The 121896-nt window shown below is 48.9% G+C and overlaps 4 protein-coding genes across 10 annotated transcripts; 2 read left to right on the top strand and 2 right to left on the bottom strand.

Annotated features, from left to right (window-relative positions):
• The first annotated feature begins 20707 nt into the window (after positions 1-20707).
• Positions 20708-68575, top strand: LOC122364852. Of its 6 annotated transcripts, XM_043335625.1 has the most exons (10): positions 20835-20944; positions 21427-21547; positions 23113-24848; positions 25208-25301; positions 26665-26763; positions 26962-27045; positions 27359-27472; positions 61341-61709; positions 66921-67659; positions 67852-68575. In XM_043335625.1, the coding sequence occupies exons 9-10, from the start codon at positions 66922-66924 to the stop codon at positions 68389-68391; spliced, it is 1278 nt and encodes a 425-aa protein (XP_043191560.1). In that variant the 5' UTR covers positions 20835-20944; positions 21427-21547; positions 23113-24848; positions 25208-25301; positions 26665-26763; positions 26962-27045; positions 27359-27472; positions 61341-61709; position 66921; the 3' UTR covers positions 68392-68575. The 6 variants fall into 6 exon arrangements, with proteins under 6 accessions (XP_043191561.1, XP_043191560.1, XP_043191559.1 ...); XM_043335626.1 differs by having other exon boundaries at positions 20708-20944; positions 26665-27072; XM_043335624.1 differs by lacking the exon at positions 26665-26763 and having other exon boundaries at positions 26962-27072.
• Positions 68576-82267: 13692 nt separating this feature from the next.
• On the bottom strand, positions 82268-89717 carry LOC122364856. Its single transcript, XM_043335634.1, has 3 exons — positions 89646-89717; positions 83357-84752; positions 82268-83032 (listed from the first exon to the last, which is right to left on the bottom strand). The coding sequence occupies exons 2-3, from the start codon at positions 84749-84751 to the stop codon at positions 82493-82495; spliced, it is 1935 nt and encodes a 644-aa protein (XP_043191569.1). The 5' UTR covers position 84752; positions 89646-89717; the 3' UTR covers positions 82268-82492.
• A 4994-nt stretch (positions 89718-94711) lies between these two features.
• Positions 94712-95685, bottom strand: LOC122364849 (venom protease-like). Its single transcript, XM_043335622.1, has one exon. The coding sequence runs from the start codon at positions 95683-95685 to the stop codon at positions 94723-94725; it is 963 nt and encodes a 320-aa protein (XP_043191557.1). The 3' UTR covers positions 94712-94722.
• A 10462-nt stretch (positions 95686-106147) lies between these two features.
• On the top strand, positions 106148-110106 carry LOC122364858. 2 transcript variants are annotated; one of them, XR_006253643.1, is made up of 3 exons: positions 106148-106585; positions 108012-108103; positions 109808-110106. XR_006253643.1 is itself a non-coding variant. In XM_043335636.1 (2 exons), exons 1-2 carry the CDS (start codon positions 106508-106510, stop codon positions 110099-110101), a joined length of 372 nt encoding a protein of 123 aa, XP_043191571.1. In that variant the 5' UTR covers positions 106148-106507; the 3' UTR covers positions 110102-110106. The 2 variants fall into 2 exon arrangements, 1 of the variants encoding a protein (XP_043191571.1); XM_043335636.1 differs by lacking the exon at positions 108012-108103.
• Positions 110107-121896: the final 11790 nt, after the last annotated feature.

Raw genomic sequence — 121896 nt, 5'->3', positions numbered from 1 at the left:
GCGTTGCGAAGTTGCGACATCTGAAGACCGTGCAGAGGTTCACTTATGACGTCATAGGTCAGTGACCTGACCTGACCCAAAAATGCGGTTGGTGTCAAAAGATGCGGCTTGGATCAAAGGTCAGGTATGCCAAGTTTCAGCTCTCTATCGCCAGCGTGTTCGGAGCTATCGCGAAAAAACCCTATGGGGGGGGGCGGCACCCGCCCCCCCCCCCCCCTCGGCCGGCGAGGGTTAAATTGAGCTCAAAGATTTCACGCAAGAATGAGATGGATGAAGCATAAGTAATGCCAACTGTGCGGCGCCTCGTGGACGTAAAAAATTAGCCGATCACCCCCCCCCCCCCTCCCGGTGACGGATAATGTTATGTCCCGCGAGTGTGACTTTGGCCCCCCCTTTTGCTAGCGGCTGCGACCGCCAGTGGCCGGGGCTGAGCCCGTCCAGAGGACAGGCCACCCGGCACCCAGCCCCAAGGCACTCACTGCACCCGGCTACGGGGTGCGCTCCCTCAGGAGCAGCGGTGCCGCTCCAAGGGAGCAGCCCGCATGAGATAAAGTTGCCTGTCCAGGCCGGAGGGGGTTGCGGCGTGGAGGAGAAGGATTTCAGTATCCTGAGGTCGATAGAAGCACGGAACGGCGCGGTGACTGGCTGAGGTTTTTTTGTTTGTTTGTTTTGTTGGGTTAGGCCCTTTCGGTCTAATGAGACCATTTCAGAGCCGGAAGGATGATAGGATATACAGGGCTGGTAAAAAAGCAAATTGCGTCCCCGACCAAAAAATGAGAGCGAAAAATGACCCCGACCTTTTCAGAGGCGGCGGAAGGTATTTTGGGATGGGGGGGGCACACCTGATCCTTCCCGGAACCTAGGGTACCCCCAAATCTAGTTTTCTCACCGGTTTTAGGCCACTTATTTTTCACCCCTTGGCCTTTACAACGAAAAATCGAAACGAAAACATTTGCAAAAAGTGAGATATCCCGTCTCATCTGAGTCAAGGAACTACCTTTTTGGTAACTTGGAAATGATTGTTAAAGGTAACGTTCGCTCACGCACTATCAGCTGACGGCACGACGACGCGCATGCGTTGTGCGCGGCGCTACCCGCCAGTCGTCGCTCGCGCCCCGAGAGCGACGGACGTGACAGCTAGCGCCATTGGCTACCTCAGCCATCCCGACAGCGTCGAATCGAGTCGTGTGAAACACCTTACCCGGTTTTTACCATGGACAGCGCCGCCATCATCGCCGCACTCACAGGTATCGTGCACCGGGGAGATGCACGGCTCGGGACACTCGCCGCAGTCACAGCCAGTAACACTAATATCTGTCCGCAGTCGCCTCAGCGGTACGCCATTATGACTTCGGTCTACGCTACTGTGCATGTTTCTGGCGCATAATGTGACAACTAGGCTATGACCGCAGCCCATAATGACCGACGCAGTGTCGGCCAGCCCGCGCCGGACACCCCTCGCTGCAGGGTTGCATGCTTGCAATCTCGCACTGCCCGTCGCAAGGTCAGTCATTCGGACGGACTGGACACCTTCGATGCAGCCTCGCAATCAGTACTTTTCACGCTGCCCGGCGCAGGGTCGGCTCGTCCTGGCCCGGACACCCCCGCTGCAGTGTTGCACGATAGCAAATTCGCACTGCCCGTCGCAAGGTCAGTCATTCCCAGCAAACATGCCCACATGGGTCCCATATGGGGTGAACATGGGCCAGATGGGCCCACGTGGGACATGGGCTACAGATGGGCTACCCATATGGGCCCCATATGGGATAAAAATGGGCCAGATGGGCCAAACGCATGTGGGCTGGAGATGGGCATCCCATGTGGGTCCCATATGGGGTGAATATGGGGTGAACATGGGCCAGATGGGCCCACGTGGGACATGGGCTACAGATGGGCTACCCATATGGGTCCCATGTGGGCGCCGCGTGGGTCCCATATGGGGCCTACGTGGGCTGACCCATATGGGTCCCACGTGTCACCCACTGCCATTCCCATGTGGGGCCCATATGGAAGAGGTGGGGGGCCCATGTGGGCCCCATATGGGAACCATGTGGGCATGTTTGCTGGGTTCGGACGGACTGGACACCTTCGATGCAGCCTCGCAATCAGTACTTTTCACGCTGCCCGGCGCAGGGTCGGCTCGTCCTGGGCCGGACACCCTCGCTGCAGTGTTGCACGATAGCAAATTCGCACTGCCCGTCGCAAGGTCAGTCATTCAAACGGACTGGACACCTCCGATGCAGTCTCGCAATCGGTATATTTCAAACTGCCCGGCGCAGGGTCGGCCAGCCCGGGCCGGACACCCTCGCTGCAATGTTGCATGTTTGCAATCTCGCACTGCCCGTCGCAAGGTCGGTCATTCGGCCGGACTGGACACCTTCGATGCAGTCTCGCAATCAGTAAATTTCACACTGCCCGGCGCAGGGTCGGCCAGCCCGGGCCGGACACCCTCGCTGCAGTGTTGCATGCTTACAACCTCGCACTGCCCGTCGCAATGTCAGTCTTTCGGACGGACTGGACACCTTCGATGCAGTCTCACAATCAGTACATTTCCCGCTGCCCGACGCAGGGTCGGCTCGTCCTGGGCCGGACACCCTCGTTGCAGTGTTGCACGATTGCAAATTCGCACTGCCCGTCGCAAGGTCGGTCATTCGAACGGACTGGACACCTTCGATGCAGTCTCGCAATCAGTAAATTTCACACTGCCCGGCGCAGGGTCGGCCAGCCCGGGCCGGACACCCTCGCTGCAGTGTTGCATGCTTACAACCTCGCACTGCCCGTCGCAAGGTCAGTCTTTCGGACGGACTGGACACCTTCGATGCAGTCTCACAATCAGTACATTTCCCGCTGCCCGACGCAGGGTCGGCTCGTCCTGGGCCGGACACCCTCGTTGCAGTGTTGCACGATTGCAAATTCGCACTGCCCGTCGCAAGGTCAGTCATTCAAACGGACTGGACACCTTCGATGCAGTCTCGCAATCGGTATATTTCAAACTGCCCGGCGCAGGGTCGGCCAGCCCGGGCCGGACACCCTCGCTGCAGTGTTGCATGCTTACCACCTCGCACTGCCCGTCGCAAGGTCAGTCATTCGGACGGACTGGACACCTACGATGCAGTCTCACAATCAGTACATTTCCCGCTGCCCGGCGCAGGGTCGGCTAGCCCGGGCCGGACACCCTCGCTGCAATGTTGCATGTTTGCAATCTCGCACTGCCCGTCGCAAGGTCGGTCATTCGAACGGACTGGACACCTTCGATGCAGTCTCGCAATCAGTAAATTTCACACTGCCCGGCGCAGGGTCGGCCAGCCCGGGCCGGACACCCTCGCTGCAGTGTTGCATGCTTACAACCTCGCACTGCCCGTCGCAAGGTCAGTCATTCAAACGGACTGGACACCTTCGATGCAGTCTCCCAATCAGTGTATCTCAAACTGCCCGGCGTAGGGTCGGCTAGCCCGGGCCGGACACCCTCACTGCAATGTTGCATGCTTGCAATCTCGCACTGCCCGTCGCAAGGTCGGTCTTTCGAACGGACTGGACACCTTCGATGCAGTCTCGCAATCAGTAAATTTCACACTGCCCGGCGCAGGGTCGGCCAGTCCGGGCCGGACACCCTCGCTGCAGTGTTGCATGCTTACAACCTCGCATTGCCCGTCGCAAGGTCAGTCATTCAAACGGACTGGACACCTTCGATGCAGTCTCGCAATCAGTATATCTCCAACTGCCCGGCGCAGGGTCGGCCAGCCCGGGCCGGACACCCTCGCTGCAATGTTGCATGCTTGCAATCTCGCAATGCCCGTCGCAAGGTCGGTCATTCGAACGGACTGGACACCTTCGATGCAGTCTCGCAATCAGTAAATTTCACACTGCCCGGCGCAGGGTCGGCCAGCCCGGGCCGGACACCCTCGCTGCAGTGTTGCATGCTTACAACCTCGCACTGCCCGTCGCAAGGTCAGTCATTCAAACGGACTGGACACCTTCGATGCAGTCTCGCAATCAGTATATTTCAAACTGCCCGGCGCAGGGTCGGCCAGCCCGGGCCGGACACCCACGCTGCAGTGTTGCATGCTTACCACCTCGCACTGCCCGTCGCAAGGTCAGTCTTTCGGACGGACTGGACACCTTCGATGCAGTCTCACAATCAGTACATTACCCGCTGCCCGGCGCAGGGTCGGTCAGCCCGGGCCGGACACCCTCGCTGCAATGTTGCATGTTTGCAATCTCGCACTGCCCGTCGCAAGGTCGGTCATTCGAACGGACTGGACACCTTCGATGCAGTCTCGCAATCAGTAAATTTTACACTGCCCGGCGCAGGGTCGGCCAGCCCGGGCCGAACACCCTCGCTGCAGTGTTGCATGCTTACAACCTCGCACTGCCCGTCGCAAGGTCAGTCATTCGGACGGACTGGGCACTTTCGATGCAGTCTCACAATCAGTACTTTTCACGCTGCCCGGCGCAGGGTCGGCCCGTCCTGGGCCGGACACCCTTGCTGCAGTGTTGCACGAATGCAAATTCGCACTGCCCGTCGCAAGGTCAGTCATTCAAACAGACTGGACACCTTCGATGCAGTCTCGCAATCAGTATATTTCAAACTGCCCGGCGCAGGGTCGGCCAGCCCAGGCCGCACACCCTCGCTACATTGTCCACCCAAGAGCGACGGACGTGGCGGCAGAACGAGACATCTACACGACACAGGCGACCTCACACGACTGGCCAACACTCCCCGCGATGGAAGTCCTGCCATCACTGCGGCACCCACTGCTGCGTGTTCGTCGCTGGTCACGCACCGTCTGGTTAGGGCGCCCTTTTTTCTCTCGGAACGCCCACCCTGTTGTTCGTGGATCGTGCGTAGTATGCTGTTGCAGCGTCACAGTCGCAATCGCAATCACGGTGTGGCTAGGTGCACTCCTTCGGAACGCACACCCGCACAAACAGCGCGTGTGTGGTATGCTGTTGTGTCACGCCACCCGACCGCGGAGTTAGTCCTCCGGGGCGCACCCCGCCGCCTCCTGTTGCATACTGTTGCAATACCGCGCCGTCTGTCAAAGGGCCGCTCCTCCGAAACGCAAACCCCGACAACGGCTCGTGTGTATCATGCCTGATGCCGTTGCAACTTCACGGGTCATGCTGTTGCAACGTCACGGGTCGCTCCTCCGGAGCGTACACCCTCAACAGCTCGCATGTTGCATATCATTGCAATGCCTCGCCGTTTGTCAAAAAGTCACTCCTCCGGAACCCACAACCTTGACAATGGTCCGTATGTAGTATGTTGTTACAACGTCACGGGTCGCTCCTCCGGAACGCACACCCTCGTCAACAGCTCGCGTGTTGCATACGGTTGCAATGCCTCGCCGGCTGTCAAAGCGTCGCTCCTTCGGACTGCACACGCCGACAACGGCCCGTGTGTAGCATGCTGTTGAGACGTCACGGGTCGCTCCTCCGGAACGCACACCCTCGTCAACAGCTCGTATGTTGCATACCGTTGCAATGCCTCGCCGTCTGTCAAATTAAGGGTCGCTCCTCTGGAACGAACAACCCGATAACGGTTCGTGCGTACCACGCTGTTGCAACGTCACGGGTCGCTCCTCGGGAACATACCCCCTCGTCAACAGCTCGCATGTTGCATACCAGCTCGCCTGTTGCACCCTATTGCAATGCCCGCCGCCTGTCAAAAGGGTCACTCCTCCGGAACGCACGCCCCTTACCACGTTTCGTGTGAGGTATGCTGTTGCAACGTCACGGTTCGATCCTTCGGAACGCACCCCTCGCCCACGTTTCCATGCTGCTTACCGTTGCAATGCATCGCCGTCTGTCAAACGGTCGTTCCTCCGAATCGCACACCTTCTGTCACGGCTCGTGCGTCGCATTATGTTGCAAGTTTCACGCCGTCTGGCGCAGAGATGCCCCTGCGGCACGCCACAGCTCCTCATGCGTTGCAAGCCGTTGCAAGCTCACGCCGCCCAGTGCCGGGTCATGCCGCGCACCCCACCACAACTCGCACTAATACGCCGCCAGGCGCGAGGCCGGCCCATATAAGGGCCGCACGCCCGACCCCCAGCTCGTATCCAAGCTCGCATGTCGCATTATTATTACTGCTGCCTCACGTTCCCCGGCGCCCGGCTGAACGGCATGCCCACTGCCAGCCCGAGGGCTATGCCGTCGCAACATCGTGCCACCGGCACCGGGTCGCCTCTCAGCACAAACATCCACGTCACGCACCTTATGTTGCACGTCTTTACACGATTGCAACATAGACGGCCAGAGGGAGCCGGCTCTCGCCAGCCCCGCGCGATCCGGGGCGGATATGACCGTGATGATCGTATGGTCGGACTGCCGGGCAGCTCGCATCTGGTCCGACTAGAACAGACGTTCCTAAATACTGCCTTGCAACCTTCCCTATCACCGCTGTGCAGCAACGACGGCGGTCGAGATGGCATCGGCGCGGCGATTTCCAACGGACGCACCCGCCCCCCCCCCCGGTTGAATGCCCGCAGTCGCCCCTGCCCCCGCGAGGTCAGCGGGTGGTAAGATAACACCAGGCGCCCAGCCTTTCCCTCTGTCTTGCACGGCCGGACGGTCGGTCACCTCGCCCCTCCCCATTCCCCCACGCCCGCGGGCGCGCCGACGGCCAACGTACACCGGCCATGTGCGCCCCACCCGCAGTCCAGCGACGGCCGGTGGTGTACAGGCCGGCTACGCGACGAGCGCAGTTGTTTGCACACCACCACGCGGTTCAGTGGAGGTGAGCGTCGCCCGGACTCCGCCCGCGCGTGTGTACTCAGGGCCGGCTGTTATCCGGGGTTATTCGGCAGATGGCCGCCACCCGTGCGCAGCGACCCAGCCCTGAGCGCCGTCACCCGGTCACTGCTCACAAACAGTCTCTCCACCGCTTCACAGCGAGCTTACCCCGTCGGCAAACGTTTAAAGCTTTCACACATGAGCTGTCAAATCAGGTATAGAGGGGGATTTTTTTACTTAAATAGGTATTGTCTTCCATTCAGCTTTTCTTTGAGGCCCACGGCCGCTAATATAGGGAGGACAAGCTGCCCCGACGGTTCCTGGCCCTATGAAACTTTGTGGGGGCAGCGCCTGCGCCCCCCACGGCCCCAGAGTTGTGGGGGCAGGCTACCCCCATGCTGCCCCCCCCCGGCTCACGAGTCTATGCCGGCTGGCGTCTGGCAGAGTCGCGGGGAAAGGCCTGTGGCACGCTCAGACGCGCTTCTGTGACGTCCGCATGCCGGGCCACTCGCGTTCCGTCCTACTCTTCCGGTTACCGGTAGCTCGTAGATAGCTGCTTGATTTCTGAGCATTATGTGTGGAGGGCGTTTGGTGGAAATGTATGATATTTAGAGAATGAATATGTGCTTACATGTTGTCACAGTCTTCTGCGTTAGAACGCTCCATAATGAAGGTTGTTTCTGGTTAACATTTCGAAAAGGTAATAAATCTATGAAATTATGTTGGTAGATTTCCGATTTCGATTCCTCCGGTTGGAGGGTCTCAAATACCTACATTACGAGCCCTCCCCCCGCCGAAAAGTTGGAGGGGCTCAGCCCCCGCTAGCCCCTCCAGCCGGTTCCCGGGAACCGCCCCTCTGGTTCCCGCGCCACTGCGGCAAGTCCAGTTCAAATACGTGTAGCACGCTGTGGCTGTCACCGTGACTGCTGTTCGCGTTGAACAACTTGCTTCCTTTAAACCAATGACGTCATTAAAGTTAGCCAATTATTGGCTATTGCAAACCTTTTTGGTTGGTAACACTCGCACTGCAAAATGCTAGCCAATGTGATCAAAATATGTACGACGACATTGACAACAATATCAATCCATTCCAAATTACTCGCTCTATTAACTTAAAAAGGTACTCAGCCAAACCATGGCATATGTTCATGACGTAGTATGGAAGTATTGTGGTACTTCGTCGATAACAATTTGGGGGGGCAAAAAGATATGTTTGCACCCCCACCCTGGAAGATGGGGGGGCGCCGTGCCCCCGCTGCCCCCCCCCCCCCCCGCTTCCGCCGCCACTGGACCTTTTTACGATTCATGTAGGTATGCAGGCTGCATGCAACTACGATGCGCGTTTCCCTAGGTTTCATTTCTACCTATATTATTTTTTTACGAGCAGTCATATGTACTAAATTGCTTATCAGACTCGCGCTTCGAAATTTCCAGTTTGTTAATTAAATGTCACGGCATCACTCGGTCAGCGTGTAGCGTAGCAGACGAAGAACCCGGAAAGGGTAGGGGGCGCTACGATCGTCGAACAGATGCAATAGGTGTCGCTATTGTATCGGTAGCTCACAACGACGACGGCTAGAAACTATCGACCCCGCATGAATTTACCATGTCCAACCGGTCCGACCCCGGTTCCGAATCTAGTCGTTTGTCTAGTCGTATAGCTGGCTACAACTGGTCGTCAATCAACCCCGCTTGAAATAGCACAGCCGACAGCGGGGTCGGTGTCTAAGCGTCTGTTAGTATGTGTTTGATCATCTAGTTTGATTTAGTTTTCGTTAGCAACTGTCGACGGTAGTTTTGCTGTTAACGGAAGTGAGTTGTGGCTACTAATTGTTCATAACCATGTTGTAGGTAGGTATGTATTAGGTATAGGGGCTTTTTATGTCCTTGTTAAAGGGGATATACGTTGTGGATTCAATGATATCTTTTACTTGCGTTTAGTTTCTGCTTTATTTGAAAGTTATTTATTACTGTAAAAGTTTACTAAATATGGTAATTTTGACCCCGGGTACTTGAACTTTTACTGGTACTGTGTCCCCGACGACGTCAATAGGACATAACACTTTACCAGCCCTGAGGATATAGGGGGAGACATTGGTCTGGGCAGGCACCCTAGTGAGTCGCCGGGGCTGAGCCCGTACTGGCTGAGGGCCGAAGCTCTCGTTTTATACGGTCGTAAGTAAAGTAATTTTGTAATATCACAGCGTTAGGGTCCAAGAGCAATGCAAGCGGGGACATTGGGGTTCTGTCGGTAAAGAAGAAATATTCAAGTTCATTTTAAAAGTCTACCGCGCAATGTAGCATTCTTTTATTCCGTTCCAAGTGGCGCTACTCTGGCGGCGAATCTGGGAACTACTAACTGTACTCAGGCCATGTGACCTTGACCGGCTCCTGAGATTGGGGTCACGTGACGCTCGGCCCGCCGGCGGCCGGTCCCATGAGAAAATTCAAGTCTGCAGTGCAATTTTGCATTGACAGACACCATTGGCATATGATTCTAGACTAGCATTCGATACAGCGTTTAATTCTGCACAGAATGACACTAAATTCAAGAGATTACCCGCCATCACTTCATCGCACTTTTTGTGTAACAGAGGGAATGTCCAGCCGACATTGCATTGCATGTTACGGCATGTTATAGCAATGGGAGCGTGCACTGTGGCCTATGATGTGTGCAGACTTTTGCTTTTGCCAAGAAGCAGAGCAATAACAATTTGAATCTGGAATCGTGTCCGAACGGGTCATTCATTGGCACGGGTCATTCACTGGTCATTCCCTCGAATTTGGTGTCATTCTGTGTAGAATTGAACGCTGTATCTAATGCTTGTCTAGAATCGACATTTTATCGTGCACGTCCATAAGAAATTGATAGAAGCTGTATGCCAGAATTGAAGAATGTATAGCCAGCAGTGCCCAATGGGCCTCTAAATAACGACAAATAGGAAACATGAAATCTGCGACGAGATATCATGCTCATTCTTCGACTAATCAGTATTATTGAATAGCCCGTAAAATGTGTTCCAAGATGCGATTCTAGAACCAATGTAGGTACCTATATAGTATAGTCTGTTACTATTTTTTTTTATACTATTCCTTTATTTATTGGCAACAATCAATTAGCATGCATCGTTCCCGGCGGCGCCCCGCTCCCATCGCAAAAACGTGCAAATTCCTTTTGTTCCACAAATAGTGCGGTGAAGTGATAGCCGATTCATCCTTTTCAGTAGTGCCATGTTGTGTAGAATTGAGCACTTTATTGAACAGCCATCTAGAATCGACATTTCATTTTCCGCATCGATATGAAAACTTGGTGCGAACTCGAAGATTATTGTTGTCAGGCCAGCAATGCCGAATAGGTAAGCCGGGAAATATTAACGAGTAGGGAAATTGAAATCTGCGACGAGCTGTTATTTTAATTCTTCGAATGATTAGTACCATTGAATAGCCCGTTAAATTTAGTACCAAACATGATTCTAGATTGAATTTACTATTGCCTTGCTTGTTGGCAAAAGCAATAACTATGCACACATCGCACGCCGCCCTGAACCCACCCGTTGCATTAAAATGCAACGTCGGCTCGACACTCCTTCTGTTCCACAAAAAGTGCGATGAAGTGATGGCGGATAATCCCTCGAATTTGGTGTCATTCTGTGTAGAATTGAACGCTTTATCGAATGCTTGTCTAGAATCGACATTTTATCGTGCACGTCCATAAGAAATTGATAGAAGCTGTATGCCAGAATTGAAGAATGTATAGCCAGCAGTGCCCAATGGGCCTCTGAATAAAGACAAATGGGAAACATGAAATCTGCGACGAGATATCATGCTCATTCTTCGAATAATCAGTATAATTGAATAGCCCGTAAAATGTGTTCCAAGATGCGATTCTAGAACCAATGTACTATTCCCTTAGGTACTTATTGGCAACAAACAATCAATTAGCATGCATCTTTCCCGGCGGCGCCCCGCTCCCATCGCAAATACCTAATAAATATATGCAATATCCTTTTGTTGCACAAATAGTGCGGAGAAGTGATAGCCGATTTTTCCTTCTCAGTAGTGCCATGTTGTGTAGAATTGAGCAGTTTATTGAACAGCCATCTAGAATCTGCATTGCATTGTGCGCATCAATATGAAAACTTGGTGCGAACTCGAAGATTATTGTTGCCAGGTCAGCAATGCCGAATAGGTAGGTAACCTGAGAAATATTAACGAAAGAGCAAATTGAAATCTGCGACGAGATGTTATTTTGATTTTTCGATTGATTAGTAGCATTGAATAGCCCGTTAAATTTAGTACCAAACATGATTCTAGATTGAATTTAGGTACTATTGCCTTGCTTGTTGGCAAAAGCAATAAATATGCACACATCGCACGCCGCCCTGAACGCACCCATTGCATTAAAATGCAACGTCGGCCGGGCTCGACACTCCTTCAGTTCCACAAAAAGTGCGATGAAGTGATGGCGGATAATTCCTCGAATTTGGTGTCATACTGTGTAGAATTGAACGCTGTATCGAATGCTTGTCTAGAATCGACATTTTATCGTGCACGCCAAAAAAATTGATAAAAGCTTATGTATGACCAGCAGTGCTCGGTCCTCCAAATAAACACAAGTTGGAAAAATTAAATATGCGACGAGTTATCATTCTCATTCCTCAAATAGCCGGTATCATTAAAAAGCCCGTAAAATGTATTCCCGGACACGATTATAGAACCAACGTATTATTCCTTTGTTTATTGGTAAACAAACAATCGAGTAGCATACCTACATCGTTCGTCGCGGGGCCCACTCCTCTCGCGAAACGATGTGACATCCTTCTATTTCACAAATAGTGCGGTGAAGTGATAGCAGAATTATCCTTTTTAGCAGTGCCATATTGTAAAGAATTGATTGCTTTATTAAACAGCTATCTAGAATCTACACAACCTTTTGCTCATCGATATGAAAACTTGGTGCGAACCTCGAAGTTTATGGTTGTTGGGCGAGCAATGCCGAATAGGTAAGCCGGGAAATATTAACGAGTAAGGAAATTGAAATCTGCGACGAGATATTATTCTAATTCTTCGAAAAATTAGCAGCATTGAATAGCCCGTTGAATTTAGAACCCAACATGATTCTAGATTGAGTTCACCATTGCCTTGCTTGTTGGCAAAAGCAATAAATATGCACACATCGCACGCCGCCCTGAACGCACCCAGGGGCGTCGCCACGGATTTTTGAGTGGGGGGGTCGGGTTTCTAGTCTTCACCCGATGGGTAGGGGTGTTTTTTTTTGCCACACTTTCCAGTTTTGTGCGTGCGTATGTGTGTGTGTGTGTGTGCGCGCGCGTGTAACAAATCGGCGCGCAGTGCCGCGAAATTTGGTATAACCTATTAGGTACCTACCTATATCACTTGCGTAAAAATTATCACTGGTCACTGGTCAGGTCGCCATGTCAAGTTCAGTTATACGGCATACCCCTATCAAACTTTCCCCTCTCGCCATTCTTGTAGCTTTTCTCCCATAACTTCGAAATTGGGTACACTGTATACCTAATGTATGGGGTTATACGTGTCAGCAATTCATGATTCTGAGGACTTACATCTATGATCTGGAGGCAGGTCAAATACGTGACCTCATCATTAGAAAATAATGAGAAATTAGAAAAAGCACGAATGCCTCCTGCTTTGAAAAAGTTCGTCAGAAACGCAAAATATCTTTGAAGCCATGACAAATCAGCTCATCATTGCCAGAGACAGGGTGCAACTTATGGCGAGTGATGACTCGAAAGGTCATTAGTGGAAATGTCCATCGATGGCCACCAGCATTTTTTTTTTCTACAACTTTTGACGAAGACGCGGTAGAGCGATGACAGCACCTGGAAGGTGTTCACTGTTCAGCTCAACAACACGGATCCATTCATATGCAGCAGGAGGTCTTTTTTCGATCAGGACATAACGTTGACCTGAGGTCGTTTTAACGTTAATTCTGAATGGTCAAATTTTAACTCATGTGACGCGTCTCAAAGAGATAAACACGGTGGTGACAAGACAACATATGTAAATACCATACAAATTCACGGAATCTAAAGTTATTGCAAAGCAAATGTTTCGGCAGAATCTGTCCAGTTAGCTGTTTGCCTTCTATGGGCAAAACATAGAGCTGAGATGAAATCTGACGCGAAGCTAGCGAAAGAGCGTTGAAAGAGCTATCGAATATGTTTTCTGCTTCACTGTAGCCCTTCTATTGGTGGGTTCCCACTTCCCAGTCGCTAACGTATAACGTATACTAAAGTAACGCTGAGGTATGCTTTCGACCCCTGATCGATCTAGAGGTTTGCGGAAAAAAGAGCATGCTGCCCGTGACGAGAGAAAGCCGATGATACCCATTTACAAGGTTTCGGGTCATCTCAGGACTCAGGTCATCGCCAATAAGTAGGGAAACTCGGGACCTGCTAGAGCTTTGCGAATGTAAGTTGTGATGGTTTTTCGAGGTTCTGATTACGAATGTTATCTTAGTTTTGAACGAAGATGATGACTCCATGCATTTGGGGTAGATCAGGTCAGGTCAGATCGACCAGTACCTAATAGTGGATGACCACCACCGATTGCTTCCTAACATGTTATATGTATCAGCAACACAACTACTTCTTAAATGTTCAGATGGGCGCTAAGTTCAAAATCAGCTCCAAAAACTATCCTATACCTAAATTAAAAGCATGTTATGAAAAAGTGAACCAAGGTCATCTTTATTTGAATCAGGGATATCGATTTATTTGTAAGTAGGTGATTAACTCGAGCGCACCGGAAGTTTCGTTGCAATCGGCTCCTTTTTGCGCGACTTCTTTGCGAAAGCCCGAGACGGTTTCATCTGACTCCCTTTCCCCTACATGTGCACTGTACAGCTAGGTGTGACGGTAGCCATGGGTGGGCACCGATGACCACTGTAGTCCGGGCGCCCAAAAACCCCAATTCACCACGGTAGCCATGGGGCTGAGGCTAGTTTGTAGTTTTGTAGTTAGGTACTGATCCGACGAATCGACTGCGACCATCTTTTTTAACGATCAGACGAACGCTCGGGGCAGTTTTGGCGCGTCCAATCCTTTGAGGGACAAAAAGGCACTAGAATGGTGGCTACTTAAAAATATTGTTGTGCTGGTGTTCCCCGCCCACAGCTAATAGACCTATAGCTAATTGGCTGATTGGCTTTAGGGAGCTCTTGAAGCAATTTTGAATCTGATGTATTTGTTGGTGTTGCTGACGCCCGCTTCACTGACATAAAAACTAAAAAAGCATACTCAGCATCGCAAAAAGTGGGGGGTTCGACACCCCCAGTTTTCAAGAGTGGGGGGGTCACGACCCCCCCGACCCCCCCGTCGGCGACGCCCCTGAACGCACCCATTGCATTAAAATACAACGTCGGCTCGACACTCCTGTTCCACAAAAAGTGCGATGAAGTGATGGCGGATAATTCCTCGAATTTGGTGTCATTCTGTGTAGAATTGAACGCTTTATCGAATGCTTGTCTAGAATCGACATTTTATCGTGCAGGCCAATACAAATTGATAAAAGCTTATATATGGCCAGCAGTGCTCCATGGGCCTCCAAATAAAGACAAGCAGGAAAAATAAAATCTGCGACGAGATATCATTCTCATTCTCAAATAGCCGGTATCATTAATCATTATCGCGCAAGGTTTATGTTGTCAGACGCGCAATGCCGAATAAGTACCGATAAACCTAGCCTGGGAAATATTAACGAGTAAACAAATTGAAATCTGCGACGTCATGCTATTTTAATTCTTCGAATAATTAGTAGCATTGAATAGCCCGTTAAATTTAGTACCAAACATGATTCTAGATTCAATTTACTATTGCCTTGCTTGTTGGCAAAATCAATAAATCTGTACATATCGCACGCCGCCCTGCTACGCTCCCATTGCGTTAGCATGCAACGTCGCCTCGACATTCTTTCTGTTCCACAAAAAGTGCGATGAAGTGATGGCAGATAATCTCTTAAATTTAGTGTCATTCTGTGTAGAATTAAACGCTGTATCGAATGTTAATCTAGAATCGTATGTCATTGGTGTCCGTCTATGCAAAGTTCCACTGCAAACTTGAATTTTCGCTTCGGAGCGGTCGCCGACGGGCCGAGCGTCACGTGACCCCAATCTCAGGAGCCGGTCAAGGTCACATGACCAGAGATCGGTCAGTAGTTCTCAGATTTACCGCTAGAGTAGCGCCACTTGGATCGATGTCCGCCCTTGGACCTTGGACGGTCCAAGGTCAGGATATGGAAGACGTCCATCAATTGAGCAGCAGATTGATATTCGCGAATATCAAACTAAAAATTCGATATTCGGACGGGGAACGCAATAACTCAAGAACCAGTGAACCGATTTTGATGAAAATGCCCTCATTCGATTCCTCGTTCCTTATTGCAGGTTGGCAGTGATTTCCAGGTCACTAGGTCATGACCTTCAAGGTCAAGGTCAAGGTCAAAGGACGGGGAACGCTCTACAGCCTAAAGTTACCGTCCGATTGGCTTGTAAATGGTCTCAATCGATTCCTCGACCCCGATCCAAGCTTGACAGCGATTTCCAGGTCACTAGGTCATGACCTTCAAGGTCAATGTCAAGGTCAAAGGACGGGGAACGCTCTACAGCCTAAAGTTACCGTCCGATTGGCTTGTAAATGGTCTCAATCGATTCCTTGACCCCGATTCCAGGTTGACAGCGATTTCCAGGTCACTAGGTCATGACCTTCAAGGTCAAGGTCAAGGTCAAAGGACGGGGAACGCTCTACAGCCTAAAGTTACCGTCCGATTGGCTTGTAAATGGTCTCAATCGATTCCCCGACCCCGATTCCAGCTTGACAACGATTTCCAAGTCACTAGGTCATGACCTTCAAGGTCAAGGTCAAGGTCAAAGGACGGGGAACGCTCTACAGCCTAAAGTTAATGTCCGATTGGCTTGTAAATGGTCTCAATCGATTCCCCGACCCCGATTCCAGCTTGACAGCGATTTCCAGGTCACTAGGTCATGATCTTCAAGGTCAAGGTCAAAGGACGGGGAACGCTCTACAGCCTTAAGTTACCGTCCGATTGGCTTGTAAATGGTCTCAATCGATTCCTCGACCCCGATTCCAGGTTGACAGCAATTTCCAGGTCACTAACTCATGACCTTCAAGGTCAAGGTCAAAGTCAAAGGACGGGGAACGCTCTACAGCCTAAAGTTACCGTCCGATTGGCTTGTAAATGGTCTCAATCGATTCCTCGACACCGATTACTGGCGGTAAGTGATTTCCAGGTCAATAGGTCATGACTTTCAAGGTCAAGGTCAAGGTTCGCGAATATCAAACTAAAAATTCGATATTCGGACGGGGAACGCAATAACTCAAGAACCAGTGAACCGATTTTGATGAAAAGACCCTCATTCGATTCCTCGTTCCTCATTGCAGGTTGACAGCGATTTCCAGGTCACTAGGTCATGACCTTCAGGGTCAAGGTCAAGGTCAAAGGACGGGGAACGCTCTACAGCCAAAAGTTACCGTTCGATTGGCTTGTAAATGGTCTCAATTGATTCCCAGACCCCGATTCCAGCTTGACAGCGATTTCCAGGTCACTAGGTCATGACCTTCAAGGTCAAGGTCAAGGTCAAAGGACGGGGAACGCTCTACAGCCTTAAGTTACCGTCCGATTGACTTGTAAATGGTCTCAATCGATTCCTCGACCCCGATTCCAGCTTGACAGCGATTTCCAGGTCACTAGTTCATGACCTTCAAGGTCAAGGTCAAGGTCAAAGGACGGGGAACGCTCCACAGCCTAAAGTTACCGTCTGATTGGCTTGTAAATGGTCTCAATCGATTCCCCGACCCCGATTCCAGCTTGAGAGCGATTTTCAGGTCACTAGGTCATGACCTTCAAGGTCAAGATCAAGGTCAAAGGACGGGGAACGCTCTACAGCCTAAACTTGCCGTCCGATTGGCTTGTAAATGGTCTCAATCGATTCCTCGACCCCGATTCCAAGTTGACAGCGATTTCCAGGTCACTAGGTCATGACCTTCAAGGTCAAGGTCAAGGTCAAAGGACGGGGAACGCTCTACAGCCTAAAGTTACCGTCCGATTGGCTTGTAAATGGTCTCAATCGATTCCTCGACCCCGATTACAGGGGGACAGCGATTTCCAAGTCACTAAGTCATGACCTTCAAGGTCAAGGTCAAGGTCAAATGACGGGGAACGCTCTACAGCCTAAAGTTACCGTTACCAATAAAGTTGAAGTTACCAATCGGACGGTAGCTTTAGGCTGTAGGAGCGTTCCCCGTCCTTTGACCTTGACCTTGACCTTGAAGGTCATGACCTAGTGACCTGAAAATCGCTGTCTACCTGGAATCGGGGTCGAGGAATCGATTGAGTTCATTTACAAGCCAATCGGACGGTAACTTAAGGCTGTAGAGCGTTCCCCGTCCTGTGACCTTGACCTTGACCTTGAAGGTCATGACCTAGTGACCTGGATATCGCTGTCAACCTGGACTCGGGGTCGAGGAATCGATTGAGACCATTTACAAGTCGATCGGACGGTAACTTAAGGCTGTAGAGCGTTCCCCGTCCTTTGACCTTGACCTTGACCTTGAAGGTCATGACCTAGTGACCTGGAAATCGCAGTCAAGCTGGAATCGGGGTCGGGGAATCGATTGAGACCATTTACAAGCCAATCGGACGGTAACTTTAGGCTGTAGAGCGTTCCCCGTCCTTTGACCTTGACCTTGACCTTGAAGGTCATGACCTAGTGACCTGGAACTCACTGTCAACCTGGAATCGGGGTCGAGGAATCGATTGAGACCATTTACAAGCCAATCGGACGGTAACTTTAGGCTGTAGAGCGTTCCCCGTCCTTTGACCTTGATCTTGACCTTGAAGGTCATGACCTAGTGACCTGGAAATCGCTGTCAAGCTGGACTCGGGGTCGAGGAATCGATTGAGACCATTTACAAGCCAATCGGACGGTAACTTAAGGCTGTAGAGCGTTCCCCGTCCTTTGACCTTGACCTTGACCTTGAAGGTCATGACCTAGTGACCTGGAAATCGCTGTCAAGCTGGGATCGGGGTCGAGGAATCGATTGAGACCATTTACAAGCCAATCGGACGGTAACTTAAGGCTGTAGAGCGTTCCCCGTCCTTTGACCTTGACCTTGACCTTGAAGGTCATGACCTAGTGACCTGGAAATCGCTGTCAACCTGTAATTGGGGTCGAGGAATCGATTGAGACCATTTACAAGCCAATCGGACGGTAACTTTAGGCTGTAGAGCGTTCCCCGTCCTTTGACCTTGACCTTGACCTTGAAGGTCATGACCTAGTGACCTGGAAATCGCTGTCAAGCTGGAATCGGGGTCGGGGAATCGATTGAGATCATTTACAAGCCAATCGGTCGGTAACTTTAGGCTGTAGAGCGTTCCCCGTCCTTTGACCTTGACCTTGACCTTGAAGGTCATGACCTAGTGACCTGGAAATCGCTGTCAAGCTGGAATCGGGGTCGGGGAATCGATTGAGATCATTTACAAGCCAATCGGACATTAACTTTAGGCTGTAGAGCGTTCCCCGTCCTTTGACCTTGACCTTGACCTTGAAGGTCATGACCTAGTGACCTGGAAATCGCTGCCAACCTGTAATCGGGGTCGAGGAATCGATTGAGACCATTTACAAGCCAATCGGACGGTAACTTTAGGCTGTAGAGCGTTCCCCGTCCTTTGACCTTGACCTTGACCTTGAAGGTCATGACCTAGTGACCTGGAAATCGCTGTCAAGCTGGAATCGGGGTCGGGGAATCGATTGAGACCATTTACAAGCCAATCGGACGGTAACTTTAGGCTGTAGAGCGTTCCCCGTCCTTTGACCTTGACCTTGACCTTGAAGGTCATGACCTAGTGACCTGGAAATCGCTGTCAACCTGGAATCGGGGTCGAGGAATCGATTGAGACCATTTACAAGCCAATCGGACGGTAACTTAAGGCTGTAGAGCGTTCCCCGTCCTTTGACCTTGACCTTGACCTTGAAGGTCATGACCTAGTGACCTGGAAATCGCTGTCAACCTGCAATGAGGAACGAGGAATCGAATGAGGGTCTTTTCATCAAAATCGGTTCACTGGTTCTTGAGTTATTGCGTTCCCCGTCCGAATATCAAATTTTTAGTTTGATATTCGCGAACCTTGACCTTGACCTTGAAAGTCATGACCTATTGACCTGGAAATCGCTGTCAACCTGTAATCGGGGTCGAGGAATCGATTGAGACCATTTACAAGCCAATCGGACGGTAACTTTAGGCTGTAGAGCGTTCCCCGTCCTTTGACCTTGACCTTGACCTTGAAGGTCATGACCTAGTGACCTGGAAATCGCTGTCAAGCTGGAATCGGGGTCGGGGAATCGATTGAGATCATTTACAAGCCAATCGGTCGGTAACTTTAGGCTGTAGAGCGTTCCCCGACCTTTGACCTTGACCTTGACCTTGAAGGTCATGACCTAGTGACCTGGAAATCGCTGCCAACCTGTAATCGGGGTCGAGGAATCGATTGAGACCATTTACAAGCCAATCGGACGGTAACTTTAGGCTGTAGAGCGTTCCCCGTCCTTTGACCTTGACCTTGACCTTGAAGGTCATGACCTAGTGACCTGGAAATCGCTGTCAAGCTGGGATCGGGGTCGAGGAATCGATTGAGACCATTTACAAGCCAATCGGACGGTAACTTAAGGCTGTAGAGCGTTCCCCGTCCTTTGACCTTGACCTTGACCTTGAAGGTCATGACCTAGTGACCTGGAAATCGCTGTCAATCGGGAATCGGGGTCGAGGAATCGATTGAGACCATTTACAAGCCAATCGGACGGTAACTTTAGGCTGTAGAGCGTTCCCCGTCCTTTGACCTTGACCTTGACCTTAAAGGTCATGACCTAGTGACCTGGAAATCGCTGTCAACCTGGAATCGGGGTCGAGGAATCGATTGAGACCATTTACAAGCCAATCGGACGGTAACTTTAGGCTGTAGAGCGTTCCCCGTCCTTTGACCTTGACCTTGACCTTGAAGGTCATGACCTAGTGACCTGGAAATCGCTGTCAAGCTGGAATCGTGGTCGGGGAATCGATTGAGACCATTTACAAGCCAATCGGACGGTAACTTTAGGCTGTAGAGCGTTCCCCGTCCTTTGACCTTGACCTTGAAGGTCATGACCTAGTGACCTGGAAATCGCTGTCAACCTGCAATAAGGAACGAGGAATCGAATGAGGGCATTTTCATCAAAATCGGTTCACTGGTTCTTGAGTTATTGCGTTCCCCGTCCGAATATCGAATTTTTAGTTTGATATTCGCGAATATCAATCTGCTGCTCAATTGATGGACGTATGGAAGCATTTTACTTTGGCAGCTTGGAAGTCGTGACGCACATGTGACAAATCTTGTTTTGCTTGCTTTGCCCATGGATCACTGGATCACTGAACTCTATAATGGATGAAGTATTGGCGTATTCGTTTCTAATCCATGTTTTGCCCTTGGGGGTTTTCTACTTGTTTTTTTTTTTTTGCGGTGGCATACGAATAACTGCAGATCTGTGCGATCTGTGTAAGTGTGTATGTACCATTTTTCGTCCCCTATTATGCAGCATCTTAAAGGGACCCTCCCACCTTCAACTAAGTTTATGAATTGGCATGAAAGTGATGTCGCTCGGTTCAGAAAGAGCGAAAACGAATATCTACAAAATTTCACCGAAAAATATTCACTGGTTTTCAAGATATTAGACTTTTACTTTTATTTACATTTTTGGGATCTCCGCTGTTTCTAGCGACTTTATTTTAGAAGTGCGGCGTTTGCGGCAGATGTTGCGCGCAAATAGCATATACCACCGCGTGCTACAAAACGTTTTAGTCAAACATTTCAAAATCGTTAGATTTCTGCGCTGACGTCACACATTCAGAGGGGTATTCCTAAGCATTAGCCCCTCTGAATCAAAATGCTGCAATTTTGAAATTCAATATTTCCGATTTAAGGCATTTCTCGATGTTGTGAGTGCCGAAACCGGTAATTGTGAGCCAGGGACCCCATTTTGGCTATCTCAACTCAAATCTAATGTTAAGGTGGGAGGGTCCCTTTAAAAAGTGTCAGGAAAGAGGTAAAAAATACAAAAATCCTAGATAGGCTCCTGTGATTTTCCAAGAATTTTCACCGTAACAGTAACAGCCAACAGGTGAGTCGAGACTCGAGTGTCAACCATAAATAGGCAATCCCAATACCACCCGCTCCTTGCACAAGCACTAAGAAGACTAACAGAATGAAAATTATCAGAATATAATCATATCAATATGAGATGACAATTGTTTCGTGATCGTGACAATGTGTGGCTCGTGATGTGGCTCCTCTTTTCGTATAATTTGGGGCAGCTATCAAATTTTTTGGAGGTAAATGACCTTTTTCACAATTTTCTATGTTCCTGAACATATTGGCGCTTAGTTTTTATCCAATTTGAGTTGGGTGTGCTATAGATTATTTTCACCTTTGCAACAGTTTCAGTTTGCTGGGGGTCAGACTCAGTAGACAGTAACTATATCAATGTCAGCATTGGAGCTGGCCATCCTCAGGCCATACATGACCATGCACTGAATAAGCGAGTGTAAATAATGTATATTGACTAGAAGTTGCCACACTTTTTGACATCTTTGTTGGTTACAGGATGGAGCTGTTGAGGAAGTGCGGGTCTGCGGCCAACCTGGCCGCCGACTCCCTGCTGCTGGTCGGTGATGTTGTGGTGAACCCCGGTCCCCGTCTTCAAGGGCACATCGCCGCAGAGGAGGTTTGTGACGCCATCTGCTGTCTGGTTGATGAACCATTTCTTTCGGCTCTGACGGAGGTCAGGACAGCCTCTGCCTTCGCTAGATGCCCTCACTGCCAGCCCCGTCAGCCCCTGCGACTTGTTACCTGCAACAGATCGGGGAGCAGTGCTGAGGGGCTTGATGACGGTATCATCGGTAAAGGGGGCACGTCGGACTGCGATATCATGTTTGAATTTTGAATTAAAATGAAATCGGACTTACTCCACAAGAGTTCGTTGGGTCGGAGCTTTCGAATTGTATTACAATTCTTCGTCAGCGAGAGTCGTATCGGATGTTAAGATCGAATCGAAGGTACAGTGCGGATCGAACAAAATATGGGTCGGACAGGAGGGTCTCTGAGGCAACTAGTTGGTCTTGAAATAAACATACAAACACTGGGAAAACACGTGAATAATAACAGGATGCACACTTACTAGAAAAAGCCTGTAAAATGGGTATAAAACACACTAGTAAAATATCTAATACAAAAATATAGGCAGGTAGGTAAAAATACAGTTAATGACATGTAAAAAATTGCATAGATTAGGTGCAAACAGTACCTAAAGCAGAGATAAAGCTTTACAAAAACACGAATAGTAAACTAGACTAAGATATAAAATATCAAAATGATAAATTCTATAAATGAACTTTTTAACGGCAGAAACGGCGAATAATGGGAAGCCACCTGTCTTGCAGCAGGGCACCAGAGTTGCGGTTCACATTCGCGTCATTGGGTGACACTAGGACGGCTTCCCGCCGTCCCACGGTACGAATGTAGGCCGATTCGAGAAGGAGTCTCATCTGGTGGTGGCAGGCACGGTTCAGGATTTTGGCGTCGTCGAAGGCCGGCGTGCAGTCCCGGTGCGTGCTGAACGCTGAAGCGTTGGCTCTGGAGCGGACCGAGCCAGCCCAGCTCTCTCGGTGCTCGCGGACTCTGGTTCCAAGTTCTCGGTCCGTTTCTCCGATGTAGACGACCGGGTCACCTGGTGCCCTGCTGCAAGACAGGTGGCTTCCCATTATTCGCCGTTTCTGCCGTTAAAAAGTTCATTTATAGAATTTATCATTTTGATATTTTACATCTTAGTCTAGTTTACTATTCGTGTTTTTGTAAAGCTTTATCTCTGCTTTAGGTACTGTTTGCACCTAATCTATGCAATTTTTTACATGTCATTAACTGTATTTTTACCTACCTGCCTATATTTTTGTATTAGATATTTTACTAGTGTGTTTTATACCCATTTTACAGGCTTTTTCTAGTAAGTGTGCATCCTGTTATTATTCACGTGTTTTCCCAGTGTTTGTATGTTTATTTCAAGACCAACTAGTTGCCTCAGAGACCCTCCTGTCCGACCCATATTTTGTTCGATCCGCACTGTACCTTCGATTCGATCTTAACATCCGATACGACTCTCGCTGACGAAGAATTGTAATACAATTCGAAAGCTCCGACCCAACGAACTCTTGTGGAGTAAGTCCGATTTCATTTTAATTCACAATTCATCTCCACATCATGTCTTTAAATGTTTGAATTTGACGGCCCCTTCAGTTGGACAACGGCGGGGACGAAGCCGGACGACATTATGCCGCAGTCTGCGCCACAGCTTTGGGCCCGTCCCACCAGCAACACCGGCTTCGTGACGCTGCACTGGGTCAGGACGAGCCAGTGCAGTCACGCTGAGCTGCTGGAGGCGCTGCCGGCCGACTCGGTCCGCCAGCTTATGCTTGAGTTTTGCCGGGTGATGAAACCCGGTGAGATCACCCCCACCGGCCCTGCGGTCAACGTCAGGCGGCCAGATGATCCTTCAGACGGCGGCCGAGACTACGTATTTTGCCTGCATGTACGCGGCTGGTGGCCCTACCCGAAATGGTCCGACCATCACCATTTGGAGTCCCATTTTCCGCCGGCGGCGGCGCGGGACGACATCCCTCGGTTCGGCGTACATCTGGTGCCGACCGGCTGGCCGGGCAGCGAAACTGAATCTATAGAATTTCGCGTCTCGCTGTCCCGGGCAGAAGCGATCGCCGTCCGTCACCTCCAATCTGGGCTGCGAGCTGCCATCACCACAGTTAAGGCAATGAAAAAGATGCTGAACGAAATGATGGGAAAATTGTCGAAAGAGAGCAGGGTAGCCACCGACGGCCTGAAGTCGTACTTCCTCAAGACGGCGGGGCTCTGGCTAGCTCAGGACACGCCTGGTGGACCGTGGTCGAGCGTCACCGAGAGCGTCCATCTCATCTTGGGCTGGCTGGAGCAACGATTCACCGACGGCTGGCTGCCCTGTTACTTCCATCCGGGCATTAATGTGGTGGGGGAACTGACCCAAGCTCAACGGCAGGCCATCATCGGCTCCCTCAGACTGATGAGGGAGCATTCCACACCGCTCATGATGGCCAGCTGTGAGAAACGGTGGGGCCCCACCTTAGACATACTGCTGGAGGGCGGGACCGAGCCGCTCTCAGAGCGCCAGCTGCGGCTCCGTCTGGGACGGACGCTCGTCCGGCTAGCAGTGTACGACGCTATCAGGTTCCGCTCCACGGCTCCCTGCTGGGAGAGCTGGTGGAAGTGGACCATTCCCAGCCTGGCTCGTGCGGCGCCCCACCTGCTGCAGTGGTTCCGCTACATGACATCAGGGACACACCGCCAACAGTGCCTTCTGCTCATGGCGTGGAGCGTAGTCGACCCGGCGGACCTGGTGGGCGGATCACCGATTACGTCACCGGTCGGCGACGTGGTCACGTTGGACGTATAGCCACTGACGGAGCTGCTCACCAGTTCGGACCTGCAGTACCTGCTGGGTGGCCCGGCCGCGGTGGCCGCCTGGTGGGGTCGGCAGCTGCGGCGGCCGCCGGCGGAGCGGCCGGCCGGCCTGACTGCCGAGCTGGACACGCCGCGGGGTCGGGCCGAGTTGCTGCTGCGGCCCGAGCTGCTTCTACGCGCCGCCAGTGAGGCCGTACCGGCGAAATTGGACTGGTGGCGAGTGGTGGACCGGAAGGAGAAAGAGCACTGGGCGTGGAACTTCCGCCCACCGCCCACCTACCAGTGGTGCCGGGAGATGTTGGAGCAGCACCTCAGCTGTGACCTGGAGTACAACCTCAGTGAAGAGATACCAGAGATGGACGGCCCGACGGTGGTCGCCACAGCTGACCTCTGGCGCCGACGGACGCAGCAGCTGCTGACCGGTGACCGGCTGCGCACAGCCTACGATGCTGTTGTCAGCCAGTGGCCGGACCGGTGGCGGCTGCTGCCCTACTACCTGAAGGTGGACGAGACCGACACACGAGGTAAGACTAGGGCGTGCTCGCTCACACATACATAGACTCATTAACACAGACTCGTGAACTAAAAGAGGTAGGTGCAGAAAAGCAGCAGATGGCTCATCGAAAGACTTCCGTAGCATATCGATACAGTAGAGATTAAACCAACCATTTTTCCTACAGAGGTTGATGGAAATTAAAAATTGGCAATTCTGCAGGGCTGAAATTCACAATGAATATCCGCTGGGCTCTTGAAATTGTCTGTTGTCAATTGCAAGCTTCCTATTGACAAAAAAAAACTTCCTGCGATCTCACCGATCTTTCGGGTGACCCATCTGGGCACCAGTACGGCTAAACAAATGTTGAGAACTAGCGTCTTCTTTCAGTTCCGCCATCACCAACGTCCTCAGCATGACCATGGCCATCACTAGCAGTGGCAGCATCAGCAGCAACGGCCAGGGATTGCCACCAGCAGCATCCGTGAGTATCTCATCAGTAAAATATGAGTGCCTAAATGGACGGATTCTTCTCATCATAATTCCAAGAAAACTTGCTTGTTTGATCACTTTGTTTTATACCGTCAATTATAACGTCAAACCATCCTGCAAATATCAACTTCGATGGCTGCTGTGGGGTGTTTTATAGGCTTTGTCATGTATGGTGTCTGCGTTGTTGGAGAATCGATGTCTATGCGTATCACGATAACTATCAACTCTCGCTGGACCTATTGGTTTTCTACATACGCGCACCGGCCGGGGGGGGGGGGGGGTGGTTGGGTGGGTACAACCCCCTTTGCTGTTTCGCCCCTGATAGAGCTAGAGCGTCGCGAAAAAAGCGAGCGTGTGCGCCGTTACGTTACGCAGCGATTGGTACCCGATTTTAAGGTCTTATGTCAACCGGTGACCTCTGAGGTCAGTTCAAGTGGCCCAAGGTACGGGCTCGGTTTTTGGCAAATAACCTCACAAAAAACGGCCGCAGAGCCGCGATTTTGGCATAATCGTGTTCGTCTTACTCAGGCGCGTTGAATGGTATAGGTACTTTTTGTTTAGGTGAGCTCAACCTGAGGTGTTGACCTCGGGTCACGGTCAGGTCAGAGCCCCCCAGGTCACAAAGTTGGTCGGAGGAGGTCATGTTGCATATCTTTCGATTCGGTAGGTCTTCCCGAGTCCATTGGCGGCTTTCTCGGCTCGCTAGCTCAATTTGATCAGGAGTTATTGACGAAAAACTTATGACCCCAGTGACGTCATAAATGACGTCACGCAAGGTCAACAATACAAAAGTGAAGATTTGAAACTTGCAGGGAGTTCTTGAAATCACGATTTCGTGTGGTTGAGATGGTTGAGATAGTGTGAGATCGTTCCCGGCGCCAAAATAGCAGTTTTTCATTTTTCCCCATTGACTTATAATGGTGAGGTCACGTGACCGATCTGACCTCATGTGACTATTATAAAATAATCCGAGATATAGAAGTTGTGAGACCTCTGGAGGATACTAGGTCCTGTAAGTTTCATCCCCTGTGAAAGCTCCTCTGGCACTGAAAGCGTGTTGAAGTTGCGACATCTGAGCACCTTGCAGAGGTTCACTTATGACGTCATAGGTCAGTGACCTGACCTGACCCGAAAATCCGGTTGTTGTCAAAAGATCCGGCTTGAATCAAGGGTCAGGTATGCCAAGTTTCAGCTCTATCGCCAGCGTGTTCGGAGCTATCGCGAAAAAACCTATTGGGGGGAGGGGGGGGGGGGGAGAACCCGCTCCCCCTCGGCCGGCGAGGGTTAAATTGGACAGGTGCGAAATATCATTCCTCATCTTTATGAGTGTCATCTCTTCTTCCGTCTCCTTTCAGATGCTCCCACAGCCGTGGCAGCACGACCAGTGCCACGTCAGGACTATGATAATAACAACCATGCGTGGGTTACGTCCACGGCATCAGCTTACTGATGCCGTAAGACTGTCCTGTGCCAATTGCGTGGTTCTCTGTCTCGTTTGTTCCAGTTTTTCTCTCTTTCTCTAAAACACTATTTAGAAACACTACTTAGGCTTATTCCGGATAATTGTGTCTGAAACTTGGAATCGCATGACGTCAATCGAAAATCAGTTAAAATAAATAGGTAGGTACCTTTGTCATTTGCTGCGCTGGCAGGTTGACGGAGGCGAGTGTGCGCTGTGGTGCAGATGAGCCGTCGGCCGCCGGTGATTGATCTGTCGCACACTCGCCCGTCTGAGGGTGAGATCGCTGGACTTTCTTAAAGTGGTAGGTTTTCAGGAGATCTTTTTATTACGCATACTTGTGACGTCAACTTTGTAATTCTGCTCGAAATGAGGCAATTTGTTTGCAACATTTTTCAACTACTTCGTTAAACATTTTCAAATTAATTGGTAATCATAACATTTTTTTAACATCCGTTTACAGCTGACTAATCGAGATACGTAAGCGTTAATTGAGACAGGTAAGCGGCGGCGGCGCGAATGACCCAGCGACAATCACATCGCTAGCCCTGGCTCTGTGACGTTTCAGCTAACGCTCGCCTGTTTTACAGGGTATCCTGATTTGGATTGCTACCTGTCCATGCGCACATACCTCGCCTGTGCCTTCGCCAAAACGAATGTGGTGGCCTGAGACATCACCCTTGGGCACCCGAGTGATGCTTTAGGTACAGTGACTGAGTATTCGTTGCCAGAGTGTAGTGCTGTCGTGCTGTAGTGCTGTACTGCTGAGCTTGTAGTGTTGTAGTAAGCAGCTCTATAGTGATGAATTGCTGTAGTTTGTAGTGCTGTAGTGCCGTAGATTGTTATGTACTATAGTACAGTAGTTTGTAGTGCTGTGGTGCTACTGCCGGGTCGGCGGTGGTGGAGCGTTACAGCAAAGTTTGATCGGCAACCGTCATTAGAAGTGATGGACGATGCTGGCTCTGGGAGCGCAATGTTTTGTGTGTGTGTGTGCGATGGTTCAATAGTGTGGGTGTTTTTAAACATTGGCGACCGTAGTGGGAAGCATGTACCACGATAATCTGATTAGAATCTGATTAGTTGAGCCTTTAATCTAATCTTTAAGGGCGAAAGCGCGTATCCGCGTCAGGGAAGTGTTTAACCACGGCGTGGAATGTACGCTCCTCACAGCATGTAGTGGTTGGTTGCCAACACAATAATTGATCAATATTCATGAATGCATCTACAAGCTGCTTCAACAAATTTTGCCGAAGTGCTCACACGGAACCCCTTCTTATTTTGCATTGAGTCATTTTACTGGAGTACCTGTGTCATCCAAAGATGCCACTCCCAAAACACATCGCCTGACCAACCACTTACTGCTGCGACTGCGAGGGCTGTACCAGGGGCTCGGCGTCTGCTCGCGGAGGGTGTGTTCTATCTATTCTATCCCGAATTCTATTCACGCTGCTGGCCTCTGGCTTGCTCGAGTTAGGTTTCGACCAGGCAAAGATGCTTGGCATAAGGCCCACCCCTTAGTCAGGATAGGATCAACGGATGGAGGTTTGGTTGAATTGTGCTGCATTGGGACATTGTTATATAGCTCTGATGTTTGAGGGACAGATGAACTTCTTGTTAATCCCGTTCAGTATTCGCGCGCAAATGGTGACGTTTTGTACTAGGACGTTCAATAAGTAAGGTAAAATGTGCTATAGCTCATTAACCATAACAAGTTAAACAAAATAAAATATGTCATCTGAATCTACGAAAAATTTGCTACCCAACGTATCCAACCGTTTTTAGGAGTTTGAAAAGTTGTCCGAACACGGTCGGTATGAAAACATTGATGCAGCACCGTTCCGTTTGGGAAGTGCCGTTTTGTCAGGTGGGCCTCGAATGCATCCCGAAACCGGCGTCGGCAGCAAATTGTACCCTGATGACGTAATATGGCCATTAACAATGCTTAGTGGTGGGCAGTGGGTAGTGATACGGCAGTGTAAGAGACTACGGCAGGCATACCTATGCTTGCAGGACCCTCTGGATCTGGCACAATCCGTGAGGTCAGGGAGGTGATGATGGAGACCCAAAGCATCTGCGTGACTGTCGACTGACTTCATTTACGGAGTGTGTTATGTCGAATCGGCTGCAGGCATCATCAGATACGTTAAATATTTTCAAGGTCTACCTGAGATGGATACCAAAAGAGTTCATTCAAAAACATAAGTATTCCCGACTAGGCATCAGTGCGGGGGTGGCTTTGCTCTGTCAGTACAGGAATGCTGGAGTATAGCCCTGATCTGGCGCCGTCCAACTTCAATCTGTTCGGATCGCCGGAAGCATTCTGTTTCTGGGAATAACTTTCTTACGGATGAGGCAATCAAGAGAATAAAAACACATGGTAAAGAAAAACATCAATAAGGAGTTTTCCGAGCGGGTTCTCAGTGCCTGGTGAAGTGCTGAGATAAGCACGTGCGCCTGAACGGTGATTGGAAGTAGTTGCGAGTTCTGAAGGCTGGGGTGGTTGACCGACGAGACCTGCTACCAAATGCTTATAGCCATTTTGTAGACAAAATTTCAGTTAACATTTGTTGCAAGTTTCATGTCGTTACACCAAAGGTGGACTGAAATAAATGCGATTTTACCTTACTTATTGAACGACCTAGTAGCATGCAGTTTATGAAGGAAAGAATGAATCAGCTTCTTGATGATGAGCTTGATCGGAGGAGGAGGACGAAGGTTGATCGCAGTTTAGTTCAATCGGTACATTAGTTGAGTATCACTCGGACTACGAGTATGGTTTGGGCCTAACTCAACGCCCACCGGCACGCTACCAACCGCGTGTGCCATAAAATAGTGGAGTTGTTCACCAAAACCACGATGCATAGTTAGCACAATTTGTTTAGATGACACGACAGTGGCCCGTAGGGCAGACGAGATAACGGTCTTAGAGACGTCCCGGCCAACCAGTGTCACGTTAAGATTAGGAGGAGGTACCTAGCGATGGACTTACAAGACCAGCCCGAGTTCCCCCCCCCGGCCCCCCTCTCACGAGAGTAGTACGCCATATCCTAGGTCACACCGTGACAGGCAAGTAATAACCAGATACCGCGTGGAGGAAGTGCTGAATAAGCTTGCAACGTCGGACATGAAGGGGAAGGGACAGGATTCGCCAGCGTCGGTCAGAATGCTCTAATAAATGCCAGACTTTATAATACCAACTCGTATATCTTTCAGCGAGACGACGCGTTAGCTCATCGCGCCGCGAGCACTAAGCAGTCAGCAGTGGTGCCCGGCTAATCAAAGTTAAGGCCAGTCAAAACAAATTCAATGAACGTCAAATCAAGGCTTTAGTAGTTCCTTGCCCTTCTCTTCAATCACGCCCTTATCCTAAGAATGTCTCAGATGTAGTAATAAGTTTGTATACAAAACGGCACATTTATAAAATGAAACTGGGGAATTTCACAATCTCCATTCCAAAGTAGGTATGCCCATGTTTTCTTTAATAAACCGTCACCGCTCAGGACAGGTCACCGAGCCACGCCAATGGTCCCTCAGGCCGCCACTGGTACACTCGGGGGCAGATTGATGTTCCACCACTCCCTACCCATCGGGCTCCTATGGCTCAGCACTGGCTGCTGCCAGTGTTGCCTGCCGTCAGCACTGCTCAGCACTGCCTGCCAGTGCCAGTGCTGCCACTGGCAGCAGCCAGTGCTGAGCCATGGGAGCCCGATAGGTAGGCAGTGGTGGAACATCAATCTACCAAGTGTATAAAATAATCTAAAGGGATTTCTGCCTGATTTAATCACTGATGATGTTAGGGTTCCTGAGGACTGTCAAAGGCCGACCAAAGTATGTATGTATTTCGTACATTTAATCTATCAGGATTACCAAGTACATAAAATAATTTAAATGGATTTCTGTCTGATTTTCTCAGTTCATTATCTGTTTCATCCACACCCTTCTAAACGCCTTATGACCCATTTTGTCTCCATAGCATGTCAAGAGTTGATTGGATCTAGATTATTTATCATATCATCAACAAAATTACTCTTTAATGGCACATAGCCAAGGAAGTGGAATGCATTGATCTTGCATAAATTAATAATGAACCACCGCAGCTGTGTTGGTGGGTTTAGTGTTAGTAGACTCGATCATAGACAAGACAAGATATCTTTTGGGATGCAGGTTTCGTAATAGTAGATACCCTCAAATATCACTCTGCTGGGTATGTACTTACATACGCGACATACCTGCGAGTAAAACCTGCTTTCGATGGCCTGTCAGGTGTTGAAGGGGCAGTAGAACGCAGCGGATTTGACGGAGGCCGTCAGTCCACTCATCGCTGGGACCGGGACGTAGTTAGGTACTTCTAGTTCTTTTCCAGTACAATATGCGAATAGTCAGACGGCTTCTTTTTCGGTGAAGACTTTGTAGATGATGTTCCAGTTCTATTAGGTTGGTTGAGGTCATGAAGGCATTTCAAACAGGTTCACATTAAAGGTTCCAGTTGGACAATGCATGAATGAAATAATTAACATTCTGTTCCCTTTGCCTTGGCTTCACTTCGAGGGAGATGGTTTGCTTCATTTGTCGTGGACTGGAAGGTATCAGGTAGTAGGTGTTCGATTCGCCCCGGCTCCCGGTCCACACACTAGCTCTCGTGTCGGTCAACTGTATTGGCTGAGGAGGGGACGACCGGTCAGCCCCGGTGGCCGGCCGTGCCTCGGGCGATTAGAGTGGCCGAAATCAAACCCACAAGTCCGCACATAACACCTCCCCCCAGATAACTACCCCATCACCTCCCCCGCAAGACGTAAACACAGAGGTACAAAGTGAGTAACGTCTAACGACATAGCAGGCACATAACGCCATTAACAGAAACAAAAAAACAAAAAAACTTCCAGAGGCGGAGGACGATGTCTCCCGGCACCACGCAGGGTGTGGGATGACATATGTCGGACAGTAAGCGATGCGGTATCACGGTATCGTCTGGTATGACTTAGTGCCCCAGCTCACAGATAGATGTTTTGTGCGCTGGCGCTGCCGGTTGCTGCGTCGCGGCTCCGGTGCGTCCGCTGGTGCCGCGGGTGCGTCGGTGAGCGGTGCTGGGGGCTCTCCGACGCCGTCGACAGGCGGCAGCGGAGGCGCAGGCCGCGGGCTGCCGGCGGTCGCCTCTCCGTCCGGCCGGCGCTGCTGCGGTGGTGGAGACTGGGGCTGCGGTGGCGGAGACTGGGAGGCGGCCACGCTCTGGGGTCGCAGGTATCGCCGATTCCGCCACATGAGTCGCCCGCTGGGCAGTCTGATGTTGAAGTCGCGCCTGCTCCCCACGCCGGTCACGGTGCCGGTACGGTCCCATACCTTCGTGATAGGGTCTTGCACTATGACCTTTTGTCCCACTCGGAGTGTTGGGTGTGCTCGCGCAGTCATGTTGTATCGCTCTTCGGTTTGGCTTCTCTGCTGTCGAGTTCTGGCATCACAGGTGTCCGCAGCCTCTTGCCACTGCGCCGCAAACGCGCGGTGGTGGGCCGGAACTGCCGACCTCAGCGGGTGGCCAAATAACACCTGCGCTGGAGAGCGTCCGTCCGCGCGCGGCGTATTCCGAAGCTCGAGCAGAGCGTGGACGAACTCGTCGGTGTCGAGATCACCGTGCTGCGTCGTTTTCTTGATGAGCCGCTTGACGTTCTTGACGGCGGCTTCTGCATGTCCGTTCGACTGTGGGAAGTGTGGCGTGGAGATTTGATGAATGACTCCCCATTTCTTCAAGAACTCGCGGGTATGTCGCGCTGTGAACTGTCCTCCGCCGTCAGTTCTCAGTGTCTGTGGCACACCTGTGGCCGCAAACATCTTGCGGAGACATCTGGTGAGAGCTCTGGCTGATGCTTCTCCTCTGACGTGGTACACGGACGGCCAACCGGACAGTCTGTCGGCATAGACCAGGTAGGTCCGCCCGGCCCAGCTGAAGTAGTCGGCGGACACGGCTTGGAAGACGCGTGTCGGCAGCGGCTCCAGCATCAGCGGTTCCTTCTGCAGGCTCGGCAGGTGACGTTGACATCTGGAACAGGCTCCAACGAGGTCGCTGATGTGTTTGTCGATCTGTGGCCAGTAGACCACTTGTCTTGCTCGCCGCTTGGTCCTTTCGATCCCCTGATGGCTGGAGTGCAGACGCTCCAGCGTCACCCGTCTGAGTTGCTGTGGGATCACCAGTCTCTGGCCGCACAGGATGAGGCCGTTGTGGACAGTCAGTCGCTCACGACAGCCCCAGTAGGGCTGCAGTATCGGCTCCAGTTCTCTCCGATGGTCCGGGAAGCCGTGCATGATCGTGTGCTTCAGTGCAAGCAGCTCTGGGTCGCCGGTAGATGCAGCTCTTACTTCCTCTAGAGCGGCGTCCTTGAACGGGCTGGGGTCCGTTTCACTGTCTGAAGCGGTGAGGCTGCTTACTACGGACTGGACTCTCACGCTGATGTCGTGCTCAGCTGCTTCATCCTCCGCCGTCGGTCGCTCGACTGGGGCCCGAGACAGGGCATCGGGGATGGAGTGGAGCTTTCCCTGCCTCCAGCTGGTGACGAAGTTGTACGCGATGAGCTTTTCGCGCAGTCGCCGCAGGCGGGGATTGTCGATTTCTGCCAGTGTTTTCTTGTTCAAAACCGGAATCAGGGGCCGGTGGTCCAGAACCACTTCAAACGTCTGCATACCCCTGAGGTATGTGTCAGCTTTATAGCATGCCCACACGAGGGCCAGTAGTTCGAGTTCAATCACGGCGTAGCGGGTCTCGACATCAGTTAGAAATCGAGAGCCGCACTGTATCAGTCGCCAGTTGCCGTTCTCGTCTTGTTGTCTGAGGCAGAATCCCAGGCCTCCGAGACGTGATGCGTCAGTCTCCAGAACAGTTCTGCGCGTGGGATTGTAGAAGTCGAGAATGGGTGGCGACACCAGTGCCGTCTTCACCTTCTCGAACGCTGCGGTGTGCGTTGGTGTCCACAGCCATGCGTTGCGAGGTTTCAGCAGTTGGCGCAGTGGCTCAGCGGCCGACGCGATCTCATCTGAGAAGGCACCAAGTTGGTTTACCAAGCCTAGGAAGGCTCTTAGGTCTGTTATGTTGTTCGGCTGCGGGAAGTGCTTCACAGCTTGCACCTTCTTTTCATCCACGGTGTACCCATCTGAGCTGACTCTGTAGCCACAGAAGTCGACTGTCTTCATGGCGAATTGACACTTCGCTGGGTTTAAGGTGATGTTGTACTCGTCACACCTCTTCAGCAGCTTCCAGACGTGTAGCAGGTGGGTGGAGTAGTCGTCATCCCACGCTAGCATGTCGTCTACCACTTTCACTGTATTCGGGATGTCCCCCAGCGCTTGGTCACCGCGCCGGTTGTAAACGTCTCCCGAGTGGGTGATGCCCATCGGCATGCGCTTGTATCTGTACCTGCCCCACGGCGTGATGAAGCAGGTGAGATCACGGTCTTGTTCCCTCAGCGCCATCTGGTGGTATCCGGCTTTGCAGTCCAGTTTCGTGAAGAAGTTGGCACCAGTGGCGATCGATGACACGGCGTCTTGTGGTGTGCGACCAGGGTGCACTGGCCGCTTCACGAATCGGTTGAGTTTCGTGAAGTCCACTGTGATGCGGCATCCGACGGACTTGCCGTCAGGGTCTGTCTTGGCCACAGGGCACAGTGGGTGACACCACTCTGTCGGATGTTCGACTGCTTCGATGACGTCATGTTGAAGAAGTTCGTCCAGCTGTCGGCGCACGTCGTCTCTCCAGTTGAATGGGATGTTGCGCGCGCTCGTCTGAGCGTACGGCGTCGCGTCATCCGTGAGCTCAATGGACATTGGCTCGCCGACCATCTCCCGTAGTCCTGATTCGATGTCAAACACCTTCGGGAATTCTGCCTTCAGAGCTGCGAAGTGTTGTTGACGGTGTTCATCCGGCGGTATGCCAGTGTGACATCTCTTCATCTTGCTGATCCATGCCGGTGGCTCCCTCGTGGTTGCTGGGCTGGCTGAGCGGGGTCTGGCAGCGCGCGTGGGCGGCGCAGCAGCTGGCGAGCTCCGACTGCGCGCGCCTGCCGGCTCACTGTCCGGTCCTCCAGACGAGTGGTGGCTCTCCAGACGTCTGATCTGCCGAGGGAAACCAGGCGGCAAGATGCCGAGCTTCACGCAGTCGTGCCACGACAGGAGAGGCGTGTGAAGTGACTCCATGACAGATATCTCGGCTGAGTGGCTGACGTCTCCAAGAAGCAGCGTCAGGTTACATGTCCCCATGCAGTGCATTTTCCGTCCATCAGCGGTCCACAGTGTCGTCTTCGACGGGCGCAGATCGTCCAGCTCGACGCCCAGAAGCCTGGCTTGATCTCGTGATATGACCGAGACCTCTGCACCGGTATCAGGGGTCCAGGTGGTTGGAATCGGTCGCCGACCCCGATACATGGTCTCCAGTTCTATGCGTGGGGAGCGCTTCACGCTGCTGTTCTTCAGTCGCACATCTGAAACGTATACGTTCAACAGCGACGCTGCTGTTGAGTCTGCCTCTTCATCCTCCTCGCTTCCACTGACCAGATCTCCGTCTCCGCTGATGCCGGCCACCCGATTGCCGCCAGAGCTCCAGAACTGCTGGCGTCGCCGAGAGGTGGCGCTGGTTCTTCGAGCCTGATTACCATAGGTGGCGCTGTCGGCGCTTCTGGTTCCAGGGCCACGGCTGCGGCCACGCTCCGCGCGCGGGGGCGTGAGCTCGTCACTCCGCGGTCGCTCATGGTCGTGGCGAATTCGCGGGAGCGTAGGTTCGGGTCCTACCGACCGCGCCATGTTCGATTCGCCCCGGCTCCCGGTCCACACACTAGCTCTCGTGTCGGTCAACTGTATTGGCTCAGGAGGGGACGACCGGTCAGCCCCGGTGGCCGGCCGTGCCTCGGGCGATTAGAGTGGCCGAAATCAAACCCACAAGTCCGCACATAACAGTAGGTACTAGGTAATGTACCATATCACATACAGTTGGTAGCTGTATGTGAGTTGGTATCTTAGTTGGTAGCAGCTAAGCTATCAAATAAGCACTAAACAAAAACCTTCCATTGAAAAATAGATCGCGGTTTTGCAAAATGATTATCCTTTACATAACATACACATAACTTCGCATCCTCGCAAAACATCGATGGGCGAATGTTTTCCTCTGTCTCTCCGTACATACACCCCGGCCAGCTGTGTTGCTGCAGAGCCATTTCGCCACTGGATGGACGCGGGACGTGGACTGCCTGCTATCGGCACACCCACGTCCCCGAGGACTGACACATATTTCCCGGTCCGTCTCCCCAGCGCTCCTCGCTGCAGCAGCGGAATTCAATCTGGTCCGGCACCGCGGCCAAGACATGTCGAGCACGTGCCCTGCTGCGACACTGCAGAAACACTGCCCGCGGAATGGAAAGGGACGGGAGGATGGCGGCGATATTGCATAGGTGTAAAAAAGTGTATGGGAGGGAAAGGTGTAGAATGTAGTCTTGAACCACTGGTATTTTTCATAGCTATATACTTTCCTTTTAACTGCTTTTTGAAGTAGGTATTTATAAGATTCTTATTTGCAACGGTGTATCCGAATTAAAGCTCCGTGAAATGGTGAAAGGCAATATTAGACTTTGAGGGGACCCCGGCAGACCAAACGGCCGAAGGTTTGCAGCTGGCGTCACCGACAACATCAGTCTGCTGCAAACTTGGCCCGGGCACAGTTTGCCATATTTCTGGGGTGTTATCCCACTCAAGCCTTGTCTGGTATGGCTGGAGACTGGCTAAACGCACTCACACTGGAAAACACCTATGGCCGCTGGGACCACTGGAAAACACCTTTGCTATAACTGGTCCAGAGACATAGACTAGACATAACCCAGGTGTATTGATCAATCATCGTCAGTTACTACTCATAGTCATAGTATCATAGTTAATGTGTACGTAAGCATCGTTTTCAAACAGCCATAAAGAAGAATGCTTGACTAGGGTGGTCATTGGTCATAGCTGGCAGCAGGCATCTGCATTGCCTGCGTTGCAGACATCTGCGTATGTTGGATCTGCAATTTCGGTGGTCCTGGGACGCAGTAGTTCAGCGACTGGCTCCGTTCCAGGTGGCGCCACGTTACCGAGGGGGCGCCACCGACATGTCACTGCCGTGCCTATTGCCGTTCACGGTATAACCGAACCCGAGTCAGTCAGGTCTTCACCGTTCCGTGCTTCTATCCTCAGGAAACTGAAATCCTTCTCCTCCACGCCGCTACCCCCTCCGGGCTGGACAGGCAACTTTATCTCATGCGGGCTGCTCCCTTGGAGCGGCACCGCTGCTCCCGAGGGAGCGCACCCCGTAGCCGGGTGCAGTGAGTGCCTTGGGGCTGGGTGGCCTGTCCTATGGCCACGGGCTCAGCCCCGGCGACTCACTAGGGTGCCTGCCCAGACCAATGTCTCCCCCTACATCCTATCATCCTCCCGGCTCTGAAATGGTCTAATTGGACCGAAAGGGCCTAACCCAAAAAAACAAAAAAAGTCAGGTCGTACATTTGTAATAAACAGGCAACCAGAGCCTGGTAACAAAAAAGGGCACATCAGCGTGCTCAGTGCTGTCTGATTTTCATAAATTTAAAATCAAGCAGTGCTGTGTTGCACACTGAAATCTAGCATTCGTGAAGATTTATGTCGTGTAAATGTGTGCATATTCGGGACTCGGGAGGGCCTCAGCTTATCACTCAAACTAAAATCAACAATAATGTATAGATGCTATAACATGGACGGACGCTGACATATTTTTATGACATTCCAAGCAAATCTTCTCATCTTTAATTTAATTCCACACGTTCTATGGTAGTGGATGACCGCCCATTTCTTACTTTCGAATGTACCTAACTGCACCAGCTGGCAGCTCAAGTGATATTGTCAAACCAGTTGAAATTGGAATGCCCTTCACTACCTCTTGTTGCATACTGTTTTGCAATGAAACAACGATGGGCTATGCTCGCTATTCATGCATTGATTGCTACCGATAGAAATTAATCAACGTCATCATTTTATCCGTTGTTTATCGTCTGCCGAATCACATTCACTCTCAAACGTTTGTAGACGATGTCGCCGTGCCCTCGCCCTCTCTCGGCTATCTAAGATCGCCGACTATATCCTCCACCCAGTCTGCAGAGTAGAGCGCTCCGACTCCACAGTCGGCGACCCCCTGCGATCCTAATCGACAGCACGCCATGGGCCTTCAATGATATGCGCGGCGTCCTTGGTCGCAGCAATGCGCCGCTTTGGAACCGCCGCCCGAGTTGCAAAACTCGGAGCATGCTTCCAGACATTCTCCATTTCAACTCGTGACAGGCAGGGCAGACTTATCATTGCGCCAGGCAGGGTTACGGAGTTACAAAATGGTCGGGCGGGTGGACCAGCGCTAAAGTGAAGGTCCTCGGAAGTTTGGTGGGATCGTATCGCCAGCATGACAACAATCAATCGCAGTCAGAGGCTATATGAAACTGTGCTAGAAAGTAATATGTATGTTTGGGTCACTAGCTTGAATTTTACTCACGTAAAGGCATAAAGGCATACAGGCACTCAGTCTTTTCGAGAAGTTGCTTATCCTGTGAGATATGTAAAAAAGAACTTGTGCTCTCTCTTAGCCGCGTTGTTTTGGATATTACATTGTGTCAGATATTACATTGTGTCAAGTAATTGACAAACAAGAAGAATGGGGTCACACGTCTCCAGAAAAAAATACAAGTCAGCTTAGTTCTAAGTGAAATAGGATAGCAAGGAGGTCGTGAAAGCAAGTGTATCAGAGCTGAATTTTCTGAACTTTTCCCTAAAGTGTGTCCATTTTACTACTTTCCAGAGAATGTGAAGCCACAGGCTTATACTCATTACATCAAAATAACCTCAGGTGAGTTAAGGAATGATAATATGCAGTAAGGAATAGTCTTTTATTAACCCGCGCCCGGCTGGGGGTCCTGGATTTCCACGTCCTGCTGGGGGGGGGGGGGTGTCTGAACACCACCCTTCTAACTCGGCTCCTGGGCCACGTAGCGATACGCGGAAGGCGGTGTTCGAAAGAGCGTAAAAAATAATGAGGAAATTACTTTGGTCAATTTTTGGTCAGGTCAAAGGTCAGGTCACCAGAGGTCATTGAAGGCAAAATTTCGCCGATTTCCAGGTCGAATGTCGACAATTTCCAAGATGCCAACGCATAACTCGGGAACCAATAGAGCTACAGCGCCGCGGAAAGCGCATTCGATAGCCGTTTTGCCTGCAGGGGGCAAAAACTGCAAAAATAACCAATTTTTTTTCGGAAACAGTTTTTCTGTAATAACTTTTGACCCAAGCATTGCACGAGCTTACTTTTACCGGCATCGTGTTCCTCTCGTCAAGACGCATCGAATGAACTATAACTTGACTTTGAAAGGTCAACTTGAAAATTGGACCTCAGGTCAAGGACATGACCTGACCTGAAAGGGTCATGTTGCATATCAGTCGACCCGTATCGTCGAGCTGAACACATCTAATGCGTTTTCATCGCTCTAGCATGCCTCTATCAAAAGTTATTTGCGAAAAACTGTTAGATACCATTCGTGACCTAAGATGACCTCAGGGCATAAACAGGGGTCACAGACACCATTTTCATGTCCAGTGTGTCTAAACCACTTGTAATTCAGTGTTTGGGAGTGTTTATAATGTCTTTCGTCCAAAAGAGACGCATTTCAATTTTCTCCCATTGACTTAAAATGGGGAGGTCGCAAAATTGACCTGACCTTAGGTCACCGATATCAAAATTCTGAGATACCTATACATTTTGTACGTGCTGTTGCTCTTAGCAATCGCTGAAAGTTTCAAAGCGATCGGTCACTCGGTGTAGCTATGACAGACATTGAAACTTTTTATGAGGTGAGGTCACTTCAAGTGACCTGGTGACCTGACCTTGAATGACCTTGGTCTGAAATTTTCACAACATGTGTAGAATTGATGTATGATAAGGTGTACCCAAAACATATTTTTTTTTAACAGTAACGGTTTTTGAGATATTCGCGAAAAACCACAAGGGGGTGTTCAAACACCCCCCCCCCCCCAGCAGGGTGCGGGTTAACATGACCTTGTTTTCATATTTAACGTGTGCCTTGGGAGAGAAATATTATAGGACACTTCATCCTTTTCCAAAAATAAGTAAATGATAACAATTTTTGCTTTGGTGGCCAAACTGTTGACCTTAAACGATCCTTAGGCTTAGCACAAGAACTTTGACGGAGCTATGAACTATTCGCTTTCTACGACTCCGGCGATAAGAGCCTTTTTCGTCTTCCATCTTCCAACCGCGCTTTTGTCCTATCGTATGCGACCCAAGAAGATGAGTTGGGAGACGATTGAATCTTGAGGCGAACATGAAAAACCACAACTAACACGGGACGGTACGCATTGGAAAATCATTGATTGCAACCTGTGCCTCTGAAGTGGGCGAAACCTGATTCTGTGATTACCATCTCGTGTGATTACAACATATTTCTGTTTACCGGCTTTGTGCGCGGCAAAACAGCATTGCCAGAACCACCGAGGAACAAAAACGCAGTCTCACTCAGACAATGTATGTACTGTATATCGCGTACGACATGGAGAGTGGATCTCAACTCACGAAGGTCACTCGGTACGTAAACCCAGGAGATGTCAGTCTGTCATCCAAGGCCTGTCCAGAAGGCCGCGTGTCCTGCATTGTGACCAGTGAACAATGAGGTCGTTGCGAAGTCCAAGACGATCTGTTTTGATGCGTGCGTAGATGTCCAGATGATATGCATGAATCACATGTATCCCCACTCCTTGTGTGTTCGATAGAAAAAATCCCCTTTGCCATTGTTCAATGATGCAAAGAGGATCACTGGATCAGTTTTAGCTAGATTATGCATGCGATTTAGGACGTCAACCGAAGAGACCTGCTTCACAGATAAGTGCTTCGACTTGTCTCATTGCTTCAAAGATAAGCTGTGTTGGCATGATTGTGCTCTTCCTGTGCAATAGCACCGACAGTTTGCTTATGCATATAAGACGTCGCAATAACGCCTTAGCTGCTGTCCAGCTATTTTTTCATCATACATTGGTTGCTAAGGATAGCTTGGCTGGCTTGCACAACTCTTGAGCATGGTACGGGATAGTTTTCCAAACCCAAACTATTGTTTGACACGTTTCATTGCTGTTCGTATAGACGCAGGAAAATTTACACAAATACCTACCGGTCCATGTCATGCATTGGCAACGCAACGAAGTAGTGAGCATAAATATGAGCATAGGGACAACTTAAACTAGGTTGCCTTATGACGCTGAATGAGCATTTTCTTCGGTGAAGGTTGAGAGCATGCCTCAGTCATAGACCCCTTTAAACAAGGGGTCTAAAGGGGTCTATGCCTATGCCTGTTTATGCCTATGCCTGTTTAAAGGGGTCTATGCCTCAGTTAATCTAAATTGCTTACGGCGGATGCTCTATTTTTTTTTTACGTGAAACATTTTAACTTGATAGATGTTTGAATGTGCTTTGCCTTCTTACAGCTAAAAGCCCAGTTAAACCTATGTCCGACATTCAAACTTTGGAGCAGAAACGTGTCAATAGTCTATTAGCTCAAATGGAAGCTAACGCAACTGGCCCCACCCTGAAACTAACCCAGCACGGGGCCAGCTGCAACATTGCACGGGGTCAGGCCGTCCCAAACTGTGGGTCTTTCCAGGATAGCCGCTGGCACTGGGCAGTCCAGACAGGCTGGGCCGGGCCGGGCCGGGACTGGGCGGGATTGTCGCACAGTCAAAGCGGTGGCGACTGCGGCACGGCTGAGGGGGATGGGGGGGGGGATGGAAATACTTCTTTGAACGGTACACTGGTACGGTACTAACATATCATATAAAACATCGTCAAGATAGGAATGCCGTGACAGCTCCAAAAGTGAGCGTTTCTCCTTGGAGCATCGCCGCATGTTGGCTCCTGAATTTTAATTTTCAAATGTTCAAACGTGCTAAATTCGAAGTCGGCTCCAGAAACTACCCTTATAAGTTGCAAGCCTAAAAAAGGTCGACCGAGGTCATCTAAGGTCTATGACCTTGACCTGACTTTGAGAAAAACCGAGGTGGTCCTTAGGCCCTCCTCTTCTCTTACCTACATATAGCGTGTAACACATGAACATTGAACATACACCTCTTTGGCTGTATTTATATCTTTATGAGCTACGACACATGCGGTTGAATCTGTGCGATGGGAGCCCCAAAGACACTACAGATCACACCGGCTCCCAATGACCGGCGATTTGGGGTCAAGGTCAACAAGGGACTTACGGCGGGCAGCGACAGCCCCCGCCAGACAACGAACGCGTCCAGTCGGGACGAGCAGTGCCCGTGACCTCTGCACTGTAGGCCGGCAGCCTGAAAAAGCGCTAGAAATTCCCCCAAACTGACTGACCGCAATATGAACAAAATAGGTATCATTTAATCCCAAATTGATCGAAGAATACGATTCCGATGCTAGTTTTGCCCTAAGGTCAAAATTGAGGTCGTCAGTTGTCACCAAACACAAGACAATTTAGACTCTCTATAGGCCACCACATTTACCGATTTTAATGATGAACTTTAGTGGTAATTTATTAGTTGACCAATCATCGTTTTGAACGAAATTTCCTGTCAGACTAGTTCAGGGCACTGTTGTCCACTGTGCCAACATCATTCTGACATATTGCATCGCTTTTCTGCAAGATAAGCTAGCTGTTTGCAAGCAGCTGCAAGACGTAATTTAAAATCATATCCAATTTTTTAATTAGACTTTTATAAAAACGTTATTTCGAGCGGCTAAAAATGAACATTTCATACTAGCCTCTGATTACTCATCTTTTGTTCCATAGGTGCTTTGCTGCTTTTCCCTGCTACTTTTCGAGATATGCGCCAGTAAACCACATGATGTAGGGACAATTGTCACCTCGAAGCTCTACTGAAGGCCAGGCGCTCTTTAAAACGCTGGAAGTTGTGAAAAACAAACGCTTATAATCTAAATAAAATATATGTCCCTGAGCTCCGAATTGATCAACGCACACAATGCTGTCAACATTTCTGGGCCAAACTCAAAAATTCAGTCATTATTAACCCCTAAACACAAGTCAGTGATAATCAACAACAACTTGCTCTTTAGTTAGACTTTTTGAGAAATGTTATTTCGAGCCGCTTAAAATGGCCATGCCATACAAACCACCAATCATCTTTCTGTCATGCCCTACTCGCAATTTTTGCTAATGCCTGCTACTCTTCGAGGTCACGTGACCTCACCCTTAAAAGTGAATGGGAAATAAGGAAACTGTTGTTTTTGCGCATGGAAATGATTTCAAACTATCTCAAGCACACGGAATCATGATTTCGTGCACTCCTTGCAAGATCCAATGCTTTACTTTTGCATTGTTGACCTTCCGTGACGTCATTTATGACGTCACACCGGTCATAGGAGTTTCTCGTCAATAACTCACGATCAAATTGAGCCAGCGACTCGGGAAAGCCACCAATGGACTCGGGAAGACCTCCCGAATCGAATGATATGCGATACGACCTCCTTCGATTAAGTTCGTGGCCTGATGGGCTCTAAACTGACCTTGACTCGAGGTGAATACCTTAAGTTGACCTCACCCGAACAAAAAGCATACCATTCGACGCGCCTGAGCCAGGCGAACGCGATGGTGCCAAAATCGCTGCTCTGCGGCCATTTTTTTGCGAAATTATTTGCCAAAAACCAAACCCTACCTTGGGCTTTTTGACTTCACCTCAGAGGTTACCGGTTGACCTGGGACCTTAAAATCGGGTATCAATCGTTCCGCCTTGAAACGGCGCACACGCTTGTTTTTTTCCGCGAGGCTCTAGCTCCATTAGGGGCGGAACGGCAAAAGGGGTCGCACGAACCCTCCCCCCTCGGCCGGCCGAGGGGGTGGGGGGTCCGACATTAGGTCCGGCGAGGGTTAAGCAGCCCCACTTCGTTTTTAGCATGTTTGCTTGTCACTGAGATCAACGACTCAATCACAAATAATTTCTAGCACTTTTCCGGACCCCCGGCCCAGTGTGCTCTGGTGGCCAACGTAAGAGCCCAAAGGCACATACGAATAGCACGTATGCGGCGCATATGTCATCGATTGGAAACTATACGCGCACAGGTGTTAGATAATCTGATTGGTGGCTGGGAGAGACATGCGTTCTCATGCAGATTTGGCCAGGGTTTACTACTGATGCTCGATCGGTGAATGAATACGGCCCATGGGCTTAATGAACCATACACAGAGACCATGATATGCGCGATAAAACCACTGGGTTCCCAAGGCGCGAGATGCATTGCTGCATGCTGGAGACCTGAGAAGTGTGTCGTGATATATCAGTATTCTGAGCTGAGAGAGCTGCTGCCATTTCGACGTTACGCCGGTCGCGATCGCTTTTTTTTATACAAAATAGTGCTTGTAAAGGCCCGATAAAAGCGTTAGGCATTTTATGAATCCAGTGGCTTAGGAAACAGGTTTCACCACATCGGCTGCGTAGCTCAAACATGCGAAATCTACAAATGTTGATGCATGTGCCGGGCATTCTTCCTTGCCTCACATGACTTGTGGGGACCGGTTCAAAAAATCTGATTTGGGAAAAAGCGTTGGGTCTTTTTTCAAAGACATTATGGCATGGCCAAACAGTACCTAATGGGTGGGTTGCAAGGAGGCACGGTCTCAGATTTCCTATTCTTTGAATTTTTGCATTAAAATTAAAATATTAACCCGCGCACCGACGGGGGGGGGGGCGGATATCCGCCCCCCCCCCCTGAGGTTTTTCGCGGATAGCGGGAAAACCGCGGCGCGTAGCGCCGGAAATTTAGTATGACTATTCTCTCATCAATTTTACACATGGTGTGCAAGTTTGAACCTCCTAACTTTTAAGGTCAGGTCACCAGGTCACTTTGAATGACCCAACCTCAAGTCACTTTTTTGCAACTTTGTCACCGTGCCAGAGCTACAGTAGATGTCGGAGGCCTTTGAAAGTCGCAGGATGTTATTAGGTCATTAGTAGCTACAATTTGTATATCTCGGAATTTTGATGTCGGTGACCTAAGGTCAGGTCAATTTCGCGACCTCCCCATTATAAGTCAATGGGGGAAAAATCAACTCCCTGTTTTTACCACTAAAACGGGTCGGAATGGCCCCATATACCATACATGACTTCACATACGATCACCCTTCACTACCTTGAGGTCTGTTTTGCTGTTGGGCAGCTGTAAGGTCATGTGACGTCATCAAAGGTCACCAAAGTTTTTTTGCCAATAACTCCTTACAGGAACAAGATACAGCCGCGCGGATGGTCTCATTGTGTTCAGCTCGTCAAGACGCATCGAATGATATACATGATGACCTCGAGGTCACGTGACCTGAGGTCAACCTTTGACCTTGACCTTTCGAGGTCAACATATATATCATTCGATGCGGATTGACGAGAGGATCACGATGATGCCCTTAGTTTGTTCCTATCTTGACTACTTCGAAAGTTATTCGAGAAAAACCCTCTCCATATCTAGCGCCGCCATTTTGACTTTTTCGACCCCTGTGACGTCATCTTTGACCTGACCTGAAAATGACCTTAGTAAAAATTGTAGACCTTGTCCGTGCGTATCCGATGCCGTTTACCGCTTGTCGCTAGCTTGCTTCGTTCTCGAGATCTCAGGGGGGGGCGGTCATCCGCCCCCCCCCCCCCCCGTCGGTACTAAGTTGGCGCAGACCCCCGTCGGTGCGCGGGTTAATATATAGGAGTAGACGTATTATAGCGAAGTATGTCGCTTGATTTAAATCAAACCATGGTTATTTTTTAAATGGGACTTGATCGCTGTAGCGAAAAGCAAAAGCACATGCTGTACTTCGCACAGTATAGTCACCAAGATGAGGTGATAAAAAAAATGTATGGTATGTGGTTTACCTCGTCCCAACTGTCCGTGCATCCATGCATGTATGTACATTGTGATGTATATACGTACGTACTACGTACGTTGTACAACAATGGCAGAATCTCTAGCGGATGGCACGCAGACACAGATCTGCTGCCATCCAGTTCGCGTTCCAGAAACCCACTATCGCGTGCTCGCGCGCAGAAAAAGGCGCGCCCGCCGCCCGGCCGTGAACGCACCTAAGCTGTTCCGCCATGTCGGAGGATAGCCATCGCAAATCTCGCCGCTCCAGGGACGCATGATGCGCCGGATCCGCTAACGGTGTTATCCTGTCCAAACGCCAGACATTGCAGTCTCACAATGTTAGACTATGTCAGAAAATAACGGACAACTGTATGTACGGTTGGTGGCCTGGGTGAATTGCAAATACCCGAAGGTTGTTTCTTCATTAGACAAACACAATTCTTTAGAATTGTGTTTTTCTATTGAAAAACAAACTGAGGGTGTTTCCATTTCGGGATATATTGGAAGGAATTGTCTGATTAAAAGACCTTTGAGGGGACAAAATATTATCATAAGCTTATGATAAATGATGGTATCCAGTGGCAGTAATTGAACATGTTTGACCTAATCAGTAATCACCCGTCCTGTTCCGCCACTCCAATCTCGCCATCATATCCGCCGGATCCGCTAAAAAAAATTCCGCTTTGACGTGACTCATGAAAAGCCTTATATACAATTAGGATGCTGTTGAATACATGATACTGATATTGATACTGTTTCACGTGGTCAGGGTTTGCGCCAAGTGAGACATGTATATCGCTCCTCTCCCCCACGCAACAGCCATTCTGTCACTTAGCTTAGTCACTCAGCATTCTGCCGCGGTCACTTAGCATTTTGTCCGGTCGCGCACGCAACCCGCATTTTGCCCATGGAAGCTCGATGCATTGCACTCTACACCTAAACAGAAATTAAGACTCGTATGCACTCGGAAAGGGCGACGTAACTCCGCTCTAACGATACATTTCTCTCAATGCGAACGAGAAAAATGGGTCAATAGAAAGTTGATTTTCAACATTTGCAGCCAAATGTCTCCAAATGTATTTGCACATCAACGATAATTATAACGCGGTAATTGCAAAACATAGATCAGTATAGTCCCTATCGGTGACAATCGCGTCGCCATCAATTACCTTATCGTGGAGGGGAGTGAGTTCGGATCCATTGCGCCATCATCTCACTGGTATGTCTCCTGCCAGCACGTTTCTTTTTTCACAGCCGACCAATCAACTGTGCCAACTAATGCCGGCCAATCAGCCCCTTCAGAAGCCCACACTAATCGCCTTATCTTCACATCACTTCTGACCCAGTTGCATGAGGATCCATGATTCGGCATGTCTGTGCAAAAACGAGTATCTCGCGGTGGATGCAGCCCGAATGTGTTGGACGTGTGTATGGCACGCGAGTAATGCACCTCACTCACGGAACACGGAGCAGAACAGTGCACTGTTCGCACTAAGCTTCATCAATATTGATTCGCTCAGATAAATGAACCGATGAGAGATCAGAAGACCGAGTCGTGAGAAAAAGCTCGACACTGAACGGCCAGACGTGAGGGACGCATAGGCGGGGGGGGGGGGTCTGATGAGCGTGAGATAGGGTTGCATCATTCTCGCGTCATATCTGTTCGCGCTTCTCCACGGCGCACGAACACGAACGTGTCAGCTGCTGGGATGCGGTAGCATGCGATGTTGACAAGGCTCGAAATCCTGGCGGCGTTATTGCAGACGTCCATCGCCTGGATCACTATCTGCACCGTTGCACCAGAGGAAAGAAATGAAAAGGTACTCGTAAGTCGTAAATATTATGCCACTACATGCTGTTATCGAAACGTCTTGATTATGTCTGTGTTTTAGCCTAAACGGCGATTCTAAGTGTTGTCTTTTTTCTTAGTCTGAACCAATCTGAACCTTTGAATGGAAAGATTGACGAGAACAGAGCCCCCGCTAAGCAAAGCTTGTTGTGCTGGTCCCGCCCTTATGCCCTCCGATCGCGAAATTCCTGGTCTATGACAGAATTTAGATTCCTAAGTTTATCGTAAGCACATCGCCGCCTACGTCCGGTCCCTTCATTAATTTCGGCTGACTACGGCCTGCCACCAACCGCAGTCATACCCGTCAGGAGCCTGATGAGCATCGAACACCCGTCGCGCCTAGAACTCCGCACTTTTGTTACCGGTCACCACAGGAGGTCCAAAGCTCTACCTGCTGATCTGCGGGGCTGGCCGAATTCCAGTCCCCTTTCCCCTCCGGTATTACAATTATGACCCCTCGTTGTTTTTCTACGACGGTAAATCCAAACAAGCCTCTCAAGTCTCATGCCTTTTCATTCCAGTTTTAGTTGTTTTTAATGCGTTTACGTGATGAAATAATTCAAGCAGTATGCATTGACAATATACTATATACTATATAGTATAGTATATAGTGAATCATAACATAGTTTATCATAATCTGTAAGCTATATCTGTCTAATGCGATATATTTCAAATGAAAAGGGTTAAAACACGTTTTTTTCTCAAAACCGTGCCTCGTTATCCATGACATATGCCTGCTTGTTGATATTCGCTTCGCGACAAATCCGTTTTAATCTTCACCAAATAAGATTTATTGCCGGCATGCTTAGCCTACTGATGCAATTCATGAAATGCTTTTGATGACCTATATCATGAAGCGATGATTGATTTGAATTGAGTGGTATGTATGATGCAAAGGAAAAGCAAAAGCAAGCATGCCTTTATGCTTGCTTTTAAATGTCACCAACAATAAGAATTACAATCCTTCCGAAGCTCCCTAAGCTGATCCATTTAGGTATTGACAGTAAACATGTGAATTGCAAACAAACTTAATGCCCCAAATGATTTTTTATCATATGTACATGTTAAAAGCTCGTAAGGAAGAGAGCTACCTTAGTGTCTTCTACACTGGTCATCACGCACGCAGTTAATGTACTCTATGCTACATATTTGCCTATTTTCTTGTCTCATGTCGGGCTGTTATCCATGTAGGTCCTCTCTGCACGATGCCTCTTACATACAGAGGCGGATCCAGCTCAGAGGTTTGGGGTGGGGGGGGGGGCAAACCATAACAATTTATCGATTCTTTCCATGCATCGTCCATAGGCGCAATGTTAAAATTATGCCGTTTGGGGGGGGGGGGCAAATGCCCATTTTGCCCCCCCCCCCCCTGGATCCGCCACTGCTTACATAATCGTATCTGCCCTCGACCAACTAAGCGCCTTTGTCCTACCAGTGAGGCCGTACTCAGACGTGTTACGTGGCCACCAGTTGAACTTGAACCTCACAGCCATTATTGCGCCATTAACACGCGCAGTGGAAGGGGGGGGGGGCGGATTTCGCCCACCCCTCCTGTTTTTCGCCAATAACTCGCGTCGAAAGCATAATATCAATGTGAAATTTCGGCTACCTGTCCAGAATTGAATTGCGGATCTTCTCGTGCAAGAAGTAAGAAAATCGGTTCACAACTTTTCTAGTAATAGCGGTGTAAAGTCAAACATCCTGCCGCCGCGGCGGCGCGGCGGCGCGGCGGCCGGCGCTAGCCGTTACGCGCCGCCTGAATTGTAGACTGTGCCGGGGCGGGACGGTTCCGTCTTTACATCGCGCTCCTTACCGCTAATTACATCAGATTCGCGTCAAATTCGGTGAGAAGACTGAGAAATGTACAGGCAATCATATGGTTCAAGAATTTTGAAAATCGGCCGGTAAAAACTTGAGTTATGAGTGTGTAAACACAAAATTGTGATTGCCGCGTTTCCCGCGTCGGCCGATGCCGCTTCAGCCGGCGACATCTTACCCTTAGCAGGCTTCTAACTGCCATATTTATTGTTGGATTATCTAGAAATTCACCATACATACTCACAAATGTTTGTTCTTTCGTATAGTGAAAGATTTTAAAAAAATCGGCCGGTAACTTTTTGAGTTATCGGCGTGTAAACGCAAAAAAGTCGCTAATATGGCAGATTTGACCACATTTGACCTCATTTGACCTTGAAGATATTGACCTAGGGTCATAAAATTCACACACAACAGAGTTCCCCACGGCCCCCACCTACCCTCCAAATTTCGGCTTTCTAGCTCCACTGGGAGCTGAGATCTTAGGGGGGGCGACATCCGCCCCCCCTTCCACTGGGCGTAGTACTCGCAACCCTTCCACTGCGCGTGTTAACCCTCGCCCGCACATGGGGGGGGGGGTGGTTGCCACCCCCAGGCAGTCTTTCTGCTCTGCACTCAACATTTTTAGAGCTAGAAGGCTGATTTTTCGTATAGCTGCTCGTCTATCCTTTCTTGATGTCCACTGAAAATTTCAAGTTTCTGTGATTTTTGGTTTCGGAGATATGACCTTGTTTTTCAGGTCATGTCATGACCCAAATGGCCAATTCTCAACATCTTGCGTTTGCCATGGGCCTTGTGAGCTTTTGACACCCTGATTTCGGCCTTTTTTGCCAGTCTTACCTCCCACCTATCATGGAACATGTTGTTCGACGATGTACAGGGGTCAAGGTCAGGGTCAAGGTCAACCTAGGTCATCTAAGATAATTGCGTTTTAGGCAAGCTGAATTTACTTTTTGTGAAGTTTTTTGACTGCATTTTTGGTAAAAGCTTCTCAGATCATGATTTCATGTGATATGGACCCAAAAACAATCGGTGCACACATCAGTATACGCACAGACACACACAGACATACAAACACATATAATTGACCTTGACCTAACTTGACCTGAAATGACCTCAGCAGCAAAATTCTGGTCGGATAGTGTGACAAAGAGGTTCTAGCTGGCTTGGCACCAGAAAACAGCATCGTCATCGGTATTTGATAAGCAGCGCACTTGATATCCAACGGTGACCCAAAACAGCAACATTTTTTAGTTTGACCTGACCTGGAAGGTCAATGACTGACCTGAGAAGGTAAAACTGGGTATCATTGGATTCGTCTCTTCCCAAAGAATCTTTTTGGTCTTTACTGCTAAGCTCTATCTCCAACAGGAACGAAATGGCGCGGGGGGGGTGGCAACCACCCCCCCCCCCATGTGCGTTCTAGGACGGGAAAATGGCATGTGCGGGCGAGGGTTAAGCTTTAAGTGCTTACCACCAGTGTCTACGGCAGGAGTACTTGCAGTACCAGCGAAGCGCATTCAGCTATCGGAATGTCGGCAAAGCTATTGTTGTTCATTTCGGTGATGTCATTCGTCAGCCATCCATTGGTGCATAAACTCCATTTAAGAATAAAATAAACGCCAAAAAATAGTATGCAAGCCGTACTTGCGCCGGCCTCGCATGCACGTTGTCGTGGCATAGTAAGCTGGTTTCAAATCTATTAACATTCGTATAAGCAAGAAAAGCAATGAAATCGTCCCCAACTCCAAGACCATTCATGTCTAAGTTATTTCTGTTAGGAATTAGCGTGACTCCTAACTCGTGGGCATTTCCTTTACAATTATGATTCTCATTAGGGATCGTTTCTTTGCAGCACCGCAAGGTGATCTACTGTTAACGCCAGACCCCTTGAGACCCTAATTTTTCGCGATTATTTTTAAATGCGTGGAAGAATTTCAACCAAGCTCAGGACATGGCCGTTTCAAGACAAGCCGAAACTTTTTCTTCAAATACGTTTTGTTGTCATTTAAATATTTGTGGCACTTGTCATTGACTCGTAATGTTAACTGTTTTTCCATCCTGGATAGAGGCTTTCATACGTCATATGACATTAGGCTCCGCCCACGACTGCGGCATTGACCCGTGCCCATCAGCGACCTCTGTACACACGACACCCCTGCCATCTGTAAAGGACTATGAATTTCGCTGACGCTTCACGTGCTATGTATCAATTCAAATTGCAGCAGACGGTCAAGTAAATGTTAAGCTCTTGTTGACTCTCGTATATAGGACCAAGAGAACCATCACTCCTAAGCCTACTACTCACACATGCTTCGAACAAACGTTAAAGATTCCTAACAAATACGATTTTCGATGTAGGATATAGGTATGTTTGAAATACGAGCGAGCCTTATGGTGTGAAGCGAAGGCAATTAACTAATCATTGCGTTGTTCGATGGTTACATGCGATGTACAAATCAGCAACTACTTGATGACATCCGACATCCTATTATCACATTATCTGCAACGCCATAGGCTTTAAATACAGGTGAATATTTCCTAACGTTAGGTCAGGTATATGCCATCTGCCCGCCATTTGCAGCTTATGAAAATAAAACAAATATCAGCGAACCTATCAGCATTGTACAAACAATGCGCATTGAGCATTTATGGCTCCTCAGTCATCATGTCGCTCTTTGGGCCACTGTCAGACAAGACGTTACGCACAACTCCGCCGGCCTTCGGCACCGCTCGACCGTTCCCGCTCCCCGCCACAGCGCGAGTGACCGCGCGCCGGTCCGAAACCGCCGCAGGCCAAGACCACAGAGGCGGGGCTTAACTTTGACGTCATAACGTATCACAGACTGACTGGTGTTAGCCTCTACACACCGGGTGAAAATCTTGCTCGAAATTTAACATTACGAGTCAATGAGAAGTGCCTGAAATATTGAAATGGCGACAAAATATATAAATTGTAAAAGTTTCGGCTTGTCTTGAAACGGCCATGTCCTGAGTTTGGTTGAAATTCTTCCACGCATTTAAAAATAATCGCGAAAAATTAGGGTCTCAAGGGGTCTGGCGTTAACAGTAGGAAACCCTCAATAAGACCTCGCCCGAGCTCTGCGCGACATGCCCCCCGGCGCTCGGTACTTCCCCCACAATATTCTGACCTTCAAGTCTGCCGCCGGCCCCGACCCTCCACTTTCCAGCGCTGAACGCTGCGGAACGCTGAACGTCGTTCTGCCAGATCGCTGGCTGGATGATAGCTGGCGTGCCAGGGATTGCAGACTTTCACGAATATATAAAAAAAAAGAAGAAAAACATGAAAATGGACGCACAAATCGCAGCCGTTTTTTGGCATACCTTATCAGGCATCTTATCTGCAAGTGTTGTGAAAATTTCGCACTCACAAGGTCAGGCCACCAGATCACGTCAAAGGACCTTACCTCGGAAAAAGTTGCGTTGCTTTCCATAGCTGCAACTACCTACTGATTGATTTGAAGCTGTCAGCAATGGATAAAGGCAACACAATGTTTACAACTTTAATCTCATAATTTTGATATCGGTGACCCAAAGTCAGGTCAATTTTGCGACACCTATTATAATTTAATGGGATACAATTTGCCTACTTCTTGTGGACGAACCCCATACCATGGATGAGATAACACTAGTATCTCATCCATGCTCATAGAAAATATCTAAAATATGTGGGAACAGGTTAACAGGAAGTACTGAAACGAATTATTGCACCCATGACCTTTCTTTTTACCCCTGCGGTCATCTCAGGTCACGAAAAGTATCCAACACTTTTTCGCTAATGCTTTTTATAGAGGCATGCTAGAGCGATGAAAAGACCTTAGATGTGTTCAGCTCGACGATACGGACCGATATGCAACACGGACTTTTGCCCTCTGCATACTAAATCGTTGACCTATAGGTCAAACTTGAGAGAATAGCTCAGAAAGAGCGTAAGAAGGGCTATGAAATGCGTTTTGCTGCGATGCTCTAGCTCCATTCTTTTCTGCGTTATGCGCCGGTTTGTCGAAATTGTCGAAATAAGCAAAACTGAGCTTTGGTTACCTGGCTCTTGTGACCTGTGACCTTTTACCTGACCTAAAAAACAATACCAAGAAAATTCGTCGGGTTTTATAACGCTCTTTCGAATGCCGCTTACTGCGTGTCGTGGCCAATGAGCCGATTTAGAAGCGGGGGGGGGGGGGGGTCGGGGGGTGGGTGGGGAGGTATCCAAACGCACACCCCAGCTGGGCTTGGAAATCCAGGATCCTGGGCGCGGGTTAAACCTCTCTGTCCATTTAAAATATCAAGTCGAGATATGTTTAGGTACACTTTTAATGGTGTCTTTTTTTCTTGGCTCAAGTACCTTATCGGTTTGATTATATCGAGGAACAGTGAAATCAATAGCTCACAATGCACTTTTTTGTTTCGTCAACCCGAGCGAAAAAATAGCCAATTATTTTACTGGTGAGCGATTTAATAAATCTGCTATTCATGCTCGAGTGCTGGAACATTTTTGCAACCATAAGGCGATTCAGACCGGCCAATGTTCCTAATTAACGTTGGTTGTTGCATATGGGACAGAGACACTTTTCCAAAGACCACATTAGCCGCATGTTTTGCCGAATAACGATAACAAGGGAATCCCGGCTGAATGGACAGAATCTCGCTTATTATTTGAACTTTCACCTATTATCCAAGGCGTCCCAGTCATTTGATTGCAAGATCTTGCAGATTGCAGAGATATTCCCGCCTACAGTACCTATGCAATGCTCACAGTGTAGCTGTGTGCCACCGTGCCAGTCGCTGCCTCCAAACAATAAGGCGAGGGTGGTGTCATTACCTGTCAGCATTCAGTGTCCGTCAAATGTGCTCAGCTCCCCCCCCTCCCCTGTTGAGCCAGTCCCGTCCCCACCGCCGGAGGAAGAACAGGAAGTGCCTAACGCAAATCACCGCGCGCAGAGCTCCTGCGGCATTGGGGGAGATCTGCAGCGCGTGAGACGTCCGTAGCAGCCTTGAGACGAGCTGTCCCTCGACCGTCGCCGGGTGATTTATCGATAAGGAGCCTTTTCAGCATCAATGCAGACCACAGGCATCCAGGTTTATGGAAGCTACTCGTAGGCACTGTGTATTATGTACTGGTGACCGGGATACTACATATTCGTATGCGCGTTTGACATGCGGTGGGCCTATACCTACATTGATAGGTCAAAAAGCCGAGCGCTGCATATTTGGTCCGAGGTCAATTTCGCTCGACTTTCAATTTGATAATGTAGTGTAAAAAAACGAATTATAGTAGAATACTGAAATGAATGATCTTTTGTTTGCCAATGTACATAATACATATATGACGTGGAAATTGGAATGAATTGTCACTATGCATTCCTATATGGAATGCCATGCTGAAATGAACCACATAGATGATGCGATCACATTAATTGAGCCATACGCAACAGAATGTGACGGAGAACAATGTAGTAAGCTCGCCCAGACAGGTATTGCAAGTGACCTTTCTTCAGTCTACGCAGGCGAACAAGGCTGCGAAGGAGGCAGCTCTCGTCCAAACGGCTTAAATCGGGTTTAATCCCGTCCACTATCTGGCAGCCAATCGTGTAATATCTAATACCTCATACCTTCTGGCGACGACTGACTACTTACCCCAGAACCGGGCCTATTGCGTCGTCTCCAACGGACCATATGGCCGGAGGACATTCTAGCACACCTGTCTGCCATCTCTGCACCTCATCCTAGCCCGCCGCGTCACGTCTATCCCGCCCATCAGCTGAATCTCGTGACAAGGCGAACAGCGGCCCCGGGTCTGCGTTAGCAGAATGAATGGTGCAAACTTGTGCAAGGCTGACGGGATGGAGAGGAGTGGATGGGGAGGGGCGGTGGAGAGGGCATCGTGTAGTGAGCTGTCGTACACCTCTATTAACACCGCGCTGCAGTGAACGCCCCACTGCCCGCAGCGGTTGCAGAGATCATCGGGTGGCGCCGGGTCGGATCAGCGCCTGGGGCACCGACGGGCCCGCGGCCCGCTGCGCGTCAGATGAGGTGTGACCATGGCCCGCTCCTAGAGCCGACAGCTGCGATTGGAGTCGGAATTTACACTCGCACCTAATCCGACGGTACGACACCGAGTGGATTAGCACGTAATCAATCCACACTAATGAAAGGTCCAGTGGTTTTTGGGCATCGCTATGCATGAACTCACCATCAAGAGGCACGAATATCCATCCGAACGACAGTGAAAACCAGTAAAGTCCGCGGACAAGTGCGGCCTTGAGAGGTCAGGAGGCCCAGTGCATGCCAAAGGACAGGGGAATCCCACTCGCTGCAGCCACTGCCGCTGGGCATGCGGCTCAGTGGCTCACTGTAGAACTAAACTTACCGGCAAGCAGCCAGACGGTCCATCTGCCTGGCAGATCCGGGACCGACCCACATGAATAGCCGGATTTGGAATCAGCATATGTGCAGATTGTGCTCTAAAGTGCAGTCCTGCGTGAGCTATCAGCCGGCGCCTGTTCTGTCAATATGCCCCGAGTTGCCCCGAGTTACATCGACCGGATCCAGCTGGATGTCCATCGCCATGCCACCTGAGTTCATCAACCTAGTGCAGTTTGCATCACCGTCTCACGATCCCCTTTAGCCCGTCGGCACACATCACATAGCCCGTAAACCTAGTGCCGCTGCGGCCACCTGGGGACTACTGCTGCCTGGGGTAGCATCACGTCTTCTGGTGTGACGTAGGGCTGTTGCAGACCCCTCAGCTGGGTGTCTATATGGCGCAGCTAAGGGGAGGGTTGGCCAGGCTATGTCGTCAGACGGGAGAGCCGATTTACCGGCCGAGAACACGGCTACCGTTCAGCTCTGGCGGGTTCGTGTGTTGTTAGCCGATGAAGTCTCGTGGTAGATAACGCCGTGATAAGTGTTCGTCCCGGTTTACCTTGCCATGTGCGCTTTGTTATCATGTTGTATAGGGGATAGTAAAATATCAGCAGCCGCAAATGCCATTGCAGTACAGAAAACACAAGTTGTTATTTGATGCTGATTGCTGATAGGCGTGAGTTGTAAATCGGACTTGAAATATTTGACAAAAAGCAAATTAATTATTTTCTCTCTTTTTTCCTTCGAACTGTATACCTACACTGAAGTAAATAAGAAATATGCGGAGACATCTGTGTCTCTATGACTCTGTATCCCGATGTCTATCACTTATCAGTTATTTTAAACTGAACATTTCGACTTTGTTTTTACATTGGTCGCTGATTTGGCAAGGCAAAAACACTTATGAATTGTTTCGGCATTGCTTTCCTGGGCCTGGGAATTCATATGGAGCCTTTCGTATTGCTATGGCCTATGGGGCTGGACCTCATGGCACTAATTGTGACAGTTTACTCCAATGATAATTAAATGCTACATTATGTTGGGTTTCGGCGGCTCGTTTTCACACTTTTGTAGCCTGTAACAAGTTGTAAAATGCACCGTACTGAATTTATTTGTATCAAGTCAACATATAGTACCTTTTATGATTTTCTTGTTGATGTGTAAGCAATTTCTTCCTTAGAAAATATCACAAATGAATGTTAAAATATTAAGCACCATCAAGGTCATTTATCAAAGTTACTTATGTGTTAAGCCTTCCGCTATAGGAAATCCCTACATAAAATAGGTTTTAGGATGGGCGAGCGATTACCCGTTATGTAACGTGAGAGGCGCATGATGCTACGGCGCGGGCCCGGGACCAAGTTTGGGCCGCCGAGGAGCAATCCTCTCAGACATTCGTCATTTCATCCGAGGAGATCAGGGCTTAGCAGTGCGCTTGTGCTGATCAAATCTTCTGCTGAAGAGTAAATCGAATAGTGAAAATGAAAGCTTCAATCATCTCTAATTGGTGGAAAAACTGCTGTTTATCCCGTTCCATCTTTTTTGGACATTTTGTTGTTATTTTCTTCTTGGAGCTCTTGCGGCTCTTCTCGGGTGAAGGCATCCGAGCGCTCATCGAATCACTCAGTTACTCAGACAAAATGTCAAAAGAAATGCCTGTCCCTCCCCGTGTATGACGTCACATTGCCATGAGGTCATACCCAAACCCCTGGATGACGTCGCACGTTGGCAGCGGACAGTCCGTGGCGCGGAAATGTCCCGGACCATCTGTCCGGCCCTCCGAGAGCGGAGACGATCCATTAGACCGGAGTACGGCTCAGACAGGTGCATTGTAAATAGGCAGATCTGCATGTGCTGTGGAGTGGTGGGTTTGCCAGTCTGGAGTTACCATGCTGAGTGCCGCGCACTGCATATCGGAGCGGCTTCCCGAGGTAGGCTATGCGCCGATCAGTTGGTATTGTGGAAGTCCCAGAATGTCATCTGTGGGCCGATGTGAACGAAACTGCAGCGTTCCCCTCGGTCAATCGTCTCTGAGTTGGGTTGTTGCACAAGGGGGCCGTTGAAGCATCAGCATTTCTGTTTTTGAGCAAATGACCCCTTTATTCTGAGAACATGCAGCAAATTGTTGCCTGAAATGATGTTCAATAGTTGGCCTGATTACTCATGAGCCTTAGCTAAAGTATTTAATTTTCATATCTAGCGATTTGTTGAGTTTCGCCCTCTTATATTCCCATCTCTTTGATGTAATAACGACAGAGCCGAGGCACATCATCTCCATGAAAATTGTGATGTCCTGCATTGTTCAGGATAGCAAAAATAATGCTTATTCTCTATCCGATTTGCCGTTTTAGAGCTGCGTTGCTTTTCTTCAAATTTACCGTTTTAGAGCTACGTTGCTTTTCTTCAAATTTGCCGTTTTAGAGCTACGTTGCTTTTTTTCGTTCTTTTTCTTTTCTTTTCTGTTTAGCTCGTTTTGCCCATCAGCAATGAAAATATTTTGACGAAATTTTATCAGAAAAAAACTTTTGGCGAAAGTGGAAAGTAACCTGATTTCCCAGCCTTTGACGAAATAACAAAGATACGATGAAGTTACGCGTCAACCTTGTTATTATAAATGTCAGCATTCAAGTAATTAATTTACAACCAGCATGAGATGCGCATACCTGCCTTTCGAGGACCAATGGTGCGAATGAATACCATGGTCACGTATGTTGTAAGAACAGGAACTGAGAGATTTTCCCCGAAACAGGACGTCATTACCATTAGACCGCAGCTCTGATAATAATACTAATCCGTGGAGCTGGTCCCAGTTCAATGTCAGCAGGACGAAATCGAAAACCTGTCCATTGTTCATCGGGGCAAGCGCTTCCTGTGCAATATTTGTCTTCACGCATTATATTCAGGGACTGCGTAAATAAAATCACATAGACGATAGGCATTTAGCCCTCGCCCTGGCTGGGACGGGGGGGGGGGGGCTCGATGCGATCCTCCCCCTGAGGTTTGTCAAAAATAGCGTAAAAACGCCGGCGCGGCCTATGAGGCAGCCTTTTACATATGACCTGAAAATTTTAGGTTAGAGCGACCTTGGTTCAGGTCACCAGGTCAGAAAAATCGGTATATCGACGCGCCTTGACGTGCTGAACACGGTGGTGTTATTATTTTTTTCGCTGACCTAATCAGTAAGAAGTAAGCAAATAACTGTTGAGCCGTCACGGCATTTTTTACATTTTTACCCCCCAAAGCCCCTAAATATTGACCTAGAGTCACCAAATTTGCTCAATGGCGAGGATTCCGGGGAGGGGCTACCTACCTACCAAATTTTGTGCTTTTAGGTGCCATAGGAGCCAATCCTATACTTAGCATTTTTTTTTTTTACAAAAATTGCTTTCCAATGTAAGGAGGAGCATCTTCAATGAAAGAAGATGAATTGTCAAAGTAATACAGGTATACCAAAACAAGCAGGAAGCCTGTCGGGGTCTTCCGTAACACTTGAGTTAAAATAGAAGATTCTACATAGAAGATAATGCCTACACATTTAACCCGCCCCCTGCTGGGCTATTCAGCCATACGCGCCCTGGGGGAGGCAGATTCTGACCCCCTATCTAACTTCCGAACCAATGGTCGTAGAAAGACGGGAAAAACGGCAATCGAAAGCTCTCAACGAGATGGATCTTAAGAGCTCTTTTTTTGCTAAAGTAGGTAAGAAGTCAGGTCAAGGTCAGGTCAAGGGTACAAAATGCAAGTTTCTACAGTATCGGCCTTGCACCGTAGTTGCCGAAGAACGGACTGAGACTGATTGTCCAAAACGTGTTTGTAAGCTACCAAGACAAGATTCGTTGCATACAGTGTCATGCAAAGGTCAAGGTCAAGGTCAGATCAGGTCAGGTCAGGTCACCACCAAAAACGAAATATAGGAAAGGGCACGTGTGAGTTGTGACACATGTTTTATTAGTCATTTTATTCATATAATTCAATGGGCACAAAGTTCATTGTTAAGGCGTAAACAGGTGTCTATCTGATGCAATTTTTCGCGGCGAATCGAATGGTGCTGTTATTGTTTCCGTACAAGGTCTAGAACTTCCAAACAATTCATTCTTCGAAAATTTTGGGTGTCGTGACGTCATAAAAGTTTGAATAACTCCCACATTTTTGAACTGATTTGTCTATAAATTGGTATGTAGGTGCGCAATGCGCATAGACTACTTCTCTAACATTTATGCCGTTTTTTTTTCTCGATAAACTCAAAATGTTAATTTTAAAATGATTTTTCCAAAAAGTCAGTTTTTTAGAAAAAAAGGGCCAAAATCGAAGAGTTTAAAAAAACCGAGATCATCATTTGATAGACAGAGTAGAATCAGTTATACCTAAGCTTTTTGTTTCATCTTGATTGCTTTAAAAATGAAGATGTTAGCGGCGTTTGAAGTTTAGCAGTTTTTGAAGCGAAATTGGCGTGACATGACGTCACTCAAACGTCATTTTCTCAAACATTTTCCGACGGATTTCACTCAAATTTTAGGAAACATGTTAAATTGATGTATGATAAGGAACTAAAAGTTCGACGTCGCTGGCGTAACGCGTTTACAAGTTTTTGGCAAAAAATGGGAGGGGCAGATTCTGCCCCCCTCCCCCTCCCCCCTCCAGCGGGGCGCGGTTTAACCTCGCTAGCTTCAATAGAAGAGTTTATTATGCATTACCAATGAAACAACGTCTTAAATGAAAATTATAAAATGCACGTAAATGAACTCATAATAACTAACAATAATGGTTTATTTTATACCGATGGTGACACACATACACATCAGCACAACAACGCACATCAGAAGAACTGATATACCTAATGTGTCTTCTGACCGGGGCTATGAAAACAAGCTTTTGATCATACTTTTTAAAAGAAAAACAAGCAGATACCACAATATGATAGGCATGACCATTGTTATAGCTGCTTGCTTTTCGGAAGGCATATGCGATGCCTAAAAAAAAAATCGTAAAATTTAATTTGATTCATGATCTATGATGGTTCTTTTTTAACATGCTCGTGTTCTTTTCAGATTTTCTCACTTTGAGTTGTTATTTAGAAACAAGCAATAGGTATGTTAGTTCGGCGAGGGCATTGTCCGCTTGCCTGAAGATGATCTGAGGCTTACATTTGTAGTTCTCTCTCCAGCTAGAAAATGACGATAAGCTGCTCCAAGCATATGTGGCAAGCACGATAGGCTTGTCATAATGCCGGAAAGAGGAGAATCCCTGCTCTGGCAGCTGATGTGCCATGTAAACATACACACATGTTAAATGTAGTTAGGGACTAGCTATACACTAGCTGTAAGGACTAGCTGTATGCATTGTGCACACCATCATGAACACTGAACAGCTTATGTCTAACGGTAAATATGGGCTAATTAACGAAGCAAACGTGAGATGATATAACGACATAAAGCATCTGCTGATACAGGCTCTCAATTTTAAATATAAGCTATATGACACCGCCTGCTATTTTATCCTTTTCTCACTTTTCTGAGTAAAAACTTTTTACAGATATGCAACACCTCTCACTGCAGCCGTTAGATTATCGCACTGTTCTTCTGTTCATCACTTGCACAAACTTCCTTTCCAGATCGGTAGGAGGACAGACAGTCGGCCCGTGCGCCGACGGGACCCTTGCGGCACGCAGTGGGCTGGCCGGTGGGAGCCGCCCCGTCCAGTCGGCCTCCCCGCGGCTGACTGGTCGCGACGCCGACCGCGGCACCGGCCGTCGATCGCGATTGCATTAATGACTCGTCTGCGCGGGGGATGTGCCCGCCTGAAGAGCTGGCCGTGATGAGCCGCGGGGAGGAGCCAATCTGACTGCTGGCGGAGGGGCGCACCGCCTCGGGGGTCGGGTCAGCCGGCGCCGGCCACCTATAAAGGCCAGGTGGGACGGTTCACCGACATCACTCGCTGCCGCCGAGTGAGCAGCACTGCAGCATCTCCTCTGCGCCATCAGGTGAGTGACACCAGTCAGTCGTCGAGTGCTCAGAGAAAAAGTGACTTGCCTCTTGAGACCGTACTCCTGGAAAAACTTACCTCCCATGGTGATGGGAAATGATGGCAATTTCGTTCATTGCTTTGCATATCTACAAAACAAATGAAAAGAATGAAGCACTTCTTCATTATGCTAATGTTTATAATGCGAAGTGATTTAGTGGTTTAGCAGGTAGCAGAGACACGGCTATGTTGTGATATGTAATGTCAAGAATGTGAGGGTCCTTGGCTATTGTTGCGGCAGCTAGCTTTAAAGGTTCACTTTCGAAATATCTTCAGTCCTACAACACAATCACGCTGGCTTTTAAAAATGCAAAATAAATTGACTTGCTAAGCAAAGACAGCAATCATTGACACTATCATGAACTTATTGCAATAACTGATAGTAGATTCGAAATTCATACCCAAACTGTGCCGAAAGTAGTTACACCTAGCCCGCAAATACGAGTATATACTTACAAGTATGAGATACAGTATTCCAATTTGTTAAGGAAAAGAGAGGAGAAACCCCAGTACGGCACAATCTATCCTCACATGGCAGCGTGCAACGCGCTTCACGACGCGTTTCATCCCTGTGCTTTTCCATGTGTGACATACCCCATTTATATCTTTTCACAATGTTTTGTTCCCAAAGTAGTAATAGCGGATACAATCGTTTGTTTAAATTTGCCGCTGTCACACCTGTTAAAAATAAAAGGCTTTAATTGAAGCGAACTTGTCCTTTAGGTATTCAAATTATTGAACCGTAGCATGAACGAATTTTTTGTGTCGATCATTTTCTTTATCACAAAAGCAAAATTTTATTGGACGAAATATCTCCCCTCCTAAAAGATACATGGCCAATGGATGTAATGTTTGACTTCCAAATAAGTCATAAATAATAAAATAAAATAAATAAGTCAAATAAGAGTTTACCACCCATCTTGCTACGTCCCTTGTTTTGACAAGTGCAAATAACTCAACACTAAATTTAGTGTCGAGCGTCACCTGGCCAAACATGCAACATCGGTCGCACTAGCGGCGACCTTAGGTATAGCCACAATTATCTTGTAACAACTTTTTAACCAACAAACTCTATCTATCATATACTATCATATCCCGGCAGTTGCTGGGGTATTTCGCCACCCACCGTTTGCTGGGGGGGGGGGGCGTTAAACGCCCCCAGCCGATAACTCGAGAACCAATAGGCGCAGCGAAACGCACGAGGCGGCAAACGAAAGAGCGCGACGAGACGCTTCAGATGAGTACTTTAAAGTTGAATTTTGAGGTCACAGGTCGGGTCAAGGTCAGGTCAAACACCTGAAATCGGGCTTTCAGTAGCATGGACTTCAGGACTTCGCAATGGGCGCCTCTCGCCATAAACTCTGTCAAAACGGTGCACAATCCACCCTATAAGGCCTACAAGAGTGTCAGCTCCATATAGGGGTCAGTCAAGCATAGGTCAGGGTCAAGGTCAGGTCAACCGGGTAGGCACATATCCCCGAAAATCAAAACTGATATTCGCAGCCTGTGACACATGTTTTATAGGTAATTTGGGGCGTAGAACACGATGGTGACATTCATTTTATCATATGTGTACGTGTTTGGCTCAAAAAGTTCAATTTAAGAAATTCATGTATCATGGTCGTGAAGTAGTCACGAAAAATTGCCAAGATTCAGTTCAAGATTTTGGAAAATGCGGAACGATAATCAATAATCGAAGATAGCCATTTGATTGATCATGGTATTGGCAGTCTAATGGCGTTTACGGCATGTCTGTATGTCTATTCTGTGATTTTATATGATTTTTTGAACATATGCCGTTTTTGGTCGAAAACTCAGAAATCATGACGTCACTAAAACCTCGATATCTCAAAAATTTTCCGACTGATTTTTTTGAAACTTTGTCACAATAAACTTCAATCAATTCCCTACAGGTACCCAAAATATGGCGCGCCTGCGGCGCGCCGTTTTTATGCTACGGCCCGGCGAAAAAAGTGGGGGCGTTTAACGCCCCCCCCCCAGCAACTCGCGGGATATACTATACTAACAACAAAACTTGCTGGCCAAAAAGTTAACGTACCTACTTCTCTAGGTTGAATGGTGAATCATCATTGGTTAAAAAATTATAATTTTGCCCTCATTATTTCCCTTTTAGCGCAAGAACCTTAGATTATGCATGAAATAGCAATTTCGTAAATTAAAGACAAGCAGTAACAAAGCTTTTCATTGGTCTCGCCGTAGGTACTGTTTTCCCTTCTCTTATCTTACCAAGCAAGACATGTAAAACTAATTTCATGGAGCTCTCAACTTCATTGAGTTCGGGTTCATGAGCAGAGAAAACGTTTCGGTTCAAGTGCAATTCAAAAATAGAAAGTCAACTAACAGCTAATGGTAAGCACATAACGCATCTTAGACATGATATCGATATTTCATGTCGCAACGCAAATTTACATATCAACGCAAATCACGCCAAAAATGGCAGGAGTCAGGAGATCATCCCTCCGCCAAGGAGAGCGCTCTTGGCAAGGCCCTCGGGCTGCGGCTGGGGGCCGCGGCAGACAGGCCGGCCGGCCTTGTCCCGACCGGTTCGCTGTCTATCGTCTGTGCGGCATGGATTACGTCCAGCGGAGACACGACGCAAAAACGCCTCCCGCCGACTGCGTGCGTGATTCATAGGCAATCATAGGTAACGATGGCTGCCAGACGTCGATTTGCGTCAGTTCGAGAGGTTTGGAGAGGTTTTGATGTGAATGAATCGATGCGTCGTTCTAATGGTGCAGCTACAATGCCTGACGTTCGTCAAGCTGCGAAGGGGTGACGGGACAAAAATAGATTCAATGCTGGGACATACCGAAGTCTGGTCAAGGCTTACTGGTGGCCGGCGAGACATGATAAATGAATGCGTCGACGATGTCCCGCGATTGATGCGCACGTTTGGCTTTTTCTGGGTCTGATCAAGGATGTGTCTTTGGTCATGAACTGTAAAACCCCATCAAGTAATAGGCTTCATTGCATCTGGGTAGTAAATACAAATGTTTTTTTTAGCCATATTTGGATTAATTCTTTTGGGGCGTAAAGAATAAGAAGAAATAATTATCGCCTTATTCAAAGGGGCTTCTCCTACAAGCAGCAAAAGTTTCGCAACCAGCTAGTTCGAGTCTTCGGTTTCGAAACCTTGCAGCTGTGAACCCAAGTTAAAGAACACGCACTCTTCAGCTCACGTGAGACTGAAGACACACCCGCCGCATCTGTCTGGGTATCGAGCGTCAGTGTGTCGCGCGGGCGGCCCCGGCCGGGGGCGATCGTAAGTCCAGTCCTTGCTGCCCAGGGTCGGCCAGCGGCAATCAGCCGGAGGGCCAGCCCGCCAGCCGGGGGAGGGTTCACGCCGGTGCAGAAGTGATTGGACTTAGATCGCCCCCGCCGCCGCCCGCGCCTCCCAGTCCAATCACCTCTCACTGGTGTGGCCCTCTCTCCGGCAGGATGCTGGCCGCCCTCTGTCTCTGTTTGCTGGTGACCGCTGCGCGCGCGCAGCTGCAGCAGCTCGATGGCAACTACCTTCCTCCGAATCCCGACGGCGGAGAGAACAACAACCGCTACTGCCCGCCTGCCAAGACCATCACGTCGTATTCCGACCGGCTGGTGGTTGACACCCAGACCCGCGTGGTCTCCCAGCCAGTGGCGGAGTACGTCACGAGTACGGTTATCTCCTCGCAAGTGGTGCCCTCGGTGATCGTGCGCACCTCGGTCTTCCGCAGCACCGTGGTGGTACCCCAGGAGGTGGTGCGGACCAGCAACGTGGTGCGCTACGTGACGCGCACGGTGCAGGTTCCGGGCGCCGTGCGCCAGGTGGTGCGCACTAGCGAGCAGGTGGTTCGCAGCACCGTCATTCGGCAGCTTACCACCACTCTGGAGACCACCCAGCTGCGCACATCGGTCCAGTTCCGCACCCAGACGAGAACCATCTTCGTCACCAGCACGCAGATCGTGCCGCAGGTCAGCGTCTTCACCGAGCGGCGCCCCGTGCCCGGACCCAACGTGGTCGTCACGAGGACCGAGGAGGTGCTGAAAACGCGCGTGGTCTCGCAGCCGTCTGCGCCAGTGGTGTCCACGTTCGTGCAGGAGGAGGTGCGCTTCAGGACGGTGCCGGTGCAAGTGCCCGGTGCCGTGCGCACCTCGACAGTGATTCAGCAGTCGCAGCGGGTGATTCCCGTCGAGTCGGAGGTCGTGGTGCCTCAGGTCAACACCGTCGAGGTTACCTCTGCCCGCCAGTTTGAGCGCACTCTCTACAAGACCTACACTTCGCAGCAGGTGGTGCCTGTACAAGTGGTCAACACCCAGTATGTTGATTCGCGCATTGTGAAGACACAGCAGATCCAGGTGACCAACACAGATATCCGCGTCAACACCAACTTCGTGACCGTCACAGAGCCGGCCAGGGAGGTCGTCAGCGTCGTGTACAGGACCGACGTGAACGTCGTCACCCAGCCCGGCAATGTGATCCCGGTGGTACGCACGCAGACCGTGGAACAGATCGTCAACCGAGAGGTGCTTTCCACCAGGGTGATTCCCAACGTCGTCGTGCGCACCAAGTTCATCGACCTGCCTTGCAAGAGCCGTGGCGGCGGAGGCTACGGCAGGAGCCATGGTGGATATGGCGGATACGGGAGGTCATACGGGCGCAGATATTAGAGTATCATCGATTTTATGAGTCTGGCAATGAATTGCACCGGCTGCCGTGCCTAGTTTGGGGGCTGAAAACAGACATAATCAGGTAACCTTTCAAATTACTGTGCGCTTGGACGTGCCAAATTCAGCGCGTCTATTGCGAGTATTGAGTCGCAATCCGAACATGAATTTAGGCGCTAGCAAAACATGGGGACCGTAATCATTGTTCAAGTCGATGGTGCATGCGAATGCTCAATGTGTTAATAAACGTATACATTGGTAACGACATTACATCTATTTAGCTGCTGGTGATTGATCAACTTTTGCTTGAAAAACACCACCAATACGGTAAGTAACTCTGAGGGAATCAGCAAACTGCTCTTTTTTATTGCGTTTTCTCGTCCTTACTTGTAAATGTCTAGTCACGTCATGCAAATGACGTGAAGTTCATTCAACATTGTGTTAAATATGCACACTCAAAGTGTTACTTCTCCTTCCTCTTGTGATGACGGCCTGACCTTTTCAGGATGCGGGCCATCTTCCTGTCTGCTGCCTTGTTGGCTGTGTCTGTGGCCACGCCGCAGTACTACAACAACAACCGGGGCTCCAGTTCCAGCGGGCTGCTGAACCTCTTCAGCAGCAACGACGGCGGCTGCAACCCCGCCACCGGTGCCGGCTGCGGCGGAAGCAATGACCGCAACGTGGGAAACACGTTCGTCAGCGGCGGCAACGCCAACTGTCCGCAGGACCGTGTGGTCACGGTGCCGCGGGTGAGCACCTCCATCCAGCAGATCGTCCGCACCGTCCAGGTGCCGCAGGTCAACACCCAGGTGGTGACTCAGACCACGCTGGTGCCCTCGTTCGTCACCAGCACGGTGGTGAGCACCGACATCGGCACGCGTGTGGAGTACCTGACCCGGACGGAGACCAACGTTGACACCCAGCAGGTGGTCTCCACGGTGCGCCTTCCGGACCAGGTCAACGAGGTGACCCAGACCGTGTACCGCACCGAGCTCGGCACCGAGTACAACACGCAGACCCAGTACGTGACGCGCCAGGATGTGCGCACCAGCGTCAGCGTCGTCAACACGCAGGTTCAGGTGCCGACGGTGGTGCAGGTGCCGCGGCTGCAGGTTAGCACCCAAGTGGTGCCGGTGCCCGGACCTGCCCAGACCCAGCTGCGCACGGTCTACAACACCCGCGAGATCACCAGCTACTACCAGGTTCCAGCGGAGACCATCGTCAAGACCAGTATCCAATACAGGGTAAGTTTATTTGAAGAGATCTGTGTGAAACCATGAATATTGTGAGGCAAAAAGGTGAAGCATTAAATTATCTAGAGCGTAAAGCTGGCAAAGCAGCTTTGTCCTCAATCGTAGTCAAAGAGAACATCTCACTGTAGGCTTTCCAAGTCCCGTTGATTGTTATCACTAATGGCTATTGCCTCCTGTTCACAGACGGAGGTGGTGTCTCAGCCGGTCCGCCAGCCGGACACCTACGTCACCGTGACCAGTGTCAACGTGGTACCCGTCACTTCGATCGTCTACCGGACGCGCGTGGTGCCGCAGTACGTCACCAACACCAAGAACGTCGCCAACACTGTGACACGCACCTCGGTCACCACTCAGCTGGTGCCTGTCCGCAGCACCATCGTCCAGAACGTGGTCAACACGCGCTTCGTCACCGACTACGTCACCGACACGCAGCGGGTGGTGCGCACCGAGGTGAAACAAGTGTACAGCACGGTGCGCGTGCCGTCGCAGCCGCGCGTGGTGTACCGCACAGAGGTGGTGCAGGTGGCCAGCACGGTGCGTGGCGCCGACACCTACAACACCCAGATCGTGACGGTGCCCGTGCAGCGTGAGGTGTACAACACGCGGATTGTGGACCAGGTGCAGAACCAGGAGCGCGTGGTCACGCAGAAACGCGGCGGCGGATACTGCGGCGGCGGCGGCGGCGGACACGCAAAGGGGTACGGCGGATACCACAGATATTGAGCGGGGCAAACGTGCTGCACTTTACCATCAGGGGACAGCGATTTTGAAACACGGGGCCTGTTGAAAATTAGAAGTATGTCCAAACCTAGACCGTATGTTTTCAGAAATGCTCAATTATGTTGAGTGGTGGAGATGCATAAACGTATCAGTTATTTGAACAAGTGTAATACAGACGATAACTCAATGGATGTCTTTTAAAATGCATTTACCTGTATTTTAGGTATTTTATACATACATTTAAGCCTGTCAATCTTATGGTAAAATCAATGTCTTAAAAAGTCATCGAGTCATGAAGGAATGAGAAACAGGCAACAGGGCACGCAGTCCAAAGTCTCCCTTACAAATAATGCCAGCCAACAAGGCCGTCAGTCAAGTCCTATACTTTCAATCAGCATCAATGCGTACTACACTCCACATACCATTCTACATGCCATCGACTAAAGTGAATGATGCATCGAAAGAAGTAAACAAATATTAGCGACCAAATTCACATTTACCGTTAGTGGACATCATCCGAAACACTGTCTCCTAATTGGCTGTAACATTTACGGTGATAAGGTATGTTTAGGTAATAATTATTCTACAAAACACTGACTGGTATGGTGTGGCAATTTGCTAACGTTCAGAAAATAATGCATTTTCAAGAAACAATATATATTCGGGCATCAACTGACAGCTTTAGCACAAATCTAAGGATTTGTTTTTATGTCAGAATATAATTCATAAATGCTTGAAGGGTTTTCAATCATTCATCTCGTCGATAATGCCAATTCAAGGCCGATGCAACCGACTTCCATGGAGCTGGCCTGCTGCTCCAACAGCTGGCCTTGTGATTTAAGAGTGATGACAAATGCATGACATAGGAGAGTCACCACTCTGATGGCCGAATGATTGTGGTAGATTATAAGCAGGTTCCAGTTTAACCTGATTACCGATAAGAATAGAAGTACCTAGTTATTTCTTGAAAACTGGAAACGACTTGATTGGAATGGAGAAGGGCTCATAATTCATTTTGACTTTAGGGAACATCACTGACATTGACTTCCGCTGTGTCGATCAAATTGCATTACTGATACATGCTACCTAGTACCTACATATACCTAATGACGCGTTCAAACATACATAAGGTCTCGCGCCATATTGTATAAGATGAAGTAATACAGAATTATATTCCTAATAAATAACCATTTGATACTAAATAACGATGATTATTACAATATTTGGTTTCACTTAGATACAAATAGGTATATCTACCTTTTCCAGGACGAAGCTTGCACTTATGCACCTGTAGTGGTGACTTTATGATGAGTTTGTTACGCTAGTTGAGTTTTAGGGTCTGGAAATGAAGCCCGTCAACAATCTCTGGAAACGTAAAATAAACGCAGTATGATGATATGAAACGCAATTACGCCATGCGGGAAAAGAACGGAGACGTGCAAAAAACGATAACACAGGAAAACATCGCTGAGGCCTGACTGAGGCTTCACAATAGCCGTTTTCACGACGGCCATCTGGTACGCATTTGGTGAACATTTGGTGCAGATTAGGTGCAGAGTTGGTCGAATTAGGTTCAGTGTACCTATCTCTTAGAAGCTATCAGCTAGGGTTGCAATGATTGCTTATATGCCTCCTTTGTCATATTATCAGAGATATCATCAATTAAAACACTGAAAGAAATTAAAAAAATACAGATATTTGCTGTAAAAGAGTTTAGGTGCAGATTTGGTCAATTTCGGTGCATTGACCCGTCGCGAAAACGGCTAATGCGGACCAAATCGCGAGAAAATAGCCCAAAACCAGTCGCCATGGTTCCGAAAACAACACAACTTGATCCTTGCATCCAGAGGAACGTTTATAGCTAAGCCGCCATTATGCAAATAACGCCAACAAAAACCACCTTTGCCTTAGCGCAAAATTTATGTTTTCATCTCTTCCTGACATGTCAATCGGTCCGAATCAAAACACCTTCTTTTGACGCTATCGTGCACTGGCACTGCATTATGCCCAGAAGAAAAGCAATCCAAAACAAGGTACCGGTGGCTAATCCGTAATCGCTGACATTAAAAAAACTACATTCTTGTCGCACAGTACACCTATTTCTGTAACTTCTTCCCATTGTTATTTTGAGAAGCCCTGAGCCCAAGACCTGTGGTTTGTTCTGGGGTGATCTACTGAGTCACAGGAGGACAAATTTAGGAGCATTCGCTGACTAATGGAGCTTAGAGACAGTTTCTCAGGCAAATCTCGATATTCCAGTTTAAGTATGCAGATGCGCTGCATGTGCAATGCACAGTGTGCACCTAAGGTCGTCACAGAAGGCGCGTGGCTGGAGGTGCGCAGACTTTTTTGTCTGGCAATGCAGGGGTCGCCTTTGTTATTTGCTGGAATACGCGTTCGCGGATAAGTGTGGATTGTTCGTGACGAAATCAATAAATAGGTAGAATCAATACGTTTACGTATCTACGTTTTATACCAGCGTCTATATGAGTATGCAAATCATCATAGTGCTAAGTGCTTTCCCTCTGTCCACTCTATCTTCCTAGTTCCTACCTATACCCAGTAAACATGCCGACGTCGGCAGACGTCGGGGTGACGTCGGCAACTCGACATCGGCATGCCGACGTCGGCCCGACGTCGGTCCAACCTCGGCACGACGTCGGCTGGATGTCGGATATGCCCGCATGTTCCGACGTCCAGCCGAGGTCCAGCCGACGTCGGGCCGACGTCGGACCGAGATCAAAATCTGAGGTCCAGCCGACGTCGGGCCGACGTCGGTGCGACGTCGGACCGACATCGACCGCTGTTTTGACCGTTAAAATAATATAAAATACATGTTTCATGTTTCATAAAGAACTTCTGTATTCAAAATATCCTCAGGAAACTCAAATCTTCCTCCACGCCGCAACCCCCTGATCCGGACTGGACGGGAAACTTTATCCCATTTGGAATTGCCCGTAAGCCGAGCTCGCCCGTAGCCGGGTGCGGTGAGTGCTTGGGGGCTGCTCGGCCTATCCTTTGGTCAGGCTCAGCCCCGGCAACTCACCAGGGCCGGGCCCAGTTCATATAGAAAGGCCAGTCGGCAAGTGTCACTTTGCCAAAGTGCCAAGGGACACTTTGGGAAACGTTGGTGCAGGTGTGTAAGAGTGGCTATATGAATCCATTGTGGGGTCGCCCTTCCCAATAAGTGTCACGTAACAGCAATGGGACCAGAGACTCTATATGAACTGGACCCAGGGTGCTCGCCAAGAAAACCAATGTCTCCATCCTATGATCCTTCCGGCTCTGAAATGGTCTTGTCAGACCGAAAGGGCATAACCCAACAAAACAAACTGATCGTTAGCTGGCTGCGTGGTGTAGTGGTTAGCGCACTAACCTGGCGTTCAAATGACACGGGGTTTGAATCTCATCGCCGGCTGATGCTTTTGGCGTGTTGTCCCAGTAAACATGCCGACGTGGGCGACTGGGGGCTTGAATCCCGCCGCCGGTTGATATTTTTGGCGCGTTGTCCCAATAAACATGCCGACGTCGGCCCCGTCGGTCCAACGACAAACGATCTCGTCAACCTCGGCAGACGATCTCGGCCCGACGTCGGCTCGACGTCGGCTGGACTTCGGCTGGACGTCGGAACATGTGGGCATATCCGACGTCCAGCCGATGTCGGGCTGAGGTTGAACCGACGTTGGGCCGACGTCGGGCCGAGCCTCGGCCCGACGTCGGGCCGACGTCGGCATGTTTACTGGGTATCTACCTAGGTATGGGCTGCTAACCATTTCGACATACGCAATGTTTGAAGCATGGATTAGAGGCCTAATAATGGTTTAACCCGCGCCCGGCTGGGGGTCGTGGATTTCCACGCCCTGCTGGGAGGGGGTGTTTGAACACCCCCCTTCTAGCTCGGCTCCTGGGCCACGTAGCGATACGCGGAAGGCGGCGTTCGAAAGAGCGCCAAAAATAATGACGAAATCACTTCGGTCACTTTTTTGGTCAGGTCAAAGGTCAGGTCACCAGAGGTCATTGAAGGCAAAATTTCGCCGATTTCCAGGTCGAATGTCGACAATTTCCAGGAAGCCAACGCATAACTCGGGAACCAATACAGCTACAGCACCGCGGAAAAGCGCATTTGATAGCCATATTAGTGTTCTTTCTGATTATTTCTCTCAGATTTGACTAACGTCAACGGTTTTGCCTGCAGGGGACAAAAACTGCAAAAATAGCCGATTTTTTCGGAAACAGTTTTTCTGCAATAACTTTTGACCCAAGCCTTGTACGAGCTTACTTTTACCGGCATCGTGTTCCTCTCGTCAAGACGCATCGAATGAACTATAACTGGACCTTAGAAGGTCAACTTGAAAATTTGACCTCAGGTCAAGGTCATGACCTGACCGGAAAGGGTCATGTTGCATATCAGTCGATCCGTATCGTCGAGCTGAACACATCTAAGGCGTTTTCACCGCTCTAGCATGCCTCTATCAAAAGTTATTTGCGAAAAACTGTTAGACACCATTCGTGACCTGAGATGACCTCAGGGGCATAAATAGGGGTCACGGACACCATTTTCATGTTCAGTGTGTCTAAAACACTTGTAATTCAGTGTTTGGGAGTGTTTATAATGTGTTTCGTCCAAAAGAGGCGCATTTTAATATTCTCCCGTTGACTTATAATGGGGAGGTCAACGGTGATTGTCGGCACCATCTACCGGCCGCCGGGAGCGCTGACAGCCCGACTGCGCGATGCTGTGCGCGCACAGTTCGAGATGGCGCTGGCAGTGGGGAAACCTTTGTATGTTCTTGGTGATTTTAACGTAAACCTTTTAGCCGAGGATACCGCTGACGCTGTCAATTTTAACATGCTTTTGCGTGATTTGAATCTGTTTCAACTTGTAACTGAACCCACACACCCGCACCCAGTACCATCGCTTCTTGATTTGGCCATCACCAATGTCTCCTCCCCAGACGTGCAGGTCTCCGTCCTCCCCGACATTATCGCTGATCATCTTCCCATCATTATCAAACCTACAGCTCCTCGACTGCGGCGCCCTCCCGTTACCATCAGTGTGCGCGCGTGGCGTGATGTTGACTGGCAGGCTTTCTGTGCCGATATTATGTGCGCCGACTGGAGACCCTTTTACACCGCCACCGATGTGAATGAAAAGCTGACAGTTTTTATGAGTATCTGGAACTCGATAGCAGATGTCTACTGTCCTGTTGTAAACAGAACCATGCGGCGTCCCGCCTGCCCCTGGCTGCGAGACGATTCGGTCAGGGAGGCCATGGCGGAGCGGGATGAGGCGCGGCGAGCATGGGCTGTCACACGTTCGGTAGCTGACCGTGAGGTCTACAAGCGGCTTCGAAACCGAGCGAAGCTTTTACTATCACGAGCGCGCAGGTCTTACCTAACGGAGTCGTTGCACAGTGACGCGGGGAGGCGCTTCTGGAGCCGCCTTAAGCAGTATGGCGCTGACTTGTCTGCGAGAGGCTCCGGAGGCGCTCGGCCACCAGATCATGGACATGACGCACTGAGCGCTGAGCGGCTTAATCAGCATTTTGCCGGTGTCGGCGCGCGTGTGGCTGCAGAGGCCATGCTGGCCGCGCAGGGGGCCGTCCCCCCTGCTGCTGGCCCTCGTCCTCCCCGCGTGTGTGCGAGTGCCTTCGCCCCTGAATGTGTAACGCTGCCTGACCTGATTTTGACTGTGGGTCGGCTGAGTGCGTCGGGGGCCGTCGGGGTCGATGGCATCCCGATCACTGCGATCAGGAGCTGTCTCCCTGCAGTCGGTCCACTCATCCTTCATCTAATCAACACATCCATCTCCACCCATACCTTTCCTGACGCATGGAAAGTTGCCCATGTGACACCCATTCACAAATCTGGAGACCCTAACCAACCTGGCAACTATCGTCCTATTTCTATCCTTCCAGCTCTCTCTAAAATCCTTGAAAAGGTTGTGTGCTCTCAGCTCACCTCCTACCTCATCACTAACCACATCCTCTCCCCATCCCAGTATGCCTATCGCCCATCCCACTCCACTGAAGATGCCATACTCGACATTGTCGAATGGGCGGCTCGCAGGGTCGATGGCGGCCACGTTGCGGCGGTGACGTCAGTAGACCTGAGCAAGGCATTCGACAGTGTCGATCACTCGTTGCTTCTGAACAAGCTCGAGTGGTATGGCATCTCATCCCGCTGGTTCAGCAGCTACCTCTCTGGCCGTTCCCAACTTGTCCGCTCCTCGACGGCACTCCCACTCTCCCACGGCGTCCCCCAGGGGTCCATAGTGGGCCCCATCCTCTTCCTCACCTTCGTCAACGACCTAACCTCTTTCCTCCCCCATGGCCGCCTCATATCCTACGCGGATGACACCCAAATCCTGGACTCAGCACCCTCCAAGCCCGATGACATCCAAGTGCTGAAGTCCCGGGCTGAGGAGAACATCCAACACCTTCATAACTGGTTTAGCTTGAACAGTTTGAAAATGAATGGAGAAAAAACATGTTTCACTCTTCTTGGGACGCAAAATTCTGTTGATAAAGTGAAGGACTTCGTCCTCACAGTAAACGACGTAGATATTCGGCCAGCGAAAAATATCAAAGTGCTGGGTGTTCTCCTTGACCAAACCCTGAGCTGGGAGCCACACATATCCTCCATCATTCGGCGAACCAATGCAATCCTCGTGTCACTCTTCAAAATTCGTCACCACCTCTCTCCTGACATCCTCAAAATCCTTGTCCAAGCCCACGTCCTTCCCCACCTCCAGTACTGTTCATCAGTCTGGGGTGGTGCATCCAAAACCTGCCTGGATCGACTGCAGAAGGTGGTGCATTTTGCGGCACGGTTGGTCTCCGGCCTCCGCAAATATGACCACGTGACCCCTGCTCTCGCCGCGCTCGGCTGGCCCAGCGTGCGGGAGATGATCGCGCGTCGTGATGCGTTCAATGGGCACCGTGCTCTGTTCGCCGCCGCTGCCCCCGAGTCGTTGCGAGCTATGTTTCCCTCACGCGCTTCCGTCTCCGAGAGGGCAACGCGCGCCGTCGCCGCGGGCCCGGCGGTGATTGAGTTGCCCCGAGTTCGCCTGGCGGTGGCCAGGCGGCAGTTTCCCTACCGAGCTGCCGCAGCTTGGAACGGCTTGCCGCGGGAGGTGGCGGCGACCGCCTCAAGGCGACAGCTGATGGAGCATTTTAAAGTGCAGCATTGATTGACTTATACTCTTTTATTCTTTGCATGTTTGTGCCGATATATGTGTGTACCTATGTGTTTTTTAGCATAGTTTTTTTTTAGCAATGTGATATTTACATGTACTGACTGGGCCGTAATAGCCACTCTGTTGGAAAAGCCCTAATAAACGAATACGAATACGAATACGAATACGAGGTCGCAAAATTGACCTGACCTTAGGTCACCGATATAAAAATTCCGAGATAAACATTTTATAGATACTGTTACCCTTAGCAATCGCTGAAAGTTTCAAAGCGATCGGTCATTCGGTGTAGCTATGGCAGACATTGCAACTTTTTATGAGGCGAGGTCACTTCAAGTGACCTGGTGACCTGACCTTGAATGACATTGGTCTGAAATTTTCACAACACGTGTAGAATTTATGTATGATAAGCGTCGCCTTTTTTGATATATCTGCGAAAAACCACAAGGGGGTGTTCAACCCCCCCCCCAGCAGGGTGCGGGTTAATAATTTTTCTCTAATAATATACACAATGTTAATCAGTTTTTTTTTTTACACAGTTCTCATTTTCTTATAAATTAACAAACAAACCTCCCCCCAGCACACTTACCTACGTCTACCCGCTGAATTTTTTATCTTCCACCATAACGGATTATCCAGTTACACATATTTTACCTTTATAGCTACTTACCTTCATTTTTACGGACTTGCCCCGCCTTGGCCCCGCCCAAATATTACGTAACAACTTCCGCAGGCCTCCACATGAAGGTCCTGCAAATACCGTGAAGTGAGGGGGGAGGGGTCATCTCCTTGCTAGCACTGCTGCCTGGTGGCCAGCGAAGACACTAGGCCCGTGCTGGCGTTGGTGCGGAGAGGGCAGCACCGGACCCCGGGCTTCCATTCCTTGGGTTGGTAATATTGAATGAGGTCTGTTTGCTATTCGAAGTCAAGGTCCCTGCATTGTCAACGACGTTTCCTTACAGGCGTTAGAAAACCGGGGAGTGTGGTCAAGAGCAATAAGAGCATCCTTCGTCCACCATGCAGGACGAAAGTTAACCCGCGCACTACTGGGAGGGTCCCTCCCTACAGAGCCCCGTTCCTCGTTTTCTGTGATGCCTTCCAAATCGCTGAACGTAGCTGCACAAAAGTTAAAGCACCTTCGGCTCCATCAATTTAACACCTTGTGTCAAAGGAAGAAGAACTTTGTAGCTACCACTCGTTGGCTGGAAATGACGTCAGCGTGACGTGATGTTTTGCCGATTTGAATGCACAGTCCTGACCTACGACAATCGCTCTCAAGGGCCTAGTTTTTAACCCATTTACGCCCTTCGTTGCGTTTTCGCAACACAAGCAAGCGTCGACGTGATCAAATCTTGGGAAGTGTATAATGGCGTCTCACCGATGAGACAAGTTTCAGCGCGTTTAGCATGGATCCGCGCATAATGCTACGCAGTTACAAGTCTGTGCGGCCGGTAACTTACCGTCCAGAGCTCCCAGAGGGAAGTCGAAGGTCCCGTCAGTGATGACGTCACGAAAACCAAAATAAGTAGATTAAGTGATTGATTATATCGTAATGAATAATGTGTGAACATATTCTGCAGAGTCCTTACAATAGCTAGAATATACATTTTATTAACAAATTATGCTGCAAATAGGGTTTGTGACTATTTTCAAATATGACTACAGTCGTGTTGCGGTAACGCAACGTTGGGCACATCGGAAAGACAGGGGTGTTGCGAAAACGCAACAAGGGGCAAATTGGCAGGGCAGCGGAAGTATAGGAACATCAAATAGACTTCACTTGAGATACGTTGTGGGTTCTTTCCTTCTCTCTCCAATCTTCCTCCCTCTCTTCCACGCTCCCCCAACTCTCTCTCCTTCTCCTCTCTCTCTCTCTCTCTCTCTCTCCCTCTCTCTCTCTCTCTCTCTCTCTCTCTCTCTCTCTCTCTCTCTCTCTATCTCTTTCTCGTTTTGTAGTCGTGAGGGACGTGTAGGTATGTAAAGTGCAAGGTGCATTTGCACGTGAATGTTGCGACACGTTTCACATTAACTCACTTAAACAGTTATCAAACACTCATTTCTCTTTCTCGCAGATTATTGGGCTATTCGAGCAATGGGTTTTCGAGCATCTGAAAATCGCATGGTAGGAAAAGGACCTGCATCAAACGGTCGGCGATGCTAACGGAGCTGAGAGATAGCGAGGTACTTTGAAAATTGGATCTACTTAGTACTAAATAATGGGGACGTAGTCAGGTATCAGACGACAGATAGGCATTGTCATTCTCTGGATGCAATCCGCTAGCCCTTACGTCAGAAAAGATAACTCCCAGAAGCGGCAAATGTGGGATATGCCCCCTAGGGGGCAACAGACCCCTTCGGCAGGAGTGATGAGGGCGTCTGGAAAATAATAGTTTATTTTTAGAATTCATGGTTTGCACGGATTGATAAGGTGGTTGATGTGAAGCATTGCTTGTTTGTTTACTGAGGGTAGGCCTTTTGTCTAATCAGACCATTTTAGAGCTAGAAGCATTATTGGAATTAGGGAAAACATTGGTCTGAGCGGGCATGGTGAATCGTCGAGTCTGAGCCCATCCATCCAGGCCACCCATGAACCAGACCCCCCTTCCCAAGCACTTTCTGTATCCGGCTACAGATCTGTGCTCCTATGGGAGCTGCTCGAATGCGATGTATCTAGTTGCCCGTCCAGCTCGAAACAAAGGTTGAGGCATGGAGAAGGATTCTACTATCCTGAAGATGGAAAGAACGGATTGACGAAATACTTGGAAAGTGTGAACTGCGTCGAATCACCAGTCTGCCCTGGCATTGTCTCGAGAAAGAGGCCACAAGTGTGAAGGTCGCTGAGAGTGGGACAATGAAAATTTTGGATTAGGTGTAAAAGTGATAAAATGGGTCCTGGGAGACACTTAAAGCCGAGTTGTTATGACGCTCTACGCCTTACGCAGGTAATTTGTGAAAGCCGGATAGGTTCATTTTTTTATAAGAGTGTGCACGACTACCCCGCATTTGAATTTGTCTTTACTCCTAGGAGGGTGGTTAACAATGGTATTGCGGATAGGCGCTTAGGCGAGGCACTGGTTGACTCCCAATCCTCGGTTAAATTGTTTTCAGTTTGGGGTTCTCATATGAGAGGGTAATGGGCTAATGGCTCTGTCTAACTTCCAAAAAGAAAGCACCGCCCAGGGTACGTGCCGACCACTAGGTACTTTAAATGGACAATTGTTGTTGATAATGACCGTTTGTTGCCATCTCCCCGTTCGCGAACCATTAAGTTATGCTCCCTCATTGAGGCTCTTAGGCGGGTAATAAAGCATGAGGGATGTGGGTTCCGCATTCTCAAGCAGTATTTTTCAAAAGTTGGTGAAATATATGTTAAAACAAACTAGCATATACGGCGGTTTAGTGCACTTTATGTCCGTCTGATGTGCCCGTCGTTGCGTTTTCGCAACGCTGATGGCGCCCGGTGTGCCCTTCGTTGCGATTTCGCAACGCACGTTTTTTACGTTTTTCTCGAAAAACTTTTGCTGCCGGCAAAAATTATTTTCGATTCCATGCAAGGCCCTGGTAGAAGCGTAACATATCTTGATTTCATCGATTTTCATGATGGTCAATATTCCTGGGCATAAATGGGTTAAGCAAGCAGCTTTTTCGTTGCATGAGAGAGCTCTAGACACGTATAGCTATGACACTTCTATCTCAGATTTTCAAAATTTTCGAAAAAATGAAAATCAAACACAAACTCAGATTAAAAAATACCTTTTTTTTACTTAAAAAAACAGCACACCTATGTGATGGAATACATGATAGTCAACTTTCTAGACAGGTGCTTAATAATGGTCAATTTATCTGCTTTTTTAATTTACGTGGTCAATTATTCATCGTTAACAAAAAATAAAATTCCTTTTCAGCCATTGTGCTAGATTTCGTACACCAAAACAAATAGCACCACCGTGTTGCTGAGCTCAAACTGCATGTGGATGATTTTTCTTAGAGCAACAATCAGCTTTTTTGACCTCTTTTGACCTGATGTTGACCTGACCTTCGCTCTATTCAGCTGAAAATAGCCTTGGATGGCACCGACGACACTAATTTTGAAATATATGACCGAAACTGACCTTGTCGCATGTCCCATACATTATTTAACCCTCGCCGGCACAGGGCAACCGGGTTGATGCACACATTGCACAGGGTTGATGCAACCCCCCCTTAACCCTCGCCGGCCGAGGGGGGGGGGGCGGGTGCCGCCCCCCCCCCATAGGGTTTTTTCGCGATAGCTCCGAACACGCTGGCGATAGAGAGCTGAAACTTGGCATACCTGACCTTTGATCCAAGCCGGATCTTTTGACACCAACCGCATTTTTGGGTCAGGTCAGGTCACTGACCTATGACGTCATAAGTAAACCTCTGCACGGTCTTCAGATGTCGCAACTTCGCAACGCCCTCACTGCCAGAGGAGATGTCACAGGGAAATGAAACTTGCAGGATCTAGTATCCATTATGAGTCCCACAACTTGTATATCTCGGATTTTTCCTAAAGGTCATATGAGGTCAGGTCATTTTCGTGACCTCACCATTATAAGTCAATGGGGAAAAATTCAAACTGCTATTCTGGCGCCGGGAACGATCTCCAACTATCTCAAGCACACAGAATCGTGATTTGATGCACTCCTTGCAAGGTTAGATGCGTCACTTTTGCAATGTTGACCTTGCGTGACGTCATTTATGACGTCATCAAGGTCAAATTAGTTTTTCGTCAATAACTCTTGATCAAATTGAGTTAGCGAGTCGGGAAAGGCACCAATGGACTCAGGAAGGCCTGCCGAATCGAATGATATGCGACATGACCTCTTTCGACTAACTTCGTGACCTGGGGGTGCTGACCTGACCTTGACCTGAGGTCAACACCCCAAGTTGACCTGACCCGGACAAAAAGTATATCATTCGACGCGCCTGAGCGAGGCGAACACGATGCTGCCAAAATCGGCGCTCTGCGGCCGTTTTTTGCGAAGTTATTCACCAAAAACTGAACCGTACCCTGAGGCACTTGACCTGACCTCAGAGGTCACCGGATGACCTAGGACCTTAAAATCGGGTACCAATCTCTGCGTCTCGTAACGGCGCACACGCTCGTTTTTTTCCGCGACGCGCTAGCTCCACCAGGGGCGAAACGGCGAGGGGGGTCGTACCCCCCCCCCCCTCGGCCGGCGCGTATGTAGAAAACCAATAGGTCCGGCGAGGGTTAAGGTTTTTCGCGAATAACTCGCGTAAAAAGCGGCCGATCGCAACGAAACTTTCAGTACCCTCGCATTGATAAATTTTACACCTGCCCTGAAAATTTCATGACCTTGACCTAAATGACCTTTGACCTGTGACCTCTTTTCCGAGACCATGTTTGGCCGGAATCGCGATTCGGCGTATGTCGGCTCGCATTTGCCGTGCGTTTGCCAGCTTTTCGTGGTTTCAAACGTTCAAACATGTGATCTGATGTTGCTTTCATGCATTAGGGTGGCTATCAAGGTCACCTGAAGGTCAGGTCTGGTCATTGACCTTTGGTGACCTCGGTTCACTTTTTCGAGTTTTACATGTTTCTAGGCTAGCTTTTTAGCTGATTTCGAATTTAGCAACCATTTGAGCATTTACGAAGTAGTTTTGGTGCTTTCGTAACCCGTTACGAAGCTGTCAGAGGCGGTTGACACGTATTACGAATACCCGTCACGACCCCTTTCGGTTGACCTTGACCTGACCTGACCCGACCTGGTCTAAATGCTTAAAGACATCATCTCTGATCAAAACTAACACGATATTAGTGATCAGCACCCCGGAAAACCTCATAGCAGCCACACTTTACGACTTTCTAACAGGTCCCGATTTTCCCAATTTTCGGGTCATTGACCTGACCTGGAAAGTCACCCGATGACCTAGGACCTTGAAATTGGACATCATCGGTTTCGTCTCGTGACGGGCAACACGCTCGTTTTTTTCCGCGAAGCTCTAGCTCAATCAGGGGCCAAACGCGAGGGGGGTCGTACCCCCCCCCCTTGTGCCGTCGAAGGACTCAAAATGGCCTGTGCCGGCGAGGGTTAAATTTCCGTAACCTAGCCTGACCTATAGCTTTAACCTGAAATGTAGGTAGGGGAGAGTGGGGCAAAGCGGCCACCCGGGGCAAAGCGGCTACCCATCGTTTTAGCCCTTCATAACTCGAGGGTACTGAAAGTTTCGTCGCGTTCGGCCGCTTTTTACGCGAGTTATTCCATGGGGGGTTCATCCGACCCCCCCCCTACACATGCGAGGGTGGTCTGTAGATCACGCTCGTAAGTTCCTGGACGGTCACTGATAGTGTAGCTTAACCTTAACGCTCTGGTCCCCAAAATCGTCACTGGCTGATCAGCCAGTGAGCGTCGAGTATTGACGTACGCTGATTGGTGGGATGACTGCATTTGTTGGTTAGAATGCTCACGGTGCTGACAGCGCTAGCGAAGGTGTCTCCACTTTTCGTAATGTTAAAAACCCGGAGCGCACCTGCCGCCCCGCCAAACATTCTTTCCTGCTCGTTCAGTATGATGCTTGTGTTGATCAACGTCGATTGTCGATTGTCGATCAATGCAAATGATGCGTGTAGCGATTCGTTTTCTGACCTTTGTTTTGCGTGTGTACTGAAGACATTGTAAGGTCTTAGAGATTGCAGGAAATGATATGGTCATCGTATGTATTGTGGAAAACAGGTGAGATTCACTGTTTTATAACATCGCGCTTCCGTCACATGTAAGCATCTCATTTACCAATGGGCTATTTGTGAAAATGCGGCGACCTCGATGCTAAAGCTCAACACATATCTCAATCACTGTTGAAAACGCCACCCACTTTCAATGATGTTACACTTGAGCCACTTGTTTTGAACCCCCTCGGCAGCACTTAGTAAGGAGGACGATACCCTCCGTACCCTCCCGAGTGTCCGCCGCCGCCGCCGCAGTATCCGCCGCCGCGTTTCTGCGTGACCACGCGCTCCTGGTTCTGCACCTGGTCCACAATCCGCGTGTTGTACACCTCACGCTGCACGGGCACCGTCACGATCTGGGTGTTGTAGGTGTCGGCGCCACGCACCGTGCTGGCCACCTGCACCACCTCTGTGCGGTACACCACGCGCGGCTGCGACGGCACGCGCACCGTGTTGTACACTTGTTTCACCTCGGTGCGCACCACCCGCTGCGTGTCGGTGACGTAGTCGGTGACGAAGCGCGGGCTGACCACGTTCTGGACGATGGTGCTGCGTACAGGCACCAGTTGAGTGGTGGCTTCTGTGCGTGTCACGGTTTGGGCGACGTTCTTGGTGTTGGTGACGTACTGCGGCACCACGCGCGACCGGTAGACGATCGAGGTGACGGGCACCACGTTGACACTGGTCACGGTGACGAAGGTGTCCGGCTGGCGGACCGGCTGAGACACCACCTCCGTCTGTGAACAGGAGGCAACAGCGATCAGGGATAAGAAAAACATCTTTTGAGAAAGGTATGCAATGAAAGAGGTTGTGTGACCACCAAGCGTGAAATCGTAAGGCATAATATTTCGGTAATCGTTACCTGTTGAAGTCTAGCCCTGGTTTACAATCCAGGATGGTTTATTTTTTTCTATTTCTGATAGCAATGAGCAACAGGTTATTCTTCATCCTTCTAATAATGAAGTCTAGCCCATTCAAGTTTTTATGATTTTCTGGATTACTGAATGCTCCGTAATTACCACTTCAGCGGCCCTTCACAGCATTGTCTGAAATAAACTTACCCTGTATTGGATACTGGTCTTGACGATGGTCTCCGCTGGAACCTGGAAGAAGCTGGTGATCTCGCGGGTGTTGTAGACCGTGCGCAGCTGGGTCTGGGCAGGTCCGGGCACCGGCACCACCAGGGTGCTGACCTGCAGCCGCGGCACCTGCACCACCGTCGGCACCTGCACCTGCGTGTTGACGACGCTGACGCTGGTGCGCACATCCTGGCGCGTCACGTACTGGGTCTGCGTTTTGAACTCGGTGTTCACCTGAGTGCGGACCACGGTTCTTATGACGGTGCTGAACTGGTCCGGTAGACGCACTGTGGAGACGACCTGCTGGGTGTTGACCTTGGTCACCAACTGGGTCCTGAAGTCAGTGCGGCTGTCGATGTCTGTGCGCACAACGAGGCTGGTGACGAACGAGGGCACGAGCGTGGTCCGTGTCAGCAGACTAGTGCTCCGCTGGGGCACCCGGACGGTACTAACGACTTGCAAGACTGAGGTGGACTCCCGTGGCACCGTCACCACACGATCCTGGGGACAGTCGGCTCCCACACTGGCACCCGTGTTCCCTCCGCCGACGAACGACGCTCCGCCACCACCGATAGCGCTTCCGGTGCTGATGACATTGCCGGTACCGCTGTCACAACCAACTCCAGTGGCAGGGTTGCAGCCTCCGTTGAGGATGTCGCCTCCGCCACAGCCAACTCCAGTTGCGGGGTTGCAGCCTCCGGTGAGGATGTCGCCTCCGCCACAGCCAACTCCAGTTGCGGGGTTGCATCCTCCAGTCTGAACATTACTTCCGCCACAGCCAACGCCGGTTGCAGGGTTGCATCCTCCAGTCTGAATACTGCTTCCACCACAGCCAACGCCGGTTGCGGGGTTGCATCCTCCAGTCTGAATACTGCTTCCACCACAGCCAACGCCGGTTGCGGGGTTGCATCCTCCAGTCTGAATACTGCTTCCACCACAGCCAACGCCGGTTGCGGGGTTGCATCCTCCAGTCTGAATACTGCTTCCGCCACAGCCAACGCCGGTTGCGGGGTTGCAGCCTCCGGTGAGAACATCGGTTCCACCACAGCCAACGCCGGTTGCTGGGTCGCAGCCTCCAGTCAGAACATCGCTCCCACCGCAGCCGATTCCGGTGGCAGGATCGCAACCGCCGGTGGTGTATCCACTACTGCTGTCACTGCCAGTTCCACAGCCGACGCCAGTAGCGGAGTTGCAGCCACTGTCGCTGTTGACGCTGCTGCTGCTGCCAGTGCCGCTGAACAGGGAGAGAAGCTCAGCAGCGCTTGAGTCAGAAGTCGTTCCAGTGGCGAGGCCACCGTCGTTCTCTCCATCATAGTACGCCACTGGCGATGCAGCGCAGAGGGCCAAGAGCCCGGCCAACAGAATGAGCCGACACATCCTGAAACAGACGGGTTATTCAGACAGGGAATACGCCATAAAACCACTCAGAAACTGATCAGCGACATTCGCACGAGTTCTCCTCAAAACCGTTCACATATTGCAAACTAAAATAAAAGATTGACTTACCAAAGGGTTGGATATAAATGTTGTCATGAAGAAGAAGGACATTTCAAGCTCGTAGAAGATAAGATGTGGATGTAGGTATGATGTATTCTCACATTGAGCAGCCATGGACACATTTGGTACACACTAAACGAGACTGTGTGTCGGTCGTTTTGTCCACATGGTAACTTACCTCGCATGCCTCCTCCCTTTCTAAAATAATTGCGCTGGCTTATTCTTATGCCTCGCACTCCAGAAAGAGATTTTGGCACATGACAAACGGGATATTAAAAAACCTTTTTGGTGCATATTCTGCTTTTACCCCTTCAGGCGTTAACGCAATAAAATGACACGTTAATAGCGATGGGGAGCCCTGTATGACCCATAGCCACCTCTACCGCCGAAACCACCAACAGCCCCCGCGCCACCTACAAAGCCCCCACCAAGGGGCGCAGAGTAGCTCCCGCTGGGCGCCGCAAATCCGCCGCGACCGCCACTCCTGCATGGCAAGTCGATGAACTTGGTGCGCACGACGATATTGGGGATCACCCTGGTGGAAAGCACCTCCCGGTTGACGACCTGCTCCACGGTCTGAGTGCGCACCACCGGGATCACGTTGCCGGGCTGGGTCACAACGTTCACGTCGGTCCTGTACACGACGCTGACGACCTCCCTGGCCGGCTCTGTGACGGTCACGAAGTTGGTGTTGACGCGGATATCTGTGTTGGTCACCTGGATCTGCTGTGTCTTCACAATGCGCGAATCAACGTACTGGGTGTTGACCACTTGTACAGGCACCACCTGCTGCGAAGTGTAGGTCTTGTAGAGAGTGCGCTCGAAGAGCTCGGTAGAGGTAACGTCGATGGTCTTCACCTGAGGCACCACGACCTCCGACTCAACGGGAATCACCCGCTGCGACTGCTGAATCACTGTCGAGGTGCGCACGGCGCCGGGCACTTGCACCGGCACCGTCCTGAAGCGCACCTCCTCTTGCACGAACGTGGACACCACTGGCGCAGACGGCTGCGAGACCACGCGTGTTTTCAGCACCTCCTCGGTCTTCGTGACGACCACGTTGGGTCCGGGCACGGGGCGCCGCTCGGTGAAGACGCTGACCTGCGGCACGATCTGCGTGCTAGTGACGAAGATGGTTTTCGTCTGGGTGCGGAACTGGACCGAGGTGCGCAGCTGGGTGGTCTCCAGAGTGGTGGTCAGCTGCCGAATGACGGTGCTGCGAACCACCTGCTCGCTAGTGCGCACCACCTGGCGCACGGCGCCCGGAACCTGCACCGTGCGCGTCACGAAGCGCACCACGTTGCTGGTCCGCACAACCTCCTGGGGCACCACCACGGTGCTGCGGAAGACCGAGGTGTGCACGATCACCGAGGGCACCACTTGCGAGGAGATAACCGTACTCGTGACGTAGTCCACCACTGGCTGGGAGACCACGCGGGTCTGGGTGTCAACCACCAGCCGGTCGGAATACGACGTGATGGTCTTGGCAGGCGGGCAGTAGCGGTTGTTGTTCTCTCCGCCGTCGGGATTCGGAGGAAGGTAGTTGCCATCGAGCTGCGGCACCTGCGCGCGCGCAGCGGTCACCAGCAAACAGAGACAGAGGGCGGCCAGCATCCTGCCGGAGAGAGGGCCACACCAGTGAGAGGTGATTGGACTGGGAGGCGCGGGCGGCGGCGGGGGCGATCTAAGTCCAATCACTTCTGCACCGGCGTGAACCCTCCCCCGGCTGGCGGGCTGGCCCTCCGGCTGATTGCCGCTGGCCGACCCTGGGCAGCAAGGACTGGACTTACGATCGCCCCCGGCCGGGGCCGCCCGCGCGACACACTGCCGCTCAATACCCAGAAAGATGCTTCAGGTGTTTCTTCACATGAATCTCGGAATGTAAATGTTAATATCAATATCGTTACCATAGCCTATCGCATTATTGACATCTGTCGGACATGAGCAGCACCTTCCGAGATCACCGTCATCATTCATTTCAACATGTTATTCTGTTTTTATCTGTCTGCGCTTATTAGCATCATGCGCTTATCAATTTATACACTAACGGACGAAGCCAGGGATTGTTAGTACTACGGTGACAAAGATAAACGTCTTCCTGTCTGTTTGTGCTTACTGATTATGTCCTCAGCTTTGCATTATTAGATAATTCAAGAGCTTTCAGGTAGCCTTATTATGTCTGATACGTAGGTAACAGAACAGGGGACTCTCTCGTTCTCCGATCCCACGCATAATATGCGCTGCTTGGCACGTGCTCTACCTGACATGATCACATGTTATGTTTAAGTACCGAAGTCCTTTCACCTTGTCGCAACCTCGTCGTGTTTTTAATAGGCATTAATACCCTATGTTCTAAGTGACACAAAACACAAAAGCTGAAGAAGTGAATTAAGGCCAAGACCCATGCATCTCTCGTCATGCGTTCAGTATGAAACAACTACCAACGTCATATGTTTCAATGTGTCACAGAAATCGTAAGAGATTTACTTAAGCTAGCAGAAGAACATCTTTTGCAATGAACATCGTCTTTTACTGCATAGATGATAGCTATTAAATCTCTTGCAAGGGAGTTACCACATTTTAAAGACTGCCTGTCTCATGAGCCGATGTCTCATAACGCGTTTTTGTTTCGTACGCAGCCGTCCGTAGCTGTTCTCAGAGAGCCACAATCCGTGTCACCGTGCGGTGAATGGCGGCCAGACCGGTCCGGGCAAGGTCAGCACGGCCGGTCACGTCAGGAGCGTAAAGCGTCACTGATGTCACTGATGTCGCGGACGCGTCACGGGCGCGGTGCCGGTGGGAGACTCATGCCGCTTCTGGACACCCGCGCGTGAACTAGTGAGTCGAATCTGATGCTATCTGATTTTTAAGCCGGTGTGAGCTGTGGCCGGTAAGATGAAGTGTCTATTAGGTATATCATATAGCATATATCGTACTTATAACACTTATATTGTGTAGCATATTATTCTTCATTGTTTTAACTTACTTTGAAACCCCTCAGATCTCACCAACAAAATAGCTACTTTTCGTTATCAGACCGAAAATGTGCCAGAAGATAAACTTTTTTTACATATTGCACGAGGAGAGTGATGTCTGATTTCTTTTTTTGCTTTTCAGTATATCGATCACTAATTACTTTTCATGTACAAAGCATGTCGCACATTTAAAAAAGAATGCTTTTTTTTTAGTAATAAAACAGTCTTCTTTCCTCAATTAAACTATGTCAAACAACAGGACCTGCAGGCGAACACAATAAATCGTTGAAAAGTTTATGAAATAAATAGGTATACGCATCTTGACTGCGATATTTGCCAGTTAAGAGTTTATTTGTTTCTCTTGTAATCTAAAATAGTTAGATATGTAAAATTGGTTGGTAATTGTGTTTTTAATCCGATTTAAAGGCACGTTGTTTGAAAATATTAATTTAACCTGTTTTATGGCAAAAAACATTGAACCCGGCCGCAAGAACTTACGGGTGTGAGCACTTACGCATTCACAACGCCTTTTGAAATAATAAATTTCAAAAGAGGTGAAGTGCAGAATAGTGGAAGCCAGCTGCTTTCTTTTCACTTTATCTTAATCACGCATTGACTTACGTGCAATCGGAGTATTCAAACTCGAAGGTTTTGAGAAGCGGGAACCGTAAGTACACACTTAGGAAGTTACTTTGATATGTGAGTGCCACGTGCAACTGCCTTTTACCAAAGAACTTTTTATCCACTCCCCCAAAAAGAAGAACTAAAGTTATCAGGTCATAGAAGTGGAATCTGCACTTGCGCCTTTCGCACATGCAGAATCATGCCCTATACAGTATAGGTATGCAACGAGTGACGGCAGCTGAATATATCTGATCGGTCCCCCCCCCCCCCGAGACGCGCCAACCGACCGCTTTATCTCATATCTGCAACTGTGACTACGAAGTGGGCGAAAAAGTACGAGTATACATATTCCAGAGAAACCTCGTGAACGTTTTGCCCTTCCTCTTGTACAATCAATGTTGGCTTTTAGTTGACCAGATGCACAAACAGAAGTATGACGCATGCCAATTTGCATTTGAAATGGCAATCGGATGCCAACTTTTGTGCGTGACTTTATACAAATACCAAACCAATGCCGATTTTGCATTAAGTATGTCAATTCAAACAAATTATTAAGCATTTTCTGGAGCTTAATTTCAGTATCCAACTTTGTAAATTTAGTAAACATTTTATTACAGCAAGTGCCAAGTTTTGTTCTGTATTTTTCCCCCACGGTTTTGGTTCGTGTTTCGCTTGGTGTGGCTTTTCCAACCATATCAATTTGATTACTAATTTGGATCAATTTGAATCGGATATCAATTTGACGTCTCTCTCTCTCTCTCTCTCTCTCTCTCTCTCTCTCTCTCTCTCTCTCTCTCTCTCTCTCTCTCTCTCTCTCTCTCTCTCTCTCTCTCTCTCTCTCTCTCTCTCTCTCTCTCTCTCTCTCTCTCTCTCTCTCTTTCTCTTTCTCTTTCTCTTTCTCTAGCTCTCTCTCTCTCTCTCTCTCTCTCTCTCTCTCTCTCTCTCTCTCTTTCTCTATCTCTCTCTTTCTCTCTCTCCCTCCCTCTCTCTCTCTTTCCCCCCCTCCCCCTCTCTCTCTCTCTCATTTTCATTCCAAAAGTAATCGCAATGACTTCTTTCAGGATAATTCTAGAATCTAAACTGTCAGCCACAACTGGAGATGCTTCTAAATTGGTTGAACCACCAGAGCACATGCACTGCACCCGCGACCCCGGCATACCGCTCATGTTTCTTACCTGAGGTGCTGCGTTCGGAGAGGTGTTGCGATGCTCACCCCTCGCCGGTGAGAAGTGCCACTGACCAACACCGGTCCTGGCTTTATAGCGGACCACGGAGATGGTGTCCATAAGTCGCCCGGTGACGAAAGGGTCATCCGCACCAACCAACCCGCGACCAGCGGTATTAGTGACAACAGGCGGCGACAGTGCACCGGCTGGGACGAGAAACGGTGAGTGGCAGCGCACTGTGATCTCACCGTGTCATCGGTGACGAAAATCTGCAGATTTGTAAAAATCGTACATTCGTTGTGTGATGATCTGAATTATTCCTATCATTCAGAAGTGGCATGCATTTAATGGTGGTTTTCGCCTTAATTTCGCCAAACACGTGCCCACAGTAATTTTACGAGTACAACTGAACAAGATTGATCGACTTAATTTTGTATTGAAGTACCTATGATGTAAAAAAGCTATCTTCCTGTGCCAAATTACCACATCGCGTCAGCATCGGTCATTGGAAGTAGGTAAAGTCATCTCTTAATTGATGCATGACGGAATGAAAACAAACAGGCACTGAAAAGGTGAAGTATAGGCAAGGGCGCACACAGGGGGGGGGCACACGGGCCCGTGCCCGCCCCCATTCGAGTTGGGGGGCCCAACTCGAAGGATTAGGGGCCCATTTGAGGCGGCCGAAGGCCGCCTCAAATGGGCCCCTAATCTTTAGACCGCCGAAAACCGTGTAAAAATTAGCTGAAATAATGATTGAAAAGACTGGGAAGGCCCAGCTCGCTCCCCAGCAGGACCATATGAGTCCATCATATGCCCAGTAGCGCAGCCAGGGTCGTTGTGGTGAAATTTCAATGGCCCCTTAAATGCCTCAAAAGGCCCACGGATGGCGTCACAGGATCCTCAGATGGTCTCGGAGGGCCCTCAGTTATCGTCAAAGGGCCCTCAGATGGCCTCACAGAGCCCTCAGATGGCCTCAAAGGGCCCTCAGCTAACGTCACACGGATCTCAGAGGACCTTAACCCGCGCCCTGGTGGGGTCTGTTTATAACGCGACCTGGTGGGGGGGGGGGCTATTTTTTGCCCCCCCCCCTCGTATCTCCGAAACTACTGGACGGATCCGCAAAATTCAAACGGCGTTCGAAAGGCCTGTCAAATTTGTCGAAGGAAACCAAATTTCATTGACCTCGGGGTCACCGATGACGTCACAGGTCAGGTCAAAGATGAAATGTTTCACCGTTCACGGGTCATCTAGGGAATGCGCTATAACACCGAAGAAAACGCATTTTGTCGAGAATCAGCGATAGGGCGTCAGTTGCCTAGTACATATATTACTATAAGAGGTCACTGACATTACCAGGTCAGGTCACAGGTCAGGTCACCAAGGGTCACAGGTCAGGTCACATGAACCTAACTTTAGGTACTAAGGTTGTGCGATGCATGTTTTATGGCCAATTTTTCATTTCCAACTCAATGGTGTTGGTTATAAGACTATCAGGTACGGCTTAGGTCACTTTCTGGTGGAGGTCAGGTCAAGGTCAGGTCAAAAAAGGTCAAATTTCAAAGTTGATATTTTTGCATAAAATGGGTATTGATTCCATGCAGCTTGTCACGGGGAGTCTAATGGTGGTCTTTGTTTTGCGCTACAAGGTCTAGAATTGCTAAAAATTGAGTTTGAAAATTTGACGTCATCAATTTTGAACAGTTTTTTCGCTGTAACTTGGCCAAAAAAAGAGGTATCGATCTCAAATTTGGTATGTAGATAGAAGGCGGTAAGGACTATCACATATATTCCGGTTTTTTCGAAATTCAAAAAACTTTTTGGATTTTTCGGCTATTAAATTTAAAAAATCTATTTTTTGATTTTTGGGGGTCAAAATCCAAAAATTTTAAAAATCCGAGATAGCAGTTTTGTAGCCCTGTCAATTCTACAGCTTTTATGTCTTTATCGTTTTTCTGTATTTGCAAAGCTATAGGCCTGACAGCTCTTCCCGCGAAACCCTTTTTTGGGTCGAAAACGGCAGAACATGACGTCACTCTGACGTCATTTCCGGCCAACCTATCATAGCCTTTGGAAAAATTTTTGGTCACAATGTGTAAAATTGATGTCCGGGAGGGTACTGAAAGTTTGGTGACGATCGGCGCAGCGGTTCTGGAGATATATAGAAAAGTCTGGAGGGGGGGGGCAAAAAATAGCCCCCCCCCCCACCAGGGCGCGGGTTAAAGGGCGTCAAAGAGCCCTGAGCTGGCGTTAGAGGTCCCCTAGCTGATGTCAGAGGGCCCTGGCCTCGCATCAAACGGCCCTCCGAAGGCCTTAAAGGGTCCTTAGTTGGTGTCAGAGGGCTCCAGCTGGTGTCAGAGGGCTCTCAGCTGGCGCCAAATGACCATTAGAAGTTTTTATTAGACCATTATATATAGTATAGGCTATAATGTAAAATATGATAGTTTGAATTTAAGCGAGAAGCCTTGAATAGACGGATTGACAGGGCTGCACAGTGATGCAAATGGGGCTCACGAGTGGCCATAAATACCGAAAAGGCCCAAATTTCAAGTTCACCTAATTGAATAAATCGTAATATGACCAGTCAGGCAAATGTTTGAAGTGTCTGAAAAAAATATGACTTTAATGTTTTTGTCAAAACCGGCCTCGTGTATGACTGTCAGAAGTCGTGACATTTTCTATGTCGTAAAATGACTGTCAGATACTCGCAACTTCAAACGCCGCTAGCGTGCGTCCATTTCATACAAATGACAAAAATTATACATGGCAATGATCCCCAAGGTCTGTTGCTTCTAATGCAGGGTCACAAAAAGCCGTATCTCTTTTGGTTTGGCGTTGATCTAACTATTGGTCATCATGTTGCAATCGCAGTTTTTTATTTAAAAATATTTGCTTTCGTTTCACCTAGAGCAGTTTACACAGTGTGTGCCCGTTAGTGCACCATACCAGAGCATTCCCTAATCATTTCTGAGCCGCACTGTGAAAGAATGAAGGCGCTAGCACAGGGCTGACCGGCGCTACTAAAGTTTTCGTCCGTTGCGGTCGGGTGCCGCGGCGCGGTGGGCAGCCCGGGCGGCCGCGCCGCGGGCGGGCGGCCTCAGCGGGGGTTCGTCGGTGCATCCCTCTGCTGTTCCTAAACGAAGTGTGCTATCGCCTCGCGACAAAAACCAATGGATTGCTCTTGACAAGATCTCGCGAGTGAGCATATTACTTTTGACTTAAGTCAATATTTGACCTACTTATAACAGTTCAAAGTTAAACGTCTGTCGAAATTGCGATCCGTGGTGAAAGCAATCCGCCCCGACCGCGACACCCGACCGCGCCGGACAAAAACTTCAATAGCGCCGGTCTGCCCTGTGCTAGCGCCTTAACTCTTTCACAGTGTGACTCAGAAATGGTTAGGGAATGATATGGTATGGTGCACTAACGGGCACACACTGTGTAAACTGCTGTAGGTGAAACGAAAGCAAATATTTCTTAGTAAAAAACTGCGATTGCAACATGATGACAAATGATTAGATCACCGCCAAACCAAAAAAGATGCGGCTTTTTGTGACCCGGCATGAGAAGCAGCAGGCCTTAGGGATCATTGCCATGCATAATTTTTGTCATTTGTATGAAATGAACGTACGCTAGCGGCGTTTGAAGTTGCGAGTATCTGACAGTCATTTAACGACATAGAAAATGTCACGACTTCTGACAATCATACACGAGGCCGGTTTTGACAAAAATATGAAAACTATGTGAATTTAGATGCGCCAAACATTTCTTTCGTTAGCCATATAGCGATTTACTCGGTTTGGTAAACTTGACTTTTTGGTATTTATGGCCACTCGTGAACCCCATTTGCATCACTGTGGGCTGGAGCCCACGCTAAGCAGAGCTTGTTGCTTGGGACCTGACACCTACCATCCGATCGCAAGTTTCCGGGCAAAAGGAGAGATTTAGATGCTAAAGTTTAACTTGCCCATCAACGCCGGACGCGACCTGTACCTACCACTCAACTGGCTGCGGCTGCTCCCACCAACCGCAGACCATCCCCGCCAAGAGTCTTATATATGGAGCGCCGGGGCGACTCGAGCCCGCCGCGGGCTCTCACCACAGGGAGTCCATCACTAAGCAAATGAGCTATGGACAGTCCTTTTTACTATATCAACGACAATGTGTTTTCAGAACATTTGGATTCTCACCAATTGGATCCTATATGCAAAATGAAAATGAAAGGCGTTGTGAGTTGATATACTGATAACACTGATGATATATGTACATCAGTGAGTTGATGGATATGTTATGGGCATGGTTGGTGATATCAATTAGCAACCAAGTAGTGACAACCGTATTATGTATTTGCAGAACATCATGGGATTAAGCATGTATGACACATTTTCAGATGACATTTGGCACTTACAATCCGGTTCTATGTTATCTTTGTTACATAATCGTTTCCCAGCTCCACAACGGGGTAAAAGCCCAGTCGCTTAGCAAATCTGCACACTGAAGAAGATCAGGGCAAACATGCTACCTTGAAGCACTACTTTACCAATGAATGACATAGAAATGACGCTATGCTTCGCTTGTAATTTGGGCTGTATGCTAGCTTATGACTTGTGCTAAGGCTGCTTTGATATTTCACCATCACGATACAGCAACAGCTGATGATCCTAGATGATTAGTGATATCTGGGTCCATTGTCATGTACCTAACATAAGATCACTCACTGCCAGTAAGTTTAATGGGCGTTACACCTACTCAAATACGTATCGATTGTCACAATCGGAACAGAGAGGTCATTGATTTAGTTACAAAATGGATGGCGAAATGTAAGTCATCAACTTAGCTGCTCACTGATTGAGCTGAGCAATCCACGGTAATTTACTCTCTAATTCTGGGATGAGATAGCACCTTGTAGGCTGTCTTGCATTTGCGTGCCGGCTCACATGTCGATAGAAGATACACTTGTCATATTGTTTAAACATTTCAGTCGCACAATCGCTTCACAGTTTTCGATTTCACCCACGTTACTGTCTGTGCATGTCACCCCGGGTGTTCTGCCACTTTGTGAGGAGATCCACCCTCCAGTGCCAATGATCTACACCTGCAGCATATGTCTGACGGTTATATCGATCCACCTGACGTATTTGGACACTCTGGTGTAGACGCCGGGCCTGTTGGGGCTGGCGCAGCCCTCTCCACCGGACACCACGCCGATCACCCTGTATCTCCCGTCAGCTCCGTGGGCTACCAGCGGTCCTCCAGAGTCGCCCGTACACGCGTCTCGAGGCTCGCTGCCAGCACTCTCCGCACACACCTTGCTCGTCCTCCGAAACCCGTCTCTGAACCGCTCTAGTTTTCTGAACGCCTTCTCACAGTCTTTGGCGGGGACTACTCGGAGTTCTGCCTGCTGTAGCACTGGCGGCGTCTCTCCATGATACTCGAGCTGCCCCCATCCGGTCACCGTGGCCTCCACACCGACAAACACGGCACCCGGAGGAGGCAAACAGGCGGGCCACACGCGCCGCCGGAGCACCACCGGCTCGCGCAGCAGCAGCAGCGCGATGTCGTTGTGCGGCCCCCGGTACAGCGGGTGAACCTCCACCGCCGCCACCGGCACCGTCTCATGGCGGCCGTCGTCGTCGCGCGTGAGATCGTGCTCGCCAAGACGAACGAGCAGCTCCTCTGCAGAGTAGCTGACCACGCAGTGCGCCGCGGTCAGGACGACGGATGGCGCGATCAGAGTGCCCCCACAGAACCAGCGGGGGTCGTCCGGGGGTCCGGTGCCGAGCAGGACCACCCACGGCCAGTCGCCGGGTACTGCATCCTCACCCCCGACTATCCGCGAAGACAGCCTCGGCGCCGGCCGGCCGCAGTCGAGGGACGAGAACGGATCCTGGCGAGAGGCTCTCTTCAGGATGCTCTTCAGTTTTGAGGCGAGGCTGCGACCTCTGTGGCCAAGTCGGTAGTAGGAGTGTATCGAGTAGCAGCTGTGGACGTAGAATCCAGCCACTGCGACCAACACCGTCGCTCCGAGTAGCGCGCCTGCCACAGTCCGCATTGCGCCGCACACCACCTCTCGACAACAACTGAGTCCCGTTCACACTGCTGTGTGTAATGCGTGTCTGAAAACCGAGAGACAATGCCTGATGTCCATCTGAAACCCGCATGCTACTGGTAGCCCGCTCTCTGGACAAGGTCACTCTCGGTATGTGTTGCCCTCATAGGTACTGTTCCGCACTGCAGCATAACTGAGCGTTTTCTTTTGCACCACATGAGATGTAGAGCGAAACGACGTTGCGAGTACCTACCTACAGTTTATCTTGCAGTGGCATCGGTAAGATAGCAATCATTCTGCACTCACTACATGCATAAAAATATAGGCATGGATTACCATGTCAGCCTCTCCTGTGGCATTTAACGACAATATCGAATGCAAAATGCAGAGGCGGAAAATGCAAGTTTATTGATAAGCAAACCTCACAGTTATTGACGTGCATTGTCATGTGTCTGTATATTATTGGTTGTGCTCATGTCTCATGTATGTTCAGTTGTTCATAGCTTTGAGAAAATCAGACAAGGCCGTGGCAATGAACACGATTCACTTAAGACCCAGGTTACAAACATTACTTTAAAAAATATGTTTCTTAAAATTTAGACATGGTGTAGACCAAGCCAAGCTGATGTTGAAGTCTCCATCATTTTTTTTTCTTGTATACGGATAAAAGCGATTAGCGATAAAATTGTTACCGAAGCGCTGTAGCGACCACGACGACATGCAACGGTCGTCTAACGCACTGCAATAGGCTTTCACGTATATACCCGACCAACAGGCGAGTCGCATAAAACACACCCGTCTGCCGAGCGGCCGCTGCTGTCACAGCCGGCTGCGCTGACGACCACCACCGCTGATTTTAGCCGCGATAGTGGCGTGGAGGTCGCAGACGACGTGCTCCCTGGTCACGACAGTCGCAGAGAGCGAAAGGCTCCGTGTGCTCCTGTGGTGACCTCCCGCAGACCGGCGCGCCATCGCGCAGGACCGGTTCAGATGTGCGGTACTAGCCGGGAGGAGTTTACGTGTGGAGTTCCCATTAGATGATGAATGGAGAGGAAAAGTGAGCTTTGTTATATGGTAAACAGTTAAGCTAAAAACTGTAATAGGGAGTGGAAACAGGTTACCTGTTGAATAAAAATAACATTAAAGGAAGCGCCTACAAATTGTGCGTGAACAGTTACTGTTAGCTTGCAAAATATGGTAAATCAACTATCTCTGGAAAAAAAATCACCTCTGACGCAACAACCAACAGACTAAGCCAATTCTCGAAACAGAAAAGGTCCCCTTCCATAGGTGTCGATTTGTATACTTTTGGGTGTGCCCGGGCACCCCCAATGGCCAATGCTGAGTTGGGCACCCCCCAGGGGGCTCTGGGCACCCACAACCAAAGTTGGTACAGTCATCAGTCATCACTGTTACGATTATTTCAACGCATTGTTTTCTCTAATTCATAGGCGCGGGAACGGGGGAGGGCAGTGGGGACAGTTTACCCCCCCCCCCAACTCTGGGGCCGTGGGGGCGGTGCCCCCACAGCTTTAACCCGCGCACCGACGGGGGGGGCGGATATCCGCCCCCCCCCCCCCTGAGGTTTTTCGCGAATAGCGAAATTTGGTACGACTATTCCCTCATCAATTTTACACATGGTGTGCAAGTTTGAACCTCCTAACTTTCAAGGTCAGGTCACCAGGTCACTTTGAATGACCCAACCTCAAGTCACTTTTTTGCAACTTTGTCACCGTGCCAGAGCTACAGTAGATGTCGGAGGCCTTTGAAAGTCGCAGGATGTTATTAGGTCATTAGTTGCTACAATTTGTATATCTCGGAATTTTGATATCGGTGACCTAAGGTCAGGTCAATTTCGCGACCTCCCCATTATAAGTCAATGGGGGAAAAATCAACTCCTTGTTTTTACCACTAAAACGGGTCGGAATGGCCCCATATACCATACATGACTTCATATACGATCAACCTTCACTACCTTGAGGTCTGTTTTGCTGTTGGGCAGCTGTGAGGTCATAGGCGTCGCCAGACATTTTCGGTTGGGAGGGCAAAATCAAGTTTTGTGTTAAATCTTGCCTTTCCCCAGCCGTTACTCACTCGTTTTACATATCATTCGACGCGCAATGGTGCGAGGAATCCGATGGTGACAAAGTTTTCCTTCTAGCTATAGCATGTATTTTTTTACAAAAAAAAATCAAAATTTTGAAATTTCTGGACAAAAACGACCGTTAGAATTACAGTGGCTGCGATTGCCGACGCACTGCAGAGGGCCCCAGTGCAGACTCTCGTCGCTCATGATCATTACCCAGAAGAAGGTGAAAAACGCTCCGTTTGAATCGGATCACCTCGCTAAAACCTCCATTCACGCATGCATGCCGAGGTTTTACGTGAAATGCATAGGGCTTATCCCAGCCGCCGATTGTAGCTAAGAATTGGGCATTCGGCGGAGACTGAGAGAGAATGTCGGAAGTGTGAATCGGAAGTACATCATTCATCCTTGCTGCAGTGAGAAGAAGTGTTTTGTTCACTCGAGTGTGAACAAAAAGTTTCTGGTTTTTCGAGTGAAGGAAAGCGCTGCAAACGCGACCAAAAATATTTAACGGAACCAAAAGTTACGCACGGCATGGCGGTAAGGGATCCCTTAGAGATAGGATTGTGACTTCCAGGCCATTTCAGGCCACTCAGGGTCAGTGTGGACTCTCAGAAGCCTGCTTAGGATCCCGGAGATCGGCGTGGGTCACCCCAAATATTTACGTGTATGTGGTGCTTTAGGGCTTTCCGAGCCTAAGGTGGGCCCGGAAAGCCCTTTAGGGCACACGAGCTTTCAGAAGCCAGTGTGGGCGGCGGGCGCTAAGAGACTAGGCCCAGGGTGAGCCTGGAGCCCTCGAATAACAGTGTGAACCGTCGGGGTCTGTGTCGAATCCTTAAGGACCCTACGTTGGTAGGGACATAAGAAACATGTGTTGCGGCCCTCAGAGGGACACGTGAGTTGTGACCCCTCAGATGCCGCGTTGGGGTTAGTAAAGTCTGTCGCCTCAAAAGTTCGGCTGAACTATCATAGGCCAGTTGAGGTTTTCAGAAATTTTCGAAGGCATCCTCAAAGATTCGTGTGGCCCTTCAGAGGTCTACGTATGTATAATGTCCTCAAAGATCCCTGTATGGGCCCTCTAGAGAACATGGACACCAGTGGAACTCTCAGAGGCCGGTTTGGGCCCTCCGAAAGCTTCTTAGAGCTCAGTGGAGCTCCTTAGGAGCCTGTGTGAAGGCAGGCTCATGAGCCCTGCGGCACTTGAACGGTGCTTGTGCCTGTCGCAGACATTTGACGAGAGTTGAGAAAGCCCCGAAGATTTCGTGTCACGCTTTGAAAGAAAATTATGTGTCAGCACTCCAAAATTTATGAAAATCAGCTACAAAATGTAATAAAGAATCAACCAGGAACATGGCACGAAACATGGCATTGACATTTCCGAGTCTGGAGTCGGAGTCTTGAAGATTTTGGCGACTGCGACTCTGACTTTGGTTTGAACTGCACGCTCCAACATAGTCTGACCTCACAGGCATTCACAAAAAGGTACCCCCATTTTTCCCCGACTCCAAAATCTCATCGGATCTGTATCGATCTCAGGGGGTGCCCGGTCCGAGGTTGGGGGGGGGCAACCTGCCCCGCTTGCCCCCCGTGGCGACGCTAATGTGTGAGGTCATGTGACGTCATCAAAGGTCACCAAAGGTTTTTGGCCAATAACTCCGTACAGGAACGAGATACAGACGCGTGGATGGTCTCATTGTGTTCAGCTCGTCAAGACGCATCGAATGATATACATGATGACCTCGAGGTCACGTGACCTGAGGTCAACCTTTGACCTTGACCTTTCGAGGTCAACATATATATCATTCGATGCGGATTGACGAGAGGATCACGATGATGCCCTTAGTTTGCTCCTATCTTGACAAATTCGAAAGTTATTCGAGAAAAACTATCTCCATATCTAGCGCCGCCATTTTGACTTTTTCGACCCCTGTGATGTCATCTTTGACCTGACCTGAAAATGACCTTCGTAAAAATTGTAGATCTTGACCGTGCGTATCCGATGCCGTTTACCGCTTGTCGCTATCTTGCTTCGCTCTCGAGATCTCAGGGGGGGGGGCGGTCATCCGCCCCCCCCCCCCCCCCGTCGGTTGGCGCAGACCCCCGTCGGTGCGCGGGTTAAGACGGAATATCGCACTTCTTTGCAAATGTTTTCTTTTTTGATCAAAACGCCAAGGGATGAAAAATAAGTGGCCTAAAACCGGCGCGAAAGCTAGGTTTGGGGGCATAGGCGGCGGAACGGGGAGGGCACCGGGGCACCGTGCCCCCTTTGATTTTGGCATTTCAACATTAGCCCTATGGGCGTTGCATGGAAAGAATGGGACCAAAAGTCGGCAGTGCCCCCCCCCTTAATTGAAGGTGTTCCGCCGCTACTGTTTGGGGGTACCCTAGGTTGATTCAATTCATGGTGTGCCCCCCCCCCCTCGTCTGAAAGTAGTTCCCGCGCCCCTGCTCTAATTACCGTACATCAGAATGCGTTGCAAAAAATGGACACAGTTTTTCGCTTTATTTATACCAGACAGCAGCATTTGGTAGCCATCGACGCATTCGTGCCGTGTCAATGGGTTTTCGGTTCCGGACGTCCTGAAGTTTTGCTTTGAGTGGCGAGATAGTCTTTTGGTCCGAAATATCATGCGCTCACCAACGGGGATCCGCATTCCGTGCCAACTTCACACCGACGGGGGGCGGATACCTGCTCCCCGTGATATCTCGAGAACGGAGCAAAATGGAAACAAGCGGCAAATGGCATGTGATACAGACGGACAAAGTCTACAATTTTTAGACCAAGTAATCTCTTCATTTTAACTGTCTTTCCAATGCCGCCTACCGCATGTCGCTACGTCGCCCAGGAGCCGAGTTAGACGGGGTTGTTCATGCACACCCCCGGCCCGGCGCGGAAGGCGCTGAGCACCGGCCCAGCGCGGGTAAAACTGCTCCGTCTCCGTCTTTACTAGGTGGGCGGGCAAACACACTCCACTGGGTGGGCAAAAATCGCTACTGGGTGGTGGGCGATTGCCCACCCAGTTAACATGTTATCCGAGGCCCTGATACTAACACAATGCAGTTTTATCTAAAAGAATAGCATATGACGTCTGCCTTAACCCTCGTTCGTATTGGTGTTTTCCAGCCGCGAACGTATAAGAGGGGGGGGGGGTCCGTTGACCCCCCTTGCCGTTTCGCCCCCTGATCGAGCTAGAGCTTCGCGGAAAAAACGAGCGTGTTTCCCGTGACGAGAGGAAGCCGATGATACCCAATTTTAAGGTCCTAGGTCATTGGTTGCCTTCCAGGTCAGGTCAATGACCCAAAAAAGGGAAAATCGGGACCTGAATTGTTGTGAGCACTGTTTTGAGAGACATAGACATATTTAAAAATATAATCAAAAAATGTAACCGTACTCTCATAATTAAAATCAAAAATCTTAAATTTTTTTTAAGATTTTTGATTTTAATTATGAGAGTACGGTTACTTTTTTTGATTATATTAAAAAAAAAATCGGGACCTGTTAGAACGTCGTAAAGTGTGGCTGCTATGGGTTTTTTTCGGGGCGCTGATCACGAATATTATGTTAGTTTTGATCACAAAGATGTCGTCATGCATTTAGGCCAGGTGGGGTCAGGACGGGTCAGGTCAACCAGTAGGGGTCCTGCCGGGTGTTCGTATTAGGCGTCAACCACCTCTGACTGCTTCGTAACATGTTACGAAGGCACCAAAACTACTTCGTAAATGTTCATATGGTTGCTGAATTCAAATTCAGCTCCAAAAACTAGCCTAGAGACATGTAAAACTCGAAAAAGTGAACCGAGGTCATCAAAGGTCAATGGTCATCAAAGGTCAATGACCTGACCTGACCTTCAGGTGACCTTGACACCCACCCTAATGCATGGGAGCAACATCATATCACATGTTTGAACACTTGAAACCACGAAAAGCTTGCAAACGCGCGGCTAATGCGAGCCGACATACGCCAAATCGTGATTCCGGCCAAACATGGTCTCGAAAAGTAGGGCACAGGTCAAAGGTCATTTGGGTCAGGGTCATGAAATTTCAAGGGTAGGTGTAAAATTGATCAACGCGAGGGCACTACTGAAAGTTTCATCGTGATCGGCCGCTTTTTACGCGAGTTATTCGCGAAAAACCGAGGGGGGTGGTCCGTTCGACCCCCCCCCCCCCAATGTATACGGGCGAGGGTTAAAGCTCCGGGCACCCCCAACCATTTTCACAAATCGACACCCCTGTCCCCTTCCTTAAACCAGTAGTTATTGCCATTTCATTAACAGATCGATTGGTTTCCCGAACCTGCCCTCTTTGTGTCGTGTTACACTATATGTAAATGATAGACAAAATAACTAACTGATTTCCAAGCATTGTGTTATGCTTTCTTTTCTTACACAAAACCTGCTTTCTGTGTAACACACGAAGGCTTTGGTTTGGATGAATGGGTTCAAAGTACCAAACCGGCACAGCTCTGCCTTACCAGCTCTGGAGCTCTGATCACATCGGCACCGGCTGTGATCAAATCCACACCGGCTTTGAGCACGTCAGCGACTACCTGTTTAACTCTCTAATCCACCGAACGTGGGGGAGTAAATCCGATGGCTGTTACGCAATAGTTGTGCAACTGAGTCCAACATTGTCTCCGCAGGTGTGCCAGCGAGTACAACACACCATACACGCCCATCCCAGAGTCTAATAGTTCGGTTTCCATTCTGTCTTTTAAGTTAGGGTGAGATGCAAGAATTGCTTTAGTAAACAGTGCCGAACCTTGTCCGGTCCAATACCACCTACACCTACATTGTAGGACGTAGGTGGTGTCCATTTATGTTCCACAACGTACGCAGTTGGCCGCATTCGGTCGTCGTGCCTATTCGGTAACAATCCATATGCATTCAAACATGGAACATGTTCCAGAAAAAAATTAACACTGCCTAATTAAAAACAGAACCGCAAGAGCAGATGTTCAAATTATACTACCGAACTCAACTCAGCCATTTTTTACACCACTTACTTCTATTGCAAATCCCTAAAAATGGACCTTTTGGTACGAAGCTGACGTTTGAACGTTCGTGACTACATTGCGACACCCATAATCAATCGTCCTACGAAATGCGTGCCGATATGGCAGTGTATACCCGTAGGAGATTAAAACGGGTGTTGTAAAAATAGAATCGTGCACCTCATCCGACGACTTTTTCAAGAGCAACCCGCTATCTCTGGTGACTTAGTCAGCATTTGAATGATTGAGGTTCTGTTCAGTGTTCATATGCAAGAATTAAGCAGTCATAGTGATGTCAGCTGCGCATCTATCTGCGTCACTTTCAGTTTCGGCCAAGGCTCTATAGAACTTTCGACACTGTCTCTTTCGCAGGAGGAGGACGGCTGCTGTGTAGGAGGGCTCTTATCTTTTTCTTTTTCGACTTTGTCGTGATTATGAAAAATGAAGTAGGTACTCATGGGTCTCGCCACTATGCTTCTATTTGTTTATTTCATATCTTATAGAAATTAGAATTGCGTTATGCGTTACTATAACGAAATCATAATTCTACTCTATTGTCAGTATCACTAACAGGCATTCCAGTTTCCTCTTAGTGTAGTTGGCGTTGACAGACGTTTTCGCGTCCCATTCAAAAGAATGCCAAGATTATTGGTAGCTAAGATAGAAGTATTAGCCTTCAGTGCTTGATGACAGCAACAGATGGGCTGATGCCAATGAAATGTCCATTCCTTGGAGATTCCCCACGTCTCTTGTCGTCCGCCATGCCAAGACATTTTAAAAATGTCGCAACAACCAGACATCACGACACACAATCTCATGGACTCTCATGTGCACTCTGCACCAAACCAATGGGAGGACATTGGCGGCCGATCTATGCACTGGCAGTCATGCAGTTCTCTCTCGTTTGACCTCGGTCCTTGCACGGGACACAGCGGGTCATGCTAATCTGTCCCACTCACGCCGTGTTTGTTCGCAGAAGGAGCCGCCCCGAGGTCGTGGCGAGACACTGAGCCATCGGTCCACCCTCCGAGACATTGCAGCCAGCCATCGCACATGATACGGCCGCCGGTTGACGAAACCGAGCCGCTACTCGCTGAGTGACGGGTCAGCGGGGTTTCCAGGTACAGAACGGTTAACATCGAATGGCACCAGTAGCGCAACGATGCTGAAAGTCGCATGGATGGGGCGATTGCTGGTGGTTACAGTCCACTGTCCAGGGAGCGACCATTACAGATTGCAGGCACGTGGAGAAGTGTTGCAACTTCCTGAGCTTTTTGTGAATATCTGAATTGTGAAACGGAATGAACGGATCTGACTCTGTTAGCACTTCAATTAGTTTTAAGAGCGAGAGAGAGAGGAGAGAGAGAGAGAGAGAGAGAGAGAGAGAGAGAGAGAGAGAGAGAGAGAGAGAGAGAGAGAGAGAGAGAGAGAGAGAGAGAGAGAGAAAGAGAGAGAGGGGAGGAGGAGGAGGAGGAAAGAGAAATGAGAATGGAATACAATAATCTATTGGATATCTACTCCTTTTGGTCTATGGTATTCGAATTTTTACTCTTTTTGTACTTGGCTAAATAATGTTTTCATATTCTTTACATTTGTTTGTTAATGAACAACAGAACATTCACATCAAACCTACCTGGAGTACCATGGGGATGAATGCAAAACACCATCTAATGTTTTCATTTTATGGACCAAAATAAGCTCAAAGCTTGGGTGTGTGTGTGTGTGTATGTTTTTTTATAGTATAATCGCCAACAAGATGGCTGCTGGATTTTCATGACCCTGAATCAGATAAAAGGGCGACGGTTATACACTATAGCCCTCAATCTCTGATGCACCTTTCTCAAAAGAGCGCTGCTCATTGCACAGGACCAATGTCAGGCAAACGCCTTAGCTGCTAGCCATTTTCAAGCGCGTCCAGCCTCCACCCTTTTAGCAGCTGACGTGAGCTCAGTGAATGAAACGAGCACATAGCATCATCTCAACCCTTCTCTTGATCGAGATGAGCCAAAAGTCGCCTGACGGGTGGTCAACCGCAAACCACTAGTCTCTTATCATGGTTTGCAGGACAGCCAGGTTAATAAGTCCTAAGTCATCTTTATTATGAAGCGCAGAGCAGCTTTTCAAAACCTGCTTAGCACGTACGAGTATGCTTGCTTAATTGTAGCACTTTCAAAAATAAATGTTGTAATATGTGTGTCAACTCGCCTTTACTATACTATTTGGAATTGAAAGTGCATCATATGTATAGTAGGTGAATGGATACAGATCAACTGCGTGTTTTATTCGACATTCTATTTTGAATAAGGCAAATGCTTCACAAACAATAGCCCTGACCAGACGCCTGAACAAATGACCTAGGCTGAACAAACAGAATAACCAGCTCTCTGCAGCTCCCATTGGCAGCTCTTCCCTCGCCTGGTTTAGCATCTATGCCCGGTGGGCCTGCTGTTCGATTGGCCCCACCGTTCAGGCGAGAGACTGAGCGCTCTCCGGAATAGAGGTCAGGTCGGGCGCTCAGTCCGCCAGTCTGCCCCCAGACGGCATATCTGGCTCTGACCCGCAGTGTTCTGGCCACACCGGTTTGGAGATAACCTCCGAAAACCCGGTTCAGAGGGGATTTTCAAAATGTTTGGGGCACGGTAGTCGTGGCGACATGATGTTACTTTGAGAAATGAGAACGCCAGTCACCAGACTGCAGAATCAGGGCGATAATGGTATATTCCTGCACGACCTAAACGCATTCCCTAAACTCTTCAGTGGTCGATGATCAACTTTCAAGTTGATCTATCCTTGCCAGTGGATCGTATAGAATACTAAATGCAAGCTTATGTGTGTCTGTGTGTGTGTGGGGGGGTGGGAGGGTACAAAAATATCTCAACCTCACGGCTTGTCCATCGAATGACGAGCAGTAAAGGGTGGCTCGAAAGATAGTGAAACTTACGAAACTTTTTTATTTCTTTTTTGTCGTTCGGTTAAATAAAAGCTTAGGTAATCATATAGGCTGGCAAGAGTGTTTGCTCACTATATTGTTAGCAAACAGGGATTATCTGGCTTATAAGCAGAACATTCGATAGCAAGCGTTCATAGCCTTTGAAAAGCCAAAATTTGTTACGCCATCGCTTCCATTGGCATTTGAACTTCTAATTTTGAAGTCATTTGAGGATATTTAGAACTGATATGCATAAATATTTCCTCTTGTTTGCGACTGCTGATAGCGACTTTGTAAAGAAGCAGAACAATCGAAATGATAGCTTTTGACTTTAAAATGAAAATAATTTCCGATCAAAAGCGCGTCATAACCGACTGATGACTGAAATGATCTACTTTTGACCACAAACGCATTAAAGTGAACAGTAAACTGCGGCCACGTTTTTCAGTTAAAATGTCAACTGCCTAACATTGATGTCCTCTGATATTATCGACACTTTATCGCACTCGTGTACCATTCACTATCACATTGCATGGGCTGTACTGCCTGACCATAACCTTCAAACCTCGACGTTGCTGCACAATTTACCGTCTCGAGGTGGCGTATACGGTCAGTCGCGTGCAAACCCTGGGGTACGTGGCCGGACAGGAAGCGCAAACGGCGGGCGAATCGAGGCCGCCATCGTTCCTACCTGCCACGTCTTCACGTGAACAACTGCGGAAAGCGGGGCTCCGTGCACTGTCGAGGAAAGAAGCCCTGTCAGTTGGCAGGGGACGCTCGTCAGTGGCAGGACGCAGACAGCGACAGTGCAGCTGCAGCTATGCGCAAAATTAGGGCCTCGTCGACGGGTGCCGTCAAGACGGCGATGTGCCTGCTCGTCATCGTGGTGCTGTGTAAGGTGAGATAACCGGTCTGGGGATTGTCAACAACATCCGCGTCTCAGTCGCACCCGAGTTTTGGTCGACGGTAAATAAAAGGTGGGTCTAGTTTAATCAAGCTCAGACATTCTTGGAGCTTTAAAGTCTTTTGCTTCCTCGTTAGGAGCTGAAGACGCAGGATCGCAAGCAATGTGCTCCTTGAAAATGAAAGGTGCATTGAACCTCATCAGATGCTTATATTTTGAGCTTATATTTTTATTTGAGCTTATTTGAGCTTATACCTATTTTTGAGCTTATATTTTTGCTTACCTATATTTTGATATTTTGGAATGTTTACCATCAAATCATAATAATTTGTAAAAAAAATATATAACGTACCTACCGGTTTCTATTTGTCTAAGCCTAGCCATCACAAGTGCATAACCTGTAAATTATAATACAGCTTAGTATAACAAAGCATAACACTAACGTAATAACCAACATACAGCATTCACTAACAAATCAGCACTCTGCTTATCGCCCAGACCCTTCCTTCCAGCGTGGACTGCAGCCACCAACACATGTCCTTTCGGTTCAAATTCCAGAATAATGCGCTCAGCAGCAGCGCCGGCAAACCGGTCCCCTGGCCTGAGGCGGGACGAACCGGCTGCTAACCTTGGCAACGTGGCTTGTTGGCCCGGTTTGACGGAAAAATCTCGTCTGCGCTCCTGTTTTCCTTGTGCTTCCCTGCGCATCGCACCCGGTCAAGGCCAAGCCCTACATATATTCACAGCTTTATGCAGAACTGTGCGCTCCATGAAGCAAACGATAATTTGGTTAACTGGGAGTTTTTATCCAAATCTTATTGGCCTAGTCGTGGCAGCATGATACCCATTAGGTACAGTATAAAACACATTCATCCATTACAGTATAAAACGCATGACAACCTAAAACAGCAATGATGTGTGTCAGAAATATTATCTTCTTGTTTACCTTCAATACCCAATTAGCCATACATCACACAGGCATTCCCCCCGGTGGACTAGCAGTTACATAGGCAATGTATACTCTGACTCTGTTTTCTTGGCATTTGGCAGACAGCTGGCATGACTCTTTGACATACCAATCCTGCAGAGCACGTCTTAATTAGATGACAGATTATTGATTCGTCTTGGAGCAAATCGAGTTGTGACCGTTTGGAACAATGCGATTGCTAGCAGCTGTTAGTGTTAGGTAACTGCCGCAATAAAATATCTTATCGTTTCATCAAAATTTTAAATATACCTGTAAGCCCTGCAATAAAGTTGCTAACACAGAGTGGCTCTCTCGAAATTCTTGTCATCTGGGAGGCGCTAATAGCATAGCAGTGATTCTCGTAACAAAAGCTTGTACTACATCGCGACGAAAGTAAAAGTTAGAGTTACGACATCTGACTAATGACTAATCCATTTTTTCTGTTTATTTCAGCTCGTTCCACTCATAAGCAAGTTCTGGTAACTGCTCACGATGTCCTCGGAACATGGGACATTTCTCGGTGGCCGGCCGGCAAAATTTTACAGGTTAGGAATGCCGAATCACATGGTGCATGTTGCACTTATGTTGCAAAAATAAATGAATAACTCATAAATAGTAAGAAGTCAAGCCACAGCCTAATTTTTCGATTTATCATTCTGGATAACTTCTTAATTGATGATTTAACAGAATTCAAACATGTCACCGGTCTTTTAACCCGCGCCGGGCCGGGGGGGGGGGTGTTTGAACACCCCCCTTGCGGTTTTTCGCAGATATCTCAAAAACGGCGTCGCGGAGCGCCGCCGTTTTTGGCACACCTGTTCGTGCATCTTTTCCGCACATGTTGTGAAAATTTCAGACCCAGGTCACCTTAGGTCAGGTCACCAGGTCACGCCAAGTGACCTCACCTCAGAAAAAATAAGAATGCTCGTCCTAGCTACACCGACTGAACGATTGCCTTGAAACTTTCAGCGATTGATTAGAGCAACACTATCTATAAAATGTATATCTCGGAATTTTGATATCGGTGATCTAAGGTCAGGTCAATTTTGCGGCCTCTCCATTATAAGTCAATGGGAGAAAATTGAAAAGCGTCTGTTTTGCACGAACGCTATTCTAGACACTCTCAAACATCGAGATGTAGGTAAAATAGACACACTGAACCAGAAAATGGCAACTGTGACCCCTCGTTATGTCCCCGAGGTCATCTCAGGTCACGAACAGAATCTAACAGTTTTTCGATGATAACTTCTGATAGAGGAGTGCTAGAGCGCTGAAAACGCCTTAGATGTGTTCGGCTCGACGTTGCGGATCGACTGATATACAACATGACCTTTTCCGGTCAGGTCCTGACCTTGACCTGAGGTCAAATTTTCAATTTGACCTTTCAAGGTCAAATTATAGTTCATTCGACGCGTCTCGACGAGAGGAACACGGTGCTGGCAAAAGTAATGTCATAGCTCTTTTGAGTCAAAAGTTATTGCCGAAAAAACGTTTTTCGTAAAAACGGCTATTTTTGGAGTTTTTGCCCTCTGGAGGCTAAACTGTTGACCTGAGGTCAAATCTGAGAACATTACTCAGAAAGGTCTGTAAAAGGGCTATCGAATGCGCTTTGTTGCGGCGCTGTAGCTCTATCGGTTCCCGAGATAGCCGTTGGCAGTTTCCAAAATGTTGAAATAGTCAACATTTTACCTTTGGTGACCTCTGGTGACCTGACCTTTGACCTGACCCAAAAAATGACCGAAGTGTTTTCGTTCTTATTTTTGACGTTCTTTCGATTGCCGCTTACTGCGTGTCGCTACGTGGCCCAGGAGCGGAGTTAGAAGGGGGGGGGGTGTTCAAACACCCCCCGCGGCCCGGCGCGGAATCTCAGAGCACCGGCCCGGCGCGGGTTAAAACAACCAATTTGCACTAAATTATTCAAGAGTTCCCATCCTCTACGGCAAACAAAGTACTCACCATGATGTTCAGCTTCATAATAATTTTGAGCTCATCTGTAACGCTTGACACTTAAGCTTGTCAAAATATAATAGCTTTCCTAAAATGTATATGTAATAGACTCCTCTCTGTATACTACCTATCTAACTCGTTAGCTGTCTATCACGTTCAAAGATGATTGCAAATAAATAGGTGTTTGCAAACGTTGTAAGTATGAAGTACAGAAGACTATGCAAACCGGCCTGTAAAAGTTCTCTCCACCGTTGCCACTCTCCTTTACATACGAAACTGACTGTTCTCTCTCGTCTTCACAGATGGACCTGTGGACCCGTCTTCTGTTCCCGAACGGTACCGATTTCCTCTGGGAGTCGAGCACCAAGGTGGCCGACGCGCCGGATGTGGACACCCTGATCCCCCGCCCCCTCACCGGCGGCTTCTGCCAGCGTGGCGAGGAGTGGGCCACGCCAGACATACTGGCCCACGCCGTGGGGAAGGGACCGGTCACCGAGCGTGCCGGCCAGAGCACCGTGTTCCGGCGGGACGGCCGCGTGAAACGGCGCCGACTGGGTCTGTACTCAGCCAGCCGCACACCCAGCGGACTCTGCTGAGAATGTACAGCAGACTGCTGAGAGCGCCCAGCGGACTCTGTTGAGAGCGATACATGGTCTCTGCTGACAGAGCCGAGCTGATGCTGAAAATGCCCAGTGGTCTCAGCTGAGAACAATACATGGACTCTGCTGAGGACGGTACACGAACTCTGCTGAGAACATACAGTGGACTATGCTGAGAAAGCACAGCGTACTGAGCTAAGAACCGTACAGGAGTAATCAAAGTCTGCTTGTATGCGGTTCAGCGGTCGTGAATGATTCGAACGCGAGCAAATGGAACCGAATCCGGGCAAGGTGCAAGGTGGAATTGTAAAACGGTAATTTGCGAATGCTTGACGGGATGTGTGGCATTAGTATAATTGGGTAAAATCCTGCCTTTTTAACCCTCGCCCGCACATGGGGGGGGGGTTGCCACCCCCCAGGTAGTCTTTCTGCTCTGCACTCGACATTTTTAGAGCTAGAAGGCTGATTTTTCGTATAGCTGCTCCTCTATCCTTTCTTGATGTTCACCGAAAATTTCAAGTTTCTGTGACTTTTGGTTTCGGAGATATGACCTTGTTTTTTTTTCAGGTCATGTCATGACCCAAATGGCCAATTCTCAACATCTTGCGTTTGCTATGGGCCTTGTGAGCTTTTGACACCTTGATTTCGGCCTTTTTTGCCAGTCTTACCTCCCACCTATCATGGAACAAGTTGTTCGACGATGTACAGGTGTCAAGGTCAGGGTCAAGGTCAACCTAGGTCATCTAAGATAATTGCGTTTTAGGCAAGCTAAATTTACTTTTTGTGAAGTTTTTTGACTGCATTTCTGGTAAAAGCTTATCAGATCATGATTTCATGTAATATGGACACATAAACAATCGGTGTACACATCAGTATACACACAGCCACACACAGACATACAAACACATATAATTGACCTTGACCTAGCTTGACCTGAAATGACCTCAGCAACAAAAATCTGGTCGGGTAGTGTGACAAAGAGGTTCTAGCTGGCTTGGCACCAGAAAACGGCATCGTCATCGGAATATGCTAAGCAGCCCACTTGATATCCAACGGTGACCCAAAACAGCAACATTTTTTAGTTTGACCTGACCTGGAAGGTCAATGACTGACCTGAGAAGGTAAAACTGGGTATCATTGGATTTGTCTCTTCCCAAAGAATCTTTTTGGTCCTTACCGCTAAGCTCTATCTCCAACAGGAACGAAATGGCGCGGAGGGTGGCAGCCCCCCCCCCCCCCCATGTGCGTTCTAGGATGGGAAAATGGCATGTGCGGGCGAGGGTTAAGAGGCTTGGATGCAAGTGTGCGTGTATTTCGTATTGGTTGTGTTCTTAGAAAGACGACCAACATAAAGTTGAACGTCAAGGAACTCGCGCAGTGTTGGCGATGCAGGCAAATGGTGATAAACACTGCATATCATGTCCGAATCCACTGTAAATAAATGACCAATTGTCTTGTAGTTTCTGTTTGCTATGTGATCAAGCACCGATAATTATTTACAATTATATAGTTGCATTCCTGTATTTGTTCAAAGATTTTTTCACATTTGGGAGGTGTTTTGAAATTTCCTGCGAAAGATGCAAAACAAATTAATTGCGATGGTATGTGCAAATGAGATATGTACACTAACACACGGTCACGAACAGCCTTTATAACCTCGTTAAATTGTGACAGCACAGATACCTACAGTTGTTAGTTATATTGTTGAGGTCCAATTTTGAAAGGATTTAACAACAATTAGACAATTAGATATTGCAGCTGTGCATTCACTTTTCATTCAGAAATCCCACTTTTTCTGATATTTTTTGGCGCTTAACCCGCGACCGCCTGGGGGGTCGGATCCGACCCCCTCCTCCGTTTTTCTTGAATAACTCACGAACCGCTTACCCTATCTACTTGACATTTGGCATACCTTCTTCCCCATCAATTTGACGTCTCCTGTGCACTTTTTAAGAAAAAATTTCCAAAAACTTTTGAGATATATCGATTTTAGTGATGCAACTACGTGGCGTTTTCAGTCAAAAAGTGGTAAATGTTTTAAAAAAAATCGCAAAAAATCGAGGTTTTAAGCAAATTGCAAATTAAGGAAATGAATAGACGCACCTCAACGAGTTCTTTAAAATGGCTATCTCGGATTTTCCATAAAATGCGTTTTTCACCCCGAAAAATTAAAAAAACTATATTTTTTGGAAAACAGCTAATGAAATCCAAAATTTTGGGAATTTCCAAAAAAAAACGGAATATATGTTATAGAGCTCTATTAGAATATTAGATGTCCCAAATTTCAGCTTTCTATCTTGATTTTTGACCCCCAAATTGTAAAAAATAGCTCCAACATGCATAGGGCATGGTGACGTCATAAGCATTTTCGTGAATTAGAGGCACTTCTGAACATCGCATGTGAAAACAAATGGCACCACTAGATTCCTGGGACAAAGCTCGTCTAGAAAAATGCATTTTTATGTCAAAAATAAAAAGTTGAAAAGTTGACTTTTTCTTAGCCCTCGTTTAGTTATATATGGTATAAACGATTTTTATGCTTTCAATGCACACTTATCACCAGCACAGTGACTTAAGGTCACATATAACCATTACCATCGGATTCGGCGTGAAAAATAAGCCATAAAACATGTGTCGCACGCCCATGTAGCAGAAAGTGAAAACCGTGACCTTTCGTGACCTGACCTGACCTTGACCCGTACTTATTATGGCCTTTATACGCACATGGTACCTTCACTAGGCCCTTGAGGTCATTTTTGGTGAGTTTCGAGCAGCAACTATCGATTCCGCTGTCCGTAAGCCTAATCATGCAAAACCCCTGAATTTGACCTTTGATAATCATTACGGAGCTTCATGGCAAGATAAGTGTATATGTAAATACACACATAAGTGTCTGCATTCAATGATAACAGGCACCTGGCACATTTTGGTCGCGTCACACCACTTCCTTTACCACTTTGACGTTTTATGGCCACAGGTTTATGGCCGCAGTAGAGATGGAGCAGGTGCCACAGTGGATGGGAACAGACCAGGGACCAATGGAGAGGTGGCGCCACATGTGTCGCATAAATCCAATGGGAAATGCGGATTTGATGTCGATTGATTCCAGTCACTAACGTACCGCTCAACCACAGTGATATAAGCTCAAATGAGCACCAGAGCTATCACAGAGTGGCTCCAGCAGTCTGAGTACCTCCATGTATATTGCATGCGCATGGATACTTGCCCATTCGCGAGACTAAAATCGTCGCGATTTTGTGTGAATCGGGACTCTCTTGATCTGCTCGTTGTAGGCATTCAGTTTTTAGTAACATTTTTCAACAGCCGTCTTGAATCACTTTTGATTTCTACGATTCGCAAAATGGATAATTTGGATCTGATACAGCATTCGTGAATATCCTGACCTTGCGGGGTGCAGGCCCCCCCCCCCGTTTTACCGTGCAATAATTGAACAGAAGTCCCCTGAAGTTAATAATAAATATTCATATGTCATATGTGCGTTACAAAGGCCAAAGCAGCACTTTACTCTTGTTGCCAGCGACCATTCATCATTGTCTTACCGTTCTTATCCCCTGTTTTCCGGTCTGCGCCCGTCACATTGTTTACTTTCCCTCTTGTCTTGCAAAGGCCAAATAATTAAAGCTCTGAGAAGCTATCGAAGCTGCTTATTGCGTTCTGCAGGAGATGGATGATAGCTAAACTCACTTCAAGCTTAATCGCTGACCATTGAAACGCGCATCATTCAGGATGCATTCAGCATTCAATTGTTCAACAGAAATATAGCTAAAAGGCATCGTCAAGTAACGTTGTAGTTGAATAATTGTTATTTTTACAGTTAGGTGAATGTTCTCAAATACTTATAAGTAGAAGTCACTATTATCATAACACTGTTTATGTGTGGTTTGTGTTGTGAATGTTGGTTGCATGGTGTCAGGTAACTACTATATAACTTGGTCAAATACGTTGAGTACAGCTTCGCTATGGCTAATATTTATTGCTCGTTTCTGTTAGCGCCTACCACAAAAGCAACAAGGAGACAAACACTGAACTGAACTACGTTTTGTTGAACGCCATAACTCATAATTACGCCCTCCCTGGTGGTTGTTTTCATTGGCTGTCAGCCAATTTACTTGACCCACTATTTTTTACCCGACGCCCCGCCGGCGAAGTAATGCAATCTGACAGGGAAAATGAAAGTGTAGGGCGTGACCCGTCACACCATATGGTGCAGGCCAGCTTATTTTGCCGCCCCGAAGCCTAGTTCTTTCCGAACGGGGATCAGCCGCTTCGAGCAACAGGATGCAGTACGAGGTATTTACGTCCTAAATAAAATATCGGGAAGGGTTGCGGCAAAAAGAGCCACTTATTTTCTTGTAAGGTTGATTTGCGTTTTTTTAGGATTAAATATAAACAATTAATATGTGGGCAACAATCGTAGATAGCTAACGAATTCAGAGACATGCTCATATATCGCGATTGTTTTCCGTGTTATACCTAATGTGTTTCCTAACAAACCAAACCAAACAAAATCAAAAGAAATCAAGTTCAGACTAACACACAGTTAGCACATAATAAATAGAATAGTTATACTAAATACGTTAGCGCCATTTTCAAAACGGTTCACCACCCGTCCGCTCTGTAGTTGATCTCCCGTTACCACAGTCATGACCGACGCGGCGAACCAAGGCCTCCAGCCGCCTAATGAGCTTCTCCCAGGAGTAATCCAGCCGTATCACCCGGCCGGAACCAGCCGGCGGAACAGTCTCGCCGAATGGACCACCATCCGTCCGTCTGGAGCATGTATGGATTATAACTGAGTGGCCAGCGCGGAGAGATTGTTACAACGTTTTAACCAGAACCGTACTTTCCGCTATGTGTCTGGACTCTGGACTGACCAATACGCTCAAAACGCATGAGATTATAACACCAGATTATAATGCACCAGCCCACTTGCCATGACCTGGATAGGTGGCATTTGACCACCACTTTGTCCGTGTGATCCCTACCGAACTTAGGCGGCGCATCGTGCGGTGCCTGCTGACTGATGTCTGACCTTCTCTGCTCTTGGTTATCCAGCGGTAAGCTCCTATCGCTCCGTATGCATTGTTCGGCAGGCTGATATGCATAAATGTTATCCAACCAGTCACGGGTCAGTATCGATTGCTGATCGTGCTCTCCATTCCTGAGACCTGAGCCCCGTTCCCCGTCTTTCTCGGGCGCTGCCTGTTGCCTAGCGTTTCCACCCACGGCCTCGCTGTCTCGAGGCACTGTCTCTTGTATCTGCCCTCGCTGTGTCTCCGCCCACAGCCTCGCTGTGTCTCGCTGTTTCGATGTTTCGCTGTCTGACTGCCTCGCTTTGCTGCTACGCCGCCTCCTGCCATCCTCGTGGCTTCGCTGTCGCCCCTGCCCCTCCCCCTCCCTCCGCCTCCCGCAGTCGCAGTCTCGTCCTCCTAAGGAGATCGGTCCCCCTCACGATGCTGAGGGAGCTCGCATGAATAAACAGGACCGGCACGGAAGGAAGCGGCAGATAAGTATCCGCAGTGTTTTCAGTCGCATCTGTGTGACGAATTGATTTCTGATGACTCGGCGTGGGATAATAATTGTCACAAAGCGACTATGGTGATCACGATTTATTCGCTATGGAGATATGCTGCTATGTCGGGGTGATGAGTGAACACTATTCGAAGCTTTTTGGACAAAACTTCAGCAAAAAATGTCAGCGTCATTAAATGTTTTGCCTCAGTATGAAAGCTATACATACTGTAATTTCACGGCAAATCGTATTATAATCCTCACATAGTCGCTGGTCAACTTCAGTCTACATTTCATGATAAAGAGACGCAAACCGCAGCAACCGAAACAAAAAGCTTGGTTTCGTGTGACAAATGACCACAATGAGCACAGTGGCTGGCTAGTTAGGACACTGCAAGGAAAATCATCACTCAGAGACGATAGCAAATGATTAAATGCAGGAAAAGGAGGCAGCGTTCTGCGTTATCAATGTAAAGCCGGATGCAGCGCCGGCAGCCGAAAATGCATGGTTCTCTTATGCAGGAGAACTGGGACTCAGAAAGAATTGGCTATGAAGGAAGAAGACAAAGGGGACTGGACTGAAGCGAGCCAATGTTATACGATATTTATATTATATAAGTGTAGATAATACCTATATGATATTCATATAATAGAGGTAATATTTTTATTAGCATGGCGACGATTGTCTTTCATATGAGCGAGAGCAAAGGGACTGAATGAGATTCCAATTGATCCCACTCATCGCTATTCCGTTTCCGTTCCGTTTCCGTTCCGTTTCCGTTCGTTCCGTTTCCGTTCCGTTTCCGTTCGTTCCGTTTCCGTTCCGTTTCCGTTCTAAAGCCTTTGTACATGCTGAATTCTTGCCAGAGCAGAGCAAGTTATCATTTTATCCTTACTGTTCCGTTTCCGTTAGGTTCGCTTCCGTACCTTTCGTTTCTGTTCGTTCCTTTCCCGTTTGTTTCACTCCGACTGCTCTGTTCCCGTCCGTTCCTCTCCCATCTGCCCTGCTCCTGTCCCGCTCTCTAAACGCCCCATCACGGCACCGTCACCGGTGACCCCCGGCTGCGTCGCGCCTCGGTCTCACGTGCGGCCACTAGTCATCATCATCAGCGCCCGCTGATGGCCGGCGCTCAGCGCACCGCTGACCGGTGCCCGCCCAGCGCGCCACCAGCAGGCCGCGCGCGCGCGCGAATTAATGAGCCGCGTCTCGTTGCGACTATTATGGCGCACTTGGCTGCCATTATCTGCGGCGGGCCGGCGGCGGTGGTCCTGTTATCACGGCCGGAACCGCTCGCCGCCGCGTCCCACGGGGCTGCAGCGGCTCGAGCTGCGAGCTGCAGAAGCGGGGCGGTGGGGGGGGGGGGGTGGGGGGCGGGGAGGGCTGAGGAGCGGAACAGAGTGGGAGGAGGGAGGGAGAAGCAACAGGACCGGTGAGATGTGATGGACTGGTCGGAAAAAGATGGACGGTGTGGCGTATAAAGGTGGCTCAGGCTGGGTGGGTAGCTGAAAAAAATGAAAATGTTACTTCGGGGTGTAACTTTTTAGCACAATAAATTGGCGGCTGTGAGTAGGTGCCGGGGGTCGTGCTCCTATTCGAAACCCAAATTCGGACATCACGCTTATGTAGTGCTCGCAAAGGTAAACACACGACCATGGCCACCCCTTTTGGCGGTTATGGGCAGTTTCAGTCTCATCTGGGATTGTTGGTGAGCTAAACTGATGGGCGTTTTCAGGCATAAAACAAATTGTAACATTCTTTTCTGTGACAAGTGACGGGAGACCACAGAATGCAAAGAGCAGCTTACAAAGCATGCACAATTCAGAGAAATAGGTCAGAGGTTCCAGATCAGGAACTGTCCTTATATCTTACAACCCAACCCTGCCTTTGAAGTGTAAATGCGTGGGACACTGCTACAACTTACCTTCGAGGCATTCAAAGTGGCTTTTATAAATACCTGATCATTTTTAGCAGTCAAAACGGAAAGTGTTCATGCATAGCCGGATCTTAGCAATGCAACATGCACCACATAAATACCTGATCGTCGAATGGCTTTCTCACGTATAGCTAAACTCAAATGCATGGTAACCATTATCAGCAAGCAGCAACATTACAATTTAGGGCACCCGCGGCGACCGCAGCACGATCCGCAGACTCGGGCGGCGACGCGCGCGGACCGGCGGCGTCGGCCCGCGTCGTTGTCGACGGGGCCGCGTCGTTGTCGACGGACCACTCCTCTGTGGCCAGTCGGTGGGGGCGGACGGCTGAGCAGTCCGCTCCGCAGTATACCGCGTGTTCATAGTCGGTGGACGGTTACGGATAATTTATAAATTAGAAACATCAGCTTCGCTGGCATTGTGTGCTTTATGTCGGTGTTAGGTATATCGGCTTAGCGAGGCAACACATGGCAAGAGAGAAGACAGGACACTAGAAATCGAGATGATGGCAAACGGAGACTTCTTACTGGTGGTGATCGTATGTCATCTTCTTCGGACAGGTAAGTGAACAAATGTCTGTCTATGCGTGAAATGTATCGCCTGTATAGACATTGAAATATGTTGCTGAGTTAACCCGCGCGGGGCTGGGGGGGGGGTAAATTTTACCCCCCCTCGCGAATTTTTGCGATATCTCAAAAACGGCGGCGCGCAGCGCCGCCAAACTTACAGTACCTTTTCTTACATCAATTTGACACGTTCCCTGAAAATTTGAGCGAAATCCGTCGGGAAATTTTTGAGAAATTGACGTTTTAGTGACGTCATGTTCGCCATTTTCGCCTCAAAAACGGCAAAAGTTCAAACGCCGCTAACATCTTCATTTTTAAAGGAATCAAGACGATACAAAAAAGGTTATACGTAATTTTACTTTGTCTATCAAATGGCTATCTCGGTTTTTTGAAAATTTTGGATTTTGGCCTAAATTTTTTCAAAAAACTAACTTTTTTGGGAAAATCATTATAAAATCCAAAATTTTGAGTCTATCGAAAAAACCGGAATATATGTCAGAGAAGTGGTCTATGTGCACCTACATACCAAATTTTAGAATAATCAGTTCAAAACTGTGGGAGTTATTCAAAATTTTATGACGTCACGACACACAAATTTTTTGAAAAAATGACTTTTTTGGAAGTTCTAGACCTCGTACGGAAACAAAAATAGCACCATTCGATTCGCCGTGAAAAACTGCATCAGATAGACACCTTTTTAGGCCTTAACAACCAACTTCAAAATTTGACCTCACTTGACCTGACCTTGACCTGACCTCGACCTGAAATTCATCCAGAGGTGGTCCATATCACTTATTGAGTGTGCCCATTGAATTCTATGAGTAAAATGACCCATAAAACATGTGTCGCACATGCCCTTTTCTATATTTTGTTTTTTGGTGACCTGACCTGACCTGACCTGACCTTGACCTTGACCTCTGAATGATATTGTATGCAACGAATATTGTCTTGGTAGCCTAAGAACACGTTTTGGGCGATCAGTCTCAGTCCATGACTCCATTCTTCGGTAACTACGGTGCAAGGCCGATACTGTAGAAACTTGCAATTTGTACCCTTGACCTGACCTTGACCTTGACCTCAAACTTTAAATTAAGTACATGTTTTTAGTAGTTCGTGATGAGAGCTTTCGATTGGCGTTTGAATTTTCCAAATCGGACCATTAGTTCGGGAGATAACAGGGGGGGGGGGTAAAATTTACCCCCCCCCCAGCCCCGCGCGTTCGGCTGGAGACCCCAGCCCCGCGCGGGTTAACAAGCACGGGAAGCACTGTGCAGTTGCACTGTACAGGAACTCCAACTCGGAAAGTATCTCCTGTCCAGGAGCAACTGTTTGCAACGAAATCAACTGCGGTTCCCTGTACAGGAACAGCCGAGGATTTCTGGATGTGCACTCTGACAGCTTATTATGGTCCATGTATGGTCGATTTTCAAAACTAAAACGGTGTTTGATAGCCATGAAAAACTGTTTAAAAAAGAATATTTACTTGTTTGCCTCGAGGTCACCTGTCATGTCATAGTTCAGGTCAAAATGAAAGGTATCAACATTTAAGCATGTTCAGACTTCGGGCTCTCGCCGCCGCCAAGTAAGTCACAGTAAGCTGATGCTCGCATTTGGTTTACCCACTCGAAAATGAATGCTGAAGATTCATACGGAGCTTGTATAACGCGGTACCTTAACTGACACAGACGACTCTGATTGCGAAATATAGGCCCGGGCAGCGCTTGTCGAACAGCACTGCGGATCCGAAGGTTGGGACTTTAATTGTGAAAAACCGCCCGCCCGCCGCAAAACGCAAACACCGCAAAACGCGCAAAACGCACGCCCAAAACGCCAACGCAAATGCCGCAAAAAAAAAACAAAAAATCGCCCGCCCGCCGAAAACCGCAGAAAAAACTCAAAAAACGCCGCAAAAAATCAAACCGCCCGCATCGCACGCCAAAAAACGCCCGTCCGCCGCAAAACGCGAACACCGCAAAAAAACGCAAACACCGCCGCCGCAAAAAAAACGCCCGCTGCCAACCGCAAAACGCCGCAAAAAACGGCCGCCGCCGGCAACCGCAAAACGCTGCAAAAAATGGCCGCCCGCCGGCAACCGCAAAACGCTGCAAAAAACGGCCGCCCGCCGCAAACCGCCGCAAAAAAACGGCCGCCCGCCAGCAACCGCAAAACGCCGCCCGCCTCAAACCGCCGCAAAAAACGGCCGCCCGCCGCAAACCGCCGCCCGCCGCCAAACACAAACACCGCAAAAAACGGAAATACCGCCGCAAAAAAAACGCCCGCCCGCCGCCAACCGCAAAACGCCGCAGAAACGGCCGCCCGCCGCGAAACGCAAACACCACAAAAAAAAACGGAAAAACGCCCGCCCGCCACCAGACGCAAACACCGCCGCAAAAAAAACACGAAGTCCGCAAAACGCAATTACTGACCTATTAAGACAAATATGGCGCCGTGCGGCAAGTGTGGTGCATTCATTTCTGCCGTTTAAGCAGCCACCCTCAATCAAAGCGCTTTCTCGGATTTTCCACGAGGTTCCCCCTTCAAACACGTTTCCACGTGGCACGTGCTTTTCAATCGCCCCATATCTGACCCATACCATGTGCTAGCCGTATAAAAATGTCTTATTGTATTGCCCGGCAACGGTCTGTCCTGGCACGTGGCATAATTTTTGAGATAGGTATATCCTGTATGCTATTTTCGTGTAGTAATGAATACAACAAACACTAAGAATAGCTTGAGATAGCGGGATACGTTTAGTGAGATGGTTGCGTGCGAAAGTTATTTTTAACAACAGTTAGCTGCTAGAAACGTGCTGGGTATCAACAATTATCAAGCGTCAAGAAGTCTCATTATAAAGCGCAATACAAGTCGTACATTTATGATCGTATGAGACGTTCTGCATTGATCTTATAACCACTTTTCAAACAGACAAAATAGAAACTAAAAAAGTAATTATGCAGCGAACTACTATGTGAACTTCATTCGACGTCAGGCAACCATCTCTCCGGGGGCGCCACGAGGAGGCATCCCACAGTGTGGCATATCGGCAAACACAGATCTGCTGTAGCAGGTGAATATTATTTACCCTGCCGATGGCATTGGCAGCAATAGCCGATATTCCCACTGTCCGCCCCCATAAATTTTGCCTGTGGCAATGCAAGCCACTCCATTCATTATGAATGGTTTACCTTATTGTTCAACATCAAAACTAATAATGGGTCAGCTACTCAGGACGAGTCAGCATCACCTAGCCTTACGTAACATACATTGCTTTTTGCGAATAGTTGATGAATGCGTCTATAGCTTCAATTTAAAATTGGACGTCATTTACCCCAAGAAAAGCTTTTAAAAGAATTTTACTCAATTAGATAGTGACTACTTCAAATTTGGCGAATAGTTTGCTGAATGGATGCCAATGAGATAGGTCATTAGAACGCTTCTTTGAAGTTTCATATTTAGACATTGCAGCCACTACAAAACGGTTATATCGGGGATCAAAACCCAAACGGAGCTAGGAATCTGATGCAACTCGCTTTTGTACCTTTCTTGACGTAACTACACTTAGTTTGCATAATACGTTCGTGGAACTGGGATAAACTTATTATATTACTGACACGTTTATATTGGGGGATCAAAAGCCGAACGGAGATACAGCCTGATGCAGCTGATGCATTGTACGTGTCTTGACGTAGTTAGGATTAGCTTTCAAAAGAAATGGAACTGGTTTAACTATACATTTTTGCCCAAAGTACAAGATAGTTA

The sequence above is a fragment of the Amphibalanus amphitrite genome, unplaced genomic scaffold, assembly GCF_019059575.1.
Source record: "Amphibalanus amphitrite isolate SeventyFive unplaced genomic scaffold, NRLGWU_Aamphi_draft 000703F_arrow, whole genome shotgun sequence".
NCBI lineage: Eukaryota > Metazoa > Arthropoda > Thecostraca > Balanomorpha > Balanidae > Amphibalanus > Amphibalanus amphitrite.
This window is presented reverse-complemented; position numbering and strand designations above follow the sequence as displayed.

Excerpts from the sequence above, each read along its gene's own strand:
- LOC122364852 (XM_043335626.1), top strand. The coding sequence starts at position 66,922 with ATGCGGGCCATCTTCCTGTCTGCTGCCTTGTTGGCTGTGTCTGTGGCC. Across the intron at positions 67,660-67,851 it reads AGACCAGTATCCAATACAGG|ACGGAGGTGGTGTCTCAGCC; the intron begins GTAAGTTTATTT and ends TCCTGTTCACAG.
- LOC122364856 (XM_043335634.1), bottom strand. The coding sequence starts at position 84,751 with ATGTGTCGGCTCATTCTGTTGGCCGGGCTCTTGGCCCTCTGCGCTGCA. Across the intron at positions 83,033-83,356 it reads AGACCAGTATCCAATACAGG|ACGGAGGTGGTGTCTCAGCC; the intron begins GTAAGTTTATTT and ends TCCTGTTCACAG.
- LOC122364849 (XM_043335622.1), bottom strand. The coding sequence starts at position 95,685 with ATGCGGACTGTGGCAGGCGCGCTACTCGGAGCGACGGTGTTGGTCGCA.
- LOC122364858 (XM_043335636.1), top strand. The coding sequence starts at position 106,508 with ATGCGCAAAATTAGGGCCTCGTCGACGGGTGCCGTCAAGACGGCGATG. Across the intron at positions 106,586-109,807 it reads TCATCGTGGTGCTGTGTAAG|ATGGACCTGTGGACCCGTCT; the intron begins GTGAGATAACCG and ends TCGTCTTCACAG.